The 138,811-nt window shown below is 50.5% G+C and overlaps 7 protein-coding genes across 8 annotated transcripts; 3 read left to right on the top strand and 4 right to left on the bottom strand.

Moving 5' to 3' along the window:
- Window positions 1–1,776: 1,776 nt before the first annotated feature.
- On the bottom strand, window positions 1,777–39,593 carry FCHO1 (FCH and mu domain containing endocytic adaptor 1). 2 transcript variants are annotated; one of them, XM_033136660.1, is made up of 29 exons: window positions 39,519–39,569; window positions 35,830–35,910; window positions 33,999–34,072; window positions 25,737–25,828; window positions 23,218–23,292; window positions 22,384–22,525; window positions 22,032–22,184; window positions 20,011–20,115; window positions 18,809–18,907; window positions 18,577–18,673; window positions 18,267–18,311; window positions 17,954–18,026; window positions 17,822–17,846; window positions 15,957–16,011; window positions 15,089–15,264; window positions 14,494–14,518; window positions 14,143–14,205; window positions 13,987–14,038; window positions 13,145–13,236; window positions 11,089–11,661; window positions 9,538–9,641; window positions 8,631–8,733; window positions 7,831–7,942; window positions 6,574–6,729; window positions 5,968–6,100; window positions 5,581–5,780; window positions 2,704–2,768; window positions 2,371–2,535; window positions 1,777–2,093 (listed from the first exon to the last, which is right to left on the bottom strand). In XM_033136660.1, exons 3-29 carry the CDS (start codon window positions 34,023–34,025, stop codon window positions 2,071–2,073), a joined length of 3,030 nt encoding a protein of 1,009 aa, XP_032992551.1. In that variant the 5' UTR covers window positions 34,026–34,072; window positions 35,830–35,910; window positions 39,519–39,569; the 3' UTR covers window positions 1,777–2,070. The 2 variants fall into 2 exon arrangements, with proteins under 2 accessions (XP_032992551.1, XP_032992550.1); XM_033136659.1 differs by lacking the exon at window positions 35,830–35,910 and having other exon boundaries at window positions 39,519–39,593.
- Window positions 39,594–44,917: 5,324 nt separating this feature from the next.
- Window positions 44,918–52,996, bottom strand: MAP1S (microtubule associated protein 1S). The gene is given in 6 exon segments (XM_033136502.1): window positions 44,918–46,040; window positions 47,667–47,881; window positions 48,347–49,159; window positions 49,162–51,520; window positions 52,859–52,954; window positions 52,957–52,996. Coding segments are annotated over 6 exon segments (3,642 nt in total). The 5' UTR covers window positions 52,960–52,996; the 3' UTR covers window positions 44,918–45,884.
- A 626-nt stretch (window positions 52,997–53,622) lies between these two features.
- Window positions 53,623–67,951, bottom strand: LOC117039405 (microtubule-associated protein 1S-like). Its single transcript, XM_033136503.1, has 3 exons — window positions 67,782–67,951; window positions 56,676–56,777; window positions 53,623–53,700 (listed from the first exon to the last, which is right to left on the bottom strand). The coding sequence occupies exons 1-3, from the start codon at window positions 67,948–67,950 to the stop codon at window positions 53,636–53,638; spliced, it is 336 nt and encodes a 111-aa protein (XP_032992394.1). The 5' UTR covers window position 67,951; the 3' UTR covers window positions 53,623–53,635.
- A 930-nt stretch (window positions 67,952–68,881) lies between these two features.
- LOC117039679 (zona pellucida sperm-binding protein 4-like) lies at window positions 68,882–71,082 on the top strand. Its single transcript, XM_033136858.1, has 3 exons — window positions 68,882–69,089; window positions 70,363–70,484; window positions 70,972–71,082. Exons 1-3 carry the CDS (start codon window positions 68,888–68,890, stop codon window positions 71,080–71,082), a joined length of 435 nt encoding a protein of 144 aa, XP_032992749.1. The 5' UTR covers window positions 68,882–68,887.
- A 904-nt stretch (window positions 71,083–71,986) lies between these two features.
- Window positions 71,987–82,366, top strand: LOC117039680 (zona pellucida sperm-binding protein 4-like). The gene is made up of 10 exons (XM_033136859.1): window positions 71,987–72,116; window positions 73,621–73,776; window positions 74,920–75,107; window positions 75,827–75,924; window positions 76,111–76,238; window positions 77,230–77,419; window positions 79,685–79,832; window positions 81,014–81,101; window positions 81,250–81,363; window positions 82,188–82,366. The coding sequence occupies exons 1-10, from the start codon at window positions 71,987–71,989 to the stop codon at window positions 82,346–82,348; spliced, it is 1,401 nt and encodes a 466-aa protein (XP_032992750.1). The 3' UTR covers window positions 82,349–82,366.
- Window positions 82,367–83,800: 1,434 nt separating this feature from the next.
- On the bottom strand, window positions 83,801–86,605 carry LOC117039677 (cocaine- and amphetamine-regulated transcript protein-like). The gene is made up of 3 exons (XM_033136857.1): window positions 86,412–86,605; window positions 86,010–86,093; window positions 83,801–83,930 (listed from the first exon to the last, which is right to left on the bottom strand). Exons 1-3 carry the CDS (start codon window positions 86,541–86,543, stop codon window positions 83,823–83,825), a joined length of 324 nt encoding a protein of 107 aa, XP_032992748.1. The 5' UTR covers window positions 86,544–86,605; the 3' UTR covers window positions 83,801–83,822.
- Window positions 86,606–107,915: 21,310 nt separating this feature from the next.
- Window positions 107,916–110,462, top strand: GADD45B (growth arrest and DNA damage inducible beta). Its single transcript, XM_033136792.1, has 4 exons — window positions 107,916–108,215; window positions 108,359–108,460; window positions 109,003–109,219; window positions 110,319–110,462. Exons 1-4 carry the CDS (start codon window positions 108,172–108,174, stop codon window positions 110,430–110,432), a joined length of 477 nt encoding a protein of 158 aa, XP_032992683.1. The 5' UTR covers window positions 107,916–108,171; the 3' UTR covers window positions 110,433–110,462.
- The last annotated feature ends 28,349 nt before the right edge of the window (window positions 110,463–138,811 follow it).

A 138,811-nucleotide genomic window follows, 5' to 3' on the forward strand; every position in this document is an offset into this window, starting at 1 on the left:
CGGCTCACTAGCAGGACCTGTGAAAAGGATCTAGAGGGTCTTGGTGGAGCACAAGCTGAACCCGAGTCTACGGGGTGATGCAGCAGCAGCAGCAGAAGAAGTGAGGGCTGTATCAAGAGAAGCCCAGTGTTCAGATCAAGGGGAGAAACAGAACTGCTCTCTTCTGCCATAGCCAGACCACGCCTGGAGCCCCGTGTCCAGTTCTGGGTGCCACAATTTATGGTAAGAAGGGTGCTGGCAAACTGGAATGTATGATATGCAGAGGAGGTCTGTATGGCAGCAAGAGCTTTTCTACCATGGAAAGGAGGTGGCGGACTCTCCTTCCTTGGAGGTTGTTTGACCATCTGCCGCGGGTGCTTCAGTGGAGAGTCCTGCTTTGCAGGGGGTTGGACTGGATGACCCTCGGGGTCCCTCCCAACCCTACAATCCTATGATTCTGTGATCTCAGAAGTTGTTGGAGAGTTTTGAAACTGGTAAGATGACCATGGGGGGTATAGTTGCAATTCTGGCCCTGCAGTTGGTTGGGCTAGATGACCCCTGGGTGCACCTTCCAACGCTGTTTCTAGGAGAACAGCACCTGCAGCTATACCCAGTTTGCTGTTCCCCAGGCATGATGAACGCCTTTCACAGCAGCCGTGTCACCATCCCTGAGCAAATGGTCAGGGACTCTGACCAGACTTTCCTGTTCAACCTGCTGCCTAACCTGCAGACACCCTGTTTGCATTGGATTCTCTCTCTCACACACAAACACACAATGTTCCTCCTTCTCCCCTTCCACCATCGTCTTGCACAGCCTGCGGACGTGCAATGAAGCTGAGTGTTGTGAAATCCGGGACAGATAAAAGGAAGCAGCAGAGCTGAGCCGTGGTTCTCCCTGCCGAGCAACTTGGATTAGGGCAAATTCATGGCTAAGGACGGCTGTGCTCTGCCTCCGCAGTTGAAATGCTTCTGGGTGGCAGCTGCAGGAAACCACAGCAGGAGAGGGTGGTCTTGTGTTCAAATCCTGTTTGCGGGCTTCCCGTAATAGGCATCTGCTTTGGCCACTGTGAGAACAGGATATTGGATGATGATGATGATGATTTGCTAGGCACGATCCAGTAGCCCCTTCTTATGTCCCAACAATTTAAAAAAATGAAAAAAACACTGTTATATTACCAAGCATTAATATATACAGTTGTGTATATTCTTATTATCCTAACGTGCATAACCTATTTTTCTTTCTTTTCCATCCTCATTCGCTCTTTTCTTTTTATAAATGAAATTCTTCTAATAAAATATTAATAATAAAAACATTCCAACTATCTATCTATCTATCTATCTATCTATCTATCTATCTATCTATTGTTGTTGTTGTTATTTACTATGCCTGATCCACTGCCTCTTGTGGCAGAGAGTTCCAGTTTATCTCAGAAGCCCTTCCTCTCCTGTCGCAAATCTCCCAACATTCAGCTTCACCTGATTGTCTGAGAGTTCTAATGAGAAAAGAAGGAAAACTTCCAGTGGGAGGGAGTTCCACAGTCCAGACAAGCGCCGGGTGACTAAGGAACTTCCTTTTCTGCATCCTGAATTTGCCAGCATGGAATCTGCTTATGCTGTAAATGTGTTTTGAAGAAAGATTTTAGGAAACCTTAAAAACCCGCACACACAAAGTCATTTTATTAGAAAAACAAGTGGTTTTTATTATTAAAAGAGCAACTTTTCCAACAGCAGTTCCCCCCCCCTTTTTTTTAACCTTAGCAGCTTGGAAAATGGGAGAGCGCCCTCCCCACCCCCGACTTCTGGGCATCTGACGCCGCTTAGGAATGAAAGATGGAAAATACAAAACAACAATAAAAATAACATGGAGAGATTTGTGGTGCAGGGAGGAACGTCTCGCCCTTCGGTGCAAAATCCCTTCCGCCTCGAACTGCGCACGGATCCGTCTCCTCCCCGGGTGGCTGCTTCTCTCTCCCCAACTCCAGTGTTTTAAAATCCAGGCGAAAAATAATTTAAAAACACGCAAACATCTCCTTCCTGTCGCGAGACACACTTTTGGAACAAACCGGAGGCGACTGCTGGGACAGGGTCTGATCAGGAGCCGGCGAGATAAATCCCTGGAAGAGGAGAGCAAGGAGGGAAGCTGGCTTCCTCGTGTTTCCATTCCCCCATTGCAGGGGCTTCTTGGGCTCTCCTTCGCGGGTGGCTCTTAAGGAGGCATGGGGGGGGGGCTGCCTGTCAGGGTTCTCTAGCTGGGGATCCTGTGTTGCAGGGGCTGGACTGGATGACCTGCAGGGGTCCTGATTCTCTAGCTGGGATTCCTGCCTCGCAGCGGGCCAGACTAGATGACCGCCAGTGCCCCCTCCCAACTCTGCCAGCCCCCATTCCTAGTACCTGTGGCGAACCTCTTCTTGACCAGCGACATGCGGTATCCGCTGCCCACCAGCTCCACGTCTGCCCCGGAAAGGGTGCTCCCCTCGCTGGTGAACTGGGCTGCCACGGGGCTGGGCTTGCTGGGACCAGTCAGGGGTTCCCAGCTGGCCAGGAGGCGGCCGGATCCTGCAGAGAAAAGAGCAGAGAAGAGATGGACCCAAGCGAAGGAGATGGTGCCCACCAGATTCCAGAGAGCCGCTGCTTCCCTGCACAGGGGGGCGGGCAAGAGGAGGAAGAGCCACCCGGCACCCTGGCTGGAGCCTGGCACCAGCGCCACCCCGTTGGCCACCTCACCTGGGTGCCCTTGGGTGCCAGGGAGGTCCAGGAGCCGCCACAGCAATCGCTTCTCCTCCAGGTTCCTGCAAGAGGGGAGAGAAAGAGAGGAGCTGGTTTGGCCATGTGTACATTTTGTTGCATAGCCTGCAGAGCTGTTGGTGAGAGCTGGTGCTGAAGACGCCAAGGTCACAGGTTCGATCCCCGTAAGGGACAACTGCAGGGGGTTGGACTGGATGACCCTCAGGGACCCTTCCAACTCCACCATTCTAGGATTTCTATCCCTTAGGGACTACCCTGGGAATGGCTTTGACTGGCCGGGTGAAGCAGGTGAGGGGAGCCGAAGGGTCTCAAGACCCCCGGTGAGTTAGGAGGATTCCCCTGCGTGCGAAGACAGGCTCTGGCAGATGGAGAGGACAAGACCAAGAGGGGGGTCCAACGGTCAAGAAGACGGTTTCTGTTTGTGCTGCAGGATCTGTCCACCTGGGAAGGAAGGAAAACTTTGACCCTAAACCTCCGCTGGCTTGTGGGAGAAGAACAGGCTCAGGAGCAAATCTGGAGTGGAGCCCCTAAAACGGTCTTGCATCTCACCTTCCAGCAATTCCTGCAGCCAAGCTGGTGCCCAACGTCTTCCTCTCACAGAATAAAAAAATAGGAGAGTTGGGACCCCAAGGGTCATCCATCCCAACCCCTTGCAATGCAGCAATCTCCCATTGTAGCAATGACCCTCGCCTGACCTGGATAGGCCACAGCCTTTCCCGTGCATCATGGGTCACTTTCCACCGGGTAGGAGCATGACGTGGTGGAGCAGGTCTCGCAAATGTCAGCTCATGATGGAAACTTGCTAAAGGTCAAACTGTTCCTAAACGTGTCCACATTCTTGCTAATAAAAGGAGTGTCTGCCCGCTCAGGCACAGCTCCCTGGCTTCAACCAACTCCTAAGCATGCCTTCACTTCATGCCATCGCCCAGGCCGAGAGGGGGCCCTGGACCCCCAGACACACAGCCCTGGCTTGCCCCCCAAGGAGGTCACTTGGGTGCAGCGAAGGCAGCGGTTTGGCTTCACCCCCGAAGGCACACTCCGTTGCTTCTCAAGACAGACGGGTGCCAGCCACAAGACTCCCTTTCCTCTTGGGGAAACGCATCTGCTTGGTTTGGGGGCCAATAAACTGTGGGGGTGCAGAATCCTAGAAGTGCAAGGGTCCTCTAGTCCAACGCCCAGCAAGGGTTGAACCCACAACCCTGAGATTGTCTTGTACTCAAGCAAAAAAGCAATAAAACAACTTGGTATATCTGAAAAACGGTTAAAAGCCTTCTTAAAACAGGGTTGCCTTTTAGCCCTTGTGCAGCTATGATTCCCAGCACCCATAGCAAACTACAGTTCCCAGGATTCTGGGGCAGAGACTTCTGGTGGAATTGCATTTGCCTTTTTCGTTGTGAGAACAGAATGCTGGACTAGGTGGGCCGCTGGCCAGATCCAGCAGCCAGGCTCTTCTTATGCGCTAATGGAGCCTCCAGGTCCAGAGGAAGTCTATCGTGAGTCCTTGGTCCTTATGGGTATTTGTGAGAACAGAATTTCCCTGATCCAGCAGGGTTCTTGTACTCTTATAGAACCTCCAGGTCCAGAAGCAGTCTATCTCGATTCCCCAGTCCTTGGGGACATTTGGCCACTGTGAGGACAGGATGCTGGACTAGGTGGGCTACTTCACCACCTTTTTGGCTCCCGCTAAACTTGGCCCCCCCCCCCCGGATTTCAGGTCCCGTGAGATCTCCAAGTTCACCGGAGATCGAGCACCCAAGCTCAGCCCTGCTCCCCAGGCTGCCTCCGGTGACTCACTGTGAATTTTGGGCAGATTTCGGCAAATTATGATGGCCTGCTGTCGTGCCCTGGGGCCTGCTTGCAAAAGAGCGACTCGCCCAACAGGCATTTCTGGTCCCTGTTAAGAAACTGTTGACTCCCGGGGACTGTCTGGGTGGCAGAACCAGCCGTGGCTCCGCACTGAGATTTGGCAACCTCCCCAGAGGACAGATTTATTCGTTTTTTTCTCTGGAAATTGTTTTTTGGTCCAGTTTGCAATAAATAAATAAAAAAAAATTTAAAGCCACTTCTTCCTCCAGTCGCTCACTCTCAGCCTAGAATACCTTGCGACGAAGTGAAGATGTTTTTCTCCCTTCCTTGACCTCAATATAATTGATTTAATACAAGTATAAAATTTAATACGAATTTAAAAGTTGGCCTGCCGCACTTCCAGGATGTTTCTCTTTCCTCTCTTACTCAGTGGTGGCACCCGCCCTGTGGAACGCCCTCCCATCAGATGTCAAGGAAATAAAGAACTATCTGACTTTTAGAACACATCTGAAGGCAAGCTTTTTATGTTTGATGTTTTATTCTGTTTTTAATATGTTGGGAGCTGCCCAGAGTGACTGGGGAAACCCAGCCGGATGGGCGGGGTACAAATAAATTTATTAGTAGTAGTAGTAGTAGTAGTAGTAGTCGCTGCTCAATGTAATAATTAAAATAATGTTAAAATGAATCAAATTCCTTCCTAATTCCATTTCCATACTTAAGATTTCCACAGTTAACATAGGAAATACTTTTCCCAATTCCAATTCAGTATATTAGCATATTTTAGAATTTTAGCATTTTTTCCCTTTGATCCCCTTCTTTGTTTCCCATTGACTTAGACTTTTACTTAACTATCACATATTCCCAAATGTTAAGCAGAGTTCCTCTTCACTTGGTCAGCCCATAAAAACCACACGTTGTAAGTCAATATTCCACAAACGCAGCGAGGGCAGAATATTAGTTTAATAAACAGTAACCATGAACCTGTCCGTGAAGCTGGAGGTCTCCCTAAGACAACCCCCCCCCCACCCCGAAACCAGGCCCGGGTCTCACCACGAAGCGCTGGGCTGCGGCTGGACGTTGGCAGCCGGTTCTTCAATGGGCAGGAGGATCTGGACGTTGCCGAGGGCCACAGCCGAGGCCAAAGCGCCCGTGTTGTAGCTGTAGTCGATGCGCACCCGCGTGGCCTCCGACCCACAGGCCCAGTCCACGGAGAGCTGCAAGGGGGCCCAGCGGGGGCCTTGCTTGGAGTACTGGAGTCGGGGGGGGGGAGAGAGAGAGTCGGAAAGACAATCCTTTCCCTCTCCCTCTTTGGAGAAGGGTCTTCCGGCCCACCCCTGACCACGCAGGAGCCGGGGGTCCCGGGCTGCTTAGAGAGGATGGGGGCCTGGGTGCCCTCCCCCAACCCCCCCACCCGCAGGGCCCGCCTGCTCCACCCACCTGGTATCTGAGGAGGGTGACGTTGTAGTACGGGGCGCCTGGGGCCTGCTCCGCCTGCTTCTGGAGGTGTGCAGTGAGGGCGGCCATGTTGAGCCAGAAGTCCTTGCTGTGGGGGTCGCTCTGCGAGGCGTCACTTGGGGGGGGGGGCGGAAGAGAAATTCATCACCACCCAGGAGGCCAGTCTGGTTCTGTGGGGCTCCCCCCACAATCCAAGAGGAGAGGGACCCCCTCCTCTCTGCTCCAACAGAGTCCTACTCAGAGTAGACCCGCTGGAACAACAGGCCAACTTGGCTCTCCACTGCTTTCGGGGGTCTGGCTCCCCTCTCATTCTCCCCCCAACCATGTGCAATTCTTGGGGGTCCGCATAGTCCCCTGCAGTGGGTTTGGGGAAGCCCCGGGGAGAAAGCGGAACAGGGCAGCTGGATCTGGCCCTCTGAGTGGAAAGCAGCAGAACCCCACCTGGCTTTTCCCATGGTGCTCTCTCTCGCTCTTCGGTGCGTGAATCTTTTCTCTCTCGCACGAAGCTTTGCCTCTCTCTTTCTCACACACCCATCACTCGCACTGTCTCCCACAGGGGCACTCTCTGTGTGCCCCCCCCCCCGGTACCTGAAGAGGAGTTCGGTGTTGGGCAGGAACTGGTCGATGGCGGCCGTGTGGCGCAGGCGGAAGCTGAGGACGGGGGGCGCAGGGGCGCTGCTGAAGACGCGCAGGATCCCCGCCGGGAAGGACATGGTCAGTTCCCCCGTGACCTTCACCAGGCAGCTGCAGGAGAGGCGAGAGAGCGTGGCATTATCAGCCCCTGGCCCTATTTGCTCCCGGAGCCCCCTTCACGCCCAAAGAAGGACTACCACTTGCTTCTGTAAGAGAGCGCCAGCTTGGCTGTGGCACTGCAGTGGGAGAGCCCACCTCCCCACATTTCTGCAGCTGCTTGCAAGTCACAGAAGGGACCCCTGAGGATCATCCAGTCCAAACCCCTGCAATGCAGGAATCTTTTGCCCAGCGTGTGGCTCGAACCCATGACCCTGAGATTCAGAGCCTCATGCTCAACCAACTGAGCAGACAGACCCGGGGGGCAGAGGCGGAGGGAAGTTCAGCGAAGCTGGTTGATGTTTCATTGCATTTCAAATATTTTGTTGGGAGCTGCCCGGAGTGGCTGGGGCAACCGAGTCAGATGGGCGGCATCCAAATAATAAAATTGTTGTTCCACAGAAACAGGAAAAGTGTACAGATCTGAATCTGTGGCCGTGAGAGAGAGAAACCACCCATATTCCCAGAGCCTGCGTGCCAAGTAGGACGGAGACCTTAAAATCCTTGTTTCGCATCAGGTACCCAAGCTGACCAGCTCTCCACCTGGCTTGGGCATCAAGGCCAGGATTGGCTCTGGGAGCCGAGGGGCAACTGCACAGGACCTTGCGGGAACCGGGATGACTCTGCAAGGCGTCACGTGGGGTTGTGGAACAGGTGCGCTGAGTGGCCCTGGCCCCTTCAGAGCTGTTCTTGCCCCCCTCAGTGGCCTCAATGGCCACCAGCTTCTTCAAACGCAAATCCAGAATTTTTGAGGCCGCCTCTAAACCAGTGCCAAAGTTTTGTACCGTTTGGTGCAGTTTCACCAGTTTGGTGTGTCTATTACTCAGTTTGGGGGGGGCGGCAAAAAAATGTGGGACTTGCAGTACAAAACGAGCCTGAATCCTTGGCATCGGTTTGGAGGTGATTCCAAATTTTGGTTCTGAACAGAGTGACGGCATCGAGAAACAGAGCCAAGACATCCAGACCTGGTGTGAAAATGGCAATGAAGTGAGGGGTCCCCCAAAAAAGACACACCCCCCCACAAACACACTCTGCACTCCGCCCTCCACTTATTACCTGTCTGGGCTGCAGCCTTTGAAATAGGCGTGGATGTATTCCGTGAAGGCCGTTGCCACGGGGAGAGCACCCTGCGCGCCCAGGACCACGGGAGACGGGCCCCGCGAGACGCCTGGCGAGAGAGAGAGAGAAAGTCAAGCGGTCACAGGGGAAGCGCGACATGAAAGTAACAGCCAGGGAGTGGGAAGCGAGTCCCAAGAAGATCAGGGATATAGAACCATGGAATGGTAGAGCTGGAGGGGACCCCAGGAGTCATCTAGCCCAACCCCCTGCGAGGCAGGAATCCTAGAATTGTAGAGCTGGAGGACTGTCTAGCTCAACCCTCTGCAAGGCAGGAATCTTTCTGCCCAACCTGAGGCTCGAACCCACAACCTAGAGATTAACGCAGAGTCTCCTTCTCTACCAACTGAGCTGTCCTGGGTTGGATGGGGCAATGAATTGCACATTTTGTTCAAAACCCAGTTAAAACTATTTCGTTTGATTCAACAAAACAAAGGAACTTTATCTGAGGAGATCAGCTTCCCGAAGTCAGCCATTCGCACCTGCTGCCTCCTAGGGAATCCCACCCACCCTGAGGGGTGCCCTCTTTGTGTCAGTCACCCCTTAGGTAATTCTCATTTTCTCTGTGGTAAAAAAGTCAAGTCATTTTGAAGAAGTCGGGTGCCCCCCCCCAAAGCATTCCCCATCCCACCCCCTCCTCCCAGAAACACTCAGGTGTGCAATGGGGTGAGGCCTCCACAAAAGAAAGTCATGCGCCCCCATGCGCCCAAACCCCACAGCCGCTTTCACGGGGTACCTACCCAGTCCCGGCTGTGTGGCCATGAAGAAGGCCCGCTCCGTCATTCCAGCCGAGCTCTGCGGGGTCGACAAGGCCCAGAGACGCGAGGGGCTGAGCGAGCGGGGCTGGGGGCACAGCGAGAGAGGTGGGAATTATTAGGATGCTTATTATTCCTATTAATAATACTACTACTGACGACTTGCAACCTGTTCACAATTCTATAGGGCTTATGATGCATTTGCAATGTTCTCTTCTTTAAATCTTCTTTATTAATTTTTCACATACACAAAAAAATCTTAATGTATTTTAACATAAACTGTATATGACTTGATCCATTGACTTCCTGTCCTCTTCTTCCATGGTTTCCATATTTACCCTTAAATCACCCATGCTCTTCAATATGTGCAATCTATCCTCTCTATCTTAATATATTATCACTGTCGCTCATAGTTCAAGTCCTGCTCATATTTTTATCTCGCTTTGGTAGTTCTTTAAATACTCAGTAAATGTCTCCTCAGGGAATTTTTCATCATTTGGGTCTCTAACATTTCCTTGCCAGTTCCGCATGCTCCATCATTTTCAGAAGCCATTCTTCTTTGCAGCAAATTATTATACCCCATCCGTGCACTGTACAAGCTTTTCCTTGCGACACGATTCAGAAATCCGTTGCAGACTTTATTTTATCATACCGTAAGTCAGCTAGCCTTAGCTCACGTTGCTCAGCCTCTGGGAGCCGAAAGCAGAATGGAATAATAACTCTGAGAAGGCTTGGATCGTGACAGAACAGGACTTCTACCCCAAACCTCTCCAAATTAACCAACCCACAGTTTGCTAAATTGGGGGTCATCTCTGCACAACAGCACCCCCCCAATCGTACGAGGAAACACAAGCGTGTGTGCACGTGTGGGGTCAAGGCCTGTGGGGCTCACCGTGTCGCTGCCAGTTGAGACTGCCGAGGGCCGTTTTGCGCGGCATCTCCGAGGGGGGGCCACCATGGAAGTCAATCCGGGTGCAGCGGACGGAGGGAGAGAAGCTGCAAGCCAAAGGGGAGAGAATAGGGGGTCAGTTGGGATAATCAAGGATTGGGATAATATTTAAAAGAGAGAGAGCACTTTGTGGCCATGTGGGAGGGATTCGCACCCAGCTCTCTCCAGTGCTGTAAATACTGTCTCTCCATCCATCCATCCATCCATCCATCAGTTCGTCCAGCCATCGTTTATTACCTACTGCGTGTCATCGGGCCATTAAGCAAAGCTCAGACAGCAAAAAAGAAAACGCAGAGGCCAATTGTTAATCATTAACCATAATGAGATTGAAAGAGCTGTGCAAGATTTGGAGATTTCGGAAATGAGATTTATTAAGGCCTTCAAGGGAGAAGACGCCCTGGAGGAATCAGCCAGGAAACCACATTGTCAAAGGGAATCAATGGCACCTGCGCTGATCACCCCGGGGGGGCCAAATCTATAGCAGGAGGAAGCGAGAGGCGTTTGCAAAGAGAGCACTTCCTTGAGACGAAGTGCAGCACCAACCTCTGCTTGAAAGCCTCCAAGGAATCCAAGACTCATAGAATTGTGGAATGGTAAGGGACCCCCAAGGGTCATCCGGCCCAACCCCCTGCAATGCAGGAATCGTAGCTCCAGAATCCCAGAGAGATGACCACCCAACCTCTGCTGAGAAACCAGATTGTCCTCCACAATCTCCTTCGCTCTTAATGTTTTCCATAAAAATCATGATTTTATCACTGGCGTTCTGTAAAGTGTTTTTAATGTTGTACACTCCCCTGCGATCTCCTGATAAAAGGCAGTATATAAATTGAATTCAATAAATCGAATAAATGACAATAATAATATTACAATAATACTGTGTGGTGTGGAAAACTAATGTTTTTTAAAAAAAAAATAGACAAAAACAGCTACAAAAAGAGAAGAAAAAGCAGGGAGAGAGAGTGAAGAAAAGGAAAAGAAGGAAAATGGGAAGAAGCAAGACAGAAAGAGAAAAGGGGCGTCTGATTTTCCTTCTGCTGGTTACATAAAAAAGGTTATTTAAGGCATTCAGTCCAGGGCAACATCCATCTTCTCCACTGTCAAGCAACATTTCTTCTCAATCCAAAATCATTCATTTCCTTTTCCCACAAAGTCCAAAAGCAGTTCCCAAATTATTTTTATTAATAATAATTTAAAAATGCCCCTGTGTCCTGTAATGAATCGGCCAACTGATTGATGGATTGATTGACAGAAAACCCAGACCTTTCATTCCCCACCTTCTTTTAACTGATTTCTTATCTGGTGATACAAAACAACGAGAAAAAAGAAAACGAGAGTGCAATATACACTAATAAATATATGGTTCTTATTGATACGAATGCACATTTCATTCTCCACTGCAGAGAAAGACGCGTCTCGCACCCAGACCCAAAAGCAACAGATGAGAAGGAACCCGACCTGCAGCGTGGGTCCTGGGAAGAGGAAATGGCAACTCACCGGGGTCCGATGGCATGTCTGTGGGGGCGCCCTCCAACTCTCTGCCCCTCGGTGCCCAAGGAGAAGGGCTGGTGGAGTCTCCGCTGCTGGGGGGCGCTGGGGACGAGGAGGAGGAGGAGGCCGAGTTCGAGGAGAGGCAACTGTCGCGCTCGCCACCCCGCGGGGGACACTCCGCAGCCGACCAGCCCCGCCGACCCCCGGGTGCCGCGGCCTCCAAGAAGGGGTCGGTGAAGGGGGAGTCGTGCCGGCCAGGGGGGTTGCCGGGGGGCGCCGGGGCGGGGGGCCAGGCCGAGACGGAGTCGGCCCACTCGGGGAGCTCCTGGGAGTCCGGCTGGGGGAGCCAGGGGTCCGGGGCGTCGTCGGCTGGCTGGCAGCAGCGGGGTCCATCTTTGGGGGGGCGCTTTCCAGGGGGGCTCTGGGGGGTGCCAGGCCGGGGGCTCCAGAGGCGGGCATCTGGGGAGGGGCCGGTGGCCAGGTGAGACGGGGAGTCCAGGCCGGAGTCTTCCACGTTCTCAGGGGACGAGGAGGAGAAGGGGGATGGGCTGGAGGCCAAGAGGTAAGAGCGGGGGGCTCCTGGGGGGGGGGCAGAGAGACCACAGGGGGGAAGGGGGAGAAGAACAGTAAACAGAGATCACTATAGCTATATAAATGGACATAGACACTGATATCCATATAGATAGTTAACGGTATAGGTAAGGGGAAAGGACCCCTGACAGTTAACTCTCTCGTTCTACTGGCCGAGGGAGCCGCCCTTTGTCCACAGACAGTTTTTCCGGGTCATGTGGCCAGCATGACTAAGCCGCTTCTGGCGAAACCAGAACAGCACACATAAACGCTGTTCACCTTCCTGCCAGGGCAATACCTATTGATCTACCTGCACTTTGACGTGCTTTCGAACCGATGACCTTCTGATCGACAAGCCCTAGGCTCTGTGGTTTAACCCACAGTGCCACCCGCGTCGCTAGATAACGATATAGGTATCAATAATGATAGAGATGGCAATATCAAAATCAATAGGCATTGATATTGATATATCTATAGATCTATATCAGTATTGATAGATAAATATAGCTATAGATAGACATATTGAAATATCAACATAAATATCAGTATAGATCTAGCTATCTACCTGCATATCTTGCTACAGATCCACACCACCCCTTTGAAGGACAGGACCTTCTGCTCCCCCCCCTTCCAAACTAGTTCCCAGTCTGGCCACATTTCACGCCCTGCGATGCCACTTTCAACAGGCAGGATCTCCCCCAAAGAATCCTGGGAGCTGTAGTATGTTCATGGCACCATGAGTTGCTGGGAAAAACCTCCTCCTGCTCACGGAGCTCCAGTTCCCAAAGTTCTCTGGGAAGAGGGGTTGGCCGTTAAACGTCCCCTTGATGCAAACCATGAGGACTAGAATCTTACTTTATTTGTAGACAAAGGCGTTGCATGCAGAAAGTCCCAGATTCATTCATCCAGGAAGGTTTGGGAAAGAGAAATGGCTTCTCTAAAGATTCCTGGGAGTTATAGTTTGCCAAGGGTGCTGAGAGTTGCTAGACGCTCCCCCCCCCCCCGCAGTACCCTCTCCCAGAGTGACAATCCCCATTAAAAAGTCAATTCCTTTTCTCAGGGAACTCTGGGAACTGTAGCTCTGGGAGAGGGTACAGGGGGTCTCCTGAGAACTATCAGCACTTCACAAACTACAGTTCCCAGGATTCTTTGGGGGACGCTACAGCTGTTCAAAGAGGCATCACAGTGCTTTCATAGCATGGTGTGAATGTGGCCTGAGTGACATGCAAGTCAAGCCCACTGGGCTTCCCGGGAACCGTAGTTTGACAAGGGCGCTGGGAGCTGTAGCTCTGCAAGGGTTAAACCGCAGCTGCCAGGATTCTTCAGGGGAGGAAGCCAGTTCTTTAAAGTGGCATCACAGCGGTGCAGATGTGGCCTTAGAGAGGACCCTGGGGGAATCGTCATATTGTAGAGTTGGAAGGGACCCTGGGGGTCATCTAGCCCACCCCCTCCAATGCAGGGGTGCTGTCCATCCACTGGGGACCTTTTTTACCTGAAAACTCCTCGTTTTCGAAGGCCGACTCCAGCGGGGGGCCAAAGAGGGCGCTGGCAGGGAGAACATCGGGCTCAGGTTTGCTGTCACAGCTGCAGAAGAAGAAAACACTGGACTCAAGAAACTGCGATCTGAACAAGGGCAACAAAATCGGTGGAACTGGCCATTTTACAGGTGCCACATCCTAAGTAAAGAGCGCCATCTTTCAGTGGGCCAGCACCGAGCCTGTGGAACTCCCTGCCTCTTGACACCAGCCAGGCGCCTTCACTCTATTTTATTTGGCGCCTGCTAAAGACACTCACATTTAGACAAGCGTGGAAAGTTTGAGTTTGGAGTTTTAGTCCTTTCCGCTGCAGCTTTTTCCTTTCTGCATGCGGCCTTTGGTTACGGCTGCAAATTTTTCAGCAGTGGTATTATTGTTTTCTATCTTTTGCAAACTGTTTTCTGTAATCAAGCAGTAGTAGTAGTAGTAGTAGTAGTAGTAATAATAATAATAATAATAATAAATGCAAAATTGTGATTGATTAATTGGATGTGTTCACTTTCCTGATTCCTTTTTCTCGTGAGGTTTTAAGTGATTTTATGTCACAAACCACCCTAAGATCTATGGGTGTAGGGCTGTTTACAAATTTAATTAATTAATTAGTCATTTTAATTGCTTTTTATACCCCCTACATCTGAACAGGGTTTGTTTGGTTTTCTGGTGTGTGGAAGCGGCTGGGGCAGCTGAGTGAAATGGGCAGCACTGGCCTCAAGTGGAAGGGAGTTCCGCAGATGTTTGCACTCAGACACAGATACCAGAGTGCAGAGTGGAGTCTGCTCTCCGAAGACCCCAGAGTTACCTTTTCATACGGGTTCCGAAAAGAGGTGCCTGCGGGTTGCCGGGCTTATCACCTGTACAGAGCAAATTGGAAATATATATTTAGAGAATCGTAGAATTGGAGGGTTTGAGGGTCCACCCCCTAGTCTCCCCACCCCGATCTCCCCCTTTTTCTCACCTGGGGCAGGGGCCGTGTCAGAATCCGTCTCGGCTGAGGCCGAGGCAAGAGCTTTCAGGTGCCCTGGAAAAGAATCAAGAAAACCTAAGAATGGCCAGACAGATGCCCCCAAAAGAAGCACCCACAAGCAGGATCCGAGTGCGAGAGCAACCCTCCTCTCCCGCAGTTCTCAGCAACTGGGATCCAGAAGCATCGCTGCCCCACCCTGGCTAGGAGCCCTCGATGGTCCCCTCCTCCTCCTCTTCCATGCATTGGTCCAGCCCTCTTTTAAAGCCATCCAGTGGCAGGGAGTTCCGCAGAGGCAACCCTCTCTCCCAACCTCACCCAAAGAGTCCGAGACAGAGCACTCACGGGAAGAATGCCTTTTCATTGTGCACTGCGGAAAGAGGGGAGAAAGGGGAGAGGTCAGGAAGGTGCTGTGGCCCCCAGCCCATGCTCATAACCATCGAGATTGGGGGCAGGCCACTCTGCCCCCCCCCCCCCCCCGCTACGGTTGCCTTCCTCCCTGGATGGTTTATTTATTCTTTCGGTAAAATTTACACTTAGAAGGTGGGAAGGTTCAAAGCCATTTGTGGAAAGGATAAAGCAATAAAATTATCGATCAGGAGAATGTGCAGCCACAAATCAAGACGTTCCTAAAAATCCAAACAAAGATGTTTTTTCACCCAGGGCAGGTTGGCACCTCAGCGACCGACAGAGTTCTTGTGAATGTGGAAGAGGCATTACGTGGCAGGTGGGGCTCTGGAGGGCGCCACGTTGCCAACCGGGTGCCCTGCACCCAGTGCTTTAGACCATATCTCCCCATTCCCATAGTGTCCTGGGAACCGTAGCGCCCAGAATTGTGGTGCAGAAATTAAAGCTAGAATCTGGGTTCAAGGGGAGACGGGCGCCAAGGTCTTTCCGCCAGGCCTGCCACTTCCCATTTCTCTCTCTCTCTCTCTCTCACCCCCATGCTGGGGGGCAGGATGAGGTTCCCCACGGAGGCCTTGAGCTGCTCCACGGCCGCGGCGCTGCTGGTCCGCTCCCGGGGCTGCACTGGCTTGATGCGGATGTAGAACTTGTGGGGCTCCTCGTCATCGTAATCCGAGTCGCTGGAGGAGCAGAAGCGGTTGGGGAGTTCGCGTGCAGAGACCCAGTCAAGGGAAGAAAGCGCCTTGGAGGTGGCGGAGCAGGCAGGGAGGAGAGGGGTCGGAAGGGACCCGCTGCAATGAAGGGATCTTTGGGCCAATGTGGGGCCCTTAAGTCTTTCATTAGATTTTCATAACTTTAACCAATTAACTTCAAATTTCAAATTTCTTATACATGTCTCATAATTTGGCTTCCCACTTTCCCTTACACACACTCCTTTTACATACTGCATAATATCACACATTTTGCCTAATACATGGAATCCTAGAACTGAAGAGTTGGAAGCCCCCACCCCACCCCGGGTCATCTAATCCAGCCCCCTTTCGCCCAAGGTGGGACTCGAACACGTGGCCCTGAAACCTCTACCGAATGAGCCATATTCCTCCATTTCATATATGAGCCATGTTCCTCCCGTTGCTCAAATTTCAAATTCTGCCTGCAATTTCACTGGGTTATGGGATTATTATTTTTTTGCAAATAATCCAAAAACGGCTTCCACTTTTCTGTCAATTCCCTGGGTAAACTCCCTACTGATGCTTCCCTGGAACAACAGGAAGAGTCTTCACCATTGGTCTCTGGAAACCCCATCTCTCCCCCTACTCCAAACAAAGGGGTGAACCCCACAAAATCTCATCCTCCCCCCTTATGAGTAAGAAGGCCCTGCAGCCACATATTCCAAAGGATATCGTTCTGATTTGTTTCGGGCCGGACAGTGAACCCTTCCTCGTCCACATCGGGGAGCTGAGGAGAGAAGAGAAGGAGCAAAAGTTTGGGGTGGGAGCCTCCCTTGGGGCAGCATCTCCCTTGGGGTTCAAATACAACCCCCCCCCAAAAAAAAAAAAAATGGAAGGAGAGACCAAGATGTGAAACCTCATGGATTATAAAAGATGCACCATTCTCTGGTCTGTAAGACTGGAACCCAGGACCCTCTGACTCCCAGAGCCAGCTTGCTGTTCTTTCTTTTTTATTAAAAAAAATCACTTCTATGGAAGGCTTTCAACATATTGAGATGAAACCCAAACATGTTTATTAAAAGGTAATAAAAAGCAAAATAAAAATAGAAGAACGAGAAAGAACCATTGTTTAACAAAAACAACAACTATTAATAATAATAATACTACTACTGACGACTCGCAACCTGTCCACAATTCTATAGGGCTTATGTTGCATTTGCAATGTTCTCTTCTTTAAATCTTCTTTATTAATTTTTCACATACACAAAAAATCTCAATGTATTTTAACATAAACTGTAAATTACTTGATCCATTGACTTCCTGTCCTCTTCTTCCATGGTTTCCATATTTACCCTTAAATCACCCATGCTCTTCAATATGTGCAATCTATCCTCTTTATCTTAATTGAAGAGCAAAGGTGATTTAAGGGTAAATATGGAAACCATGGAAGAAGAGGACAGGAAGTCAACGGATCAAGTAATTTACAGTTTATGTTAAAATACATTAAGATTTTTTTGTGAACAGTATGTGAAAAATTAAACATATTGAGCTGAAACCCAAACACGTTTATTAAAAGGTCATAAAAAGCAATATAAAAATAGAAGAACGAGAAAGAACCATTGTTTAACAACAACTATTATTATTATTATTATTATTATTATTATTATTATTATTATTATTATTATTATTTTATTCCTCCCCTGCCAATCCAGCTGGGTCTCCTCAATTTGTACTCTAATTGCATTTTTTTATATAAAAAGGCTCTTTTCAAAATCCTTTTAAATAAACAGCAGTTATTCTTTAAGCACATTAGCAGTTTTTAGGACCTACCTAGTAAACTGTTTAAACTGATTTTAATTTCCTATAATGCTGCAATTATGGTGGAAGTCGGATGAGGAACCCAATATATATTTCTCTTTTTATTAAATCTTAATTAATACAGTCTCCACAAAACAACAACATAGCATTAAGGTTAGAAATCAAATAATAATTGTAATTTTTCATTAAATTTCTTAGTCGCCCTTCTCAAAATGGCCCAAGGTGACTTACAGAGAGATAAGATAGATAAATTTACTTGTTACTTATTAATTGCCCTCCACAGATGCCCCAAGGCTTAACACCAAGGAACAAAACAGAACTTTGTATTTTTAAATGGTGGGTAAAGAATCCAAGTAAGTGACAGCAATAATGATTAATTATAGCAAAATAGCACAGCCCAGTAAGGAATGAGCATTGCGATATTCAATTTATCCTGTGCCAATTTGCCAAATTGTTGATTTTTGAAATTACTGGCAAGCTCTGTATTTTATATATAAAATTAAATTTCAGAAATGCAGTGCTCTGTATTTCAATATGCTTTTGGCACAGCTCATTGCGGGAAAGCAGCATAGAAATGAACTCAGTCAATCCATGAATCAATTCTCAGGAGTGACGGCAGCTTAAAAAGAAAAGAACAAAAGCAGGAAATGGAATGGAGTAGCTATGAGGAGGGACGGGCTGGCTGGCCGGCTCCTTGAATGGCCCTCACGCTGGGGCATTAGGATAAGGCTGCGACAATTTCCTGTGGGTCCTGTTTGCTAATGATAAAAATTACTCACCCCTGACTCGGTGTCTGGAGACTCCCTGGGCAAAAGGAGAGAGGGAGAGAGAGAGAGAGAGATTGAAGAGCAGGCGCAGACTTGGGGAGTGACATCGGTCACTGCGGTCGGGGAGAAGGAGGAGCAACTCACACAGAGTCCCGCTCCCGTTCTTTGCGGCTCAGGCCAGGGATGCGGAAGGCTTTGCTGCGGGTTCGCTTGGGTCCTGTGAGAAAAGAAGAAGTCCCTCCTTGATGAAGAGTGCTGTGGAACCCAAAAGCTTGCACACTTAAAAAAATTACAATAATAATAAATTGTCGCAAGCTTTCTGAAGTCCTTTATAAAAGGGTCTCTGGAGGTTATTACACGCCAAAAAATCTGGCGGTTCCTCCAGGTGGTCCCACGCACCCCTTTTCCAACCCGCCTGGATCTGGGGGGCTGCCACCCCATGCTCAGACGTACTTGCCTTCCTGCGCAGGAATGATGCTCAGCTCCTCAAAATCCAGCGGTCCTACGAGGAGAGGAAAGAGGGGTCAATAAAAAGGGGGGCAAATGCTAAAGGCATTCTGGTTAAGGCAAGGCAAGGCAACATTTTACGTTCCCCAAGCTGGAGAAATGTCCTCATTTCACTTTGTTCCCAGTTGCCGGATCTTGGCGAATCCATCTGCCGTGGATTCCTGAGCTACGGCACCTACATTTCTGGGGGTTGGATTGATGACACTTGGGGGGCCCTTCCAACTCCGCAATTCTATTATTCCTCCAGAAATTCAACCCACCCGGCGGATGGCGCCCGGTCCCTTTGCTCTCGGCGAAGTTGCGCAGGAGGGTCTCCACTCCAATGTTCTCCATGTTCTGCTTGAATTCCTCATGGACCTGCGGTTGGCGAGGGGAGAGAGGAGACAAGGTTGAGGCCGGGACGGACCCCCCCCCCACAGACCCCCCAAGCACCCGGGGGTCCTCTGGGGGGCAACCAGCCCAGCTTCCCTTGCTGGCCAACTGGCCTCTCACCTGCCCGATCTGGACGTGGGTGTCTTCCACCGAGTGGACGTAGGAGCCAATCAGGACCTTCATCTGCTCCAGGTGCAATTCCTCCACCTCCTGCAGGCGCTGAGAGGGAGAGGGCGAGAGGAGGGGATTGCAGGGGGGCTAGATGACCCTCAGGGGGCCCTTCCAACTCTACCATTCTATGAGAAAGGTTCAGGAGAGGGCCCCCAAAACCATGCAGGGGGTGCAGAGACAAGGAAAGTTTGGGGGTTTTGCGAGGCCACAGCAGGACCTGGCACTGAGGTCTTCTGATACCTCAAACATGGAGGGGAACCACATAAGAACTGGATCATCTAGTCCAGCCTTCTGTTCTCACAAGGGCCAGATCCCCACAAGCAGGATTCGAACACAAGAGCAACTCTGCCCTCCTGTGGTTTCCAGCAACTGGGGCTCAGAAGCCTTGTGGCCTCCAACTGGGGAGGCAGATCACAGGCATCCTGGCTAGGAGCCTCCAGAGCCCTCTCCTCCTGCATCCTCTTCGAAAGCCCTCCAAGTTGGCCATGCCTGCCTCCTGTGGGAGGGAGTTCCACAGTCCTTCCTTCCACCTTTTCCCAAATCTTCCAACACTCAGCTTTGTTGGATGCACACAAGTTTTCACAGTGGACCCTTTGCAAGAGAGGAGGAGCCCTGTGTACTGGGACTGCCTTCCAGGGATCCCGGGAATAGAAATTCACAGAAAGAATTTTTGTTTCCCCCCCCTGTAATATAGAGGGGGGGGGACAAGCTTTCTCCCCCCTGTCCATTCCATGCATGATTTCATCAACGTCTGTCTTCCTCGCCTTTTATCTAAAGTCCCCAGCGCTTTTGGAGGTAATTTCCTGAACCCTTTTCCAACTCTGCAATATCCTTTTTGAGCCAAGGCGACCAGAACCACACACACACGGCCCTCCAATCACGGCTGCACCCGGGATCCGTGTGACGACATCAATGGCGCATTTCCAACCCCTTTCCAAAGATCTCCCGTCCCCCTCTGCATCCCAAAGCCTGAGGCCCACCGGCTGCTCCCAGCCTGCAAGGACTCCGGGTGCAGAGAGAGCAGGAACGACCCGCTGCAAGGATTCGCACCTGGGGAGCCCAGGAGGGGGCCCATTCGGACTCCTGGCCACATGAGGAGGACCCTGGGGTTCCCTCCACCCTCCACCAGCGCCCAGCCTGGTCCCCTATACCACAGCGGAGTCCAGCATCTTCTGCTGAAAGTCATTCCGCGCTGCGTTGTACTTCTCCACAGCCCTCCGCAGGGCCTCCACCGCCTTCCGGGACTTCAGCTCGGCCTGTGGAGACCATTATTATTTTTATTATTATTATGAAAAATTGAACATCCCCCTATCCCCAAAAGGGGATAAAATAACAATAACAATATAAAAATGCAAAATGCACAATCAGAATAAAACCCCCCCAAAAACCATTTGCTCAAAAAAATCTGCATTGGCTAGGGGACTTGGGGGAGAGAATGCTGCGTTCTTTCATGATTATCTCTGCACTTCTAATTAAATAGCTGAGATTCCTGCATGCCAGGGGGTTGGACTAGATGACCCTGGGGTCCCTTCCAACTCTATGGTTCTATGATGATTCTAAGGTTCTATGACTGTAACATCCTCAGGCTGTGGGGCCTGGCAAGCGGTTTCGTTGGAGCACCTTCCTCTCCTCCCCACCCCATTGCAAAAAATAATAATCCACATTTGCCCCCCAAATTGGGGGTTTCCCTCCCCACAGAGAGGCACCAGGCACCTTCATCACACAGCAGGAGACTGAGCTTTTCGCCCCAGCCATCAGCAAGAGAGATCAGCAGTTCCCAAACTCCCCTTTACCACCTGCGGACCCCATGGAAATGGTGGCAGAGGGTCTTAGCGGATCCCACCCCCACCTGCATTAGCAGTTGGAATGGTCTGTGCCGTGCAATTGTTAACTGTATTTTGGGGTGTTTTTAGTGCTTTCTATATGGGACTGTGGCCACGGCAGCTTCTAGAAGCCGCAGGTGGAAGCTGAGTGGGGGGGGGACCCAAGCTGGGCAAACCACCCCAGAAGGAGCAGGACGTGGCCCCCACCAGAGGTACTACCCCTCCCTAAAACCCAGATAGACAGATAATTAGTAGAATAGTTCACAGATGATTAAGAAAAAAGAGATGATAGCTAATCAGTAAAGTAGGTCATAGACAGATGATTAATAAGATCAATGATAATTAGTAAAACAGATGATTAATTAGATGAATGATTAGTAAAATACATAGGTGATTAATCAGTAAGAGAGAGATATGATAGTAAACTAGGTAGTTAGATAGACATGATTTATTAGTAAGAGTCGACAGTCTATAGCAGGGGTCCCCAAACTAAGGCCCGGGGGAAGGATGCGGCCAATCGCCTTCTCAATCCGGCCCACAGACGGTCCAGGAATCAGCGTGTTTTACATGAGTAGAATGTGCCCTTTTATTTAAAATGCATAGGAATTCGTTCATATTTTTTTTCAAAATATAGTCCGGCCCCCAACATGGTCTGAGGGACAGTGGACCGGCCCCCTGCTGAAAACGTTTGCTGACCCCTGGTCTATAGCTAGACAGGCAGAAAGGCATCGATCAACATACAAAGAGAGAGGGATGAAGAGAGAATTCAGCCTCCAGACTGTAAATTGCTTTAACTGATTTTAACATATCAGTTAAAGCATGTATCTGAAGAAGTGTGCATGCACACGAAAGCTAATACCCAGAACAAACATAGTTGGTCTCTAAGGTGCTACGGGACACCTTTTTTTTTTTTCAGCTGCGTCAGACCAACACAGCTTTGCTGTTGTTCAGTCGTGTCCGACTCTTCGTGACCCCATGGACCAGAGCACGCCAGGCACGCCTATCCTTCACTGCCTCCCGCAGTTTGGCCAAACTCATGTTAGTAGCTTCGAGAACACTGTCCAACCATCTCATCCTCTGTCATCCCCTTCTCCTTATTTCAACTGCGTCAGACCAACACGGCTACCTACCTGATTTTAACATGATTATTTTAACACTGCAATCTGCCCTGGAAACTGAGCGCAAGGAAGGGATGCCATTCCCCCCCCCCCCCGCCTTCTCCACACCCACATAGATCCCCTTTCGCAAGAGCTGAACTTCCTTCACCTCTGACGACGACCTGGGTGTGTAGGCCCACTCCCCTCTTCACACACAATCTCCCGCCCCCCCTTGTTGCCCCCCAGGGTCACCTTGTCAATCTCCTTCTGGCTGCCTCCTTCTCTCCGCAAGCGATCCAGCTCTTGGCAGCGGCTGCTGTAAGTCTCCTTGGCTTTGGGGAGGTGCTGAGCGGCTCCTTGCAGGATCTGGACCGCTTCCAGGGTCCCGGCCACCTCGTCCTTGGACTGGCGATGGGACAGCCAGGGTGGGTGGGGGGTACACAGAGGGGGTGGGGTGGGGGTCAGTCAGGGTGAGCCCTGGAGTCCCTTTCCAATTCTTGGGGTCTTTACCCGGGATCGTATTGCGCTGGACTGGTCAGGCAGGTTTATCCATGAGACGTTAGCCAGCCCCCCCCCACACACACCCAACGCGGCCCCCCGTTACCTTCTTGTGTGCCCGCAGCTGCTCATCCCCATAGCGCCCAATCTCCTTGATCAAATCCTGCAGCTTCTTCACCAGCTCTGCGTGGCACAGCGCCAGCTTATCCGAGGAGATGCGGAAGACCTCCCAGAGTGGGGCAAAAGTCCTGGGGGGGGGGCGCAGGGGAGAGAAAGGAGCCCAACCGGGAATGTTAATCCACACACACACACCCCCAATTCTGCTTCACTCGCTTTGAGAAAAAACTGCCATGCGGTTTGTTGCCCCCCCCCCCCCGTTTCTACGATTTTTAGCCGTTTCTGCCCCTTGCATATTTTGCATTGCTCTGTTCCCCCCCTCCAGGAACGGAAAACATTCTGTGAGGAGCTTTAAAATACTGCAAATCAAGAAGAAGAAGAAGAAGAAGAAGAAGAAGAAGAAGAAGAAGAAGAAGAAGAAGAAGAAGAAGAAGTTGTTTTACTGTTTTTATATTTTGTTGGAAGCTGCCCAGAATGGCTGGGGCAATTAACTAATTAATCAATTAATTACATTCATATGCTGCCCACCTGACTGGGTTGCCTCGGCCACTCTGGGCAGCTCCCAACAAAATATTAAAAACACAGTAAAAATTAGATTTATGTACATCCTAAGATGATTTCAGGGCTGTTCACAGAATAAAATACAGGGCAAAAACAAGAAAATAATTAGAAGCAAAACAGCAAACAATACCCGCTCCCCCAGTTAGATGGGCAGGGTACAGATAATAAAACTGTTGTTGTTGTGCTTTTTTGGGGGGAGGAGTGCTGGTACTCATCCCTGGGGGTCCCTCCCAACTCTGCAATTCTGTTCTCTAGGGCTCACCCCAGCTGAGTGCTGTTTCCGGCCATCTTGGACATCTTGGCCATAGACTTGGCATAGGTCTCCTCTACAGCCGCCCTGCGGAGAAGAAAGGGGCAGGAGAGGGAAGAGGAAGAGGAGGAATAAGGAGGGGGGGGTCTCAAAGAGCCCCAAGCACGTCTGAAATGCCCTCCTGGGTCACAAGGAATCCTCTTTTAAAGCTGCCTATGTTGGCTCCTGTGGCAGGGATTCCACAGTTTATAACTGCATGCTGTATGAATTATCTGCCCTGAATATTCCAACATTAGTGGGGGTGTCAGGGAACAAGCAGCGCCCAGCGGGGCGGTGCAGGGGCTGTCAGGGGATAGAGAGTCCCAGCACCGCGAGGATAGCAGGGGAATCTCCAGTGGGAGTGACAGGCAGGAAGGTAGCCCAGCGGGGAGGGGGGCTGGGGGGTGCTCCAGAGACCCAACACCCACTCAGCGGGCACAGACAGGGGGAGCAACGTCGCCCCAGTTACATAGGGGTGTGAAATGTAAGGAGGGTAGGAGGTGAGTGGGGGTGCCCAAGTTCTTAGGTTGGGGGCGCTCCCGAAAAGCGCCACTTCCGGGATCTGAAAGTGACTAAGCTGGTCATGGGCTTTTGAGCTCTGCACTGTACATATCTGCACAATAAAACCTGCAAATATACGGGACCTGAGTCGAGCCTCTTTACCTCGTGAGGAACCACAGCAGAACCCTTACATGGGGTGTCTGCCAGTTTAGGTTTCTCCATGCAATGCAGGGCTTTGGTCAACTCTTGCAACCTAGGAACAGATCACTTGCTGGTTTTCTATGGACAAATTTAGTGATATTTGAAAAGTATTTATCGAAACATATACGCAAGGGATACAATAAGTCTATCTATCTATGTATTATATATTTTAGTAATCCCATTTCTATTTTAATGACATTTCACTATGGCTGATATGGTGCTTTCTCCCTTCCTTCCTTTCCTTCCTTTCATTTTTCTTCTTTATTCTAATCTGTAAAAAATCTCTCTCTCTTTCTCTCTCTCTCTCAACCTTTATAAACCTCTACCTCTTCCTTGCTTTTTCTCTGAACCAAAAAGCCCCAACCGTCCCTCCTGCAAGAATTGCTCCAACCATCCCTTGACCATTTATGGCTATTTTCATCTTGACCGCCTCCCAAAAAAGGAACAGGATCGAGTTCTTGTAGGGCATCCAATTTTGCTCCTCTGGGAAAGCAGAGAATGGGTGGGATTACCTGGCATAGCATTGGGGAGCAAAAAATGAAGGGCCTGGTGGGATTTTTTGGCATGCAATTGAAGGAAGATGCTTGAGAGGAGAGAGAAACACTGCACAGGCCGGATTCTGCACTTATAAACATACCTGGCCATTGATTTGGGTGGTTCACCTGTCCAGCTGGCACCTGGGATCATGAGAGGTGCAGCTCTGCCCCCCAGTGGTCACTGGAGGAGACACAAAGCCATTTCCTTCCCTCCTGCAAACACACTTTTGCAGATTTAGAAACCCCATCCATGCCGGATTAGGAACAAAGGCTTCCCAAACACAGATGTGGGGTGCTGGTCGGTTAAAAAATGAGCAACACCTGAGATTTTTCTCACTTTGCAATATTTTTCCCCCCTTAAAAGAAATTGCATGGGTATGAACAAGCACCTGGCATGAATTTTGCAAAGGTTTCTTTGCTTCTGTTGAATCAACCCAAGGAAACTTATAAATCCGCAACTAGGCTTGATAAATCCAAGAGCACTAATATTCTTTTAGGGGGCTTATTTTAACCCCTGTGCAACTGGGGCAGCTCAGCATGAGTACTCTAAGTCTTAAGGCCATGGGTTTGAGCCCCGCATTGGGCAAAAAAATCCCTGCATTTCAAGGGGTTGGACTAGATGACCCTCGTAACCCCATCCAGCTCTACAATTCTAGGATTCCATGATTTGCTTGCTCTGTGCTGGATCCAAAGCTGCGACAAACAGAGAAGCGAGATCTGCTGGGGTGCTGACGCTGGGAGCGTTAATCTGTCCCGGGTGCTTTAGTTGTGATTCCTGCATTGCAGACTAGATGACCCTCAGGGACACCTTCCAACACTGTGATTTTATGAGCCCCTCTTTATCAGAAGATCCCAGGGCGCTGTGCCTCCTGGCAAGGAGGGTGGGGATCTCTGTTGCAGCAGAAAAATAAAGATCTGCCTTGCTTTGACTGGATCCCTGCCTCCATCCACTCTTCTCCAGCCAATAACAGACTTGGGGAGTTTGGCTGCAAAATCCAATCACAACATAAAAAAAAAAACCTCAGGCGAACTGCGGGCGAGTTATGGAGAAGAGGTCTTGCAAAGAGATCTCCTTCAGGCCGGCAGCTCAGCTCTTGCAAAGTTTATCCCCAATTGAAGAGTGTCGGGGAGATTTGCAAACCAGGGCTCCGTGAGCAAACTGGCAATAGGAAATTGGTGCTTTGATAAGTGCAGACTGCCGGGTCCTGCAATGAGGAATTGGACACAGCCCTGCCCCCCCCCAGCCGTCAGTACCTCTCCCGCACAAAGTCCGCCAGCTCCTTCGCCGAGATCTGGCCATGCTTCATGTTGTGATAGAGGACGTCAAAGCCATGGTTCTTCTCACCCTGCGGTGAAAAGCAAGAAGGGAAAAATGAGGTGCGGCTCCAAAATAACCGGAGCTGACCTGCCAGGAACCAACATTTCAGGAAACCCAAATACTGTATGACTTTGAGCTGTTCCCCCCCCTCCCCCCGCAATGGCAACCGTAACCGTGGTTTGAGGAGCCATTTGGCTTATATATCTTGAGTTTCTCACGCTGAAACCAGGTGGATTAAATCTGTGGCTTTTAAAATTGTGCATTGCAAAGTTATTGTTTTGTTTGAATGAATGAATTTATCTTCACGGTCACAGACCAACTCAATTGTTTTGTTTGTTATGCTGCGATGCATTTTGTAGCACACCAGTCCAGCAAAGGCCAGCGCTGAAACGTAATTAATAATGTTCTGTATTTTCCATCTCCCACTGGGACGCATCCCTGCACCTGCATTACACGCACGTAATGTCCTTTCTTAGGTAAGAAGCCTCTGTACAGACTGCTGCCCCGTTGCCGTCCAATGACGTCTGCATGCGTATTTTGAAACAGGATAGGGCCCTTTTTATCCTGAAGTCACGTGGCGAGAGGGTTGAGCCCAGTTTCAAGTTGGCTTGTGAGGGAGCAGCACCCGCCAAAAAAAGCTTGTGTCATTTATCAACCCTTCATTGGAAGAGCTCAGGGTGGGTGCGTATTCTAGGCTGCATCGCAGAAGTATAACGTCAAGGTCAAGGATGTTGACCAGCTGGAATGTGTGCAGAGCTGAGATGTCTGCATGGCAGGGGGTTGGACTGGATGACCCTCAGGGTCCCCCACAACTCTGTGACTCTATGATATATATGGAGAGAAAGAGCTCCCTCTCCTTTTAATGCCCAGCTGTCCCAACTGGCTTCTCCCCCCCACCCCCCCCGCTCTGTGCATGGAGCCTGGGTCTCTGGGGGTGGGCTTCCACTCCCCACCCCCACCCCTGTCCGTTGTCAATCACAACCCTCCCACCCACCCCTCCTTGGAATTCCTCCTGGGGAGATGGCAAGGGTGTGTGTGTCCGCGGTCGCTTGGCAACCCGCCCTCCCTGCAGAGTGAGAAAAAACGGTCCTGCGCATTCTTTCCTGCGCCTTCCATGCCATTCTGAGCTCTGCAAGGTTGGGTTGCAAAGCCCCGCCCTGCGGCAGGGAGTTCTGGAGGGCACAGAAAGAGAGAAGCCGGTTTGGAAGCCTTCCCAGGATGCGAGCAGACTACTGCTCCATTGCAACGCCGCCGTGTGTCCGCGCTGAGCGGTTTAGGACTCAGGGGGACAGCCCCAGCAGCCTTTCCCCTTTAAAAATAAAGCAAGATCCTAGTCCTCATCATCTGACAAACACTTGGCTTAAAGAGAAGAATCGGAGCTGCCTTGGACCAGACTTTGGGTCTGTTCAGCACAGCAATGCGGACCCTGACCACCAGCAGCAGGTTGTCAGCATCAGTCATGTGATCTAGCTGAGATACCAGGGAGTTGGACTAGATGGCCCTTGGGGGTCCCTCCCAACTATCATTCTATGAGCCACAGTGGAGATGCTGTTGGGGAATCGAACCTGGGACCTTCTGCACTCAAGCAGCTGAGCTGCGATCCATCCCCTTAAAAAACAGAGTGTCTCTCCAGGGCAGAAAAGAGACTGGTTGAAACAGGGAAAGTTTATAGTCCTCATGAATCTGAACGAAGGAGTGCAGAGCTGCTGCCGGTCAGTGTAGTCACTACTGGCCTTCCTATTTGAAATCCGCCCTTTTATTCAGGCACCTTGGCTTTCCTTTTAAGGGGAGGGGGGGGCGACTCAGTGGTTTTGCACAGACGTTGCTGAGCCCGGCAGCTTAGATAATCTGAGCTTTGCTTTCATTTTGTTCAAACTAAGAGAGGCAGTGTTGCGTAGTGGTTAGAGTGCCAGACTATCACCTGGGAGAGGCCAGGGTTCAAATAACCCCCGCCTGGCTGCAAAGCCTCTCCCAGCCTCTCCTACCTCGCAGGGTCGTCGTGGGGCTCCGCAGGGTCCTGGGAGAAGCCAGAGTTTGGCTTGCTGGTGGAGGGGGGCTGCACCCTGCACCTCCCAGCCTGACCCACCTTGTGGGGTTAGGATCACTGAATCATAGTATTGTGGGGTTAGAAGGGACACCAGGGATCATCTAGCCCAACCCCCTGCCATGTTCTGAGGAGGGAGGAGGGAGAAGGGGCCACTTCTGCCCCCCTGGGGCTCATTGGGGAGGAGAAAAGGAAGGACAGAAAGGCTAGTTTTTTAGAAATCCCCTTGAGGCGCAGAAGAAAAGATTTGCTGCCTGTCCTCCAGCTGTTTTGGAATCTCCCAGCTGCATCCACAGACAATGGCGCCTGCCACCCTCCCCCCCCCCGGGTGGCACAACCCTGATGCCCGCTCTGTTTACTTGCGGCTGGCACTGGGTGTCCCCGGGAGTCACAGAGAGGAGCTGTTGTTTTGTTTTGTTTTGTTTTGCTCACGTTGCCCAGAGGGCCTTTGACCCATAAACACGCCGGAACTCAACCCCGGAGCTTTTGAGTCGGCAGGTGGCATTACGCAGGACACAGAGCACCCGAGCCCAGTATCCTGCTGCCAACAGGGGACAGGCGCAGGGGAGCTTTCGAGAGGAACAGAAGCTGTTTTGTTTGACTTACTTTTATCCTGTATTTTATTCTACGAACTGCCCTGAGATCTTAGGATGAAGAGCAGTATAAAAATGAATTAAATAAAATTAAAAAATAATAGAACCTCCTTCCTTTTCCTGATGCTTAGTCAAAATCTCCTTTCTTGTAAGTTGAAGCCATGGGTTCCAATCCTACCCTCCAGAGCAGGAGAAAACAAGCTGGCTCCCTCTTCCATGGGACAGCCCTTGAGATATTTGGAAATGGCTCTCTCAGGCTAAACATCCCCAGCTCCTTCAACCGTTCCTCATCAGGCTTGGTTTCCAGCCCCTGGGTCATCTTGCACTGCTGCTGCTGCTGTTGCTGCTCCTGTGAGTTTTTGGGAAGAAGCTCCCTCCTCCAGCCAACTCCATTGGGCCCACCCCCACATATGCTCTGAGCAGCTCTCTGCAGCAAGTGGCAAAAATGCTTTAAAATGTTCTTAATCTGCTGCACCTCGAATGGTGGTTTTTTATAATATTATTTTATTGTTTTCTTTCTGTTTGGGGTGGGACAAATGTTTAGTTGGGGCGGGGAGTAGCTTGATTTTAGCATAATAGTTCCTTGCTTTGTTTTTACTTTCATTGTTTTGTTGCGTTATTGTATAGTTTGTATTTTGCTTTTTAAGGGGAAAGGGTCAGTGCTGCCTGGGAGTGAAGAAGAAGAAGAAAAGAGTTTGGATTTGATATCCCGCTTTTCACTACCCGAAGGAGTCTCAAAGCGGCTAACATTCTCCTTTCCCTTCCTCCCCCACAACAAACTCTGTGAGGTGAGTGGGGCTGAGAGACTTCAGAGAAGTGTGACTAGCCCAAGGTCACCCAGCAGCTGCATGTGGGGGAGCGGAGACGCGAACCCGGTTCCCCAGATTACGAGTCTGCCGCTCTTAACCACTACACCAGAATGGCTGGGGCGGTTTCCACGGGGTGGGGGGGGGATGTATTAGGACAACCAATCTCCGTGATTCTGGGCAGGAGGAGGAGCTACACTAAGACCAGACCATGTCATTACCGAGGAGGCAGGCTTAGTCGTTGCCTGAGGACTATCCAGCAAGGGAGACCCACACGACCTGAAGGGGCTGCTGTGCAATGTCAGGTCAATGTTGAATAAAACCACTGCCATCTATGACTTGATCGTGGATGGAGGACTAGACCTGGCATGTGTGACAGAGACTTGGCTGGATGAAGCAGATGGGCCTGTCCTTGCCGCTGCTTGTCCACCAGGTTTCTCTTACGCACAGCAACCCAGGCCTTGTGGGTGGGGAGGGGGGGGGGGTTGCAGTGATTTTTAGGAAGTCATTAGTTTGCACCAGGCATCCTATTGGGAAGACCCAGTTCTCTGAGTGCATCTTCTGGAAGTTGGGCAATAGGGGCAGAACAGGATTCCTTTTGGTGTACCGACCTCCTCGCTGCACCATGGATTCCCTGCCCGAGCTGCTTCAGGTCGTGGTGGATGTTCTCCTGGAGACACCTAGTTTGGTGGTCCTGGGGGATTTTAACATCCATGCCGACACGACCTTACAAGGGGCCGCTCGGGACTTCGTGGAAAGCATGGCCTCCATGGGGCTGTCCCTGAATAAGTTTGGCCCAACTCATAGACACAGACATGCCTTAAGCCTGGTGTTCACCTCTAGTGATGTGGGGGATCTGACACTAAGTAAAAGAGAAACAAAAGAAGTGCCATGGTCAGATCACTTCCTGGTGCAACTGGACTTCTCCGCGACCCTTTCCCTCTGCAGGGAGGTGGGACCGATTCGGATGGTCCGCCCCCGCCACTTAATGGATCCAAATGGTTTCCAGAGAGTGGTAGGGGAAGTTTTATCCTATGCTGATGGCCTGGGGGCCTGCTGGAATGCTGAGTTAACCAGGGCTATTGACTGTTTACTTTGGCCACCTCATGAGAAGAGAAGACTCCCTGGAAAAGACCCCGATGTTGGGAAAGATGGAGGGCACAAGGAGAAGGGGACGACAGAGGATGATGGTTGGCCAGTGTTCTCGAAGCTACTAACATGAGGGAGGCAGTGGAAGACAGGAGTGCCTAGTGTGCTCTGGTCCATGGGGTCACAAAAGTCAGACACGACTAAACGACTAAACAACAACAACAAATTGACTGACTGGTTCTGAAGCGCTCTCTCCGATTGCATGGAGCCTGGACAGCCCCATGGTTTTCCCCGGAGCTGAGGGCGATAAAACAATCATTGAAACGGCTAGAGCACCAGTGGCAGAAATCTCAACCGGACACGGGCTAGAGCTCAACATCGAGCCTAAGAAGTGACAATGGTGACGGTGAAGAGGACCTTCTTCACCGTTTCTATTGCATCTGCAAAAAACACCAGCAGGAGACTCTTTCAGGCGGTTTGCAATCTATTGGAACAACCTTCATCACTGGGGCCTGGTAGGGACCCCAAGATCTCCTGCAATGCTTTATGCAAAGTTTTTTGCAGATAAAGTCGCTCAGATTTGGAAGGAGGTAGACGCCACCGTGGGAGCAGGGCCGGGGCGGGAGAGTGCTAGAGCCCTGTCTAGTCATGTTTCATGAGATCAATTCCAATCTGTTACCTCCGAGGATGTGGACAGGCTGCTTGGACGAGTGAAACCGACCACCTGTCTCCTTGATCCTTGCCCATCCTGGCTAATAAAAGCGAGCCTGGAAAGGCTGGGCGATGGGCTCTGTTGGGTGGTGAATGCTTCCCTCTGTGAGGGAGCCTCCCCAGACCCGCTGAAAGAGGCAGTCATTAAACCGCTTCTTAAAAAAACATCTTTAGACCTGGCCAATATGGCCAACTATTGCCCAGTCTCAAATCTTCCATTCTTGGGCAAGGTGATTGAGCAGGTGGTTGCTGAACAACTCCAAGCACGCCTGGAGGATGCGGACCATTTGGATCCCTTCCAATCGGGATTCAGGCCTCACAGGGGCGTTCTTAGCTCCTTGGCTGCCGGGGGCGGGAAGCCAAGAGGCACCCCTGGGGCGGGGCATTGCGGTGCGTGCGTGATGACGTCATGACGCACATGACACCCGGCCCCCGGGGGTGCCTCTTGGCTTCCCGCCCCGGCAGCCAAGGAGCTAAGAACGCCCCTGTGAAAACCCCTCCTCGCTGTGTGAAACCCCTCCTCGCTGGCCGCCCCTGCGGCTCCACCCCGGCAGTGCCGAAAATAGCCTAAAAAGAATTTTAAAAAAAAGTTGTAAAAGTTTTTTAAAAGCCCAGTGGGCGGGGCCGCCCCCCGGTGTGTCACCCCCAGCAGGGGCGCTGCCCGGGGCCCCCCGCCCCCTCCGCGACGCCCCTAAGGCCTCACCACGGGACTGAAACTGCCTTGGTCGCGCTGGTCAATGATCTCCGGTGGGCTAGGGACAAAGGTGAGAGCTGTTTCCTAGTTCTGCTGGATCTCTCAGCGCGCCTTTGACACCATTGACCTTAACATCCTTCTGGACCATCTAGAGCAGGGGTAGGCAACCTAAGGCCCGTGGGCCAGATGCAGCCCAATCACCTTCTCAATCCAGCCCGCGAACGGTCCGGGAATCAGCATGCTTTTACATGAGTAGAATGCGTCCTTTTATTTAAAATGCATCTCTGGGCATTTTATATAAAAGGGGCATACAATATTTGTGGGGCATAGGAATTTGTTCGTTGTTTTTTTTTCAAAATATAGTCTGGCCCACCACATGGTCTGAGGGACGGTGGACCGGCCCACAGCTGAAAAAGGTTGCTGACCCCTGGTCTAGAGGGGTTGGGAGTTGGGGGCACAGTTATACAGTGGTTCCTCTCCTTTCTCCTGGGCTGTGTCCAGAAAGTGGTGGTGGGGGGTGAGTGTTCAGACCCCTGGGCTCTCACTTGTGGGGTGCTTCAGGGTTCTGTCCTCTCCCCCATGCTTTTCAACATCTACATGCAGCTGCTGGGGGAGATCATCAGGGGGTTTGGGTTGGGTATCACTATGCAGATGATACCCAGCTCTACCTCTCTTTTAAATCAGAACCAGTGAAGGCGGTGAAGGTCCTGTGTAAGTGTCTGGAGTCGGCTGGAGGATGGATGGCGGCTAATGGATTGAGGTTGAATCCTGACAAGACAGAAGTACTGTTCTTGGGGGACAGGGGGCCAGCTGGTATGGAGGACTCCCTGGTCCTGAATGGGGTAACTGTGTCCCTGAAGGACCAGGTGCGCAGCCTGGGAGTCATTTTGGACTCCCAGCTGTCCATGGAGGCGCAGGTTAATTCTGAGTCCTGGGCAGCTGTCTACCAGCTCCATCTGGTATGTAGGCTGAGACCCTACCTGCCTGCAGACTGTCTTGCCAGAGTGGTGCATGCTCTGGTTATCTCCCGCTTGGACTACTGCAATGCGCTCTACGTGGGGCTACCTTTGAAGGTGACTCAGAAACTGCAATTAATCCAGACTGCGGCAGCTAGACTGGTGACTGGGAGTGGCTGCCGAGACCATATAACACCTGTCTTGGCTCCCAGTACGTTTCCGAGCACAATTCAAAGTGTTGGTGCTGACCTTTAAAGCCCTAAACGCCATCGTCCTGTAGTAGTTTCCGAGCACAATTCAAGTGTTGGTGCTGACCTTTAAAGCCCTAAACAGCTCGGTCCTGTAGACCTGAAGGAGCGTCTCCACCCCCATTGTCCTGCACGGACACTGAGGTCCAGCGCCGAGGGCCTTCTGGCGGTTCCCTCATTGTGAGAAGTGAGGTTACAGGGAACCAGGCAGAGGGCCTTCTCGGTAGTAGTGCCTGCCCTGTGGAACACCTTCCCATCAGATGTCAAGGAAATAAGCAGCTATCCTATTTTTAAAAGACATCTGAAGGCAGCCCTGTTCAGGGAAGTTTTTAATATTTAATGGAGCTGCCCAGAGTGGCTGGGGAAACTCAGCCAGATGGGCGGGGTATAAATAATAAATTATTATTATTATTATTATTATTATTATTATTATTATTATTATTATATTATTACACCTAGACGCCATTGGATGGCAATGGGGCCGGTCTCTGTGCCATGGCTGCTTTCTCTCAGTGGCAAACAGAATGTCAGAGCTGTCTCCTCCTCCCATTCTCATTCGCCCATCTAAGGTAGACTGACTCTGTTCATGGATGCTCCATTTAAGAATCCCAAGAAATGTAAGGAGAGGCTCCCCAGAAGGAGCAGGACACGACATCCCCCCACAAGTGCCACCCCCTCCCCAAACACCCCACACACCCAGGGGTTGTATACGACAATTTCCCCCGAGAAAATATCCCCCGACACAGAAGTGTGCCTCAACCTCCCTGGACGCAAAAAGCCTGCAAGGTTCTTCCCTCTGCTCTAAGCCATGACTCAGACGCTCATTTTCTTTATTTTTTCTGCTGCTGCTACGACCCGCTCGTTCGCCTCCCTTTGGTTCCCCGGTTTGCAAAAAAAAAATATGAATTATTTGCACAACATATTATCCTGGGAAGGCGTCATGAATTGCAGAGAAAGACGGAAAGAGAAACTGCCTGGGGGAAAGGCACCGGTGTTAACAGGTCAGGAGAGAGTTGGCAAAATGAGTTTTCCATGCACATCAGGGAGATTTTCTTACCCAGAAATGCTCTGTGAAATAAGACATGCTGCCAGCCCGGGATGGAAACCCCCTTCGTCTCAGCTTTTGGAAACCTAGAATGCAAAAGAGATTGGAAGTAACCAGGAAAAATGACACACAGAGAGAGCACTGGGATGAACTGCGGATGGTGGGAGTTGTGGTCCAAAACAACCTTAGGTTGATGAAGGCTGGAATCGGGAGGAAGACGTGTGAAGAAGGCTCAGGGCACGACAACCCCACCGGCAGCTGCCTCTGCCTTCCCCAGCTCTGCCTCGCTTTGAGTGCCAGAGACAAGCCCCTAGTCCTCAGTGAGGTCTGGGCCTGGAGGCTCCACAAGAAGCTAAGGAGAGCCTTCAAGCTCAGCGTCCTGACCTCGCAGTGGCCAAATACCCCGAGGAACCTGGGGGTCCAGATAGATTGCCTCTGGGCCCAGAGGTCCCACAAGGAAGGAGGCTGCTGAATCAGGCCAGCATCCTGTCTTCACTGCGGCCAACCAGGTGAAGAAGCAACAGGAAACTGAGCAAGCAGGATTCAAACACAAGAGCGACTCTCCCTTCCTGCGGTTTCCAGCAAGGAAGAAACGGTGGAGGCAGAACAGAGCTATTGTGGCTAACAGCCGTCAACAGCCTCCTCTGGCGGCTCCATGGATTTGTCCCATCGAATCACAGAGTTGGAAGGGTCTCAGAGGGTCATCCAGCCCAACCCTCTGGAGTGCAGGAATATGCAGCTGCCCCTTACAGGAATTGAACCTGCAACCTTGGCAGTATCAGCGCCACCCAATCCTCTCTTACCAGGGAGCGTGCGAACATCTCTCCTGCAAGCTGGGCGGAAGTTCCCCAACCGGGGTCGGGGGGGGGGGGAGCGTTGCTCCGCATTCTCTGCATGCTCAGGTGGGTTGGGCTAAATGACCCTCGGCGACCCTTCCAACTCTTTGATTCTATATTACACTACATCATATTAATTTCTATTCCACCCTTTCCCCCAGGCTGGTTCTCAGGGTGGCTTATGACAAATTAAATCAAACATGAATAAAACACAAAAAATATGAAAGATCACCATTTACAGTAATGTTCTGTTCCATTACTGTTTGCAGTTTGTGATCCATGCAAATGTAAAGCAGCATAGGAAAATGAAATGAAATGAAACGAAACGTAAGAGAATTAAAACAATACTAAAAAAAACCCGCACAAATCTTTTAAAATCCAGATATTAAAAATGCCACAGCCGTATGAGAAGCCCTTTCCTTAACTGATCTATTGATGGCGTTTCTCCGGGGAGGGGGGGGGTTCTCCTCCTCCCTCTCCTCATTGGAGCCCTACAACAACCCTGCAAGGCAGGCCCAGCGGGGTGAGCAGGGGGGATTCGAACCCTGGTCTCTCCCAGGTCTGACACCCGAACTGCGACACCCGGGCTGGCTCTCTCTTACCCACCTTCAGAGACAGCACAACTTCTCCTCCCCTCCCTGAAATGCAAACATGCTGCAAAGGCAGTTGCACCCTCCGCCGCCGGATGGAAACAGAAAATAAAGCACAGGAAACGGAAGAATTGCAAGAGAAAATGGCCGTGTTTGTTGTTGCCCTTTAGCAAACTGAGGTTTGAACCTGGGAGCTGGAACCTGAACCCAGTACCCACCCTAGATTTTAAACAGCTGACATTTGCAAACCAGACCACGTGTTTCCCCTCCTCTCGTGCTAAAAGAGAGAGGACCCGGGCATCCTGCTCTAACCACTCATCTCCCCTCCCTAGTACTGTCAACCTCCTTGAGGACCAGTCTCCTACAAAGTCGGCCCAGGGGTGTGCATTTTGCACAGAAAATCGTGCTGCCACTCACCCTTTGTTGGAGGGAAATTTGCCCTCTCCAAAGGCTCATATTCTCAGTTCCTGCACACAAAGGATCTTGCGGGAAAGCACCCTGGGGGGGGGGGGGGAACACAAGCAAATAAAGGAAGAACAAAGATCAGGTGATTCAAACCCAGTTCCAGTTTTGTTTCTGTAATTCTGCAACACCGAAAGCAGAGCAACATAAGTGGGGATAAGGGGGTGTTGAAAATCCTCGTGGTTCCGATCTGCAGCCACGCTCCACAACCTCCCTTGCAAACGAAGCTAATTTGTGTGTTTTAACGGCTTCTTGCTAATTGCCTTTTTTGCAACGGTGACAAATATCAGCCGCCAGACCCTCCGATAAGCGGGAAAGGGATCTCCCCGGAGGGTGTCCAGAGATTACATTTTAAGAAGTAAATAAATGCACATCCTGCAACTGGGGTTTGTTTTTGTTTTTTGGGCATGGGTTAGGGCAATTTAATTTTGCAACTGAAGGATGGTAGAGTTGGAAGGGATCCCCAGGGGTCATCCAGTCCAACCCGCTGCAATGCAGGAATCGCAGCTGAAGAATCCCTGACAGGTGGCCTCCCCTAGTCTCTGCTTGAAAACCTCCAAGAAAGGAGAGCCCACTACCTTCTGTAAAAATCCACCCGAGAGATTTTTCTGCCAGGAAGGTCTTCCAAAGCATAGAACTGGAAGGAACACCCAAGGGTCATCTAGCCCAACCCTCTCCAAGGCAGGAGCCGGACTGCTGGGATCAGGCGGAAGGGGGACTATCTAGTCCAGCATCCTCTTCTCCCGGTGGCCAAATACCCTCGGCTGTGCCCCCTTTGGCTCTGATCCCACTATCTGGCTCTTCTCATGGATCTTCCAGGTTCACAGGCAGTCTATCTGCATTCCTAGGTTCTTAGTGGCATTTGAGCAGGAGGCTAGGTGGGCCCCCTCTGGGTCTGATCCAGCAGGCTCTTCTTATGTGACCCCAGGCGGTCGCAGAGGTCGCCTGTCTTGTGCAAGGAAAAGGAATCGCCCCAGGTGACTCACTTGGCCTTATTGACATGTCCAAGCGGGACGGAGAGCCAAACCTGCAGGTGCCAAAGACAGGAGGGAAGGAAGGAAGGAAGGAAGGAAGGAAGGGTGTTTGTCGATGCCATTTGCTGGAAACCACAGGAGGGGAGAGCGGCTCTCGTGCTCGGATCCTGCATGTGGGTTTCATAGAATCGTAGAGTTGGAAGGAACCCAAGGGCCATCTAGTCCAACCCCCTGCTATGGGGCACCTGGTCGGCCGCGTGAGAACAGGGTGCTGGGCTAGACAGGCCCCCTTTGGGTCTGATCCATCAGTCCAGCTCTTTTTATGTCCTCATGGAACCTCCAGGCCCAGAGGCAGTCTATCTGCACTCCCAGGTCATATGGGGCATTTCGCCACTATGAGGATAGGAGGCTGAGCTAAGTGGGTCTCCTTTGGGTCTGATCCAGCAGCCTGGCTCTTATTATGGAACTTCCAGGCCCAGAGGCAGTGAATCTGGATCCCTAGGTTTAGTGGGGTATTTGGCATGATGGGGCTGATCCCACCCCTCAGCCTCCGCATGGCAGTGAGGGTCTGATCCAGTTCCCAATCTGGGTTGACGGCGTCTTCCAAAAATGTATTTTAATATGCAAGAGGTGGCGTTGCCATGGAAATGAACAACAAGATCTGTTCTATCAGATCCTCGGGATGCAGATCTGTTTAAAGCAAAGCCCCCCCCCAATGCTCCAGTGACCGTCACCCCAAAGAGAGCGACCCCAAGATAAGTACTGGCACCACAAAGTCCCTCAATTTCGCTACGATTCCTGCATTGCTGGGGGTTGGATTGGATGACCCTAGGGGGTCCCTTCCAACTCTACAATCCTATGTCACCTGGGGTGGGAATGTAAGTTGGTGCGAGATTTCGGGAATTTAGTTTCCACAGGAATGATCATCCTTATCTCAGAAACTATCGTTTGTTGCCCAGAATTAACAGATTGTTTTTTAATGATACCAATTGTCAAAATAATTGGTCTCCTCTTTGATCTTTGCAACTCAGGGGGAAACAAGCCCAAAATCTTACACTGGGCACTTGGTCCCAGTCACTCATGGAGAAAATTAAGCGTAATTTGAGATTTCTATGAGGACTAGAACCCCCCAGGCACTTTCTATATGATTTTGCATTCCTTTATTACATTGGATAACGCTAATAAAAAGGTTTTAACCGATGTGCAATTGGACTTATTCAGCACACACCAGTTTTACAATTTTCAGTACAGTTTTTACCTGCGATTACAATAGCTTTATAAAGCAAAATAAGAAAATCCTTACCAATAAAAGACTAGAGGTTGGCACAGTTTAAAAATATTTATGTACTTACTCCAGCCTGTGCTTCTGCAGTGGCTGGACCAGACCTTTGACTGCCCCACTGCAGACAGGGCCTAGCAAACATTGCGCACCTGGGGGGGGGTCCAGGTGTCCTGTCTCCCCCCGCCCAAAAAAAGCCACCTGTTCACACACACAAAAGATATATATCTGCAGAAATATATTCCATCCAGGTGGCGGAGAGATAAGGAAGACAAAGGTTTATTCCTTGCAGCAAATCCGGCCTGGGAGAGGTTCCTGCAAAAATTACCTGTCCAGGTAAGGAGCAGGGAAGGAAAAGAGGTTTGAGGATGCACCTGCACTCATTTTAAGGTTTGATGTTTTATGGATGTTTTTGTGTTTTGCAAGAAGCCGCCCAGAGGGGCTGGGGAAACTACATATATTATTATTATTATATTATTATTATTATTACTGTTAGTATTATTTCCCCCGTTTTGTTCCCCAGGAAGGAGCAACTGGTGCTTGGCCCCCGTTGCAGAGAACACATCCCCACCTCCGTCCTCCTGACACCTGACTGGGCGCTGCTCTTGCTGCTCGTGACCATTTCAGGCCTTTGCAAATGGGATCCTGACCCAGCCTGAAGTGCCCCCTCCACACACCCCTTTCTCAGGTGCAGTTGGCCCTCCATCGCTGCCTTATTTTTGCAGGATCTCAACCCGTCTCTGTTTAGCTACGCAGCCAGACACGGCATGGCCACAGACAGCACCCACAGACATCTTTTTTTACACGCACACATACATATATAATTTGCACACACACACACTTTTCTCAGGAAATGCACCTTCCAAAATATTATTATTATTATTATTATTATTATTACTATTATTAAGCTTCCTTCTCCATTCTCATGAATAACAACACCTTCGTCCACGCCACAACAACGCATCAGGCAAGTTCATGCAATGCCCTGCAAACATGCAATGGAAAATATATTACCGTAATTGTTTTTCTCCCATGGTGGGATTCTTTTTTTTTTTTCGCGCTGTGTGTGCTGGATAATAATCAGAACCAAGAAATTTCGGAGCAGCTTCCCCCACCCCCTAAAAATTAACCCACAGCGTCCGCCTCTTGATCAAGCTAATTAGGGTTTTTCTTTATCTCCCCCACCCCAATTAAATATTGCAAAGAGGGGTATTGGGGTGTGGTGGACGGATCCACCCCCGCCACCCCCCAGATCTTTGAAATTCTTGCATGGGCAGTTTTCTTGCAAAGCTGCTGCAGGGCTGCCCCCCCCCCAAAAAAATTGCATGGGTGTGCAAAAAGTGGGTGATAATAATACCAGGCCGGGGAGGGTGGGGGGCAAATGCACTGACCTGTTTCCGCCCCTCGGCATCCCCGGCACCTGCTCCGCTCCCCTCATTCGTTTTTGCAAAAAAGGGGGGGTAGGGAGGGGGAAAGTGGGGGGAGGAGAAAAGGCTGCCCCCCCGCGCTGCAAGGAGGAGTAGGAAAGGGGCGGGGCTCCGAGGAGGATAGGAGGTTGGCTCCTGATTGGCTGCCCCGCCCGCCAGCAAACGCTGCTTCTGGGCTAGCCTCTCCCCCCCCCCATCCCAGCCAACCCGGGTCCAGGAAGCTCATTTGCATATTTAAAGAGGCCGCATCCCTATTCACCTGCTTGTAAACTGTCATTTTTAGGACAGGGGTAGCATAGGGAGAGGGGCAAAAAATGCATCTCTGTCCAACTGCACAAAGCCAACAATATAAAAACCCCTCCCCAAGAACTACAAAATGGGGGGGAACCACTTAGAATCATAGAATTGTAGGGTTGGGAGAAACCCTGAGTCATCCAGTCCAACCCCCCATTGAACCTGACCTGTGTGCGAGAGAGGAGGAGCCACCCCATTACAGGCCCTCCAGGAACCACCAAGAAATCATATAATTGAACTGTACAGTTGGAAGGGGCCCCCAAGGGTCATCCACTCCAGCCCCCTCCAAACAGGAATATGCAGCTGTCCCATGTGGGGATCGAATCTGCAACTTTGGTATTGTCAGCACCAGGCTCCAAACAACTGAGATATCGAGGCTTATAACCGACCTAGGATGGATCTCTCCATCCACACCAGTGGCATAACAGCCTGCGTGGCTTGCACTTCAATCCGACATGCAAACACACACATCCCAGTTGGCCTAAGCCAGGACTGAGCCTCGTCTCCCAGAGCTGCATCCCCAAGATAAAAGGTTTATGTTGCAGTCAAGGTAGCATCCTGCATCCTTGCAAGGCTCAACTCAGCACTGCAGGCCTCAGTTTCAGAAGACAGAAAAAGCAGGCCAGGAGGAAGCTCAGAAAAACAGCAGGTGCAATTAAAAAAAGAAAACAACCCACAAAACGAAGAACTTGCTTGGCAGAGGAAGGCGGTTTGTCATCTCCTGTATGAAACCAGAACTTGTTCTGCTAGGACAATGAATGCCTGTGATGGTCAACAGTGATGCAGTGCGGAGCCCTGGGTTAGGTCACAGAATAGAATTGCAGAATTGGAAGGGACCCCACCCGGGGCCATCCAGTCAAAGCCCCTGCAAGGCAGGAATCTCAGCTAACTCATCCCTGACAGATGGCCATTCAGCCTCTGCTTAAAGACCTCCAAGGAAGGAGAGCCCACCACCGTTCCACTCTTGAACAGCTCTTACTGTCAGAAAGTTCTTCCTGATGTGGAGTTAGAATCTCTTTTCTTGTAACTTGAAGCCATGGGTTCAAGTCCTGCCCTGCAGAGCAGCAGAAGGCAAGCTTGTTCCCTCTTCCATGGGACAACCCCTGAGCTAAACATACCTAACTCCCTCAACTGCTCTTCAGGCTTTGCCATCATCCTCTGCTCACATTCCAGCATGTTTGTTTGGCAATCTCCTCCTTAAATCGTGGTGCCCAGAACTGGACACAGTATTCCAGGCGTGACCTGACCAAGGCAGAATAGAGTGGCACTGTGACTTCCCTTGATGTGGACACTAGAATAGTGCTAGCTTTTTTGGCTGCTGCATTGCACTGTTGACTCATGTCAAGCTCATGGTCCACCAAGACCTCTAGATCTACTGGCAAGCCATGGTGTCCCCCTTCCTATATTTGTGCATCTGGTTCTTCCGGCCCAAGTGCAGAACCTGACATTTGTCCCTATGAAAATTCGTTTTGTTAGTTTGAGCTCAGATCTCCAATCATTTCGATTTTGATTCTGTTTTTTGTGGCATTCGCTCCCCCTCCCCATTTGGAGCTGTCTGCAGATTTGATGAGCATCCCCTCAATTCCTTTACCAGGGTTGTTTGTAAAGATGACACAATCATTAAGATCGAGGCAATGCAGAATTAAATGGGGCGACCTGAAGGCTCCATTGATTAATGGGTTAGATCCACCTTCACCAACTGGTCTTCTTGAGTGCAGTTACCAGTCACAATTGGCTGCCCAGAAATTCTGTCAGGGGTTTTTACATCTCCAAAGAGCTACCTCTGACTTTTAAAGCTAGCTGGTCTGGAATCAAACACACACACACACACCTCCCCAAAGCACTGCTTCTGAACCTGATCCATTTACTCCCGAGGAAGCCCCTCTCAGTGAGCTCAAGAAGCTCCCCCTTCCTTTACCTGCACAGACAGGGAACCCTTTGTCAGTAAGGAAGGTGGTGAAGGTTGTCTGCACAGGTGTGGCAGGTGAGGCGAGTCCCTGGTGGTCCAGCTTGGGGATGCTCTGAAACAGCATCTCTTCCACCCAGGCAGTTGCCATGGCAACAAACTCTCTTCCCCCTCCATCCCTTCTTCCTGCGCAACCAATAGCAACAGAGCTATTAAAGGACATAAATGGGGAGGGGAGAACCATGGACTCAGTCCAGAGCATCTTCCCTTGGTAAGAGGTGCAAGAATAATAGGATTGTAGATGGAAGAGACCTCAAGGGTCATCCAGTCCAACCCCTGCAAGGCAGGAATATTTCTGTCCCACATGGGGCTCCAACCCATGACCCTAAAATTGAGAGCAAGCACCAAGAGCCTGCTGGATCAGGCCAATGGTCCATTTTGCCCAGCATCCTGTCTTCACAGTGGCCAACCACGATGGGGAAAACAAGCAGGATTCGAACACAAGAGCAGCTCTGCCCTCTTCCAGTTTCCAGCAAATGGGATTCAGAATAATCGCAAACAGAGCCACCCTGGCTAGTAACCATCTGCTCCTCCATGAATTTGCGCAAGTTGGTGGCCATCCCTGCTTCCTGTGACAGTTCCAGAGTTTGATACTGCACTGTGGGAAGGGCTTTCTTGTAAGCATCCTGAAAAAGGAATGCAGCAAGAAGGCAATTGATGGCTACTAACCTCCAAATACCAGAAACCACAGGAGGGAAGAGTTGCTATTTTATTCAGGGCTGGCTTGTGGACTTCCCTTTGGGGGCATATGAGTGGCCACTGTGAGGACAGGATGCTGGACGCCCCAATTTTGCCTGATCCAGCTATATACAGGCCCTTCTAGTGGAACCTCCAGGTCCAGAGGCAGTCTACCTCAATTACCAGGTTCTGAGAGGCATTTGGCCCTGAAAATGTGCAGAAATGCTTTTTCCTTAGGGACACCCAAGTCTCATCCCCCCCCGCCTGAAAAGCAAATGTTTTAATTGCAGCTTTGCCTCTTGCTACTCCTTGGGCTAGTCCTTTTTTATTATGGGTGCCTAACATTTCGATCAAATCCTTTTATTGTATATTTTATGTCCACAGGCTGCTGTGTCATTATATTTATTGATACGCCAAGGTTAGATGGGCCCCCTTGGGCTCTCTGTAGGTTCGCAGGACCTGTCAATTCCAGAAAACGACCAAGACGATTAGACTTGCCCTGCATCCCCACCTTTCGGCAAACCTGTTTCCCATTTGAAGGCAAAGATAGTGTATTAGGGAGATTCCAATTACTGCTGTCACACTGATCACCCAGAGCAGGCCACAACGCCTCGCCTTAGCAAAGAATGGTGCAGGCCTTGGAAAGACGTGGTCCCAAGGCCAGGAAGAAAAGGGGGGGCGCCTTTCTGATCTCAACTCCCAAGTCTGCAGGGAAGGAGGCGGCCTTTCTGGTATTTGGGGGCTGGGACATTTAAGGCTCCGGACACTTCCGCCCTTCCCCTCAGGTTACCTCAGTGCGAGAGAGGTGGGAAGCAGCAAGGCCGCCTCCATCAGCTGGGTCAAAGTACCTGCTAGAATCCTAGAGCTGGAAGGGACCCCCAAAGGACATCTAGCCCAACCCCCTAAAATGCAGGGGCCTCCTGCCCCTGGACTGTGCCAGCTGGCCGTTATCAGGACAGCCATTTCAAACCCTGTGCCTGAGTTCTGGTTTTTATTTTCTAGTTTTCATTTTCCTCTTCCCTCCCTGTCTCTCTTTCCTTGTGGTGCAGAGGATTTGTTAAAGATGGCAAGCCCACATGTGAAATGGACCCTTCTGCCCGAAGAGCGGAGTGCAAGCACCCCAAAGCACTGGTTTCCAATTATCTAAGTACCGCAGACCCCATTTTTCAAATGCCAGGCCACGGACCCCCTACTTTTAAACATTTCAATCTCCCTGGTCATTTTTGTTATGTGAATGGTGGTGCAGACCACCCTGGGTGGACTCCGGGTCCGCAGACCACCTATTGAGAACTGCTGCCCTAACTGAATAAATAAATGCAGCTGCTGTCTTCTGGGGCTTTTCTAAGCTGCTGATTAGCTGGCGCCCAGAGGGGTTTGCTGCCAAGAGGGATGTGAGCCCACCCCACAAGGTCCAGAAGAGGGTCACATTCGGAGTTTGACTCGGGGGGACACAAACCCATGCAGCGGAAGAAAGACACAGCGGCCAGAAAGAAGTCTAACACCTTTTATCTCTTTTATCCATCAGTGTTTTGCTTTTTCTCAAGAGGTTCCAACACAGTGTTTTGTTTTCTTCACTTCTGCATTTTCGGGTGTGGATGGACACGGCAACTAGTGAGTGGGTTGCATGGCTTCGGAGTGTGTCAACAGCTACAAAGGTGAGGGTGTGTGAGAGAGAAGAGCACAGAAAAGGGCTCAGCCCCCCCCCCCAAGAGTGATGCCCTCCTAAGAGTTGGGGGAGCTGGTTGAGCGCTTGCTGCCTCTTCCGTCCCATGAATTTTCTGCTCTTCCCAACGGGTTTCCAACTAAGCAGAATAGAGATATATACATATAGATATATGTACGTATAAAGCACTAAAGGTGGTGAAAAACATTCTCAACTTACCCCGCTCCCCACAAAAAACACGTTTCATCTAAACCAACCGTGGCCCCCAACCCAGGGTCTTGGGGGGACCCTATAAAACTCCCATCAGTGCCCCAAAATTTCCCCTCATCAGGGGCACCAGGGTTGGCGAAGACTGTCCTAAACACACACCATACAGGATTTGAACACAGTGCCTGTCCTGGTTGGGGGGCAGGAGGATGGGAGGGGGAAAGGGGGTTTCCTTCTGCTACGCTGCGCCCCTTGACTCCCGGCTGCTGCTGTGCCTAGCCAGGAAGATGTAAATGTGATCCTATAAATTATGGGGGGGGGGGCAAAAAAACTTTCAATACATTAACTGTTTTGTATATGGTTGTTTTTTGTTTGCTTTTTTGTCTTTTTTATAGAAAAAATGCACATTTAAAGTGGGGTGGAGAACCCGCACCTTTTCCTTCCTTAAAAAAAACGAAACAGAAGTTTAGTGTCACATTTAGCAAGGGGAGGGAGGCACGTTCTGCCACCCCACCCTTGCACTCCTTCAAACATTAAGGGAGTGAGAGAAATGGAGGGGGGGGGTTGGAAAGGGGTGTGCTTTGGCTGGATTTTACAGAGTAGTCTTTGTGGATTAAAGCATCCCGAGATGAACAAGACAGGCCTCGGGACAAAACGCAACACAACACACTGCTGGCTTTCAACATAAAGAGGTAGAAGAAATTGGGGGGCGGTGTTGAGGGGGGAGGGGGAAGGTGATCTCCAAGAGAGAGGGGTCAATTCCAGAGGGAATTTTGGCTCCGGACCCCCCAAGAGGAAGCATCGGCTATGGGCCCAACCAGATTTTAAAAGGGTAGGATGGAGAGTCGGCCCCGAGGAGGAGATGGGATATTTTTAAGAGAAGGGGGGGGCGCTGTTGCAGGGAGTGACCTCAGAAAGCCAAGCTACCCCCCCCCCATGGAAATAAACAGCTCCCTGCCAGGACCCCAAACTCTTTGGAATCGGAGCTGCCTCTTAAAATAAGCAGACACATGCACCACCCCCAAAGACCCTGTTTCACTCTTTTAAAAAAATATTTTTTTCAAAAAAGGTCCTGCAGGTAAACTGACTGAGCCTTTCAGAGACCACCCCCAGGCAGATTTTTCATGGGATCTGCTTGACTTAGCCCTCTTGGCAAGGGGCAAGTCGTATTTTGGGGAGGGGGCCCTGCACTCTGCCCCTTGTCAGAGCAGACCCCACCCCCCACCCCAGGAATGCCTGGCCATCACCCTTTTGGGGTGGGGCTGCTGGCCAAACACCACATCTCCCCAAATCCTAAATCTCTGCGCTTGACCAGGTTTAGAAGCTCGGGGGTGAGGGGGCAAAACATGCAAACAGACCAGACACAGAGCAGAGTGGGTAAGGTTTGCCTGGGGGGGGGGGGGCTTTGGAAGTGTCTCAGTGTGGGGTGGGGAGTCTCTACCCCTGCCCCCCCAGCACCCAGGGAGGTCCCTCTCGTCTCCCATTCCCCCCCCCAGACGCGCCCAAGGGGAAGGAGGAGGCTTCAGAACTCCACTTTGCAGGCTGGGAAGGTCTCATCCTGCATGGCCACCATGCTGTTGCTGCCCAGGACGGTGACACCCAGCGCCTGCTGCCGCTCCAGCGTCTCTGCGTACCACTCATGCATCACCAGGGAGTCAAAGGTGGGGATCAGGGTCACCTGGTGGGGAGGAGGAAGGAAGGAAGAGGGGTGAGCATCCATTGGCCACAGGAGTTTTTCCCTCCCTCTTGGCAAGGCGGCTTCAAACACTCAACCACCCTCCCAAGGCAACAACATAGCAGTTGCCAACCATCGGCTTTTGTGTGCAAGCAACATTCTAGACCTCAGCGTCGTTGGGAGGGAGCAGTGCTGGAAATCCGCCAGGCACCAGTGCAGAATGAAGCCAATCGAAGCTTCAAGGGAAATATTTCAGATCCTTCTCAAGGACATTTTGCTTTCCCTGTATTCATCTACCTGCTTAATTTATAGAGCTGCCCGAGAGCAGGAGGATTCTAGGAAGGCAGTGAGAGGTGAAAATGTCAGAGTAGGAGCTGGGAGATCAGGGAATCCCACCACAATTGTGACCCTGCAAAGATCTCTGGGCACCAGGTTGGCGACCGAAGTCTCCCTCTGACTGGCCCCTCTGGCTTTCTTAAACAGGTTAGCTATTTCTTGCATTTCTATCCGAAGGAGTCCATGGTTCCCCCCTCATCCATTTATCCCTACAATGACCCTGTGAGGTAGGTGAATAGGCTGTGACTGGCTCCAAGGTCAGTTGCAGCTTCATGATGGAGTGGGGATTCGAACCCTCACCTCCCACATCCTCGTCCGATACTCTTAACCACTACAACGCACTGCCTTCCTAGAGTCCTTCTGCTATGGGGCAGCTCTATAAATTAAGTCAGTAAATAAATGTGGGGAAAGCAACATTTCCCTTAGAGATCTGAAATATTTCCCTGAAAGTTGAATTAATTTTATTCTGGGTTGTTTTATTTTATGTTCCAATGTGTTGTAAATAGGGCTGGCCAATATACTGACATATCGTCCAAAACTAGTTTCAAGTCCATACTGTGTTACTGATTTCAAAATTTTTGACCTGGCAATATATCGTGAATCTTGTGCATGTTTGCTATACAAAAATCACAATGTAGGAAAACCGTGAAGCCAGCCGGGCCTCTGCATAGCTCCATCCTTATTTCAGACATTGTGATCTATCAGTATATTCTGATGTTTAGCTGGTGATGTATCCCGATGTTGAAAACCAGATATCGCCCAGCCCTAGTTGTAAACTGCTTTTAGGTTTTTCCTTTAAAATAAAAGTGATACAGGAATGAAAAATGATATAACAATAATTTTCACTGTTTTAAAAAAAAGGAGTCTGGACATTCTGTGGTGGCAAGCACCACCTCAGTTTAAGGTGCCATTTGGCAAGTCACTTATATATCTTGAGTTTCTAACCCCAAGCAAGAGTCGCTGTGTATCCACTGCAAGAGAAAAACAAGGTTTGCCTTCCCTGGCACAAAAAGAGAAGGCAGCCGCTCTCATCCTGGAGACCAAGAAGGGAGCAGGCAGTGCCTAGCTTCCTCCTGGCACCCTGCTTGCCATGTTATCCTTTCTCTAACCCTGCCAGTGGATGCCGCCCTGGTTTCAGTGGACACAAAACGAGTCCCGCTAAAGAGCATCCTTGGCATGAGAGGCCTCGATCCCAGGGAGGTTCCTGGCTGGCAGCACAAGACCCCAGTGGGATCTCCAAGCGCCAAGATGGTCTATGGCGAGCAACCCCCTGGCCCTACCCACACTGCCCACCTGGGTGTCATGTGCCCAGTGCTGCTTCCCGGCCAGGAGGGCGTCCAAGATCCTCCGCATGACACCCTCCTTGATGTGGTCCTCGCCGCTGATGACGTAGCACTGCGACCGGACGTGGCGGAAGAAGTCCTCGTCCACCCACTGGGCACTCGCCGAGCCCGGGATGTAGGCCAGCTCCAGGTAGACGGGGGGCCGCACAAAACTGGGCCTGGCACCTGGGGGACAGGAGAAAAATGAGGAGCGTTGGTTGCAAGATGGGCATGGAGGGGAGATGCCGGCTGGGACGCCCCCACCCTCCACTGGATGCAGCACACAAAGGAACGGCTGCAAAGTCAGAATTTAACCCAGCTATTTGCACACGGGAAAAATGACTTTTCTCTGCTGCGCATGTGCATCACAACATGGAAAGGGAGAGGGCCGCTCTGGAGTTCCCACGAGGTCCAAAACGTCTAGGTGCTGCTAGGCACTTGCAGAGAACACCAAGATCGAGAACCACCCAAGAGGCAGGCAGCCTGTTTGGCTCCTCACCTGAAGTACACAGATTTAAAACAATTTGGGTGGAGAGAAAACCTGCCTCCCTGTTTATCAGGACAAGGCCTGATCCGGGCACCCTCCTGGCACTGTGCTTGAGGCTGATGGGATCCATCCTTCCATCCCTTCCTGTCCCTTCCTATTCCTACCTGCAGGGCCCGCTCTGCCTGCCCCCAAGGATGGCCTGCTGCTTGCTGCCCGCTGTCCGAGGGATGCCCGGTGGTCCCCACTGGAACGGGAGGCAGCCAGCTCACTTCGGCTCAGAGCAGGCGTCCGGGCTCTCTCCCCGGCGCTGGCCGAGGAAGGCTTGATGCGGCTGCTGTTGGGGGCCACCCCTCTGGGGGCTGAGTCTGCTTTGGGTGGGGCAGAGCCCACCCGGGACGCCGGCCTCTTGCCCTTGGCCGCCCCTTCTCGGTCAGGGTCCACCATGCAGATGCCCGGCTGAGCGGGGAGCGGGAGGGGGTCCTTCAGGGTGGCCGGAAGAGGGTCGCGAGCCCGCGCCAGGCTCTCGGGGTCGTCGTCCGAGTCCAGCCCGCCATCCGCCGTGATGGAAGGGCACTCCTCTGTGGCGGGCGGGATGTCAGAGTCCGAGAGGGTGGGCAGCGACTCGCTGAGTGACGTGGGTGGGGTCTCATCGGCCAGGGGATGGGGCTTGCGGCTCCACGGGCCCTTTCGCTGGCCCACCAGTGGCTTGGTCAGCTCCTGGGAGAAGTCACTGCTGTTCGACATGTCCCGGGGGCTGAAGTTGGCTGAGGGCGAGCGCTCTGACTTGGGGTGCTCAAACTCGCACGGGGACACCAGGCAGAGGTCCACATCATGGGGTGAGTCCGAGCGGCGGGCGCGCCGTGCCAGGGAGTGGCCATCCAAGCGCTGGGCGTGATGCGGGTGGCAGGGTCGGACGGGCAAGGATAAGCCGCCTTTGCCCATGTCCAGCTCTGGGGTGAGTCCCCCCGGGCGGGCATCTCCGCTTCCTCCTGGAATTCGCTGACCGGTGGCAGGACCTGCTCGAAGGACATGGAGAGGGACTCATCCACCTCGGTGGAGTGCGGCGAGCCCACTTCGGCCGGCAGTGAGGGTGTGGTGATGGTGGGCGAGACGTCCGGGAGGTCATCGCGGATGAGGCTGGGTGACAGGCATCCTGGCGGCTTCTCCTGTGAGGAGCTGGAGTTGTCCCGCGAAACACGGAGCCCGGTGGCAGAGCCGTCCGGGCGCCAGGAGTTGGTCAGGGCTGCCGGCTCCTCGGCCATGATGACGTCCTCGACGGGGGACTGGTGGAAAGGAGTGTGCCTGGCGCTGGCCGGGCCTGAGCTGGCAGGAGACATCATTTCCAAGGTCTTCTCTTCGGAGCTGCCGCAAGCCTCCTCACCCTCGGGGTGGAGCCCTGCGTGCGTGCCCGTGGGGGTCTGCTCAAAGTTGACGCTCCGCTCACTCTTGGGGGTTTTAGCCAGTGGTGATGGGGGACCTGCACCCCTCAGCGGAGAGCTGGCCTCCAGGTGCCGGAAGGGCTGGGGGCTCTCAGGGTCGCCCCCCGTGCACAGGCCGTTCTGGGCCGCCAGCACCCCATTCCCAGGACACTCCAGCGGCGATGGCTCCAGCTCGCTCTCTGCTGTAGTGATGCCCTCGTCTGTCGACTCAGCCCCCAGTGCCTCTGGCCGAGAGTCCTCCCTCGCCGCATTCTCTGTTGATGACTTGGACCCGTCCGAGAGGCCACCTGCTGCCCCCTTGGCACCACTGGGCATCTTGAGAGGAGCCTCTTTCAAAGGCTGGGCTTTCAACTTATCCGCCTCCTTCTTAATGCTGGGGGTGGTCTTTCTGAAGCTGCCCATCTTGGTGGGGGGCCTCTTGGCTTCCGTGCTGGCTGACCTCCTCAGCTCCCGACTCGGCTGCCTCACTGCTGTCTTCTCCTCCACCTTCGCCTCCTTCTTGGCCACCGTCTCCCTCCTGGGGGGATCCGCCTTTGCCTCCTGCTTGGGCACCTTCCCCAAGGGGGCAGCGTCATTCTTTGGCAAAAGTTTTTTTGTGTCCTTCTTGGCCATCGGCTTCTCCTTCAGCTGCTTGGGCCTCACAGCAGAAGACAGCTCCACTTTGGTACGAGTCTCCTTGGCCTGCTCCTCCTCCAGGCTGCCCTTTGAGGACTCACTGGGCGCCATGGGGCGCTCTCTGGCGCTGGCCGCCTTTGCCTCCCTCCTTTCCTTGGGCTCTGGGAGGCTCAGCTTGGAGCCGGACTTGAGGCTCTCCTGGCTGGTGGTCCTCTTCTGCTGGCTTTGCGGGGTGCTGCCCGAGGAGGACCCTGACTCCAGGTCCTTCTGGGTGACCACCGGATGTTTGAGGAACTCCAAGTGCCGGACCTTCTCCAGCCCCTCCAGGATCTTGCTCTGGGGCGTGCAGCCGGGGAACAAGACCCGGACGATCTTCTCTGTGGGGCTGACGGGGTGCCAGACCAGGAGGGCACAGATGGAGGTCACACAGTGCAGGGGCAGCTCCAGTCCCTGGGGGCAGCCATTGCCGCACCAGTGCTGCATCAGGACCTCCAGCTCCTTGCTGCCTTTCACTGGGTTCAGGATGTACATATCTAAGCGCCCGACGCCCATCTTCTGGAAGAGGACAGTGGGCTCCACCTTGGGGCCGCTGTCCCTGCAGAGTGGGCTGGGCTGGATACCCAGCTTATCCAGGTAGTGGAGCGCCAAGCTGGCCTCGTCACAGCTCTTCAGAACGCCCGAGTCCCCCGCAATGGCCTTCAGCTTCTTGGAGGCATTGAGGAAGACAACGCCCAGCTCTGGGGAGATGAGGTTCTTCACCGAGTCGTCGTTTGGCGAACCTTGTGAGGAGGGATCCTCTTCCATCTCGGCCAGCTTCCTCTGCAGTAGGCTGTTAACTCCAGGTAGGCTGTCAGTGCCCATGTGCGTCACCAAGATGGAGTCGATGCGGTCGAGGTGGCACACCAGCTTCCAGAAGGACGAGCGGGGGTTGGAGCCGCCATTGACTAGGATGTTGAAGCCATTGACGGCAAAGAAGGCTGAGTCGCCCCTGCCGCCAGGGAAGATGTAGCAGCACGGGCGGGACAGCTTCAGGAAGCCGACGGTGCTGGGTGGCTCCAGGAGGTCAAAGGGCGACGGGGGGTCCAGCGACTCTGAGAGGTACTCCAGGAACTCCTGCAGGCCCTCCATCTCGGGCAACACAGGGCCCGGGTTGAAGCGAAGATCAATGAAGTCCAACAGGTTGTGCTGACCCAGCCGGGAAGCTTTCCATTCCCCAAAGTCCGGGCAAATGACTGTCAGGCTGGTCCTGGCAGATGGGTCTGCAGAGCTGAGCAACTCCCCAACCTGGCAAGAGAGAGAGAGAGGCGTCAGTGCACTAAGCACCATATATTGTAGTGACCACATAACACTGGTACTAAAGGATCTTCACTCACTCCCAACACGTTTCCGAGAACAATTCAAAGTGTTGGTGCTGAAGGTTAAAGTCCTAAATAGCTTCCGCCCTGTATACCTGAAGGAGTGTCTCCACCCCAAATGTCCACCCTGGACACAGAGGTCCAGCTCTGAGGGTTTTCTGGGGGTTCCCTCATTGCAATTATGCGAAGCAACAGGGAGCCAGGCAGAGGGCCTTGTTGGTGGTGGCACCCTCCCATCAAACATCAGATGAACAACCATGAAACTTTTTGAAGACATCTGAAGGCAGCCCTATACAGGGAAGTTTTTAATGGCTGATATTTTGTTACATTTTTATATGTGCTGGAATCCACCCAGAGTGGCTGGGGAAACCCAGGCAGATAGGTGGGGTTAAATGAATGAATGAATGAATGAATGAATGAATGAATGAATGAATAATAGCAGCAGCAGCAGCAGCAGCAGCAACAACAACAATGCCAATCATTTGGGGTTCCTTTTCCAGTCGGCAGTCACCCAGAAAGTCTTCCAAAATGTTTCTCCATTCAGCTCTTCTATTGGTGAATTCCCACATTGGAATAAACACCTTGCCCCTTCCAGTAACGTCTCTACCCCCATCGTTCAGCCCGCACACTAGGCCCTCCTACAAGGGTCTTCTGCTGGCTCCCTCACTGCGAGAAGTGAGCTTACAGGGAACCAGGCAGAGGGCCTTCTTGGTAGTGGCACCCACCCAGTGGAACACCCTCCCATCAGATGTCAAGGAAATAAACAACTATCTGACTTTTAGAAGACATCTGAAGGCAGCCCTGTATAGGAAGGTTTTTAATGTTTTACCATGTTTTTACTATTCTGCTGGGAGCTGCCCAGAGTGGCTGTGGAAACCCAGCCAGATGGACATGGTATGATGATGATGATGATGATGATTAACATCACAACTTATAATAATGATGCCTGGGATGCCCCAGCCACTCTGGGTGGCTTCCAGCATACACAAAGGCATAATAAAAGGTTAAAAGTAGAAACTTCAGATGTCTTCTAAAGGTTGCATAGTTACTTCTAATGGAAAAGGAAGCAAAACGAGGCCCAGAGCATCCTTCTTCCTCTCTGGTCTTCAGCTGTCTGGCCCAGAGTAACAGCCTCCACACCAACTGCTTCCTACCCAGTTGGAGGGATCATTTAGGGGAGGGTCTTTTCCAGCCCTTTCCTGCTTTTGCCACCCTAACCCATTCAGCATCACCGGCTAACTCCTCCCTGCTGCTTGGGGAGACGTACCTCTTTGTCGGCGAAGATCTGGATGAAGTCTCGCAAGGAGAAAGTGCCCGTCTGCAGGACCAGCTCCCCCGTCTCCCTCGATGCAGGGCCCAGCAAAGCATCAGCAGCTTGTGGCGCGAGGCTCCGTGACCAGGTTGCAGAGCTGCAGGGGGAGAGAGAAAGTCAGGGCCTTGGAGGGAAGGCCTGAAACCTCAGATTTCCAGCCGCTTGGGCTTATTTCCAGCCAACCCTCTGTCAACAGAATCATAGAATTGGAAGGGACCCTGAGAGTCATCCAGTCCAACCCCCTGCAGTGCCGGAAAACACTCTAGAGCCATATGTTGGGTTTTCCTATTTCCAGGCCCTGGGAATAGGTCCACGGACTCTGGCAGTGCCATGCAAAGCGGGCCCACTTTTGTACAACTGATGTGGGTGTACCATCCAGGCCCCAAGACCCTGAGACCTGTTTAGGAAGCAGGATTTTACCTATTCACGTTCTCTGGAGTGGGGCTCTCCACCCCAATTCACCCAAAGGGGGCCCACCCTCCTCTTTGTGCAGTGGCCAAATACCCTCTTAAGAACCCAGGGTTCCAGATAGACTGCCTCTGGACCTGGAGGTTCCACAAAAGCCTGGCTGCTGGATCAGGTCAAAGGCGCCCCATCTAGCCCAGCATCCTGCTCTCACAGTGGTCAACCCAATGCCCCCAAGGGGAAGAAAGCGTAAGCAGGACCCAAGCCAAGAGCCTTCTGCCCTCCCGCTGCATCTTCCGGCAACTCGCCTCATTGCAGATGGACTTGTCAGAAGGGTTCAGCAGCACCATTGTCTCCAGGATGTCTCCCCGATGGTGCAGAGCCCCGCTGACCTGGGGAGGGAAGATGAGGCGACAGTGGGAAGGGAGGCTCCAGGGTAGAAGGACCACAGTGTCATGGCGCTGGAAGGGATCCCCAAGGGCCATCTAACCCAACCTCCTGCAAGGCATCACAGATTCACATAGCAGCATTATGACAGTGACAGCCTGGCTCTCAATGCCTTTCCAAATGAACCCTAGCAATACAATTTGCACTTGGGTTCATGCTAGCATATTGGGCAAGCCAACATGACAGCGATGTGGGAATGAGGATTGGAGTAATCATTCTGTGATATCAGGGGCAGTGGAGAAAGCTGCATTGTAATCTGTGTGTGTGTGCATAATGGGATATATATATAATCATATATATATGATTTGCCTTTACGTTAAGGGTCTTAACATAGATTTGTAGAGGGTTGGGAAGAGTCCCGAGGGTCATCTAGCCCAACCCTTTGTAATGCAGGAATCTCAGTTATAGCACTCATCTCTAGGGAGGGGTTCCATCCCGCTACTGAACGGTCCTCACCCTCAGGAAAGTTCTTCTGATGTTAATGGTGAAGAAAGCAGCGGTTCTGGAGGGGAGGGCTCCCCACTGCAAGGCTGCATCCCCCAGCAGGTGGCAGTGCAGCACTGCCAGATTCCAGGCAAGCCCGACTGCTGGATTCTCTATTCCTCCTCTCCAATCCTGTGAGATCTCTGGCTGAGAGGCTTAAAAGAAACGCAAAGGGCTCCTGAACAGAGTTTGTCTGATCGGGAGTCTCACCAGCCACTGATCCCACGAAGGTCACAGCACAACTATTAAGAGGAGCTTAAAATGGCCATTTTAAGGCTGCTTGAGGTGAGCAATCAATTTGTGGGGTGGCAGTGGCTGGGGCTCGTCCACCAGGGAAGGGAGTCCATCTCAGAGAAGCAAAACTCTGATCCTAAATCTCTGCTACCTTGCAGGGTATCTTCAGGAGAAGACAAGGCTCAGGAGCAAACCCTACACAAAAGTCCCTAAGATGGCTGGGATGGCGCCTTGTACGCCTCCTTCCAGCAACTCCTGCAGCCAAGCTGGTGCCCAGTGTCTGGCTCTGCCTTCCTTTGGACACCATCAGCCAAGCCGAGATGGGGGTCTTTGCCTGGACCCCAGACACATGGGCCAGGCTTGCAACCTCGGAGAGGTTCCTTCAGTGCTGCTCATGCAGCTGTTGGACTTCACCCCCAGAGACACACTCCACTGTCTCATGAGACAGACGGACGACAACCAAGCGGCTGCAACTCAGACGCCTGCCTGCAGTATCCCAAAGTGTGTAACTGGAGCCCTGAGATATTTGGTGATCACGCCAGCTTGGGAGCTCCAAAAACATTAAACTGTCCCTGCTGCGAAGGAGGGGAAGGGTCCCATCAGGGTGCTGGGCGCTTGGCTCCCTCTTGATGGGACAAAGTATCAGGGGCAGCCAAAGGAGCAGGCCCTCAAGGTGATGCTGGGCAACGGCCACTGTTGTCCAGAGGGCACCACGCCAGAGGTCAGCTGGCACTTGAGGGGCCTCCACACCCACACAGAGATTTTTTTCTTTAAAATATGAAGCGGCATAAAAATGAAATGAAAAATAATGGTAAACATTCCATGGTGGCAACAGGTGCCATTTGGCAATCAGCTTATATATCTGAGTTTCTGACATTGATACCTGAGCCTTGCCCTGCAAGCAAGGGCTGTTGTGTCTCCAGTGCAGGAGAAAAGCAAGGTTTGCCTTCCCCTGGCCAAAAGGAGAAAGGAGGCGGACGCTCTTGCCCTGGGGACCAAGAAGGGAGCAGGTGCTTCCCAGCGACTCCTGCCAGCCTCCCTGGCCCAGCATTCCAACGTTAATTCAGCATCGGGCGGAGGGGGTGGGCAGAGTCATCTGAGGACACAGTCGGCTCATTCTTGGAGGAGGGAGATGGACTTCTGGTGAGGCAAAATGGCGATCAGCAGAGCTGTGGAGCTCCTGAAAGCGGTAGCGCTACCAGAGCCACCAGACTGGCTTCCATACTGCCAGGACTGCTGCCGCCGCACAGTTACCAGGAGCTACCAGGGGAAGCAACCGGGGAGCCACCAGACCCCCCCCCAGCAGGCCCGCGAGACTGGGGATACCGGCAAATGGCCAGACAGAGCCCAGAGCCCAGAGCCCCGAGGCCTAGCAGCCTGGGGACAGTCCGCCTCGTGGAGTGCTGGAGGGCCGAAGAAAGACTGCCACTGCAACTGCCCCCGAAGAGAAGGAAAAAAGGGGGAAGAGAGCCTTTTTCTGCCCACAGCGCCCCCATCCCAGGGTGAGAGGAGAGGAACCCTTGGGGGGGGGAATCCCCGACCTCCTACCGCCACCCGCCATTGCAGCCGCGCCGCCATGACCCCGGGGAAGGTGAAGCCCCGATTCTGCGACCCAGTGCCACAGCCGCCACCAAGGGAAGGGAGAGGTAGGCGGAAGGAAGGGTGCGAAGAAACTCAGGCCCGGCCTGAGCCTGCCTCCTGACAACTGGCACATCAGAAAAAAGGCCTGAACCCTCTGGAAAGACATCACGTTTCTGTTTTTTTTCCTTTTCCCTTTTTAAAGTTCCCCTTTTATTCTTTCTCTTTTATTATTTCTTCTTCCTCTTTTCTTTTAAATAAAAAAAATCTTCTTTTATTTTATTTATTTCTATTGTTATTTTTCTCTAACTATTTTTTATTCCTCCCCCCCAAAATTTACTTTTTTGTTCTTATTGTTTGTTAGCTTGCTCGGCCCCTGCTCTTTTCTTTTTATTTCTCTTCTTTTCCACTTCTCTTAATTAAAGGAAAAATAAAAATATAAAAATAACTAGAAGAAATACTCTGTTTTAACCCCCCCCCCTTTTTTTCTTTCCTCTATTTCATCTTGGAGGAGGGAGATGCCCACGGGTACCGGCTGAGCCTGCTGTCAACACGCTTGCCTGCCCAAGAGCTCCTTGCTGCGTCCACAAGAGCAGGTGGGGAGGTACCTCTGCTACCTCCTTACCTTTCACAATATCGGAGAAGGTGGCTGAGTGGCGAGAGACAAAGAGCTTCAGCTGCTGGTCAAGGTTGCAGGCAGTCAAGTCGATGTCCCAAGAACGGATCCCTGGAGGAGAGAGGGAGGGAAACAGTGGTGTTAAGCAGACTGCCAAGCACGGGAGGGCCACTGCGCCCAGAGCCATTGGCCCCCAAGAGCCAGGGAAGGTGGCCACAATGTGCTCCCTCTGGCTGGTCCCTCCAGAATTATGAGAAGAACTTGTTTACTGCAGTTATCTCCCACCATTTTCTCCAAGGACCCCCCCCCATTAATTCCTACAAGGGCCCTGTGAGGTAGGTGAAGAGGCCATGACTGACTCCAAGGTCACCCAGTGCGCTTCATGACGGAGTGGGGATTCGAACCCTGATCTCCCACGTCCTCGTCTGACACTCTAACCACTACACCCACTGGCTCCCTTGAGTCCTTCTGCTATGGGCAGCTCTATAAATTAAGTTGGTAAATAATATGGAGAAAGCCATTGTCACTTAGAGAAGGACCTAAAATACTCTCCTGGGTGCTTGAATTTGCTTATTCCAGATTGTTTTATTTCATGGTCTAATGTGTTGTCAATCATTTGAGATTATTTCTTTAAAATATAAAGCCATACAGAAATCAAATGAATAACAAGAATAATAATTCCCATTGCAAAAGGAGCTCAGGCATTCCATTGTGGCAACTGCAACTGAGGTTTAAGGTGCCATTTGGCAATTAGCTTATGTATCTTGAGGTTCTATCACTGCTCCTTCCCCTGATTTTTACTCCTCTGCTGCTTTCCGGATGCCTTGGTTCCTACCTCCTGGGATCTCTTCCCAGCCATGAGAATAAACAACAACAACAACAACAACAACAACACAGTGGTACCTCAGGTTACGTTACCTTTGGGTAACGTAATTCGAGTTACGAACGCAGCAAACCCAGAAGTGTATACGTCCGGGTTTCGCCACGCGTGCTTTTCAGGGTAAGTATGGACCCACAGGACAAATCAAGTTCGTTCAATGTAATAATAATAATTTATTATTTATACCCCGCCCATCTGGCTGGGTTTCCCCAGCCACTCTGGGCGGCTTCCAACAAAAGATTTAAATACAATAATACCATAACCCCCACGTGTTTAGCTGCCGGCCAGAGCTGAGAGCTCCCCCTTCCCTCACAGGGACCAGGCAGCAACATCCAACAGCATTCTCCCTGTATGGCACAGACATCACATCAGCTCAATTTTGCAGAGACAGCCAAAAGCATGACGGCAAAGAGGATCTCTCTCTCCAAAGCGCCTACCAGCAGCAAGGCAAGATGAGAAGATCAAGGACCAGCCACAGGAAACTACAAGTTCATTCAGCCCACAGAACAAGGAGGCGAGTTTTGCTTCGCTTGCACCGAAGCCCCAAAATGTCTCTGCCCCCCCATGACCCGCTAGCTTACATAAGACCAGCGCAGGTGGCGTCAGCCGAGATGCAAGACTGCAGCTCTCAGAAACTGGCCTGGCGCGTGGGTGTTTGCGCGTCTTCACTGCGGCTGCATGCTGCTCACTGCCTGAGCAGAGCCCAGCGCCACCAGCGTGGGCTTCCCGAGGGTGCAGGCAGCGAGATCCCAAACGGGGCTGGGGGGAATCAGAAATGCCGCTGTTACTGTTTGAAGGAGGCTGGGAAAGACTGGGAATGAGGAGCCCATATACTAAGGGGGCTGTGGAATTCCCCAGCGAGGCAGCAGCAGGAGGTGGTGATTTAAGACTCCGGATAAGTGAAACTGGGAAACTCAAATCATTTCATCAAGCTCCCGGTGGCAGAGAGTTTTCTGAACACTGAAGTAGTTACTAAGTGTGGTAGCAAAGAGCCCTGCTAAATAACTTGGAAAAGCAGTGCCTCAGTCTTGCTGAATTTAACTGAGTTTTCAATAACTGTGCGATTGTTACTATATAATTTTATTGGGGTACATAATCTTCCTCAGTGGTTTGTGGAAACCGCTACTCTGAATAATGCTTTTTATGGGGTAGGGTAGTGGCCGAGGGGAGGATCTTGTAGCCTCAAAGGGTTTTGGAACCAGTGTTCCAAATTCCCCCAGGCACATTTTGCTTTTAGCACAGGTTCAATTGGGGCCCCGTGGAGATCTCTGGGCACCAGACTGACGGGTGACATCTGCAGCAGCTCAGCAGAAGAGCTTATTCACTGCATTGATCTCCCACCTTTTTCTCCAGGGAGTCCATGGTTCACCCCCCTCCTGTTAATCCCTACAATGACCCTGCGAGGAAGGCGAAGAGGCTGCAACCGACTCCAAAGTCACCCAGTGAGTTTCCTGATGGAGTGTGGGGGGGGAGTTCCCCTCTTATGCAAGCTGACTTCAGAGGGCGAAGACAAGGCTTGCAAGCTTATCGCAGAGGGTTACGTGGCAAAAGAGACAGGGCATGCGTTCCTCCAACACCAGCTTCCGTCTGGAGACTGCATCCACGAGTCAGAAAGCCACCAGCTCAGAGTATTATTAGCCAATACTCCTTTGACCAGTCAGTATTTAAATCAAGCAACTGTTCAGGAAAAAGAGGTTTCCGCCAACTCGCAAAGGCCCCCAATTATCTGCAGCAAGAGGAGCAGCTCAAGTTCCCAGGAAATGTCCCAGTTTCTCAACCTCCTGGAGGTCAGCCTGCAGCTGCTGCAAGAGCAGCCAGGAAGAGAGAGCTCTGCTTGCAGATGGGAAGGGCTGCTGCAGGAACCAACACAGCCTCCAACTTCACAAAGCAGGAGACAGTGGAGGCCCAATGATCTGATTTTTACCCCACCTTCCTTCCATTAATGCCCCCAACCGAGGCAGGTTAGCCTTTTGGCATGCGAGTCTGGCTTTAGCAGAGAGGCACATCCAGAGTTTGCAGAGCATGGTGCTGATGACACCAAGGTTGTAGGTTTGATCCCTGGCACATGGGACAGCTGCCTGTTCCTGCCTTGCAGGGGGTTCGGCTAGATGACCCTCAGGGTCCCTTCCAACTCTACAGTTCTATTATTCTACTACAAATATGATTTGAAAACTGCACAAACACTGGAGGCATACCAGTTGCTGGAAGCCACAGGAGGGGGGAGTGTTCTTGTGCTCTGATCCTGCTTATGGGCTTGCGTGAAGAGGTGCTGGGCTGGCCTCTGTTGAGGATAGGATGCTGGACTTGATGGGCCCCCTTTGGCCTGATTCAGCAGTCCCTTCTTGCGTTCTTAAGACAGATCCACCCTCCACCACAAACACTGTCCCAGGAGGCTGCTGCCTTTAGCCCCTATGGTCAAGGAGCCTCTGACTTCAAAGTACCTCCAACCCATCAGAGGGTGGGCCTGAGTTGCAGGTGGGTGCCCTCGCCCCCATTTCTGCTGAAACCATCACAAAGTTCCAGCCCTGTCTCCATTATCGGGTTTCACATGGGTGCTGCTTACAGAGGCTCCTTTGGATCAAAGCTCTGAGCTCTTAAAATGGAAAGAAAGTGAGTGAGACAAAGGATGACCACTCCTATCCCTAACAGCAGAGGAAAAGAAGAAGAGTCTGAGGCTCCCTTGAAGCGTCCCCCTTCCACTTCCATGCCAACCAGGACTCTTTTCCTTTCTCAAAACAGGGGAAGGGAAAAAAGCACCACTGATCTCAGAGGTCAGCTGCAGCTGCTTCCTGTTTGGTGTCAGGTCAGAGGAAGCCTGGCAATGCAGCCAGCAGAGAAGGCCCAGGTGGCCCCTGCAGGTTTTTCCAAACAGAGCAGGGAGCAGGCAGCCTCTCGTCCGGACAGAGGCCGCATTCCCAGGAACACCTGCCAGCAGCCACATGTTGGTGGTGGACATAGCTGAACCAACTAGGGCAGGGGTCTGCAACCTTTAAGACCAAAAGAGCCACTTGGACCAGTTTCCGAAGGGGAAAAAAAAAACTGGGAGCCGCAAAACCATTGCGACATTTAAAACAAATATAACACTGCATTTTATTTTTAAAAATCTGATTTAAAATTTAAAAAATCCGATTTAAATAAAAAAAATCCGATTTAAATAAAAAAAATCATTCATTTTTATCCACCCTGGGACCACTACCAGGTCACAGCCTGATCCAAGGTGGGTTGCAACAGCATACAAATATTTGATTTGTTGTTGTTTTTTTTAAAAAAAATGAGTCCTCAACTGCACACTTGTGTTAAATGTTTGTCCTATGACTTATTGAAGACTGCTGGCTTTTACAATAATCTTAGTGTCTTTTACCCTTAATATTCCAGACCAGAGGCTATGTTCACCTCTTCCAACCTCCTCTCTTGCTAAATAAAGCACAGAATTGCACCAGAGAAGCCTGTGATGTTTGTGCTGACTTGCATACAGGTGGCTGTAGTAGTTCGTAGTGTTCAAACCTTTTTAGGGGAGTTCCCTGCCCCCTTAATGACAATGGCGATAGATTTTGCACATGAACACAGATCCAAGTTAGGACTCCTCTCTTCCACGCCAACAGGTGCTTTGTCAAGGCTCCCCTAACACACACTCAGGACAGAGGAAAAACTGCAAAACGTCCTGGCCTTGCTCCGGGGCGGAGAGAGACGCGCGCCCGCGAGAGCGCGGTCTGAGGCTGCGAGCGGAACCAGGAGCGAAGGAGGCAGCGGCAGGGAAACAGGCGCCGCTTCCTCAACCATTTTTAAAAAGAGGGCTTCCCCCCTCGCCCGCCACCCGCCGCCCCTGGCCCAGCCCGCAGCTGCCTACCTCGTCGTCGCCTCGACTCAGCAGCCAGCAGCCTTCTGAGAGGAACCGCGGCCAGCCCTCCCCGCGGTCCCACGACCCAGTCAAGGAGTCCTGGCCTCCAGTGCCCGTGCGGGGACGCGTCTGAAGACCCCCTTCCTGCCCGCATCCCGTCCCGCCTCCCAGCTGCCTCTGGATGCCGCGGGGTCCCGCCGACCCTGGAGCTCCCCTGTCCGCCCCAAGGCCGCCTCCCATGCTAGGAAGACTCCCGGAGCTGGGCAGGGTTGGTCCCGCCAGGCAGGCTCGGGGGGCGGCCTCTCCCATGGGCGCCTGCTTCGGAGGCGGAGGTGGGGTCTTCAAGTTCCCCCTCCCGCTCGCCCAGCTCCATCTCTTCCCGAAGGAGCGTGCGCACCTCAGGCGCGCTCCCCGCCAGAGCCCTCGGCTGAGCTGCGCCACCTCTACTGCGTCCCCACCGCCTCCGAGCCCCGCTGCCCCGCTGTTCAAGGCCAGGTGATCCTGGGTACGCCCCTGAGCAGCGCCCTCAGCCTCCGGAGGGCGGGCCGCCGGCCAGCTGGAGGGCGGTCACTGCCAGCTGGAGAAGTGGGCGGGCGTATCCGCCCCGGAGTCTCGGAGCCGCGGCAGCCGTGTAAAAGAGCCGCATGCGGCTCCGGAGCCGCAGGTTGCTGACCCCCGAACTAGGGGGTGGGGTGCACCCTTTTATCTCTTTCTTCAGCTGCCCCCTTTCCTTAAGAACATCAAGAGCTGCCTTATACCGGGATGCTTTAGTTGCAATCCCTGCATTGCAGGGGGTTGGGCTAGATGAACAAAGGAGTCTACTTCCCCAACTCTGATTCCCTCCTACCCTGCTGACCTAGAGCAACATTTTTTTTATTTTAAAAAAATTAAATTTGTATATTGCTCTTCATCCGCAGACATCAGGGCAGTTCGCCACATAAAATATAATATAAAAACACAAAACACATTATTATTATCCTTGCTCATTGCACACACACAGTTGCGAAGAGTGACGCCAACTACAAATGTCCACTTTGGGCACCTTTTCCCTGTAGCTGTTTTGGACTACAATTCCCATCAGCATCCAGGCTCATGGAGAGCAGTGTGGTGTAGTGGTTAGGGTGTCAGACCTGGGAGACCGGGGTTTGAATCCCCAAAGCCACCTCAAAGCGCACTGGGTGACCTTCAGCCAGTCACTTCCTCTCACTGGGCTTTGGCCTTCCTTCCTCCCCCCTCAAGTGATGCATCCTGACACATCAGCTCAGTGGTGCTTCCAAGCAGCCCCTCGGGTGACCCAGAGTGCCTCATCCCTTCCAGGAACGTCCCCTGAGTCAGCCACGCAGCAATGCAGCCGGCCAGATGCCCAGATGGCTCGCAGCCAGAGTCCAGGAGGAGTCAGCTGCCCGGGAAGGCCCCTGGAGCCAGCCCAGAATTGCCTCTGGGCGGAAGGGATAAGGGGGACCCCTCCTGCTCTGTGCAAAGAGGAGAGAAGGGGACTGGTGCCTGCTTCTTTTGCCCATTTAAGGCTCCAGCCAAATCAGCCTGAACCTGCGCAGAATGAGGAAGCCTCTGGATCGGGGCCAGCAGGAGAGGAGGAAGAGCCAGAAGGCAGGCCTGGGCATCCAGCCAACACAAGGATTCAAGAGCCTCTGCTTTCCTTTTGGAAAAGAAAGCAATGTTCTAGACCTCATGGCTGCAGAGAATCTTGAAGTGGCTGCATTTGCTATTGCACAAGGCAAAGAAACTACATGACATCAAGAGTCAGCCTGCAGCAGAATGGAAGTCCCTGGGGAAAATCCCCCAGGCATCAGGTATGCTTTGCAACTGGCGCGGGTCCAATGGTGACCACATGGAGATCTCTGGGCACCAGGTTGGAGACTCACATCTCCATCTGGCTAGTCCCTCCAGCTTTCTTAAGCACAGAAGAGCTCATTTACTGCATTTATATCCCACCTTGGGGAAAAGAGTCCATGGTTCACCCCCTCCTCAGTTAATTCCTACAATGACCCTGTAGGCTAGGAAGCTGTGACCGACTCAAAGGAACTCCAGTGAGCTTCATGATAGAGTGGGAATTTGAACCCAGATCTCCCAGGTCCTTGTCTGACATTCTCAACACTACACCACACTGCCTTCCTAGAGCACTTCCCTTTTCTTGTGAGGAATCCTGTTCAGAATAAGGGAATTCCCCTTAAAAAATGGGAAAGTTGACAGCTATGGCTATGGGGCAGCTCTATAAATTAAGCAGGTAAAAAAATAGGGAGAAAGCTGAATGTCACCTAGGGAAGGATATGAAATATTTTCCTTGAAGCTTGAATTTGTTTTGTTGTGGATTGTTTCATTTGATGCTTTAATGTGTTGTAAACCGCTTTGAGATCATTTCTTTAAAACAGAAAGCAGTATAGAACAACAACAACAACAACAACAACAACATTAATAATAATATCCTGCTTGCGGGGTGGGGATTGTGTCTTGACATTCCGTTATGGCAGACATAACTTAGGTTTATGATGCCATTTGGCAATCAACATATATCTTGAGTTTCTCACACTGCACTCTAGTCCTGCTTCCCAAGGGGGAAGCAGGAGGCGGGGGGACACGAGGCTGTCTGCATGGGCTCCCTCTGATCTGACCCTGCTGCACCCAGGTTCTTCTTACATTCACATAGCTCTGAATTCAGGAAGGCAGCCTTCACCAACACATTCCTCGGAGCAGAATTGAGCTGGGCACAACCCTGGCAAATGGAACTTTTCTCTCCATGGCCAGAGCTTCTCGGGTACCCAATCCCTGCATGCGACCCGACAAGGAGCCTCTGCAGCAAGTGCCTCGGCAGCCAGCTGTGTCCCTAACAGGTGTGCTTGGCTCCCACTCCACAATGCACCTTGCAGAAGAGGCTGCGCCACACCCTTGAACAAAACGCAGGCCCTGCAGGTATGGCAAGGCAGAGCAGGAGCAATTAAGAGCAATTAGCTCTCAGAGGGCAATTAGGAAGAGAAGGGATTCTGCCAGGATCCTTCAAATGCCACTTGCCTCTCTGCCTTGGTTTCACTTGCCAACTGGAACTCTGCCCCTCTGAGCCCCAGGGCACAGCGATGCAGCGTCCGTCACAAGGACTCAAGTGACTCCACTGACAAAGGCATGACACTTCTTCGCCTGGAACCCTCCAGCGGGGGGGGGGGGGGCAAAGGGGCCACATTCTGAATTTTTAGCTACTTACAAGGATGGCGCTGGTGCCAGAACAACTGCAGCCTCACACAACAGAGAGTGTGCAGTTGCGGTGAAGCTTTCCTCATCACTGGGTCATTGGTAGGGGGAATGATGCCTAGATCCTCTGTGGCAACTGTAATCTAGGTTTAAGGTGCCATATGCTCCAGAGCGGGACATGGGTGGCGCTGTGGGTTAAACCACTGAGCCTAGGGCTTGCTGATCAGAAGGTTGACGGTTCGAATCCCCGCGACAGGGTGAGCTCCCTTTGCTTGTTCCCTGCTCCTGCCAACCTAGCAGTTCGAAAGCACGTCAAAGTGCAAGTAGATAAATAATGGTAGGTATCGCTCTGGTGGGAAGGTAAACGGCGTTTCCGTGCGCTGCTCTGGTTTGCCAGAAACGGCTTAGTCATGCTGGCCACATGACCCGGAAGCTGTACGCCGGCTCCCTCGGCCAATAAAACGAGATGAGCGCCGCAACCCCAGTCATCTGCGACTGGACCTAATGGTCAGGGGTCCCTTTACCTTTACGCTCCAGAGCAGAGGAGGAAGGCCAAACAGAGATGGGGAAGGCTTGCTCTGCCTTCTGGGCCAGGGGGTGGCCTGGAGGTCTCATGCTTTTGAAGGGGGTGCCGCACACCCGGAACAGCTATTTTAGAGCCATGTTCTCGTCCATCCTCACTCTGCCACCTCCCCCACCGCCACCCATTCCTGAACAGACCTGGCTCCCCACAAGAGCCCTTCCCAGACCAAGTCACCCCTCATGATTCAGATTCCTCTCCCCATCTCATCCCCTGCTCCTTCGCTCTCTTCCCAGCTCCCTCAACCAAGCCACAAATCAGCCCTGTGCCCTTTCCAAACACACACAGCTTCTTAGCTCCACTCCCCACCCAAAAGTGCAATTTCTTAGGAGCCAAATATACACTCCTTTTTTTAAAAAAAGAGAAAACTGACAAAAGCTGCTCTCTCTCTCTCTCTGGGTTTTAATGCTCCTACAAAGCCCCCTGAGGTATTTAAATCCAAGCACAACTCATGCTCAAACATCTGTATGTTCTCCTTGCTGCATGGAATAAGCCCTGAATGGAAAGTGCTCAAATCAAACGCTTTCAAAATGGAAGAAGCATCAACAGGGAGCAACGTAACATTCGCATGTGGCTGTGCGCTCGCATCTTATTTTTCATTTCACTCACTCCCGCCCGTGTTTACTTGGAAGCAAGCTCTGCCAATCCCAAAGAGACCTACTGTCAAGCGTGAACACAGGAAGACAAGAGGACAAGCTTATTTTTTTACATGGGCAATATAGAAGAAGGCTCTGAAAAACCAACAAGATGATACAGGAATTGTGCTAAGCCTGGATGGACAATTGCCTTCCTACATGAAATTATTTTATTTTTAAAACAAAAACACACACAACTTGCCAGTCTAGCCTGGCAAATCCCACATTCTGCTTTTACAGACAGCATATGATGAGGATACAACTAATTTCATTTTTGATTGCTGCAAGCCCCTTGCTTGGGAAAACTTTGCTACCTAACGTAAATTGGGGAGGAGGAGGTTGTTTTGTAAGCGAATAAAAATCCATCTCAAACAGAGAGAGAGAAAGAGGGAGAGCTTATGCGAGAAGCCAAGTTAGCCAAGTTACAGGGAACCAGGCAGAGGACCTTCTCGGTAGTGGCATCCGCCCTATGGAACGCCCTCCCATCAGATGTCAAGGAAATAAGCAGCTATCCTATTTTTAAAAGACATCTGAAGGCAGCCCTGTTTATAGAAGCTTTTAATGCTTAATAGTATTAATAATAATTATAAATAGTGGCTGGGGAAACCCAGACAGATGGGCGGAGTATAAATAATAAATTATTATTATTATCATTAAAATCTGAACAGAACTGCCTTCCGCTGCTCTTCTGTTTTATGTTTTCAGATTATCTTGCTTGTTGACTTTTGCATTAGGTTTATAAAGGCAGAGCTCAGTGGCAGAGAGACTGCCTTGGAAGCAGGAGGTCCCACATTCAAGCCCCAGCGTCATCTGCACGAAGGGATGGGAGAGGTCCCTGCCTGAATCCCTGGAGATCCAATGCTGCCAGTCAGTGCAGGCAATACTTTATAATTTATGTGGACTAAGGGTATGACTTCATAGAAATCAGCTCCCCATCTTCCTATATCTAGCCCTCTCTCCCTCCAAAGAGAGCAAGGCAGTGGATATAGTTCTCGCCCTGCCCCTTTCATCCACACAACCCTGCGAGGTAGGTCAGGCTGAGAGTTGGGGTGTCTGGGCCAAGGTCATCGTTTCAGGCTGAGCAGATGTTTGAACTGTGGTCTCCATGTCCTGGTCCAGCACTCTTAACCGCTCTGAAGTTACCAGCAATGTTAGAAACTCAGATATATAAACTAATCTCCAAAGGGCACCTTAAACAGAGGTTGCGGTTGCCGCAACAGAATGTCTAGGCAACATCTTTTTGCAATGGCAAAAATTGAAGATCGGGGTTCAAATCCCCACTCCATCCTGAAGCTCCTTGGGGGACCTTGGGTCGGTCACAGCCTCTTCACCTACCTTGCAGGGTCGTTGTAGGGATTAACGGAGGAGGGGGTGAACCAAGGTGGGAGACCAATGCAGTAGATAAGCTTTTCTGCTGACCTGCTTAAGAAAGCTGAAGTGGCCAGCCAGATTGAGATGCCAGGATACAAATTCAATAATTACTCAACAAAACAATAAGTTGCATCCAACAAATCAGTCCTACTCAAATGGGCCAAGTCAGTCGCCTCCATTCTTCCCAATGGGCCTCTTTTCCCTCCTTCTCCCTGTATGGCTAACTTTAGATATACAGCCCTTAATGTCAAAACGTTTCCAATGAGTGAGTGTCCGTGTTATGCTGAGAGGAGCGAGGATCATACTGGTATTATGATGGTCCAATATTGCTTTACTTCCTGTACATGTATATACTTCCCGAGACAGAAAATGCATTTGTAGAAAACTATATCTATTTATATACACCCTCCACACACACTTGGCTGAAGAGAAAACAAACATACACACAAATAAATACAAATACTAATAAACACACAACAGGAGAGAGAGCCAGTAATCTGATGGGAAAAGGCGGTACACGTAACACGCACCCCAAATTGGTTTAGGAGAGCATATGGATGGGGGGGAGACCCCCTCCCGGCCCCTCCCCCCACTTCCGCTTCCCCCTCACCGTCTCGCACGGCCCTCAGGACCGCCGTGCGGAGCCCCCCTCGTCCTCCGCCGGCGCCGAAGACGACCACGAGGGAGAAGCGGGCCTCGGCTGAGGCGGTGGCGGCAGCGGGGGTCGCCAGGGGGGCTCCTCCTCCTCCTCCTCCAACGGCCGCTGCTCCCGCCGCCATCTTGGAAGGCGCCCCTCGGAGGCGACCGTTGGCCACGCCCACCGCCGCCCCACCTTCCAAGGCACCCCCGCGCACGCCACGCCTACCAGCTCCCGCCAATGGGAGAGGCGTAGGGGCGTGGCCTGGAGGGAGGGGCGGGGACGGCGGGAGCCCGAGGCTGCACTGAGCATGCGCGGAAGGGTCACATCTTCGCTGAGTGTGGGAAGGAAGGGCGCCTCCTGAGCACGTGCAGAGTGCAGGAGAGAGCAACTAAAGGAACGCAGGTGTGAGGAAGAAGAGGGCAGCCTCTGAGCATATGCAAAGTATAATGCATCACCTGAGCATGTGCAGAGTGCATTGCTTTTCCCTTGAGCTCCTGAAGAGCTACCAAATGGAGGTGAATTTTCCTTTCCTCGCTGAGAGAGGACTAGGGAAAGGAGGAGCCCCTGAGCATATATGTCGCTTCCAAGGGCATGGAGCGCTTCCTGAGCATGTGCAGAGCGCTTTCTTAATTGAAAACGAGTGTTTTCTTTTTTAAAGGAAGGTGCCCTTGTGTAAAATGACAAAAGTTGCATCCTGCTTTGGTCATACTCAGAGTAGAACCACAGAACTCAGCAGCTATAACTCACTTCAATCCACTAATTTCAATAGGTCTACTCTGAGTAAAACTGACTGCAATCCATCGACTACTTCTAGAGGAACCCTGATCTCTTAAACACGTGCAGAGAACGGGTGCCCCTGAGCATGTGCAGAGGCCCTAACAATGGGGCATACGCAAAGTGCTTTTCTGCAAAGTAGACCGAAGAAAAATTTCCTCGCCGATCTGAGTGCGCTGTAGGATCAGGCCCTTTCTCCCTGCCGGAGACCCACCCAGACTCCCTGCCTTTAGGGCCTCGTCCAATCAAATTCCTCCTCAGGCTATTAAAATCCTCCCTAGGGACCAGCAGCTGAGAGAAGCATGTGGTTGTGTGAAATCCCCCGGAAAATGCCTTTTTGGGGTTTGGGGGTTCTGCTCCTCCTTTTGGGGGGGACCCTGGTCGGTCCCTCTGACGCCGCCGGGTCTTTTTGGGATGCCGCTTTGCCCACCTGCGACGAGCAGAGCCTCACTTTCCTCCTGCTGCCCCAACCGAAGGTCTCCTCATCTCTAATAAGGCTGCTGGGTAAGTAAGGGGGCGGGAATTCAGCTTTTTTTTTCAAATAAAGAAGAATTTTAAACCCACTTTTGCAACAATCCCACAAACGGGGTGGGGGGCGGGGGCTGGTTGGTCTGAGCTTCTTGCAAGGTCTGGACAACAACAATAGTGTAAAAATGTACTTATTGTTACTATATATTAATAATTATAGAGCAGTGGCTCCCAAACCTTTTGGAGACCCCCCTGCCCCCTTAGTCCCCTAAACTTGCCCCCAGGGCCCCCCTCCCTATAACAAAGCATTATTCCAGTAGTACTATGTGCCACAAAGAGCAAAACAGTGACCATTAACTCATAAATCCCTTGGGTCCCCTTCCAGCTCTCCTAGAATGTATTAATTTGGTATTTGCTTTCCCATCCTGCCAGGCCTTTTAAAGCCTCCTTAGGGACTAGCTCCTAAAATGAGCATTTGGGTGAGCAGCTTCACTTCAGTTGGGGGCAGATGGAGGCAATGTTTGGCTTACTCAGAGGAGCCTCAATGGAACCAATGGTTCTAAATTGGTTGTGCCCATTTTCCAAATGCATCTGCATGCAGGAGGAGTGTCTGTTAATTCCAGTGGGGTTACTCTTGAGCAGAGCTTGGTTTGCAGAGCAGCTGGGGGGGGCGGGGGGGGGGGTAACTTGAATGTAATAAATAACAGCAGTGCAGCTAAAACACCAAGAGGGAAAGAGTCCCATGTCTACTCAGAAGTAAATCCTGCTAAGCTTAGTGGTGCTTACTCCCAAGTAAACTGGGTTTGCAGGCTGACCATGAGGACCAGGACCCAGGAAGCTATTTAATAGAAAAACAACAACTGCCCATTTGAACCTCCATTGAACCATTTATTCTCTAAAGTAAATTATTTATCATATATTTTGTTGAGTAATTTTGTTATTCCCGCAAGGGGACAATGACAATAAAGATTATCTTATAAATAATAATAATTATTATTAATAATAATATATCTCTTAATGAGAGGACCACTCTCTTCCTTGCCAAGTGGGAGGGTTTGTATTTCTCTAGGGACCCCCACCCCAAGAAATACAGACCTCCCTACCCTGGGCAACAAAGCAAAGGAGGCACACACACCCCATTGGCCGCTAGGAAATCCCAAAATCCACTCATTTTTTATTCCCTGCATTTGGGTATCTTAAAATAAGCTAGCAAGCTTCTGGGTTCTGCAGAGTTCATCAGGCTGGGGGTAATAATTTGTGGAATGACAACCTGTTTGGCGAAAGCTTCTTCTCTCCTCCCCCAAATAAGATCGCAAAGGTAACCCCCATCTTCTGAAGAATGACTCTACCTGTGGGACTTCTGCCTTCCCCAATCCGGACGGCTCTGTAGTGGTGAGGGTGGCCTTTGATGGGTGTTACACAAGAGCGCAGGTAAGGTCTTGGCTTGCACGCCTGCCCCCCCCCACATCCAACTAGTAGCATATACATAACTCTTTGCCCCTCCCCCCAACACCCCTGCAAAGTAGGACAGACTGAGAAAGGGGGACCCGTGTTGTGACTGCCCAGTGAGCTTTGTGGCTGGGCAGGAGGGGTGCTTGTTTAAGTAACCCCATGCTGTTTAAAGCACATTCCTTCCCTGCCCCCCCCAACTAAAATACTGGGAACTGTAGTTTGAGGGCACTGGGAACTGTAACTCTCTGGGGGTAAACTAAAGTTCCCAGGGTTCTTTTGGGCTGGGAAACAATACAGCACGGTTCTTCTGCTTGATAAAGCGTAAAGCGTGAGACTCTTAATCTCAGGGTTGTGGGTTCAAGGCCCACATTGGGCAAAAGGTTCCTGGATGACCCTCCGGGGACTCCTTCTGAGTCTATAAAGCTAGAAAAATGAAATACTGACGCCGACATCCTCTCCCAACTAGGATTCCCGCTTCCGGACGACAGTCCACATTGAAGGCCTTGCGGCGGATGGACGGGTGACCTCCTACAAAGAGGAGCTGAGCTGCCCCGAACCCCTCCTAGGTACCACCTGAAAGGGCTTTCCTTGGGGTCTCTGTGGGGGAGGGAGCCCTCCTGGAGGCAGAGGCTTCTGGACCCTGCTGGAGCTGCAGTGCCGGGGGTCATTCCCCTGCCTTCAGGCGCCACGCCCAGAAGACCGTGCCACGGACGTAAAGTGTCACAGTGCCACCAAAGAATCATGGGAACTGTAGTTCAAGGGTGCTGACCATTGCCAGGAGCTGTTCCCTGCCCTGAGGGGTTCAGCAGTCAGGCCCTCTCTGTAGGGAGCTCTGGGAATGGTAGTTCTAGGAAGCGGTGAGAGGCCTCCTAGCAAATCTCAGTGCCCTGAAGGAACTACAGCTCCCAGGATTATTTCAGGGAAGCCATTCCTGGCGACTCCTCAAAACTCTACTGTTCAGAGAGGCCTGTGCCACGTGATTTTGGGGGGTGTTTTGCTGGCGCTTCTACTACTGTTTCTGTTGTTTCGTGTACTCTGTGTACACAACACAAAGTGCCGCTTGCCAATATTCAAAATAACACACACAACCCTCACTCTGTTCTTCTCAAAGTGCAGCTTTCAAATATCCAAACAAACCAAATGGCCGGCTCTCCTTCCCCCTGAACTTGGTGCCCTCTGGATGCGCACCCACCCCCTGCCCCAGCCGTGGCTCCTCGTGCTCCTCCTCTGCCGGCCTCCAGCTGCACTGACTGCCAGGCCCACCGTCCAGTCTGTTGTGTCGCCTGTGGCCAATGGGCTTTGTAGTCCGCTGTTTCTGCAGTCAGCTGCCTGAGGCTGGGCCGAGTTCCTGTGGGGCAGGTGAGCTCATAAAGGGGGCCAGGGGTTGCCGTGGGAGAAGCCTGCCCTGATTGGGGGCCAGGGGGTGACTTGCCAGAGGAAAAGCCCCCCAGCCCCATTCCTCCCTCAGGGTCTTGGCCAGGATGTTCCTCCTGGACCTCTTGGCTACCGTCCTGCTGGCCCAGGGGCCTTGGGGGGCTCTGGCCTTTGCTCCGAAGATGGGCCACGTGGGCAAGCGGGGAAGCCTGGCAGACCGCCAGGGGCAGCTTTGGGGTAAGACTTTGCTCGCCAGGTGGCTCCCCGCAGAAACCCGGCTGCCAGATTGGCAAAAGCCGCCAAGCGAAAAACTAGCTGGGGAGCTTTCAAGTTTCTAGTCCTTTGTGAGTGCAGGAGTGCCGTCACTTGCCTTGAAGGTGCCCCAGAAGAGCTGGAGAGAGGGACTTTGGGTTTGGCATGGGGTCGCCCCCAAAGCAACAAACCTGTCTCCTTGAAACGAGGCTCTGAATCTCCAGGTCACGGGTTTGAGTGCCACGTTGGGCGAAATATTCCTGCACCGCAGGGGGTTGAATTGGGTGACGCTCAGGGTCCCTTCCAACTCAACAATTCTGCGATAATGGGATTGTGCTGTAAATAAACCACCCTGTGCACCACCATAGCTTGGAGTTTAATGAAATATTTCTCCTTTTAGTCAATTGTTTGTTTATTGATTTTCCACAATTTTAAACAAATTATCACCAGATTAGTAAAAATTTAATACAAATTTAAGAGCTGACTTCTCCCCAGTGTTCTGTTCTTTTTTCCTCCCTCTGTTGCTGCTCCAGATCCAATAGCTTTTCCAACTTCCATTTCAAAATCCACTCATCCCTTCTCCCCACACATCGCCTATAATGTGCCAATTTCTGCCAACTTTTATACATTATTATATCCTGGCCCTCAAAATAGTTGAGTAGAGTCAATCCTCTTTCATCTATCAGTAATAGTTATTAAGTCCATTTTAAATCCTTTGCCTCCCATACCTCTGTCTGGGGCAATACTCTGCCTGAGAAAGACAGATCCTTCGGAGTTTAATGAAATATATCGAGTTTTGTTGTTTAGTTGTGTCCGCCTCTTTGTGACCCCATGGACCAGAGCATGCCAGGCACTCCTGTCTCCCACTGCCTCCCGCCAAATGCATCCAGTAGGCAGTGTCTTTCTCGTTTTATTTTGTTTTTTGCAAGAGAGACTCTGTGGGTCTTTGTGGAAGCAATTGTAGGAGACAAACTCTGTTTGCCTTGCTGCCTTTGAGCTGCAAGACGCCCTGAGATGGCGAAATCCAACGGCTGCCAATTGCTGCTGGAGCCTTGCGAAACGAGCAGGCTTTTCGAAAAGGGCGCCCCAGATCCGGGAAACGTAGCGTTGGCTGCAGCGCCTGGTTTGGCCACCTGCCCCATGGGTAGGGGGCACACATTCTCCTCAAATGCCCTTTTAAAATATGTTGTCAAGGGGGGGTTGTGGGTTGGCTCTTATATTTTATTATTAATCAATTAATTGAATTTGTATCACACTCGGTACCTGCACGTCTCATTTTATCCATTTTATTCTTTTATCTTGTCATTTTATCTTATGAACCACCTGAAACCTGCAGGGATAGGGGAGTGTACAAATGTAATTAATGAATTAATTAATTAATTACAACAACCAAACTAATCTTTAAAATAAAGTAAGAAAACCCAGAAGGTTGACCTTTCACCTGTAATGCCATCTGCCTCGACTGCGAAATCTCTCTCTCTCCTTCCAGCTCTGGATAACCCGAGTGCCAGCCACTGCTCGTCCGTCCCGGCCCCCGACAGGCTCCCCTGCGGCCCCCGCCAAGTGCGACAGGCAGAGTGTGTGGGCCTGGGCTGCTGCTACAACCCAACAGAGAGGGCGGTGCCTTGCTATTACGCCAACAAAGGTGTGTTGGGTTTGGGGGTCCTGCTGAATTGGGAAAGATTTTCCCCCTCTCTTGCGACAGTTGAACTCGCAGCTGTGCAACAAAGAGGAATTTCCTGGTGGCCATCGCGGCCTCCTGTGGCAGTGAGTTCCACAGTTTGCGTTGCTTGAAGAAGACCTTTGACTCTTCCAGCTTCCTTGTCCGGCCATGAGTTCTAGTGTTGCAAGAGGGAGGGAGGAAGTCTATTCTGTCTGCCGCATAATTGTATAATGTTTGGAGTGGGCAGGGTATAAATAATAAAAATTGTATTGTTTATTATAATCCCGTCGCTTTTTCTCTCCACGAAAAAGCCCCCAATGCTGCAGCTGTTCCTCCATCGCGAAGGACCGAGCCCTTTGCAGGGATTAACTGGTGACGTCTCTCGTGATATGAGCCGGAGAGGACCCCAGGGGTCCTCTATCCCAAACCCCTGCTGTGCCATAATCTTGGGGATCTGTTCTGAATTTAAAAACAACAACAACCAAATTATCATCATCAATTTTATAAATTTGCACAGTATTTTACCAAACACAAACCTTACCTTCATTATCGACTTCACTAACCTTTTACCACTGCCTATTCTAATAATCCCATATTCTCTTTCAGTTTTATTTCCTTATAGCTCACAGTGCTGAATTTATCCTAATCCTGTTAACATTTTAATATGTCTACAATGATTTTTCAAATATTCTGCATAACATTTCCAGTCTTCCTTGAGAATTCTTTCAGCTTATTCTACTAGCCACTTCTATATACCTATTCTGTCAATTTCATCTGCTTTTCCTCCTCTGTCGGTGTTGTGCCCACCTGCCTGCCTTCCATTTCTGCACAGGCACCATTTGTGCTGCCGTGGCTGCATGCGGAAAGAGATTTTTTGGATCTCTAGTTATATCGACATCAGTCACTCCTAACAGAAAAAAGCTTTGCTCTTTTTGCAGATGTCTTTTAAAATGCCCCCGCCCCCCAAATCGTCATATATCACCCCCCGGAAGGTCTTTGCCACTTTCCATGTCCACCACATATGATGGAAAGTGCCTCCCTTTTCCTTACATTTCCAGCAAGGGTCTGATTCTGATTGATTCTGAGCATTCCCTTCCTCCTCTCTCTTCCCACTCTGCCCGCCAGTGACTGCCCGCTGCACCCCGGACGGCCACTTCTCCATTGCGCTCTCCCGCAACGCCACGCGCCCTCCCCTCCGCTTGGGCTCTGTGCGTCTGGCCAGCGGTCAGGGGGAGCGCTGCGCCCCAGCCTCCAGGAACAACGGATTCGTCTTCTTCCAGTTCCCCCTGTCCGCCTGCGGGACCACCTTCAAGGTAACGGGGGGGGGGAGACACAGGTGTTGCCACCCAGCCAGAATGACCTTGCGTTTGTGTCTCCTCCGCTTCTCTGTGTGGGCAGAGGAAGGCGCTGCTGCTGTGCTGCTTCCCTAAAACAAAAGGAAGCCTCTAGACGGTGACCGCATGGATGGGAGGGGGCAGAGAGATTTAACAGGGACTTGGGAGGCTGTGGGATACAGAATCAGACCCTTGGCTCTCCTGGGCGATGAAGCCTCTATTTTGCACAGTTACAAATCCAGCCGCTAATGATAATTCCCCCACATAGAATCTGACTGGCTTATTCTTACGCATTTAATTTCTATACTGCTTAATATTTTAAAGGGAAAAAAATATTGAAGCGTTTTACAACACATGAAAACATCAAAATGGAACAAGCCAGAACAAAACAAATTCATGTTGTTCACCACCCTGAGATCTATGGGTTTAGGACGGTATACAAATGTATATACTGTAATACTGAAATTCCCGCTTGGCCCAGCCACACGGGGCAGCTTCCAACAGAATAGAAAAACCCAGAGAAACCTCAGATTGAGAGCTCCCCTGCCCAGGGCTGCCTTCAACAAGGAGGGTGACTGCAGGAAAGCAAGCGTGTCTATTGGGGGCCGGTTCTTTTTTGGGAAAGGGCTGTGTTTATATGTAGTTGCTGCAGGGATGATTCCCCCCCCCCCACGAATGGCGTTCCTTTCTCTGCCCAGGAATCCGGCAGCCGGCACATGTATGAGAATGAGCTGGTGGCAGACAGGCAGGTCCTGGCGTCCCCGTCTGGCTCCATCACCCGCGACAGCGACTTCAGGTGAGGGGGAGGGGGCAGCCGGTGTGGCAGAACAATCGGGAGGGCCAGAGCGCCTGTTTGGCATGCAGAAGGCTCGGCGCTCCTTATTCCTGTGCCCTCCCTTTGGAACAATGAGGGCTAGAGACTTCAATAATAAAAAATAAATAAATATACAAAACCACCAATAATTTCCTTGCCCTCTGGCAGGCTGACTGTACGCTGCAGCTACTCTGCAGAGGATTCTCTTCCGGTCGGCATCCAGATTGCCACTCCGCCTCCTCCAGCTGGGGTCGCCGAGCAAGGACCCCTCACCCTGGAGATGAGGCTGGCTCGAGGTGAGTGGGCTGGTTTTGGGGGGGGGGCTGGAGTGGGGAGCCCCAATAAAGCACCGTTGGCTCTCGCAGGGTCTCTGCTGCCCCTGTGCTGGGAGAGGGTCCTGGCTCAGGGATGTGGTGGCAAACTCAGAAGTTTTCCTCTTCCCTCCCTCTCCCTCTTTCCTTGTGTGCTGTGCTGCACTTTGGGGGGGGGTGAGATCATAAGCTTGCAAGTAGGGACAGTCTTGATCTTATTACATACCTGTTTTTATTTCTATGCCACAGTTCAAACCAGGCTCCAGGTGGCTTAGAATGTGAGACAAATAACCAAAGTAGTCATAAATGATAAATACGGCATCAAAAAATGCACAACCAAGCTGAACAATTTCTAGCAGCTCTGGGAGGCTTTTTGGCTGAAGAATGGGGTGTGAATCCTTGAAATAAATAAATTCAAAAGGGCAGGGTCTTGCTTCTAAAACTGCACCACCTTCTAAGATTATACCATAAACTAATAATTATGGTTTTATCCAGCCAGTTTTTAAAGCCTCCAAACAGATACACACTGCCTCTTGTGGCAGGGAGTTCCACAGCTTAACTAATAAGTCCTTTTATCCATCCTGATAGCAATCAGCTCCACTGGCTTGTCCACGAGTTCTAGTCTTGCAAGAGAGGGAGAGAAGCTTTCCTCAATCCACTCTTTCCGTGCCAAGCAGAATCTTAGGATCGCGGAGATGGACGGGACCCCAAGGGTCATCCAGCCCAACCCTCTGCAAGGCAGGAATCTTTTTGCCCAACATGGGGCTCAAACCCACAACCCTGAGACTGAGTCTCCTGCTCTCCCGACTGAACCATCACCAACTCCTGTGGCAGGGAGTTCCAAACTCTGCGCTGCAGGAAGGAGGACTTCCTGAAACTTCCAGCTTCCCTGAATGCCCATGAATTCGGGTCTCCAGAGGAGAAGGAAACCTCTGCTCCATCAAGTAATTTTTCCAACTTCTCTTTCCCTCCCCAGATGCCAAGTATTCCTCCTATTACTCCGGCCCGGACTACCCAGTGGTGAAGGTCCTGCGAACCCCGGTCCACGTCGAAGTGCGTCTCCTTGCCAGGACGGATCCAGCCCTAGTCCTGGTCTTGCACAACTGCTGGGCCACTCCCAGCACAAACCCCTTGCAGAAACCACAGTGGCGGCTGCTGGAGGATGGGTCAGTGCTGGCTGGGCACAGGGGGTGTTGGTGGCGAGCTGGCTCAGTTTTCCAGAAAGACTCCAGCTTCTAGTTAATAATAATTTTAAAAAATATTATTTTTACCCCGCCCATCCATCTGGGTTTCCCCAGCCACTCTGGGCAGCTCCCAAAAGATTAAAAGCAGAATAAAGCATCACACATTAAAAACTTCCCTAAACAGGGCTGCCTTCAGATGTCTTCTAAAAGTCAGATACTTGCTTATTTCCTTGACATCTGATGGGAGGGCATTCCGCAGGGCGGCCGCCACCACCGAGAAGGCCCTCTGCCTGGTTCCCTGTACCTCATTTATTGCAGTGAGGGAATCAGCAGAAGACCCTCAGAGGAGGACCTCAGTGTCCGTGCTGAACAAAGGGGGTGGAGACGCTCCTTCAGGTATACTGGGCCCAAGGACTTTTAGAGCAGAGCAGGCATAGGCAAACTCAGCCCTCCAGATGTTTTGGGACTACAACTCCCATCATCCCTGACCACTGGTCCTGTTAGCTAGGGGTGGTGGGAGTTGTAGTCCCAAAACATCTGGAGGGCCGAGTTTGCCTGTGCCTGGTTTAGGGCTTTAAAGGTCAGCACCCAACACTTTGACAACTAGCTGCTCGGCTTCCTTTCCATGAATCCTCTGGCCAAAAGGGTCTCATGGTGGCCTATCCAGCGACTTTCTGGCTGCACTGACTACCCAACCCTCTTGCTAAGTATAACTTTTATACTTATCGTTTTATTTTAGAATTGTTTGATTCCCACTGAAATGGAGAATGCCTGGCTGTGCATTGCTGGAAGCTTTAACGTGGGGGTTTTCCATGGGGCAATATTAAGGTCTCTGAGCTCCTAAATGGGTTGATAATCAGCTTTGGTTGTTCTCTGCAGGCTAATCTGTGAGTGTTTAACCCTAGATCACAGGGGAGGCTGTGGATCAGCATTAGAAACTCAGATATATAAGCTAAGCTAGTCACCACAGCGGAATGTCTAGGCACCTTTTTTCCTGTGGAATTTGTTATTATTTAGAATAGTAATAGTATCTCTTTGGCCAGTTTTCTAGTCTTCTGGTGGTAGCGCCATATAATGATGGCCTAGTTGTTCATACTGAATCCTCGTATTACGTCTCCAAAACCCATTGTAGTGGATTGCAAGTTTGTAACCTACAATTATTCTTAATCCTGTTTTATATTTTAAAGGGGAGGGGGAATCTCAAAGCGATTTGCAGCACACTAGATCGTCATATAAAACTATCCAGAATGAAACAAATTCAGGCTTCAAGGAAAATATTTCCTTCTCTTGGGGACATTTTGTTTTCCCCATAATTTTTTATTTACTGACTTAATTTATAGAACTTCCCCCTAGCAGAAGGACTCTAGGAAGCCAGTGGGGTGTAGTGGTTAGAGCAGGGGTCAGCAACCTTTTTCAGCTGTGGGCCGGTCCACCATCCCTCAGACCATGTGGGGGGCCGGACTATATTTTGAAAAAAAATAATGAACGAATTCCTATGCCCCACAAATATCCCAGAGATGCATTTTAAATAAGAGCACACATTCTACTCATGTAAAAACACACTGATTCCTGGACCGTCTGCAGGCCGGATTGAGAAGGCAATTGGGCCACATCTGGCCCACTGGCCTCAAGTTGCCTACCCCTGGGTTTAGAGTGTTGGATGAGGAACTGGGAGATCAGGATTCGAATCCCCACTTGGTCATGAAGCTCGCTGGGGGGAACTTGGCGTCAGTCGTGGCCTCTTCACCTCGCTGGGGGAACTTGGCGTCAGTCGTGGCCTCCTTATATCCCACTTTTTTCCTCTTCCCTGGAGAAAAAAAGTGGGATATAAATGCAGTCAGTGAGCTCTTCTGTTGACCTGCTTAAGAAAGCTGGAGGGGCCAGCCAGAGGGAGACGTCAGTCGCCAACCTGGTGCCCAGAGATCTCCACAGGGTCACAATTGGACCCACATCAGTTACAATACGCGTCTGGGGGTTTTCTAGCACTGCTGGAAGGGTGGTGCCTGGAATCATTTCCCCCCCAGGCTGCAACGAAGGCCAGACAAAGTTCTGACCACAGTCCTGTTGAAAAGTTATTTCTGAGGAGATGCTGAGCGGATGTCTGACGGAACTACAGAATTGCGATGCACCTTTGGGGTTTCTGCTCAAAGTTTGGGGTGATGTCCGATGGGCCTCGATGTTCTGGTGTGCCTGGTCTCTTCCAGCCATGCACTCTTATGACCGCCAATCCCTCTTGCTCTGCCTCAGGTGCCCTTACAAGGGAGACAACTACCAGACGCGGCTGGTGCCCATCGGGGCGGACTCTGGGCTGCCCTTTCCGATGCACTACCAGCGCTTTGTGGTCAGCACTTTCACGTTTGTGAATGGCGCTTCCCAACAGGTGCTCTCTGGGCAGGTAAGGTCTTCCGCAGTGGCGCCGGGTGAGGGGGGTGGAGCTGGCCGTCCCTGCAAGGAGGGATCTGGGGTGGGGGGTGGGGAGGTGTGCACATGTGAGAAACCTGAGGCAATTTACACTTAAAGCCCAGCCTGCTGGATTGGCACTCCCTGGCAGAATGCACCAGCCGAAACGTGGAGCCGTCCTGTTGAACTTTGGATCTCTCCAGATCCTGCAAAGCACTTCTCTGGCCAGAGATGGATGCCAAATTGCAAAAAGTAGGGTAAAGTATGTTATATACACACACACACACACACACACACACACACACACACACCATGGTTTCTCAAAGGGTGTGGAGGGCCCCCCTGGTGTGGCAGGAGAAGATGGCCAGAGTAGTGGGGAAAGGAGGATGATAATAACCGATTTCCTTTTCATTTTTACTCTGCCCATCTGACAGCTGCCCCAGCCACTCTGGGCAGCCCCCAACAATACGTCAAAAACACAATCGGAGAAGCATTTAAACATTTAAGCATAGTATAGTATCAGAAAAAAATGTATTTGCACAATATGGATAGATATATTTTTGAAATGAGAGCAAGAGCAATCAAGAGATACTGAGGGCAATTCTGGTTGTGTTTCCTAATGCATTTGTCAGCAAAAAAGTGTCTTTTATTCTTAAAGTGTCGCCAGAGGAAAAACATTTGGGAACCGCTGCATTAAGGGGAAGCAGTTTTGCAAAACTGCGTCCATTAGGAGAATTTTGCTTTATAAAATAGTGTTTTTAGTTGTTGGAAGCTGCCCAAAATTAATATTAATATGCCCCAAAATGGAAGTTTATTTTCCTATTGCTGGGGGGGGGTGCCTCTGCACCTCAGTACTGAACTGCTCACCAGAAAACTTTGTACAGGTGTTTATTAGGCTTCTAGAAATGGGTGGGGGCCACACTTGGAGCGCTCTTGCCGTTGCCCCATTGGCCAAGTGCAGTGCCTCCACAAAGAGGGTCTGTGGGGCAGAGGTGTGGGGTCTGCGGTGTTTTTGCAGGAGTTGTTCAGCTCTGCACGAGACCGTCTGACCCCAAGAGGGGGTCCGGGAGACTCGCTTTGAACTTGCCTCAGTTTCCCCCTGGGGCTGGCCCTAAACCATCTCTCTCTCTCTCTCTCTCTCTCTCTCTCTCTCTCTGCCCCCCTTCGCCAATCTAGGTCTACTTCCACTGCAGCGCTTCTGCCTGTGCCCCATCCGCCCTTGAGAGCTGCCGCATTTCCTGCAACAGAAATCCTCTTGGCAGGAGTGAGTCCCCATTTATTTCTGAGGCTGGGGGGGGGATTTGGGGGGCAGGGCCAGGGCACGTAGTGGGGGATCTTTGCATGGCTGCTGTTCAGGTGTTTTCCCCACCCTGAGAACCCCCCCAAATGTGTTTCTCTTCCCCCCCCTCCAGGTCGCAGAGCATCATCTGGGGAGCGCCGTCTCCCTGAGAAGTGGCTGACCCTTGTGACATCGGACGGCCCGGTGGACTTCTTTCACAAGGACGCAGACACGGTTGTTCACGAAGGTAACGCGGGAGGCAATTTTTTTTGGGGGGGGTGGTGGATTTTATTCAGTTGTCCCCCAACAGTCGTGATGCTAGAAAAAGCTTTTACTTGGCCGGGCTATCAGCAGCCTCTTTGGGGAAAAGAATAAAATATTCTATATGGAAAAAGGACACGAGCGGCCTCTGGGGAGATATCCCGGAGGTGGAGTCTCCAGCCCTATGAACCGCCCGGCCCATGCAGAGGCATCCCTACTTAGCCTTCACTTTGCGTGTGCTCAGGAATTAAGTGGCATCCTCTGTGGGGCTAGATGCCCGATTCAGCAAGAGGAACGGTGTCTCCATCCGGAGAGCTCAAGGCTGCGTTTTTCCTGTGCAAACGTTACCTGAGTAGGCAGATCCCTCTTAAAACATCCTTTCACACACCCCTAGTTGACATCATTTCACGTAGGGACCACTGATCAGTACCTCAATGGCATTGATCCGCCAATGCTGTGATTTAATAGCAGTTGCTGGAAATTACAGGAGAATAAAATTATTATTTTAAAAGGAATCATTCTCCCAACGCAGGGCTCAAACCAACAACCTGGAGTATTCTGTTTTGAATCTTCTATTTCTTCATTATTCTTTTTGACATACTGCTTTTTATTATGAATGTGTTTGGATTTTAGTGCTCGATGTTAAAAACCTCCAATAAACTTTTTATAGAGAAAGGGAAAAAAATCACTTGGCAAACACATGACTCGAACCCACAACCCTGGGATTAACTGAAGTTTTTAAGCTGCTGAATGTCTGCAGCCTGAATCTCTCTTTGGGGTTCCTGTTAATTCTACATTTCTGTTTCTCAGCATCCCCCAAATCCCTCTACCCTTCGACCTTGATGCAGTGGGACAACATCCTCTTCCTGGTGGCCGGCCTGGTGGCCGTTCTGGCCGTGGGGATGTTCTCGGCCGTCGCCCTGAAGAAGCAGCAGGCGGCTCTGGGAGGCCCAAACCTTCCTTATGCGTGAGAAGAAATAAAATTGAGAGACCCAGCTTGGCTCCTGTCTTCCCTGGGCACTGGCCAGCAAGCCTCCCTGCCAGTCCCACTTGACCCCACAGTGTCTGGGCAGCCTGTCCGCCTCTTCACCCTTTTGCCTTGGGTGGGAATCCAGAGTATTTTGTCATAAGAGTCATAGAGTTGGAAGGGAACCCCAGGGGTCATCCAGTCCAACCCCCTGCAATGCAGAAATCTCTACTAAAGCATCCAAGATAGATGGCCACCCAACCTCTGCTTCAAAGGAGAGGCCACAAGCTTTGTTCTCTCTGGCCTTTATAACTCTCACCCCTTTAGATATCAGCCCTTTTTTGCCTTCCTCAAATGGGGACCCCCAAATTGTCTGCTCCCCACCCCACCAACACAGACACAAATAAACCAGCACTGCCTGAAACTCTTTATTATTATTTCCTCTGGCTATTAAAAAACAACAACACCCCATTTTTGCCCTAAACTCAGCAGGTCACAATTGTGCTTGGAGGATGGGGAAATCTTTGCTGGGGGGGGATTGGAGATGCTCCCCAAAATTTCCACCCCTTGGAGTGGGGGGAAGAAGCTTTTAATGCAGATAAATAGCTTTATCCCTAGAAGGGCTGCATAAGGGAGTCGGCCTCATTTTTGCTGCCCTCTCTCGTTCAGTTCCGAATCCACAGCAGACTTTTCTCTGTCGCTCTGAGAGCAGAAGATTTTCAGGGGAAGCCGATCCCAGCAATTAGAAGTATTCCTAATTGGGACATTTCCTAATCAGGGTCAGTGTTGCCTGCACTGGCTGGCAACAGCTCTTTGGCGTTGCAGGCGGGGGGGGTCTTTCCCTGCCCTGCCTGGAGATGCTGCTGTTGTGCATTGAAGCTGGAAACCTTCTGCATGCAGAGCAGCTGTTTTAGCACAGAGCTATGCTCCTGAAATAAGTGGAATGGGATTCTAGTCCTCATGACGACAAAGGGATGCTCTAAACAGGAGCTGAGGAAGTGGCCTTATGGGCTGGAGGGCCCCAGCAGGTCCCTTCCAGCTCTTCCAGTGGCGTTTGGGTGGCCTACCCTTCAGGGATGTTGTTGCTGTCTCCTCCTGCATTGAGCTTTATTTTTAAGGGAGGGGTTTCAGTCCAGCAGGGGGAGAGCATCTGTCTTGCCTGCAGAAGGCCCCGGGTCCAACTCTCTGCACTACAGCATCGTCAGGTTAGGCTCTCAGCACCCGAGTCTAAAACCCTGGAGAGCTGCCGCTGCTGCCAGTCAGTGTAGACAATAGCTAAATGGACTCCCCCAACGGCCTGTCTCTGTGTAATGAACCTTTCTGACTTTGCATGTTCCGTTCCTGGGTCACATCAAGACTCGGGTGCTGCAGTCGCCCCAGCTGCTGCTTTGGCTTATGGGGGCAGCAAAGGCTTCCTCTTGTCCAAAAACCTGTCCTCCCTCCCCCCCGACCCCCCCCCCCGTTCCATTTCCTCTTCGTCACAAGCACTTCAGGATGTGCAGGTTGCACGATGTCCCCCAAGGGCAGCTGCACAGCCGGCCAATGCGTGCCCCTTTCCGGATGGCACAGGACTCCCCGGCATCACACTGCAAAGTGGGAGAGAGAGACGGAATCAGAGTTGGGAGGGATCGTGAGGGTCCTCTAGTCCAACCCCCTGTGTGTGTTGGGGGGTGGGGGTGTTGTGGCAAGAGAGGGGTGCCCCCCCCCCCGCTGCATCAGAGGCAGGTAGTCAATAGGGCTGGGGAATATCTGGTTTATTCTTGTGTTGCAGGGGGTGACCTGCAGGCTCCCTTACAACATCATGATATATCATCAGCTGGTGGTGGACCTGCAGAAAGGCAAAAGGCTATTGGGAAATGATTTATAATGAGTTTTTTAAAATGTTTAAAGTGGGGGTTCCCAAGAAACCTGATGCTTTTTTGTTAGACAACAGCTTCCAAAGGAATTCTTTAATCTGTTTATGTATGTTATTACGGCAGCAAAGATACATGCAAAAATGGGAAGAAGAGGCAGTCCCAACAAAAGAAAATGAAGATGGCGGAATATGCTGAGATGGCTAGACTGAGAATTAAAGAATGAGGAAAAATTCATTGAAGAATGGAAATACTTTGTAGAATATTTGAAAAAATATGGTTATGTTAAAACATATGCAGGATTTAAAGTATAGCAACAGATGAGAATTGGTGGTTAAATGATTTTGAATTAACACATATAAGGGGTAAAATAGAAGAAGTAGAGGAGTATGAAGCTTCTAAATCACATTTTACCCATCTATATTATAGAAAAGAAGACCATGGGAGGCTGGATGGGAGTCAGTGGACATGAGCAATATGTTCTGATGGTTGTTTAAAAGAATTAACGGAAACAACTCAGCTCAGTATTGCAATATACAAATCTATCATGATGCCTGAAATAAGCACTGTCTGGCTTCACCTTTTCCCACATTGTGATTTTTACATAGCACATGATTCACAATATATTGCCAGGTCAAAAATTATGAAACCATTGTCACAATATGGATTTGAAACCGGTTTTGGACGTTATGTCACCCAGCGCTATCAGTCAACAGAGAGCTGGGTGGAACCTGCCTGCTTGCACCCAGGGCCTTTGTGTAGGATTGCCACATTGGAAACAGTGAAAATTGGGACAAAAAAGTTGTTGAGTTTTTCTTAGTTTTTATGGGGAAATGGCACTGCTGACATGGATTGCCATACGTCCTGATTTTCCCAGACATTTTTTCCGGTTTCTGCCTGAACACTGCTGCCGACCTCAGTATTCCATGTATGTCTGGGAAAATCCAAGCATATGGCAATTATCTATCCATTTCACCATTTTACTAATTCTTTAGCTTGCGCATTCTCAAACTGTAGTCTGAGGAGCAGAAATGTGTGTGTGAAGAAGAAATAATAATGACTGACAGATGCCAACAACATGCCAGCTCTGCCCTGTTCTGTCCAGTTCCTAGCCCAACTCGAGAGCAGGCCCATGGCAGCTCCTGGGTGTCCCCCAATTCAACTAAAGCACCTACAGAGCAGAACTGGCATGTTGTTGGCATCTGTCAGTCATTATTACTTCTCTCTCTCTCAAACCCCCCCCCACACACACACACTAACCATTTATCTATCCATTTAATTATTTTACTAATTATTTAGCTCACACATTCTCAAACTGTAGTCTGAGGAGCAGAGGTGTGTGTGTGTGTGTATGAGAGAGAGGGGGGATTAATATGGTATAGATAGATAGATAGATAGATAGATAGATAGATAGATAGATAGATAGATAGATAGATAGATAGATATCCATCTGTCTTGAGAGGCAATGGAGTGTGCCTCTCTGGGGGTGACCAAAGTGACCTCCCCGGGGCACAAGCCTGGGCAGTGTGTCTGGAGATCCTGGGCTGCCCATATGACAAGACCCTCCTCTCTGCCTGGCTGAGGGGGCTGGAAGGAAAGCAGAGCAAGACACTGGGCACCAGCTGGGCTGCAGGAGTTGCCATAAGGAGGCGTACAAGGCGCCATCCAACCGCCTTAGGGACTCCCCTTTGGATTTGTGGAGGGTTCACTCCTGAGCCTTCTCCCAAAGATGTCCAGCAAAGCAGTGGAGGCATAATAATTCAGAACAATTCATAATGCAATGGGAAAGTATGCAAGTCTGAAAATACTTACGGAGGGCACCCAGCCCAGCTTTTTCTCGATGGACGGCAGCTGGTGGTTCTTCAGCTTTTCCAGAACCTCTTTCAGGGCTCCAATCTGCAGAGTGAAAGGGGGGCAGCATCGCTCAGAGAAGTGTAAAGCAGGCCCCCACCTGACCCCTAAGGAGCTGAAAGGGTGCAGAGGAGCTGAAGATTTAGAAGGGACATCCAAAAATTGCACAGTTGGAAGGGACTTCCAAGGATCATCCAGCCCAACCCCCTGTAATGCTGGAATCTGTTGCCCAACACAGGACTGGAACCCGCGACCCTGAGATTCAGAGTCTCTTGCTCTCCCAGGTGAGCCCCCTACTCTGAGCAACTTGTTTGCCCTCCCCCTCCCCCCTCCCCACCAGCAAGGCTCACTTTCGCAGCTTACCATCTCCTTTTCCTCCTGGCTCTCCTCGGCACCCACACCAGCCCCCCGGAGTCCCACCGCCTCTTCTCTGGCCCCCAAAAGCAAGAGGACGGAGCACCCTATGCAGAGGATGGGGAGCTTGGAGCTGGCCATAGTGCTGAACCAGGAGCCGGCTGCCTTCTCCTCCTGGTCAGCGGAGAAGGTTTTATAACCCCGGCTGAGATTTCCATCCCTCTTGCAAAAAGCCCCATTGGCATGTCTGGTTTTGTATCCCCCCCTACATTTTTAGGGGGGGCTTGTCTTGGGAAGACGTGTGGGTGGACCTTGAATTTTGGAGATAAACCTCAACACCAACCCCATGTCACCCAATTTGCACCCACAGGAGAATTGCCCCTTCGGGTGCCATGAATTTTTCAAGCAGCCGTGTTGACTCAAAGGAGATAATTACAAAAGTTTCCCCCCAGGAGGTTGGCAGGATGTAATTGAATGCCCAGGGGCACCCTCTTCCTCCACCCCCCAAAACACGCACACAATGGGGTCATTTCAAAGGGTTTCCAACTGCGTCATGGCTGGGTCACCCAATATCCTAAAGTAAATAAATGCCCATCAAGGGAAATTAGAGTCCACAGAGAAATTGGATTGTGGTGAGGTTTTTTCCCCTCTACCCACCCGAAATGCAATAAATTAGATTGTGCTGAGAGTTTGAAGGACACCCAAACCCCTCCAGCCTCACTCAGGGGCCAAGCCAATCGATTTTAATTGCTCCAGCTATTTGTCTCCCACAGGAATACTGTGGCCTCTGGAGCAGGGCAGGAGAAACCCAACAACAGATGTGTGTTAAAACTATAAAATCAGGAAGCACCGTATAAATGTGTTAAAATTGTAAAATCAGGGAGCACCCCAGAATCATGGAATTGCAAAGTTGGAAGGAACCCCAAGAATCATCCAGCCCAACCCCCAGCAATTCAGGAATTGCAGTGAAAAAAACCCCTGACAGGTGACCACCCAACCTCTGTAGAAAAATCTCCCTTGAAGGAGAGCCCAGCACCTTCTGGCTGCATTCAGAGGTTCAGAACCCCCACCTACTTGACCTCTGAACTTTTGGAGGGTCTATTTCGGTTGGCATCAGGGCAGGGCACTTTGCAGCTGCTGAAGGACATTTGTCGACATCCTTCTTAAACTGGGGTGCCCAGAACTGGACACCATATTCCAGGTGTGGCCTCACTAAGCCAGAAGAGAGTGGCACTGTGACTTCTCTTGACCCGGACTTCTGTTTTGGGGTGTACTTGGAAACAGAAAATGCCAAACACAGGTGCTGAGTGTCTTTTTGCCAGGGTAGTGGTGTGACAGCCTCTGGGCTACACAGAGCACTTTGAACGGCATTTTAAAGGCTCCCTCGTAAAACTGGAACTCACAGCTATTCAATGATGCAGACAGATAAGAGGAAGGACGTCTTCACCTAGTGCAGAGCTGAACTGTGGAACTCCCTCCCACAAGAGGCAGTGATGGCCACCAACCTGGGTGGCTTTGGAAGAGGAGAGAGCTATTGAGGGCTCCTAGCCAGGATGGCTCCTCAGACAGAGGCAGCGATGCTTCTGAATCCCAGTGTCTGGAAACCGCAGGATGGGAGAGTGTTGCTCTTGTGCTCAGATCCTGCTTATAGCTTTCCCTTTGGGGCATCTGTCTGGCCACTGAGAGAACAGGAAGACTGGCCTGATCCAAAAGCCAGGCTCTTCTAATGGAGCCTCCAGGTCCAGAGGCAGTCTACCTGGATTCCTAGGTCCTGGGAATCTTGATCCCTGTCCCCTGTGAGGACAGGATGCTGGGCTAGGTGGGCCTCTCTCCTTAAACTGAAAAGCAGGCATGGATTGGGGCATTAAAAAAAATTGGGAAAGTTTGTGTGCAATCATTCCTCAGTTGTGGGAGAGGCAGGGACACTTCTTGAGTCCAATATTTATGGGACTCACAACCGCATACCCTCCAACATTTCCCCGATGGAAACAGGGATATCCTATTCCACAATAATGATGTTTCCCCAGCCACTCTGGGTGGCTTCCAACATATATAAAAACATAATAAAACATCAAACATTAAAAAACTTCCCTATAAAACTTTCCTTCGCACAACTCCAGACCCTCCAATATTTTCCCAATGAAAACAGGGACGTCAGCCGCATGCTCTTGAATCCCAGGAATTGCGGGGGGCTGGGGATTAATGTCTCCTGACTGCATTAATCCCTGGGCAGGTTAGACCTTGAAGGGGCGGCTGAGAGTCTGAGCAGCAGGAAAGGAGTCAGGATTGCCTGGGCTTCCTGTTGCTTTTCTCCCTAAAGTGCACTGGCCTTTGGAGACGCCTCATGGGCACAGGTGGCTGGGGGAGTGGATAAGAAGCTGGATCTTAGAGGATTTCTCTCCATTCGGAAGGCTTCATAGAGTCACAGAATTGTAGAGTCGGAAGGGACCCCAAGGGTCATCCAGTCCAACCCCTTGCAATGCAGGAATCTCAGCTAAAGCATTCAGGGCAGATGGTCACCCAACCTCTGCTTAAAAACCTCCAGGTAAGGAGAGTCCAGAACCTCCCTTCATCCTGGCTCAGGTTGTTGGGGCAGCGGCAGGATGGATGAGGGCAGGGGGTGCTGCATGTTCAAACATGAGCAGGGCTTGCTGGATCAGGCCAAAGGGGACCCATCTGGCCCAGCCTCCTGTTCTCACAGGGACCAAATGCCCCAAAGGGCCGAGGAATGTGGATAGATTGCCTTTGGACCTGGAGGCTCCATAAGCACCTGGCTGCTGGCAGTGTGGTGCTGATGCTGCAAAAAAGGAGAATACTGTGTGTCCAGTTATGTGAAGAGGAGGGTGACCTAGATAATCAAGGTCAGGGGTCAGGAACCTTTATCAGCCATCCCTCAGACCTTGTGGGGGGGGTGGACTATATTTGGGGGGGGTGAACGAATTCCTATGCCCCACAAATAATCCAGAGATGCATTTTAAATAAAAGGACACATTCTACTCATGTAAAAACACGCTGATTCCCGGACCGTCCGCGGGCCGGATTGCGAAGGCAATTGGGCTGCATCCGGCCCATGGGCCTTAGGTTGCCTACCCCTGATCAAGGGTATGGAAACCAGGCCTTATGAGGAACAGTTGAAGGAGTTGAGGAGAATAAAGGAGGTATGGCAGCCATCTTCAAATATCTCAAGGGCTGCCCCTTGGAGGAGGGAGCAAGCTTGTTTTCTCCTGCTCTGGAGGGTAGGACTCGAACCCATGGCTTCAAGTGACAAGAAATGAGATTCTTTTTTTTCTTTCTTTTTTAACAAAAATTTATTGGTTTTCCACAACAAACATAAACAAATACAACACATCATAAAAAACAACAAATACAACACAAAAGAAAAACAAAAATAAAAGAAAGAAAATACATACCTACATACATACCTAACACCTACTTCATCAGTTTAATTGTAATCTTATTTCAATCTAATTAGGGGGACTTCCCCCGTTCTCTCCTCTGCTTTCAATTCTAATTTACTTTAGTAACTTTCTATCTGTCTTAACAATTCACTCACTTAAATTCATAATTTCCATCTCTAAAATCTTATATCATTTAACATCAAAATAACAAAATTTTACTTCTTAATACAAAACTTTTTACTTCTTAATACAAAACTTAACTTCTTATAATCTTATCTATCTCTTATTCCACTAAAACTGCTGCTGATATTTCTAATTCATACCATATAAAATATTAAACTATTCTTCATTAAAAATAATAATCACATATCTCTTCTCTATTCCAAAGCAACTTTTAGCACTCTGACATCGGGGTACCGTGTTAAGCCATCCTAATTACACTTCTAAATTTTTTACCCTACCCCTCTTCTTACCATTTTTCCTCCCACCCCCGGAATCACCCACCAGGCTTTCCCCCCAGTCCTTTCCATCACCATTGTCCAGAATGTCATCTTTTTCTTTATATCCGAAAGCCAAAGCCTTGTCCCAAAACATTCTTGCGGAACTCTTCAAAAGATATAATAGTTCACCATCCAGCATCTCCATTTCAATCTTCAAGTCAATTTTTAATTGTAATTCCCAGGATTGTTTTTCCTGCATTTCTGGGCTCTCACCCCAAAAAGCCGTTATAATGCGTCTATATTCAACCCTGTGCCTCTCACTCCAACAGGGTTTTTCTTCTTCCTGGAGTTGCATGGTCTCTGCATGTTGTTCTGTGTATTGTTCACTGGTTATATCTTCAAATTCCTTAGGAGAGTTCTCAGCAACATTACCAGTCCCAAAAAATATTTCATCGATATTCTGATTCAACAGTTCTAGTCTCTGGTACAACAGTTCTAATTCCAAAAGAATTGTCCTTTGTTCTTGGGTCATTCCCGGATCTTCATTCATTTTTAAAAGCGAAACCAAAAAAGGTAGAAGTAGGCAGGAAATAACAAAGTTCAGTACTTTTCCATCTTCAAGTCTCAAATTACAGCCGCCATTTCCCCCTATTCAGGGTTCCAAAGCTCTTTATAATACACCGATTTTTGAGAAAAAATACTTTAAAAGTATCAGTCCTCCCCTAACAGGGGTTTTGACAGTTCAATCTTGAAACGTGCGCCAAAAGAAACATTGTATCGGCCAAGTGCAGCAACAGCTAGAAACACTGTTACTTTCTTAAAATCAACAGGGGAGAGGAACGGACTTCCTTTTTAGCATTCCTCCCCAAAAGCCAATTGGATCAATTTAGAAGCCGATTAAACTCCGTACTTACAGCTTACGGGGTTCTTCTTCTTTTTCCCTCAATCAAGTAAGAACGAGGCGCTCAACCACGGCGGCTGCCGCCACTTCGCCTCCCCGGCTGGGGCAAAGCCTCCACAGCCCCGCGCCATTGCCCTTTCACTCCTGCGCCCCTTTTACAAGGGGAACGGGAGAAAGGGTCAGCGCAATGGGGCCAGCTGGAGAGCCCACACCGCGGGACGCTCGACCCGCAGCTTAACGGAGCCCGCTGCACGGTAGCGGAGCTCCTAGCCCCCGGGGAAGCCAGGGTCGTCTCGGAGGCAAGACAACCCTTGACCGCCAGCAATGGCGACCTCGCTGGAAGTGACAAGAAAGGAGATTCTGACTAAATATTCAGGAAAACTTTCTGAATTTATGAGCTGTTTGACAGTGGAATGGGCCACCTCGGGAGGTTGTGGACTCTCCTTCCTTGGAGGTTTTTGAACAGAGGTTGGATAGGCATCTGTCAGGGATGCTTGAGCTGAGATTCTTGCATTGTAGGGGGTTGGAATGGATGACCCTCGGGGTCCCTTCTAGCTCTACGATTCTACGAAAAACAGGATACTGAGATTGTGTGTGTATGCACACACTGTACATTCAAAGCAGACACCTTCTCCCAAAGAATCTCGGCAATTTATTACGACACCACAACTTTCTGCAAAGTCCCTGGAAATCTAGACCCAAAATATATGTGCTCACCAAGACTATGTCTACCTGAAGCCCAGATGTGGCAGAGAGAGGGCAATGGAGACTTGCTTTGATTTAAATTTTATGTTGATTTTTTTATGGGGCGATGTCTGTCACTAGGACATGGATTGTCTGTCTTATTGTTAAAGACCAACAGATATATTTCTAGAAATAGCTGCAATTCCTGCATTGCAGGGGGTTGGGCTAGATGGCCCTTGGGGATCCCTTCCAACTCTACAATCCTAAGATTCTATGATTTTGTAAATATGGATTTTTTTAAAGCCATTGATGTCTTTACTCTGAGGTCACTTCAAGAGGTCACACAAGAAGCAATTCACAAAAGGCATCAGATTAATAGTGCTTCTTTTTTAAGAATGGCAACTTAGGCAATTTAAACTGATTTATTAACGAACAAACATGGGCTGTTCAAGGTTCATGCCTTACGTGAAAACACTCCAGGCATACATTGTACATTTAAATGGTTGGGCCAAAAGAGGCTAAGGGAGCAGGATTGGGCCCTGCTGATTCAAACGCCAAGCGGGAACACTTTGCCACTACCAAGACATTTATTTGGTTCTGTTTGAAGGAACTGAAATCCTGCTTTTCAGAGAATTTCCCCTTTCCTTCAATGTTTCTTTTTTAAAAATATGTAAAAACAGTAACTCGGGGGCAGTTACAGGTGCTGCTTTTTATTAAACTACAGCAATACATCTTCAGAGGGTGCAGGATCTGGATCCTCCCCACGCCACAGGTGAGGATGCTGGGGCCGTTGCTGTGGCAACTAGCATCTTCACTCCACAGGGGAGCCTTGCCCTGTCTCTGGTTGCCATAGCAACCAGAGAGGAGAGCATCATCTGAGCCATAACAGTGGCAGTGAAGGACAGAGAGGGCAACCGTTGCTTCTCTTTCTGGCAGGTGCCAGTAGCACCAGGTCACAGTCCGTTCACAAGGGCAACCCAGGCCAGGAGCAGGGAAAGGGCTTTTGCACTCGGATCCTGTTAGTGGCTTTCCCTGTGGGGCATCTGGGCAGCCCCAGTGAGAAGGGCATCTTGGCCTGATGCAGCAGCTGGGCTCTTTCTTGCATTCTTATGGAACCTCCAGGTCCAGCGGCAGTCTATCTGGACCCCCTTGGTTTTCATTGATCTATGTGGGGTTTTTTGTCTGTCTGTCTGGTTCAAGAGAAAGCAGCTAGTTGGTTCAATTAACAACAATAACCATAACAACTGCCTGGCTTTAATCATTATTTTGACTGTGTGGTGTATTTTATTCTGTCTCCTGCATTTTGTTTTTTCATAGAATCATAGAACGGTGGAAGGGACCCTGGTGGTCATCTAGTCCAACCCCCTGCAATGCGGGAACCTCAACTAAAGCATCCATTTGCACTCATGTTTGTTTGTATATCAAGTAGATTCTGCTTGAAATATGTTGCAAGTTGCAAATGGGGGCCACTATTATAGATAGTGACTAGTGGAGAGAAGTTTATAAAGAAGTTGTTGAAAGTCTGTATATCATGTACTGATGTTTTTAATGGAGCTATACCTGTGAATGGAGCTATATCTTTAAATATCTACATCAAGCATAGTAACAATAGTAATCTGTTCCTTTAAATGTTAGCCTGCCTGCTAGTATTTAACCTGGAGAAAGTTTGAGTCCGCGTTAGCTATATTGGAATGATGGGAGTCTGAGTCACTTTGAATAGCTTAGCTATGTTTAATATCCTCGTTCTGATTTGATGGTGAGTACATGAATCAGATTTGAAGCCGGCCACCCGTCGGGAGGGCATACCCACACGTCTGAATGACTTTGTATAACCTTCTCCAACAACTGGGAAGATAGACCCATACGTCCTATAGACATTTGCATAACCATAACTTTAGATAGCCAGGGTGGCTATCTAAAGAACTTTTAACTGATTTAAGATTTAAAAGGGATATGTACAAAAAATGGGAAAAGGGGGAAATCACCAGAGAGGAATTCAAACAAATAGCCAGCACGTGTAGAGACAAAGTCAGAAAAGCTAAAGCACAGAATGAACTCAGGCTTGCTAGAGAGGTTAAAAGCAACAAAAAGGCTTTTATGGGTATGTCCGTAGCAAAAGGAAGAACAAGGAAACAGTGGGGTCACTTAGAGGAGAAATGTTGAAATGCGAACAGGAGACAGAGAAAGGGCAGAACTCCTCAATGCCTTTCTTTGTCTCAGTCTTCTCCAAAAAAGAAAACAATGCCCAACCTGAAGAATATGGAGCAGATGATTCAGCAGGGGAAACACAGCCCAGAATAAGTAAGGAGGTAATACAAGAATACTTGGCTAGTTTAGATGTATTCAAGTCTCCAGGGCCAGATGAACTACATCCAAGAGTATTAAAAGAACTGGCAGAGGTGATTTCAGAACCACTGGCAGTAATCTTTGAGAATTCCTGGAGAACAGGCGAAGTGCCAGCAGACTGGAGGAGGGCAAATGTTGTCCCTATTTTTCAAAAAGGGGGAAAGAGAAGACCCAAACAATTACCGCCCAGTCAGCCTGACATCAATACCAGGAAAGATTCTAGACCGGATCATTAAGCAAACGGTCTGTGAGCACCTAGAAAGGAACGTTGTGATAACTAAAAGACAGCATGGGTTTCTGAAAAATAAGTCATGTCAGACTAACCTGATCTCATTTTTTGACAGAATTACAAGCCTGGTAGATGAAGGGAACAATGTGGATGTAGCCTATCTTGATTTCAGCAAGGCCTTTGACAAGGTGCCCCATGATATTCTTGTAAAGAAGCTGGTAAAATGCGGGCTAGACAATGCTACCATTCAGTGGATTTGTAACTGGCTGACTGACTGAACCCAAAGGGTGCTCATCAATGGCTCCTCTTCATCCTGGAGAGAAGTGACTAGTGGGGTGCCACGGGGTTCTGTCTTGGGCCCAGTCTTATTCAACATCTTTATTGATGACTTGGATGATGGGCTTGAGGGCATCTTGATCAAGTTTGCAGATTACACCAAATTGGGAGGGGTGGCTAATACCCCAGAGGACAGGATCACACTTCAAAATGACCTTAACAGATTAGAGAAATGGGCCAAAGCAAACAAGATGAATTTTAACAGGGATAAATGTAAAGTACTACACTTGGGCAAAAAAATGAAAGGCACATATACAGGATGGGTGACACCTGGCTTGAGAGCAGTACATGTGAAAAGGATCTAGGAGTCTTGGTAGACCATAAACTTGACATGAGTCAACAGTGTGATGCAGCAGCTAAAAAAGCCAATGCAATTCTGGGCTGCATCAATAGGAGTATAGCGTCTAGATCAAGGGAAGTAATAGTACCACTGTATTCCGCTCTGGTCAGACCTCACCTGGAATACTGTGTCCAGTTCTGGGCACCACAGTTCAAGCCGGAACGTGTCCAGAGGAGGGCAACCAAAATAGTCAAAGGCCTGGAAACGATGCCTTATGAGGAACGGCTTAGGGAGCTGGGTAGGTTTAGGCTGGAGAAGAGAAGGTTAAGGGGTGATATGATAGCCACGTTCAAATATATAAAAGGATGTCATATAGAGGAGGGAGAAAGGTTGTTTTCTGCTGCTCCAGAGAAGCGGACACGGGGCAATGGATTCAAACTACAAGAAAGAAGTACAGATACCGTGACTGTCTGTTGTTGCTTCTGCTTTGCAGAGGAAAGCTTTGGCAGCTGCAGTACCAGCGCAGTCGTCGCTAGAGGGCGCTGTTTTGCAACCTCTCCTGATCCCGCGCTTCTGATTGCCAAAGGAAATAGGGCGCTGTCAGGAACGGCGCTTGTTGATTGGTCAAGCACTTCATGAATGGGGAAAAGGAGGAAAGGAAAGGGATCGCTGGACGCTATGTTGCACGGCCTTGATGTACTGTACAGACGTGCATGTCTACGTGCAAAGAGCCGGCAAACAAAACACAGTATCAAAGTATCCAGTGCGCCACCGGCGAAGTCAGTCCTCTGTTATTTTCTCCGGTTACAGCCTCCCTGGTTTCAGAATGGGGGGAGGGACACATTTATAAGCCCCCCCCCCCCATGGATCAGATGGGCATAAGACCCCCAACCAATTTCAACCCAGAGGGGAGGACAGGACAGGAAGCAAGCCGTCCCCTCCCCTCAAGTGGAACGGGCCTTTAAAATGGGGAGAGGCCAGAGCCACGGACTTTGAGCCCCCTAAGCTATTGGAGACAAACTAGGGAGGGGGGAGCAATAAGTTTTCAACTCCCCCCCCACCCCATATTAACTCCTTTAACAATAAAGATAATTTTATCTGTTTGTTTTTAAAAGGCGGGGGTCCAACTCTGTTGCTCCTCCCAACATTTCCCCCTTGGTTGAGGAGGGGGCAGTTGCCCCATTGCACGTCCAGCTGCCGACCGCGCTGAGGACTCAGCCCCTCCTCCCAGGTGCGCTCGCTGGCGCTCCAGCTGCTTCAGACGCGTTCGCCACGCCTCCCGCTGGGCTGGTCCCCCCCTGAACACGCCCCTTACGCCCCCCCCCCCGGTGTAGGCCAATCAGCGCGGGGCAAAGGGCGAGGGGCGGGGCGGGCGAGGTAAATGGGGGGAGAGGGGAGCTCCTGTGCTCGCGAGAGTGGCAGAACACCTGGGCCAATCCGGGCGAGCCATGGGGAAAGGAGGCGGGGAGAGTGGAGCTGGGGAAGGCAATAGGTCCCAAAGGCAGTGTCGGAAAAGGGGGAGAGGGGGCGGGGTTTAGTGGGGAGTGGTCACGCCCACTGGGTGGGGCAAGGCAAAGCTGGGAGGAGCCTCTGGCTTGACTTATTTCATTATTGTTACTATTATTAATGAGTAAAGAAGTATTAATTTGGGGGGAGGGGAATACATTACATTACTGCATTTCAATCCACCAAATCTTTATTACGGTAGTAGACCAGAATCAGTAAAGTGGGGTACAGTCATTTTCAATCTGTAAAACGTTTTGGAAAGCTAAAAAGTAAAGTATATATAAAAGTCTAAAAGAAGGGTTTAGGAGTATTCAATGGATGTGGAAGAGAATAAAAGGTTCGTATATAAAGACTATGGCTATCAATTTACAGAGCACTTTCATATGAGTGTTCATTAAATCTAGTTTAATAATAATAATAATAATAATAATGAAAAGGTGTTGCAACGCAGGAATGCAGGGAAAAGAAAACTCCTGGCACTCATTTTTTCTTGCTACTGAATTAAAAGATTTCTCCGCTTTCCTCCTTTTTCTCTGGGGGGGGGGTGCTAAGTGGTCACCCTAAGGGGAAATCGGTCCCCCCCTTAGAGAAAATGGACTGATCGGAACCTGTCTGTGACATCGGCTCAGAATCCGCACCTCACTTTGCAGTTGAAGCCGCAGACTAGGCCCAACCGCCTTTGGGTTGCATGACAGCAACTACTTGTGATAGCCAGAGATAAAGATGCTCCACAGACTCCAAAATGGTGAGGGGACCAACAGGAAATTGCTAAGGGAGTTTTGAGTCCTTTTATTCTGTTGCAGTTGCAGAGAAAGGACGGTGGGGTGTCATTACTGAGGGGGGTGGCAAAATGACAGAAAGCCAAGCTTAAAAAATAAATTGGGCTCACCAAACTTTTTAGTTTTGGCTGGGGGGGGGGGCAGTACTTACTGGGGAGCCTGCGTGTCCCAGCCATGCGTCTCTCCTGGGAGTGACGTGGTGGCTTGGGAGCCTGAGGGGGCGGTGGCAGAGGGAGGCTCCAGGCAGTGCCCCCCACCCGCAGGACCCCCGTGTTGAACCGGGCACCCGATCAGCTAGCTATGCCGCTGTTCTGTTGTTTCAATTGTGGGTGCCTTGAGAGTTGATGTGCTGGGCTTGCTGCCCCACTCGTCCTGATGGACCAGCCCCCCATGGCGCCAGGGCTGTAGGGCTTCCCTGGCTAGTGACTCAAGGCGGGCAGGAGAGTTTGGCTTCTGGGTTCCTCCCTGTCTCATTTTGGGCTTCTGTCTTTCTCCTCTCTCCCCACCACCACGGCCACCACCTCTGGGGTCCTGTCACTGCCAGCAGTCAGCATCGGAGAGTCTGGAATCCGAACCATGCAGCCCCCTGCAGATGGAAGACGGTGGCAGGGAGGAGATCCCCAGACAAATGGATCTCCTCAGTCCGGATTGGGTAAGTGGCAGCGGCCTAAGCAACGATTGGCAGAAGGGGAGGAGGGCCTTTTGAGGGCGACCTCCCCCCCCCCGGGTTATATTAATGGGTGCCTTGAGATTTAATGTTTGGTTGTGTTAATTGCTTGTCTTCTGCATCTTTTCATTGCAGCTGCCAAAACTGTCACCGTTGAATTCCAAAACATCGCTAGCCTCAACGGAATCTTTGTCCTCGTTGGATTCATTTTTCGATTCCATCAATGAGGTACGTAGCAGACAGAACTGGAGGGAAGCCCTGCCGAGTTGCACAAGGGCAACCCTGAGGCTGGGGAGGAAGAGGAGGAGGAGGAAGCTGGCCGGCCGGCCGCTGTGAGCATGGGGGCAGACAGGCAGGGGGCTGCTAAGGGCAGGCTGTGCTTGCTGCCCCACTTGTCCTGGTGGACCAGCCCCCCATGGCGCCAGGGCTTTAGCCTCTAGGACTTCCCTGGCCAGCGACTCAAGGCGGGCAGGAGAGTTTGGCTTCTGGGTTCCTCCCTGTCTCATTTTGGGCTTCTGTCTTTCTCCTCTCTCCCCACCACCACGGCCACCACCTCTGGGATGGTTCCTCTATCCTGTCCTGGCCAACAGTCAACCTCTGAGGATGAAGATCACCTGGTCTTGGAGGAAGTGACTACCAAGGAGGACAAAGCAGAAGAACTAGGCACCCCCACGGAGGAGGAGAGTGACCAGGATGATGATGAAGAACAGCGCTCTCAGGTAGGGTGCGGTGTGAGTGCGGATTCTGGGAGGTGCCTAGCGGGGCTCATAGCACAATGGCAGTGGCCCTGAAAGGCAGCAGAATGCTCTCTCCAGGGAGGCTCATCTGGCGCCTCCAATACTTATCTGTAGATGCCAAGCAAAGACGTTTCTCTAGAACAGAGCTTTGCAAACTGTGTGTCGTGGCACCTTAGGGCTACTCCCAGGGCTGGAAAAGGGTTCGTTTAATTGAATCGCTGTGTTGCAAAATGAGGACTGTCTCCATAGTGGGTCCCCAACATGAAAAGCTTGGAAAGTTCTGCTCTAGAACCAGGCCTTTGGCTCATTGAACAATCCATGGCCAAGCTTTTCATGTTGGGGACACACTATGGACACAGTCCTCATTTTGTAACACAGCGATTCAATTGGCTTAAGAGTTCGTTTTCGTTTTTAATACATATGCTGTGTTTTGATTTTGTATTTTAATGCTGTAAGCCGCCCTGAGAGCTTCAGGTGAAGGACGGCATACAGATTTAATTCATCTGATTGATTGATTGATTGATTGATTGATAATCATGGTGAATTGTTTATTTTTCTCACAGGTCTGCGACAAGGAGAGGCCTGCAAAGACCCCCAGCTGCCTCCCCCTCCGGTCCCTCTTCTCTTGGCTCCGGAGGGTGTTGAGACCACCAGTGCCAGCAGCACCAGGCAAAAGGGGGCTCTGCGCACGGCTGCGACGGTGGATGCGCTGAAGCGTTTTTGGAGCCCTGCAAGCTGTGGAGAGTATCAGAGCCTGAAGAGTTAAGTGCTCTGCTGTGACGCACTGGTCACTGTGTGGGCAGTTCACATACGGGCTTTTGTCTTTGTCTGTGGGCTGCTGTACTTTTTGGTTTCGTTTTCACCGACCGGAGCAGTCATGGAACTGAGCACTCCGGGAGAAGATTTATTGTTTTTGTAAATAAAGTTAGCTCGTTAAGAAGACAACACTTCAGTGAGTTATGACTGGGCTGCCTTGGCAGTTACACACAAGCTTCTGCTGTGGCTTTGAACTCTGCTAATAGCCAGGAGTTGTCAGGCATTAAAAGCAAAGCAACGCAGTGAAAGCCTGCTGGACCCTGGTATACGCTACAGATTGTGGAACACTCCATTTCACAATCCAGCAGGTTATGGCTGTAATTAATAGCACAGTGTTAGCTGCGAGGCGCCCACGCAGCCAGCTGGAGAAGCCTGTCTTGATGCAGTCGGCATAGGGCAGTGGAACTCGCTGGCAGAAGACGGACACAGAAGTGAAAGCAGCCATCGTTCCAGCCCAGGAAGGGAGCCAGGAGAGCTACTGAGTGAGTACGCTAAGAGCCCCAAAGGAGCTGGGAGATGGATGGCAATAAGGACAGCTTTGCTCCACCTTTTGCACCCTTGAATGGCCATAACTGGGAGGAATGGCATCAAAGGGCAAGGTTTTGGCTTTTGGGGAAGGACCTTTGGGATTGTATATCAGCCCCCCCCCCCGTGTCTGCCCCTGATGGAGTCACGCAGGCAGAGCTAAACACAGCTGCAGCAGCAAAACGCAAAGATCAGAGAGCGCTTTGTGCCAGAGTGGCTGGGGGCCGCCCAGAGTGGCTGGGGAGACCCGGCCAGATGGGCGGGGTATAAATAATAAATTATTATTATTATTATTATTATAGTCATGAGCTGTGATGTTTCTGTGTTACCCCACGTCCAGCAAGCTGCATGTGCACATGAGGCTTGGCAAAATTTAGTACGTGTGCACCAAAGAGAAACAGCTGGAGCAAAACTACATGCTATGAGGCATCTGTTTGAGCTGAAACTACAGCCTGGGGAAAGCGTGAAAACCCACATAGCTAGCGTTTTGGCAGCATTTCATAGGCTGAGGCAACACAAAATTGAGTTTGCAGAGGATGTTATGGTGTATATTCTTTTATCCAGCCTTGATAAAAGTTTTGAGCATTTATGTCTCACGTTTGAGGCTATGCCCACTGCTGACCTGACGCTGCACTACGTTTCGGGGAGACTTTCAGATGAAGAGCAAAGACGCCAGAAAGAAGCAGCCGTTTCTGTTTCTAAGAGTGGCTGTGCTCGCAAAGAATGCAGTTCGGGGAGAAGCAGGGAGGATTCCTCCACTGTGCAAGCTTATGCTGGAAGGAGCAACTCTCCCTCCCACATGGCTCAAAACTGCACCTGGCAAGAGGCTTCAAAGGCCAGCCAATTAAGTTCCCATGGCAACCAACCCAGAAGGGGTAGAGGAGGAAACCAGAGACGTGCCAGAGGCAAAGGCTTTGAAGGAGGCAAAGTTTTTCAGAACTTGTCTGCTGCCATGGCAACAGTCCGGGGAGGACAGAAAAGCAGTTTATCTTGGATCATCGACTGGGGAGCTTCAGACAATTTATGCCCCCCTGATGGCCAGTTGCAGAACTGCAAAGAAGTTGCTGAAAAGAAGCAAGTCAACTTGGCAGATGGAAGCACCAGGACACTTTCTTCTACTGGTTCTTATTTTATGCAGTGCTTGCATGCACAGCTAAATGTTTATGTGTTACCTGCATGAAAAGTGGTTTGTTATCAGTACCTGCATTGCTAAGAGATGGCTTTAAGGTCTGTTTTGAAGGTGACACATGCTCTATCTCCAAAGAGGGGGTAGTGCTAGTTAGTGTGAAAAGCCAAAGCAAGGATGGGCTGTTTGTCCTAGATGGGAGGGGGCAAACAGACAGGAGTAGCCCAGATCCAGCGCAAGCACAGTGTGTCAATGCTCCTGTGCATGATAGGTGTCAACATCTGTGGCATCGTAGAATGGTGGCTAAAGATGGTGACAAGGACAGAAATCCAAGTTTTGAAGGCCTGCGACGATGCAGGGACCATTTTGGGGTTTGTCGGTTTCCTTCTTTCATTGCTGTCAATTTTTCCTGTATTTCTTGCTATTTGTAAAATGTGTTTTACAGATCTGTGTTTAGCACCCACAGGTTTAAATCTCAATATTGATTTTAGTCCTTATTTGTAAGCTGGGGAAACCTTTGTATACTAATTTGCTGTTATTTATACAAATCTATCATATATTTATATAGTTCCTGACAGCAATGATGATGCTCGGCCTATATAAGAATCTCTATAGGATTTCTAATAACCTTTTTATAAAGAAGTTATTGAAAGTCTGTATATCATGTACTGATGTTTTTAATGGAGCTATACTTGTGAATGGAGCTATATCTTTAAATATCTACATCAAGCATAGTAACAATAGTAATCTGTTCCTTTAAATGTTAGCCTGCCTGCAAGTATTTGGAAACGATGCCTTATGAGGAACGGCTTAGGGAGCTGGGTATGTTTAGCCTGGAGAAGAGAAGGTTAAGGGGTGATATGATAGCCATGTTCAAATATATCAAAGGATGTCATATAGAGGAGGGAGAAAGGTTGTTTTCTGTTGCTCCAGAGAAGCGGACACGGGGCAATGGATTCAAACTACAAGAAAGAAGATTCCATCTAAACATTAGGAATAACTTCCTGACAGTAAGAGCTGTTGGACAGTGGAATTTGCTGCCAAGGAGTGTGGCGGAGTCTCCTTCTTTGGAGGTCTTTAAGCGGAGGCTCGACAGCCACCTGTCAGGAATGCTTTGATGGGGTTTCCTGCTTGGCAGGGGGTTGGACTGGATGGCCCTTGGGGTCTCTTCCAACTCTATGATTCTATGATTCTAAGATGCATGTTAAATCTTGCTCCATCCAAGGTTGCTGCTAGAGAATCTCATGAGCTTGTAATGCCAATTTTTGACAGCAAGGTGGCAGCAGCCGGCTATTTTTCCAGCCTTTGGTCGCTTGGGAAGAATCTTCCCATGGAGGTCTTGAAGGTTCCCTCAGTTCCCCTGTAATCAACCTTCAGCAAATCCGAGCATAAGGACACCCGAAGAGCCTGGAGCAGCTGGATCAGGTCAAGGGGGCTTCAGCCCCCTGTTCTCACAAGGGCCCGGCAAATGCCAGAATTGCATCCTTCATGCTAGGTCCAGAAGCTGCATGAGCCAAGAAGCGGAAGCTCAATCCTGATAAGACAGAGGCGCTGTTAGTGGGGGGTTCCCTAGACCAGATGGGCAGGAGATTGCCTGCTCTGGGTGGCGTTACGCTTCCTCTGAAGGAGCAGGTTCGTAGCTTGGCAGTCCTCCTGGATCCTTTGCTGTCGCTCAGGGCTCGGGTGGCCTCAGTGGCCCAGAGTGCCTTCCATCAGCTTCGGCCCTATCTGGACAGGGGTAGCCTAACCACTGCCGTCTATGCTCTGGCAACCTCAAGGTTAGACTACTGCAGTGCGTTATACGTAGGGCTTCCTCTGAAGACTGTTCAGAAACTTCAGCTGGTGCAGAATTCAGCAGCAAGACGGTTTGAGGCTATTGCACCGATCCTGGTCCAACTGCACTGGCTGCCAATGAGTTTCCGGGCCTGATTCAAAGTGCTAGTTTTGACCTCTAAAGCCTTAAATGGCTCAGGATCGCAATACCTCAAGGACCATCTCTCCCCATATAAACAGACACTGAGATCATCTTCCGAGGCCCTTCTTCATGTGCCTCCTCCAAGAGAGGTCCAGAGGGTGGCATATGAGAACGGGGCCTTTGTTTGTGGTGGCTCCCTGTTTGTGGAACACTCCCCTCAAGGCACCAACTGAAATGATTCCTCTTCTTCCAGCCCTTTGGCTGATTAACATCCAGTGCCTTTTTAAAATGTGTAAGGGGGGGGGGGTTATTGGTTCTTCTTGTTTTTATTATTTTTGTAGTTATTTTTTTAATCTTGTATTTTCATGTTGTGAGCCACCCTGAGATCTGCAGAGGGTGGTATACAAATTTAATAAATAATTATAATAATAGGTAAAGGTAAAGGACCCCTGACAGTTAAATCCAGTCGCAAACAACTCTGGGGTTGCGGCGCTCATCTCGCTTTACTGGACGAGGGAGCCGACGTTTGTCCGCAGACAGTTTTTCCGGGTCATGTGGCCAGCATGACTATGCTGCTTCTGGCGCAACGGAACACCAAAACCAGAGCAGCGCACAGAAATGCCATTTACCTTCCCATTGGAGCGGTACCTGTTTCTCTACTTGCACTGCTGTGCTTTCGAACTGCTAGGTTGGCAGGAGCTGGGACAGAGCAATGGGAGCTCCCCCCGTCGCGGGGATTTGAGCCTCCGACCTTCTCATCAGCAAGCCCTAGGCTTTGTGGCTTAGACCACAGCGCCACCTGCATCCCACAATTATATTATATATAATTTTTTATATATATATATACACACACACACACGGCACAATTCCTGACAGGAACCGGGCCTGCTCAGCATACAGCAGGTTCACTCAGACTAGATATGCACTGCTTGCCGATTTGCCAAGTTCAAGGCACTGTTAGTAACACCTTAACAGTTTGTGACCCATCTGGCCATTAATTCAGTTCAGATTATTATTGTTGTTATTAATATATACATCTAGATGTCTCAAATCAGCTTGCAACTAGAAGTTTAAGAGAATAAAACATTATTTACTAAATGTGCTCATTATGCAGCATTATAACAAGGACAAAAGGCTTCCCCAACCCTGGGAGTCTCAAGCCTTCTCAAGAGACTAGTTCTTATTGACTAGGAAAGCCAAGCCCTGTGAGGAACAGTTGAAGGAGCTGGGGGTGTTTAGCCTGCAAAAAATAGGTGACTGAGAGCCATCTTCCAATATCTGAAGGGTTGTCACATGGAACAGGGAACAAGCTTGTTCTCTCCTGCTCTGGAGGGTAGGATTCGAACCCATGGCTTCAAGTGACAAGAAAGGAGATTCTGACTCAACATCAGGAAGAACTTTCTGACAGCATGAGCTGATCGACAGTGGAATGGTCTCCCTCGGGAGGTTCAGGACTCTTCTTCCTTGTATGTTTTTAAGCAGAGGTTGGGTGGCATCTATCCTGGATGCTTTAGCTGAGGTCCCTGCATCGCAGGGGGTTGGACTGGATGACCCTTGGGGGACCCTTCCAACTCTACAATCCTATGATTCTATACTGCTGGAAGAAGGTTACAGAAGGAGGAATTATTAATCTGCCCCCTAGCAGCGGGTGCTGCTCATGCATTTGGCCACCAGAGGGCAGGCTCGCTCCTCTGGAGTTAGCAAGAAAGGCTTTTGCAGACCCTCCACCCCAGAGCTGGAGCACCCCAGGGTGCTGGGTGTTTCCCTGTGGGTGCCTGTGGGTGCACAACAAAACTACTCTCTTGTCCCCCATCATGTGCACAGCTGATCCTCGTGACCCCCCAGTTGCCCAGGCATTCACAAAAAATTTGAGTCATCGTACCCACCCCAAAATTGTCCCCATAAATAAGTATGTACTGCAAATCCGCTTAATCAAATTTGTTCAATTTAATATAATTTGCATGTCTAGTTAGCTTCATTGCTGAGTAGGGGTTCTAACCACTTTATCCTCCCAACCACCCTGTCAGGCCAGGAAAGAATAACTGGTTGTTCAATGAACAATGTGGCAGAAGGGATTCAAACCCAGAACCCACTGCTAGGTTGTCACTCTAACCATACTGCTTCTCACTTGCCTTAATTTAATTTATTTTTAAGTTGCAATCTCAGATATGTAAATAGGCCATAAAATCTGTGAAAGAGATCAGAGAGATCAGTTTCTCTATTTTGTGAAACCCTAGAACTTTCTTTATGGGGGGGGGGGCGGTGAATTAGACAATTACGTGTAGCGGCAGCAGGTTCAAAGTGCACAATGTCTTTGGGCAGGGTGTAAATAATAATATTATCATCATTATTAATAATAAGCTGACTACAACAAATGTATGGAACTCACTGCCACAAGATGTGTGGCTACCAGTTTTTAGGTGGTCTTACTTGGGGGGGGGTCCTTAAGGCAAATTCATGGTGGGAGAGGGAGAATCCTGCCAACAGCCATTAGTCAACAGAGCCTCCAGGCTCAGGGAGAGTCAACTTCTACAAACCAGAGGCGTTTCGTCTTGTGGGCTCCCTGGAGGTGCCACATGGTTCTTGGCCTGTTCTGTTCTTAGAGCAAGCCTTGCTCTTAGAGCAAATCCTCCAGCTCCAGGAGCAATCTACCTTACCACGTCGACTGGAGAGGTTGTTTTCCTCCTGACCTTTGGAACTCCCTGCCTATTGACATCAGACAGACTCATTCACTGGACTCTTTTTGGTGCCTGATCAAAGCACCCTTGCCCACCCATTCAGAAAGCTGATGCATGTTTTAATCTGCTTTTCATCTTCTGTTGCTTTAACTTATTATTGCTGCCTTAATACAGTAAGTTTGTTTCCTTCAGTTTCTAGAATGGTAGTCGGAAGGGACCCTGAGGGTCATCCAGTCCAACCCCCTGCAATGTGCAAGGTGTGGATCGAACCCCAAACCCTCAGAGTGAGTCTCGTGCTCTTTTGACTGAGTGATTCAGTTTACTAACTCTTCTTATGAATAATTTTAGGGTTTTGTCTTTCCTGTAAACTACTTTGAGGTATGTTTTTATTTTTTGCAATGCATAAATTTCGTGAAATAAAGAAATAGAGGTCTCTGGTGGTGTGGGGGGCGGTGTGTGTGTGTGTGGGGGGGGGTCGTCTGAGCCTCCGCTGTTGGAGACAGGGAGGTGGGTTGGGTGGGTCTGATCCTGCCCGGTCCTGGTTCCTCCTCCTCCTCCATCACATCTCCTGCTGCTTATAGTCATAATTCACTCTCGAAAACAGCACTTTTTGTCCCCATCCGAACGGGGCTGGGTTTGCTGAGTCGGGACTGAGTCATCTCTCCTGAGCGGCGCGGTTGTAGAACCGGATCCCTCTCTGGGTGCAAGCGGGGTCAAGCCGCGTGCCAAACCGATGGCTGACCCGTCACCCACTTTTGCAGGGGGATCCGACTCGCCGTGGAGTGGCCCCAACCCTCCGCCAAAAAAACAAAACAAAACAAAACAAAAAAAGCTCTGCGCCCTTATTTCCTGAGTCGGGGAGTTGCACAGATCCTGCGTGTCGCCAATTCGGTCGTGCGCGCGTTTGCTCCGGAGCAAAACTGACACTGTGGGATTTTGCAGTTCCCCCGTGAAATTAGTGGGGCGTTTGTCTGTTTTAGTGGGGGCGGTGAGAGAGAGAGAGAGAGAGAGAGAGAGAGAGAGAGAGAGAGAGAGAGAGAGAGAATGGAGTTTTGCAGGAAAATGTGCAATTTGCAAAGTGCAGGAATGGACTTCAGGCCTGGGGTGGCGCGGGGTTGGGGGGGGTTATATTAGTGAGAGGTTTTTTGAGGCGTGGATGGAGCTCGCAAGTTGCATGCGTGGCTTTTCTCCCCACACACCCGAGAAAAAATGTGTAAGCTCCAGCGAGTGAGTCAGAGGAGTGTGAAACCACGAGTGATATTTGCACAGCCCACGCCACGCGCCAGCCCACGCCACGCGCCCGGCTGCTCCTCCTCCTCTTCTTCTTGCATAGTGGGGAGGGGGGCACAGCGCCCCCAACTACCCTCATAACAGCCCACTTTTGTTTTCCCTCTCTCCGCTGCCTGCAAACACGTCTCTTTTATCTGAGTGCAACAGGTTTGCAATTAAAAAAAAAATCCCAATGATTTTGAAGAAAGAAAAGCAACCCCAACGGTTCTGTAGGGAAAGCCTATCCGTGCATGGTGATCCAATCGCCTTGCGTAATTTATTATTGCAATTACTATAAATGTGGCGCTGTGTGTTGCATTACCTTCCACTGCTTATTTTTACACAATTGTTGCTGTTCTTATTAATTCCTATTTCGCCCTGGCGATCGGGTCCTTGTCTTGCGACGCCACCGCCCCCCTCCTATTGCAACGTGTCGGGAGAATTCTGCAAAACAGGGACGCCGCGCACCCAGAAAGCTCCCCATTGCGCCCTGCCCTGTTTTCTGTGGAAATCTTTTCCTAAGCAGGAACTGCTGCTGCTGCTGCTGCTGCTGGGAAAAATAAACCGAAACTCGCTTCTTTTTTTTAAAGCGGGGTGGAAAAGAAAAAAACACACACAGAGACACAATTCTTTGAAGCAGCAGAAAAACAGACGCGCAAGAGAAAAGCGCCCCCTCCTTTCTTTTCCTAGGTTGCAACATTTCTCCTTCCCCACGTGGTGGCTCCTGCGGGCCTCCGCCAATCCGGAGGCTCCCCGAGCCGACCTTTGTGGCCCAAGAGCCAATCAGAAGGAGGAAAGGACCAGTTGGAGCCCCGCCCCTCCTGGGGAGGTTATAAAATGCGCAGTCAGCTGCTCTGGCCGAGTCAGAAACGGATCAGTCGCGGAAGAAGCTTCATCTCTGTACTGGATCTTAATTTCTCTTTTTGTGCATTGTTATTTCTCATCCTCCACTTTGGAAATCGCCTTGTCCTTCCGCTGGGATTTATTCGCAGGGACCTTCTGGATTTTCTGGCTTGTGGGGAAACGTTGCTTTGCTGGAAGAAAGGAAAGGAAGAAAAAAAAAACCCACCACTTTTTCTGGCATCGCCTGGGCTGTTTTTTCCCCCCTTTTGCGCCACTGTGGATTATAATTGCAACATGACTCTGGAAGAGCTGGTGTCTTGCGATAACACACAAAACAAGTAAGTGGGTGTCTGCAAAAATAAAACAAAATTGGAGTCTTTCTTTGTAGGGAGGGTGGAAGGTTTCTGCTCTGGGTTTTGTTTTGTTTTTGCTCCTGGTGCCAAAACCTCATTTTTTTTCCTCCCTTCTTCTCCCCAAAAAGGATGAAGTCAGTAAGTGAAGCTGTGGAACAGCTCCTGGTGGCCGCCCAGAGGCAGGGGGCCTTGACAGTTGGGGTCTACGAGTCTGCCAAACTCATGAATGTGTAAGTCAGTTTTTTATTGCATTTTTTCTGGCTCCAGTAAGTGACTCTTGTGGTTTGTGTGTGTGTGTGTTTCAAAAGCAAGGCTTTGTCTGTGCGAATTCACAGGGCGTGCAAATCATTGCTTTTTTGAAACATACAAGCAACTATATTCATTTATTTTCAGGAACGGATAAATGACGTTGCAAAAGGGGGGGGGAGGCAACTTTGATTTGCAACTAGGAAAACCAAACCTTGCAACAATAAAAAAGCAACTTTAAAAAACAGAAAACATAAAGTAACATAAATATGTAACTATAAAAATAGATGGAAACAGGTAACTTTTAGTATATATACTTTTGTAACTAAAAAATAAAGCATGTAGCTTTTAATGGGCAACTAAAATGCACATCTTCTTAATAACATTTTAGTAGGTAGGTAAAATAAAGTGTGTAACTTTTTAATAGGTGGCTAAAATGAAGCCAAATTTAAAAGTTGGAGTCAGGGAATGACCCTGGTTTTGGAAAGAGCCCCCCCTTAACCCTCCTGCCCCTTCCTCTCCCCAGGGACCCGGACAGCGTGGTCCTCTGCTTGCTGGCCATCGATGAAGAAGACGAGGATGACATTGCCCTGCAGATCCACTTCACGCTCATCCAGGCCTTTTGCTGCGACAACGACATCAACATCCTGCGCGTGTCCGGCATGGAGCGGCTGGCGGCCGTGCTGGGAGACGGTTCCCAGGACACCGCGGAGCCACAGGACCTGCATTGCATCCTGGTGACGGTGAGTTGAGCTGGCAGCAGCGCACGTGGCCCTGGCATGCCCGACTTTCCCTGCGAAGGTGCCAGGAGAGGAGCCTCACCAGAGCCTGCGGGACTCGCCTGGTCGGGCAAGTGGGGAGGGTGCAGGCCTGCCGGACACAAGGAGCCTTTTGTTTTTGTTTGAGGAGCATGGGATCAATGGAGTGCACCTCTGGGGGTGAAGCCAATCTGCTGTGTAGCACCACCAAAGTGACCCCTCTGGGGCACAAGCCTGGGCAGTGTTTCTGGTGTTCCACAAGCGGGGGGGGGGGAATCCCCAACATGCAAGCTTTAGCCTTGCTACAGAGCTCTACAGGGCAGGAGAGAGATGGGTGTTTTCACGCTCCATCCTGCGCTGAGCACTTTAATAGTGTTTCGTTTTTTAAAAATAGAGGTTTTGGAGGTAGACAAATGTGGGGGGGCAGCTTTGGGGGAGGTCAGCCATCATGTCCTGGCTGGCCGTCTTGTGTGGCCCTTGGGAGGCCCTTCCTACTGTGGGAAGGGGGCAAATCACCCCAGCATGTCTAGGGGGGAAGGGATAGCCTGTTGTCTCAGTGACATTCGGGAAACTGACAAGCTCCCCTGACTGGCCCAGATCGGAATGTCCTTCCTCCTCCAGGGAGGGGAAGAATTCCTGAAATGTCATTTTTGCTTCTGTGTGTGTGTGTGAGAGAGAGAGAGAGAGAGAGAGCACATGCGCAATTTAGCCCAGCCAGATGTGAGCTGTGTAAACAGAGCACCTCCTGAGCTGCCTTCTGGATTGCAAGTTGGGGGCAGAATGCCTTTTTTACTATCTTATCTGCCACATTTATATCCCCTCCAAGAAGATTCAGGCCCCTCAAGGTGTCAAATGCAGTTCTCCTCCGCTCCCTTGCTCAGTCCCCACAACACCCCTGTGAGGTAGGCTAGGCAGAGAGGTATAGTAACTGGCCCCCCCTGAGCTCACCCACTGAGCTTCATGGCCAAATGCAGGGATTCGAACCCTAGTCTCTCCTGGGTCCCTTTATTCTGACATTCTGGAAAGGACCTTGTTTTTGCAACTGAAGGTTTCATGTCTCTTCCCTCCCCCCTCTCTCCCGCAGAACCCGCACACGGATTCCTGGAAGACCCAGGGCCTGGCAGAGGTTGCCAGCTACTGCGAAGAGAGCCGCTGCAACAACGAGTGGGTGCCCTATGTCACCCTCCAGGCTCGCTGAGCCGTCCCACGATGCCCCCTTGCCGACTGGTGTCGACCCGGGAAAAATAAACCGAGAAGGGAAGAGAAAGCGTTCTCTTTTGTTGTTGTTAAGAAAAAAAACTAACCGAAACCACGACTGGCCGCCCCAGCAGAAGCAGAGTGGTGGGTGGTGAGTCAGAGAGACAAGAGAGGCGATGGTGACGAGATGATCTCTGAGGAGGAGGAGGAGGAGGCTGCCTGGTGACCTGCTGACTTCCAAGCTCCTGCGTCAGCTGACTGCTCAGCAGGAGAAGGAAGAGGAAGAGGAGGGCGCGCCTTCCTTTGTGCTGCCGGGAAAGGGATCTGCTGCCTTTGGGAGGACTGCATTTTTTCATTGTTTTTTGCAAAGTGCACAGATGCCCTCTTGCGAGAGAAAGGCCGGTGGAGGTCAGCTTCACAGCCACCTCTCCAAGCTCAGGAACGGGAAGAGAGGGCGGGACTCTCGGAACCGAGAAGCAGAATCCTCAGCGTCTGTGGGACAGCTTTACAAAAAAGACAGTTTGCAAATGAACTCTTTTTTAAAAAAAAATTTTAAAAAATGAACAGGATGCAGAGAAGTCCTTATTTATCTATTTAAGAAAAAAAAACATGCAAAATGACTTTTATTGCACTGATTGAGAATCAAATACATCTATATATTCTTATATATGATTTTTAAAGCTGCAATAAAACAATTGTTACCTTCTGAAAGCAAAGCGTGACCTGTTTCTTGAATCTGCCATCTCGTTTGCCAACCTGGTGCTGTGCCCAGAGGCTTTTTTTAGTTGCAGGGGTTAGTGGGTGTTTGCAGCCTTGGAGCTCACCAGCTTTGCAAAGGCAAACTGTTTTTTCCATGGAGTTGGGAGGGACCCCTGAGGGTCATCTTGCCCAACCCCCAGCAATGCAGTCCGCAACAGGGACTGCATTTTAAAAATTGCTCTGACTTCACAAGAGCCCTGGGACCATTATTCCTGTTTCACAGAAGAGCAACAGTGGTTTCCCAACCCTGTGACTCGCTGGTGGCAGGTGGTCTCTGACACCAAGTAAATGAGCAAAAATGCATAAATCTGAGTCAGGCATCCACTGGAAATGGAAAGAAGTCTAAGGTACTTTTTACTATACATGGTGGACATTTCGAGTGGCTAAGGGTTTTTGGGAGGTGGTTTACAATGAGGTAAAGAAAATATTTAAGGTGTGTCTTCAAAAAACAAAACAAAACAAAACCCAGAAGTCAGTCTATTACAGATAACTGAGACGAATGTTCCAAAAAGGCAGACAAACTTATTTCTATATGCAGCAACGGCAGTAAGGTTATTATGTATGCAAAAATGGTGAGAGGAGGTGACACCTTCCAAAGGGGAGGGGCAGATAAAACGGACAGAATATGCTGAATTGGCAAAATTAACTATAAAAATTAGAGATCAAGAGGAGGCAGATTGTGGGGAGGATTGGAAAGCTTTTGTTGAATATCTAAAGAATCATTGTAAACAGTAAATGAAGAACAGCAGTAAAATGTGTATTTGGGAACAAGTGGGAAGGATAGGACGTAGAATATGCAGCAATATTAGAAAAGGAGAGGGAACCACGGTGTCTTGCCAAATGCAAGGCGTTTCTTTTAAAATGAGATTGAGAAATAATACAAAACACAAGTGAGTGAGAAGATTAAAGGTTTTGTTCCAAAACAACAGGCAATACACACCGGTACGTACCAATTTTTAAATCTATATTTTGAAAGGAACTTGGCAAGGGAGATGGGGGCTGGAGAAGAACTCCACTAGCCATGCCGGCTGCTGGGAGATTTGAGTTCAGAAACCTCTGGAAGTCCCTGGATATTCCCAGCCCCTGAGTTACAAAAAGGCAAGCAAGTGAGCTGCCAGGATTACAAGAACTACAAGCTCAGAACCTTAGAATTGTATTTTATATTCTTTATTGAAAAATAAAAAGTACAAAATTACAAGTGCACAGAGCAAGATAAGACACAAAAACAAATGAACTAGAGATAGTACCCATGAAGAAAACTAAACAGAACAGAACGACGACAATATTGTGTACATTGTAAAAATAAAAAGCATTTTTATTGTAATTAACCAGACCTTAACCTATTATGGTATTTATAAAAAATGAATTCCAAATATTGTCAAATTTGTCCATGGGAAGTCTATGTTTGTGTATGTAACTTGTTCATGCGTAGCAAGTTTGTACTACTACTAATAATAATAATAATAATAGTTTTATTATTTATGTGCTGCCCATCTGACTGGGTTGCCCAGCAACTCTGGGAGACTCCCAAGAAAACATTAAAAGTACAATCAAACATCAACCATGAAGAACTTCCCTGAATATATCCAATCCAATTGTTAAAGGGAGTCACGTCTGCCCTTACTACAGCAAAAAGACAGATACTGATGACCTGGAAAAACAGAATCATAGAATTGTAGAGCTGGAAGGGACCCCCAAAGGTCATCTCATCCAACCCCCTCAATGCAGGGATGGCAGACATAGAATCCCCGCCGGATGCCCATTCCACCTCTGTTTAAAAACTTCCAGCGAAGGAGAGTCCACCCCCACCAGAATGCTGTGTTTGCAACAAGATGCAGGATTCCTGCATTGCTGGGGCTTTTGCGAGATGACCCTCAGATTCCCTTCCAACACTACAATTCTGTGATTTTGTAACCCGTGAAATCCACGCTGGCCAGAGAACAGTCCTTATTGCTTTATGATGCTGCAAAGACTCTCTTGTTGCCGTTGCAGCAAAACACTTAACAAAGTGGTGGTGGTGTTTTCGTTGTAAACTCTCTGACAGGAGCCACTAGCCCTCAAGATGGCTTAGAACTAGAGGCCTGGCAGCATCTCAAGAGGTGAGGCAGGTGTTCCCTCAAACCAGAGAGAAGTCTTAGCAATCAGCACTCCTTAAGAAACCTCAGGAGAGAGGATTGTGTAAACAGGATGCACCCCAATATGCAAAAGAATGAAACATTTGCATGCTTATTCTCTCTCCATCCACTTCTCACGCACTCCTCTTTTAAGCTTGTCTCTGCAGACTCCAACACAGCAGGGAGTTTTTGCTGCAAGGTGGATTTTTTTCATTTTTCTGTTTTTCTCTTTCAAAAACCCATTTCCCTTAATATCTTCTATTGGAGTATTTCAAATGCAAAGCAACAAGGTAAAATAACCCAGAAGCAAGGCCAAATTTCCGAACCTTTCCTCAAGCTGTGAATTCGGGGGGGGGGGGGGGGTGCTCAGTGTGCGCCCAAAAAAGGAGTCACCGAAACATGGGTCTTTCCAGATGCAGCACCCTTGGGTGCTCACCCAGGCCGGGGGCCCCACTCTGTTCCCACTGATCACGCAGTTTCTGGCTTTTCAGCGTCACTTGGGGGATTTCTTTTCCCCTTTGCAACACTGTTGTAGGTGGAAAGAGAGAGATAAAAAGCCACTTTTCCCTTCCCTTGAGGTGTGACACACTCACAAACACACACAGCCTCCTCAACCGCAGGCCCAGCTCTCTCGGGGCGTGTTTTCCTGTAAGCTGCAGATGAGATCTGGGCTGGCAACCGACACATGGGGGGGGGGCCCATGGTCATCCCCCCACCCCACTCACCACCCACTGGGTGCCCAGGGTGGGGAAGCCCCTGGCGCAGGGGGAGTTTCTGAACTTTGAAGTCTGTTTTTGTTTTTTTTTACTTGTTCCACTACTGAGCAGAGAAAGCACTGGGGCAAAAGGACGTATGCAGTGGAGCGCCTGCTTAGCATGCAAAACAGGGTTGGGCTAGATGGCCCCTGGGGACCTCACTCAACTCTACAATTCTAGGATGCTATGGGTTTGGGGGTTTGGGAGATGGGAAGGGCAGGTTCTGGAGCGGGTGAGGGGGGGAATTAAGGGAAATGGTTGTCTAAATCTGCAAAAGGCGAACCTCCTCAGACCAAGTTTACTCAGGAGTAAATGTCACTGGCTGGGGGTTGGGGAAGCGTCCAGGCTGAAAGCCAGCTTTTTGGAAAAGTTGGAGCCTGTGAGCTGCTCGTGTTTGGCTCTGTACTGTCTGGTTAGAAGTGCAGGAGCAGACCGGTTGGTTCCCTGGTCAGTAGGAAGTATGCATTGCCTTTGGCAGCTCAAGTGACTTTGCATATTTCTTCCTCCACAGTTTCGGATTTTGCAAAGGGCTCCACACAGAAACACACACACAGTTTCTGCCCTTTGCAGAAAACTCAGAAGGCCACTTTTTGCCCACACCGAAATCAGTGGCCTATCTTGGACCCATCTGGTTTCTGGTCCTGGCTGGCCGCCCTGCAGAAGTGGGAAACAGCCAGGGATTTCCCCCTGGAAGGAAGAGGTTTCCAGCGCACAGGGGAAATAGGGCGAAGTTTAAAACATCAGAGAGGGAGAGAGAGCTATGCAAATACCAAAAAAAAAAAAAAAGGAGCAAAAACCCGACCTTCAGAAAGGCTCCAGTTTCTGAGGAGGCTGTTTGTCAAGGCCAGATGGAGCCTCCACACCCAAGGAAGTCTATCTCTAAATGCCAAGTGCCAGGGATGGAACGCACACTTCTCAAATGTTTAGCTCCTGGCATGTCCTTCCTCTGTCTGTGCCTTTTGGGACTCAAAGTGAGAATACTCTCTTCCTCACAATTAAAGCAGGGTGGCAAGTGAAACACCCCCCCCCTTCTTCTTCTTCTTCTTCTTCTTCTTCTTCTTCTTCTTCTTCTTCTTCTTCTTCTTCTTCTTCTTCTTCTTCTTCTTCTCTCTCTTAAATCTTCACTGTGTTACAGCTGGAAAGTTTGCAATGCTTTGGACTTGCGAAATGAGCCTGTGCTGCACCTCAGCGCTTGCAAAGCACAGCTTAGACTCCCCACACTCAATTTCAATTGTGTTCATAGGCAGACACTATGCAATATGAAAATGATCTCTAGGCAAGGCACCTTGGTCAATGGGACTTCCCGACACAGGGCTGTCTTCCAAAAATCAAAGAGTTGCTTATTTCCCGGACATCTGATGAGATTAAGAGTCTCATGTTCTGCCGACTGTGTTCTCTCTATTAACATGCACCTGAGCACTTAACTATATTATAGCTGGAAAGTTTGCAAACTTTTTGACTTGCAAAATGAACATAGTCTGCAGCTGACCTCTTGCAAAGCACGGCTTGGGAGTGAAGGTGCCCTCCCTTGGTCAATTTTGATTGTGCTATAGCCGGACACCATGAAATACTATATTAAAAATGCAGTGCGCCCCATATCTCTTGGCAACGAGCTTTCGTTGACGGGGAGCTCAGCTCTTCCACATCACGCCGTTGTCTCGATCCACTTAATAAATGGCTGTAAGTCACCTTGAGGGTTTTTTTTTAAAAAGGGAATACCATAGAAAGTTTGATAAATGACAACCATCAGTCTCTGTGGGGTGTGTGGGGTTTACCCTTAATATTAATCTGACAGCAGTGCAAAATTAACAAGAACGGCACCCTGGTACGATGGAGTAGCTCAGCTCTTGCACAGTGCAGCTTTGGCTAGGCTGAATCCCTCTGCGCCCAGTGCTGCTGCGCTGACCTAGATGGCTCTGGCTCGGCCGAGAGCAGCTTCTTCCCTCCTTGGCCTCTTGACCAGCCTCTTGCAAAGAGGCTGCTGACCTGGATCTGGTTGCTCACACCCAGAGCTGGTGCAATTATCTAGAGATGCTTTTAGAGGACAGGCAGCACCTCACCCTTTTATTGCTCGTGAGGTGCCTGCCATAGAGAATCCCCGCCTTTCCAGGGTGCTCCCCACTATCTTGAAAGGGGGTTGGACTAAATGGCCCTTTGGGGGGGGGGTCCCTTCCAATGTTACAATTATATGATTCTGCTTCTTGTCCCCTAAGAATCCTGGGAACTGCAGTTTTTAAAGGTGCCAGGAACTGGAGCTCTCCGAGGGGCAAAACTACAGTTCCCAGAATCATTTGGAGGGAAGAATGTGCATTCAGTGGCTTTAAATGTTTGGTGTGTCTCCTGGTCTGCTGGCAACGACGAAACCTGCCAGCACATTTTCAAAGCTCAGCAGGATCAGGCAGGGTCTCAGACTGGATGGAAAACCAGAGGTTTGATTCCTGCATTGCAGGGAGTTGGACTAGATGACCCTCTGAGTTCCTTGCAACTCTAGGATTCTATAATTCCCTTTATCTGCACACTGAATCTTCCTCAGAGGTCTCAGGGAGGTTTAGAACATAGGCTGCGTACATGCCATACATTTAAAGCACATAAACCTCCTCTGAAGACTCCTGGGAACTGCAGTTTGTCAAGGGAACTTGGTTCTATGGTGAGCAAACTACAGTTCCCAGGGTTCTTTGGGAACTTTAATTGCATGTTGTGCACAGAACCTGTAATCAGCTCCCTTCCTTCCTTCCTCCTCAGCAGCTCATTATGTCTCCCTCACTTGAGGAACAATTATTTTGGGTTGCCTACGGCCACAGTCTACTCAAAAGTAGACCCACTGAAATTCAATGGGCCTGAGCTGGTTGTGCATGCTCATTTCAGCGGGATATAGCCCATAATGCTGTTATCATGTGCAGCACAAGTAATGTCTAGGAAAAAGTTCTTTGCCCCAAGGTGCTTACAGTCCAAAATTGGAGAGGGAGACAAGTGGGCATTTCCAGCTCTGTTATACGCTTAACAGTTTTCTTCTTGTCCAGATAACCTGATCCAAAAACGTCTATGCGGCTCCATTTGTTTGTTTGTTTATCCTTTATTTATTTTCCAGAATAATATTTAGGTTCTAAATAACAAAAAGTCCAGATATTTGTCGTTTTTGAGTCAGAAGCAGCGATTGCACAGGTTGACAAATGCAATCCCTCGAGCAACCATAGAATCAATAACTACGGACCTCCCGCATCAGTTTGATCGCTTTTAATTAAGATTTCCCGAGTGACGACCGGTAGCCAATTAAAATAATCTTCATTGGGAACTGAGCTGGAAAAAGCAAAGAAGGACACAGTGCAAAAGGAGGTGCGTTCTCTGTCCATTTGAAGAGATAAGCTTGGCAAGAGTCAGATAAGCTTGGCAGGAGGTCAGCTGCCAGGTGTTGGGCTTTGGAAACAAGCCAGATGCCAAGCAGTCCTGGAACCACTGAATTGTAGAGTTGGAAGGGACCCCGAGGCTCATCTAGTCCAGCCCGCTGCAAGGCAGGAATTATTTGTCCACCTCTGGGTTCCTTCCAGCTCTACAATTCTATGGTCTTTTGTGTGCTGCCTTGGGCGAAACAGATAGATAGATAGATAGATAGATAGATAGATAGATAGATAGACAGACAGACAGATAATTTTTTTTTAAAAAAAAAAAACCTGGTTCATAAGAAGAGACTCCTCTCCCCTATGGAACCTCCTGAGACTTGAGCTAGGGAAGCTGAAGCCTGCAGTGCTTCCTGTCTCCAGGATACCCCTGCCTCCTTCATCCCTATTATTTAGTTCCATCGGGAGGCATGCAGGAAATCCAGTCCGGCTTCCGTTAACATACTTTCACCTCCATCCTCACAGCCTTGAGGACTAGCTCCTTGCTTTTGCATTATCCTTTTAAAACAAGTTTTGTATCCAACACACATACACACCATCTTGCCATGAGGGCCTCCAGTAGAGTCAAAGGTGGCCTTTTTGCGCAGAGGTGTGTGTGTGTGTTGTGTGTGTGTCAATGCAGAGACCTCCCATGACCCCTAAAAAAGGGACCCAGCACATGCACTCAGAGATGAAGCTACAAGATGCAACCATTTGGGGAGGGGGACCCCTCAGATCTCCCAAGGATATTCCAGACTCCTCTCCCAAAACTTTGACTTTTTAAAATAAAATATAAAAAGCTGTGTGTGTGTTCATAATTTTACAAGTGTCTATCATGTCACATCTTCCTTGCCATTTAAAGTAGGGTTTATATGAGATCTGAATAGAACCGGCTGAAGTTCCTGCATCATCTCCAAGGGACAGCCCCACAGAAGGCACATTGCAGTAGTCCAGCCTGGAAGACCCTGGAGTCCAGTATTAACTGACATTATTCCCCTGCTGGATTTACAAGGTTTCTAACACAGAGAGCCATAAGCCCATTATGGGTCAGGTATTCACTTCCAGAAATAGCCCACGCCTCGCCCCAGTGCAAGTGGGGCACAGCCCCATGACACACTTCTCGCACTCAGCTCCTGGCAACAACAGCAGCAAGCCTGCTTTAATGAGGCCCACTTCCTGGAGGGTGGAGGGAAAACTGAGGCAGGCAGGGAGAACTGGATTCCCCCCCCCCCCACACACACACACACGTGGCCAGCGCCTGGAGCACAAACCCAGGCGTCCTGCTGGGGCAGACACCTCCCTTAAATGAGCAGAGGTGAAAACAGAGCCTGCAAAACAGGAAAACAGGAAGAGCCTCTGGCAGTTGCAGAGGGAGGACTCCTCTTCCAAGGTCGGTGGCAGGAGCAGAAAGGAGGGGGAGGGCAGGACAGCTGCTCTGCTTGCAGAAGTCACCCACTGTTGGGGGCTGCCCAGCCTCCAGAACTGACCTGAAGTCCTCAAGGTTTGCCTGGCCATCTCTGGGTTGGCAGGGATTGAATCTCCAGGAGGACGAGAGGCTGTTTATTCTGTAAATAAAGAAGATTCTGCCCGCATCTTGCAAGATTCAGCCTGGCAGAGGTTGGCTGCAAATTATTGCAGGGACTCTTCGCTTCTTCCTGCTTGTGATGTAGGCAGGTGCCTTATTCCCAGTTAGTTCCATTTAGCTCAGTACTGATTCCACTGTCTGGCAGCCACAGCTCTCTTCTTAACCTCATTAAAAAAAACCACGCCTTTTAAATGAGGTTAAGAATCCAGTCCTCATGGTTCTGAATGGGAAATGCCGGCTGGGCACATTTAAAGCACACCCTTCTCCCCGAAATAATCCTGGGTGCTGTCATTGCTGGGAACAGTAGTTCTGTGAGGGGTGAACTACAGTTCCCAGGATTCTTAGGCTGGGTAGGGAATGTGCTTTAGATTTGCTTTGTGTGCATGGTGTGCACTCAGGCCACATTAAGCTCCTGAGAGGGCTGTGTCAGGAGCAGTGTTTTGAGGGACTGCAGATAAGCCATGAGGACAGCCGAGGACACGGCCCACCTTGTCCCTCCGTCGTGTTCCTCCTTGCAGGCCTATTTATCAGCGTTGACTGTCTGGCCTCTTGGCAGGCCCCTGACCTGCGCACGGTTCTTGGTGTTCCTGCCCTGGAACAGCGTCTCCTTCCTCCCCCCTCCCCTGCAAAGGGACAATCCTCACCTTGTGCTCACCTGGGCCTTTGGGGAGAGGACAGGTGAGGGGCAATGGGGTGGTGCATTGGGGGGGACGGACATGTAGCACACAGCAGGGATTAGCAACTTGCACCTTATCTGTGTCTTTAAATAAATTGCCATTTATTTAACCTCTTTCCCCAGACTGGCGTTATTTCCTCTCTCGGCTGCAAGAAGAGTCACATGAGCAATTCCTAGGAAAAGTTTGTTCTGTACAGCTGAGGAGGAGAAAGCAAAGTCACTCTTGGGCTTTTCCAAAACAAGTCTCGCTTGGATTGGAGCCAGGCTCCGAAAGATGTTGAAAGAGCAGCTCTGGGAAAACATGAGAAGCTCTTTGAGCTTCTAAACCAGAAACCTCAAATGTCAGGCAGTTCAGCACTTGTTTTGCAACAGGGGGAAGGGGGGGGGGAAATGCAATTTTATTCCTGGTGCATTTAGGGAAGGCAGAATCCTGTTTTTCTGTGATTTCGGATGGTTGCATCCTCCTCAGAGTAGATGCACTGAAACTAATGGATTTCAGTGAGTTATCTACAGTTCTTCCAGCATGTCTACTCTGAGTAGGGCTAACATTGGATGCAGCCCCTCTTTGCTCCCATTAAGGTTTGCAAGAGGAGGAGGATCCTCTGAGCAGTTGTTTTTTTGCAGGCCTCTCGCTGCCTCGCCTTCCAGATATCATCTGCCAGGACATAAGAGCTCAACCCTGTTTTGCTCCAATTAATGGGGCCAAATCTTTGCACAGGCAGGAGATCTGGGTAGATGGGTCCCCTGTTGGCCTGGCTTAACAGCTACCTTCTTCTTTTGTCCTTGCAGAACCTCCAGCTCCAGGGGCAGTCTATCTTGATTCCTGGGTTCTCAGGGCTGTTTGGCCACTGTGAGAGCAGGCTAGATGGGCCTTTTTGGGGCCTGATCCAGCTGCAAGGCAACCCTGATGCCCTGGAAGTGTCAGGCTCACCCAACACCTCCTGACCTGGCAAGTAGCAGGACCTTGGAAACTGATGGAATTGGTGGAATATGCCAAATTGGCAAGTTTAGCAAATAAAATCAGAAACCAAGATGAGGCAGGAGTCAAGGAGGATTGGAAAATATTTGTAAATTATTTTTAAAAAACATTGTAAACATGTTAAAATGCAAATAACATTGTGGAAAAGGTATAGATAGAATGACTATAATATGCAGTACTATTTGGAAAATTGGGGAAAGCATGGAGGGATGGTGGGATAGTCCAAGGTTAAAGGTAAAGGGACCCCTGACCATTAGGTCCAGACGTGGATGACTCTGGGGTTGCGACGCTCATCTCGCGTTACTGGCCGAGGGAGCCAGCGTCCAGCTTCCGGGTCATGTGGCCAGCACGACTAAACCGCTTCTGGCGAACCAGAGCAGCGCACGGAAACGCCGTTTACCTTCCCACCAGAGAGGCAGCTATTGATCTACTTGCACTTGCAGGAGCAGGGACTGAGCAACGGGAGCTCACCCCATCACAGGGAATCGTACCGCCGAACTTCTGATCGGCAAGCCCTAGGCTCTGTGGTTTAACCCACAGATTGTAAACCAGAAAATGTTGTAAATCCTTTGGAAAGATTTATTACTATTATTATTATTATTATTATTATTATTATTATTATTTTAAAGGAATGTTTTGCTGTAAACCTGTCGAGTGGTGCAGAGAGGAAGCTTGCTGCTGGGAGTCAGGTGTGCCTCCAGGTGAGCTGAGGATGAGCAGGCGGGGCAGGAAACACAAGTGAAGCCACCTTGCCTTCCTGGCCTGGGCACGGGCGGGTCTGGAGTGGCGGAAGCCAGAGTCACGTGGAGTTGTTTTGCATCTGGACCTGCGTTGCAAACTATCACCTGTATTCACCTGCCCAGAGATTAACTCCCAAGGATCAGGGGATCATAGAGCCACAGAAGTGGAAGGGTCCCCCAGGGGCCATCCAGTCCAACCCCCTGTGCAATATTATCTCAGAAAACCAAATTGAAATAATAATGTGCAATGGTGCACCTGTGCGTGCACAGAGTGCATTTTTCACTTGCAACAAATGCTTCCATTTCTGAGCGAGCGAGGGAAAATCCCACCCTCTGTCTAAATGTAGGCAAAAGCATTTGAGGATAATTCCCTGGTTCCCCACCCCTCCTATCTCTCCATCCTGCTCCTAAAGGAAGGCAGACTCCAAATCAACAAAAGAGGCCAGATTGACAGGCCCTAAAAGCCTCAGAGAAGAAGCATCTGGGAGGCTCTTGGCGACTGTCTGGGGACCAGCAAGATAAACCCCAAAAGGGCACAAATGTGGGTCCTCGGCAGCCACCAGGAATGTGCTCTGCAGGCCTTATCACTGCCCTTCCGGGAAGCCCTTTTAAGCTCTTGAACAGGGCTAGTCTCTGCTAGCTGGGGGGTGGGGGCAGAATCTTCACTGCAAAAACGAAAATGAAAAAATTGCACCCGCCCTGTTTGTGTGAATTTTGTGCCATTTGGTGGTGGTGGTAGTAATTATGAGGCTGAGGCTTCAGCAGTTTCCAGCCCATTCCTGGTGGTCCTGATTCCAGGTGCTCACATGAGTGCTTAAAACCCAAAGTGACCCTCCTGGGTGTTAAGACTGGCAGAAGGGGGTTCTGCAATGCAGGAATGGCGGCTCAGGAATCCCCAACAGGCGGCCACCCAACCTCTGCTTAAAAGCCTCTGATGAAGGAGAGCCCTTGGTATCATAGATTTGTAGCATTGGATGGGACCCCCAACTGTCATCCAGCCCAACCCCCTGCAATGCAGGAAAATCGCACTTCAAGAATCCCTGACGGATGGCCAGCCAGCCTCTAGACCAGGCACCCCCAACCTGCAGCCCTCCAGATGTTTTGGCCTACAACTCACACTCCCATGATCCCTATCTAACAGGACCAGTGGTCAGGGATGATGGGAATTGTAGTCCAAAACATCTGGAGGGCCGAAGGTTGGGGGTGCCTACTCTAGACTCCCCAGCAAGGCTTTCCTTATCATTTTTTAAAGAAGAGCTTCGCCAAACTCATGAAAGAGGAGGTGCCTTCTTGGCTTTTAGCCATGGCCACTAAAAATAGAGCCTCCACCTCAAAGAGCAGTCTACCTCTGAGCTATGGTTTCCCAGGTTGGGCAACTGGTTAGCCAGCCCTGGAAACAGGATGTTATGCTGGTTGGAGCCTTGCTGCCATGTGAATATATTTTTGCAAAGTGTGCTCACACACCCACCCCACAGCATCAATTCATAATAATAATAATAATAACCCATTTCTGATTGTGAAGGGAAAGTCTCTTCCTGAGATGCTTAGTCAGATGGGCAGCAGCAAAAACATCAGGCAGTCCCCACGCAAATGTCCCCAGAGGAAATTGGCACTGCGGCTCCTTCTCTCCACCCAGCACACACCCAGGATCCAGGTTTTGTGCATGAGAGAGGGATCAATTAGCTGGGAGGTTGTTGGTTCGTTTGAATCTGGACGGGTGCAAAGGAAGTTGTGTCCTTTGTGAGCAATTGCACGGAGGGAATCCTGGTGCAAATTCTCCTGCAGAGATCAGGAAAATGCCTTCTCTGCATAGCCATGGGAGGAGCCAGGGTGCAGGGTGAAACTGAAGGTCTTTGCTTCCCCCCACCTCTGATTCCATACAATCATGGACTCTTGGAGTTGGAAGGGACCCCAAGGGTCATCTGGTCCAACCCCCTGCAATGCAGGAATCTCAGCTAAAGCATCCCTGACAGACACCGTCCAACCTCTGTGTAAAAACTTCCAAGGAAGGAGAGTCAACCACCTCCCAAGGGAGACCATTCCCCTGTTGAACAGCTCTTCCTGTCAGAAAGTTTCCCCTGATGTTGATTCGGAATCTCCTTTCTTGTAACTTGAAGCCATGGGTTCGAGTCCTGGCCTCCAGAGCAGGAGAAGCTTGCTCTATCTTCCATATGGCAGCCCTTGACCTATTGGAAGATGGCTCTCATATCTCCTCCCAGTCCCAGACTCCTCGTTCCCAGGCTAAACATACCCAGCTCCTTCAACCATTCCTCACCCTCCTCTGTCCACCTTCAGCTTGTCAATATCCTTCCTAAATTGTGGCACTGACCCAGAATTGGACACAGGACTCCAGGTGGGGTCTGACCAAGGCAGAATAGAGTGGTACGATCACTTCCTTTGATCTGGACACTAGACTTCTGTGGATGCAGCCTAGAATAGCATCACCCAGTGGACTCATGTTCATCTTGTGGTCCACCAAGACCCCTCCACTGTTTTCACATGTACTACTAGTAAGCCTGGTGTGTTGTCCCCCATCCTATATTTGTGCATCTAGTTCTTCCTGCCTAATTGCAGGAACCTTACATTTGTCCCTATTGAAACTCGTTTTGTTAGCTTTGGCCCAGTTCTCCAACCTGTTAAGGTCATTTGGGGCAACTTATTCACATTCTGCATTTGGGGTTTCCGACCCTTCAAAGCAACAGAAAAGGAACTTGCAAAAGTCAAGGACTCGTTTAATGTGTCTTATTGGGGGGGGGGTCCTGTGCAACACAGATGACACCCCTCCCCTGCTCCCTACGTATAAAGCAAACTTTGCCAACTGTAATGGGAGTTGTAATTAAAATAATGTGTCTGTCTACCTAACATCCATCTATCTATCTATCTATCTATCTATCTATCTATCTATCTATCTATCTATCTATCATCTATCTATCACCACTTGACTTTCTCCTCCTGCAGTGACAGAACCAGAACCGCAATGCAACTTTGGGAGAGTTCAAAAACAGTTTCAAAACAGCCACCACAACCTAAGCTGCTAGTCCTCATCATGCCTACCCAGAGAGACTTGGAAGCGTGGAGATGGAAACGTGCAATGACAGATCAGAAGCCAGGAGGGCGGCTGAGTAAGCAAAAGGTTTCACTCCTCTCCTTGCCATGAATAACAAAAGACAGAGGGAATTATGCAGGCCATATGCAAACCTGTTTGACTTGCCTGATGCCTATAGCTTGCCAAATTATTTCCATTAATTTAATAGTGTGTGGGTTTTTTGTTTTTTTAAAAAAGGGGGTTCATGGAAAAGAAAGGCAGCAACAAAACAGGAGACAGAGGGCCCCAATTAGTTCATTTCTAAATTTCATTTCATACCCTTGAGGAAGTGCTTCCTGTGATTGCATTGCAGGGGGTTGGGATGGATGACCCCTGGGAGTCCCTGCAATTCTATGGAACTATGAAAAAGGCCAAGTTTTAAAAGAACCACCTTGCATTTGGCAAGACTGTTTACATTGTTGTTGTTGTTTTTTAAGTACAGCTGTACTTGTTGTTTAGGAGAAAAGAAAACAATATACATATATGGATGTAGTCAGGCCTGAAATACCTCATTCCAGCGTGCTATAAATAAATCCCATTTTGCAAGGCGTTTCTCTGGGTGTAACGCTGCTCCCTGGTTTCTTGCAACATGTTGGTTTGGGTAAGAAGGGCACGCTCCAAATATGTTTACTCTGCAACCTCTGGAGGAACTGGGCATCTCAAGTCCTGAGCAAGCCACTGGGAAAATGACAAATATGATGGCAGTTCATAAACAAGGAAGATAGCAGATGGCTGTATGCTGAGTCAGCTAAGTGTTCTCAGCTCTGACTGGCAGTATGAAGGCTCTCTGGGGTGTCAGACTCCAGATGCTGGACCACCGAGCTACAGCGCTTCGTGTAAAAGCAAGCCAAGGCTCCAAACCTCATGCTTCTGCACAAAGAAGTGACGTCAATAGTTGCTATGGTGAGTTAGACACTTGGTCCATGTAGCTCAGGGCTGCTCCGCACTGACTGGCAGCAACAGTTCTCCAAGGTTTCAGAGCCGGGAGCCTCTCTTAGCCCTGCCTGGTGATGCTGCCGGCGGGGATGAAGCATGCCAAGCAGGCACTCTGCCAAGGAGATCTGCTCCTGCACAAGGGACCCTTTAGAGCAGAGGTTGGGCAGCCTTCTCCCATGGATGCTTGAATTGAGATTCCCGCCTTGCAGGGGGTTGGAGTAAATGACCCTTGGCGTCCCTTCCCTATATAATTCTATGATTCCTGTAATGGAAGCCATTAGGAAAAAAAATGCGTAAGACAGAAGAAAAAAAAACTTATTAAAACCAGGGCCATTCCCTGAGAGGTGAGGCTCTCTTGCAGAGGCACCCAAACGCCTCAAAAACACATCTCAGGCCTTCTCCCTTCGGGGACGAGCAATGGCACCGCCAAACCCTCCTCCGGTGAAAGGGCTGTGTGTGTGGAAACGCTGGGATTGGGGCCAAGAGGCCTGCTCATCTTCCCCTGCCAAGCCAGTTGGGCAGCCTGGTTCTCTCGGTGAGCAGCAGGTACAGCGGCTCTGCGGCACGGTACCGGATTTCCGCCTGGGTGTCGGCAAGGGTGACTTGCCGGGAGACGTGTGAGGTGCAGGGCGGGGCCCCAGAAAAACAAGCAGTTTGGCAGCCGCAGGGAGGACTGGGCTGGCCCTTCGCTTCGGCTTTCTCCCTTCGTCAGCTGAGCAAAGGGCCAGACACCCCAGGGAAGAAGGACCGCAGTGCATCTTGCTGTGCGTTAATGAAAATGCAAAACTTGGGTGCACGATGGGTCCACTCTTCTTCTTTCACAGGAGCATGAGGTCTGGAACTCTATTTATCTGTTGCTATCCAACAAACGTTTGCATCTCACAAAGCTGAATGTCAGAAGATTCCTGCATCGCAGGGTGTTGGACCAGAGGACCCCCGGGTTCCCTTCCAAGTTTACAGTTCTACAGTTCTATGAAAGAAAGCGATTCTTCACATGTAGTTAACCTGTGGAACTCCCTTCCCCAGGAGGCAGTTGATGGCCACTGACTTGGGAGGCTCAGAAAGGGGATGAGATAAATTTATGGAGCATCGTGAGGTGATGGGTGGCCACAAGCCAGGATAGATCTTCTCTGCCTCCACAGCTGGAAGTGGCAATGCTTCTGCGGAGCTCAGCTGGCGAGAGCCTGGTGCTGATAATGCCAAGCTTGCAGGTTCGATCCCTCTATGGGGCAGCTGCATGTCTCCACATTGCAGGGGGTTGGACTAGATGACCCCCAGGGCCCCTTCTGACTCCGCCATTCTAGGATTACCAGTTGCTGGAAACTGCAGGAGGGGAGAGTTGCTCTTTTACTCAAATCCTGCTTGTGGGTTTCCCATAATAAGCATCTGATCAGCCACTGTGAGAACAGGATGCTAGACTGGATGGGCTCCCCACTGGATGGGTCTGATTTGAAGCCTGGCTCTTCCCATGTTCCTATAGAACCTCTAGGTTCAGAGGCAGTCTATCTCGGTTCCTAGATCCTTAGGGCTCTGGCTGCTGTGAGGACGGGATGCTGGGCAACATGGGCCTTTGTTTTTATATGTGCTGGAAGCCATCCAGTGTGGCTGGGGAAACGCTGCAAGATTATTATTATTATTATTATTATTATTATTATTATTATTATTATTATTATTCCAGGAGGCTCTTTTTCAGGGGTTGGAGGTGGGTTATGCAATTATTAAGGGAATTTAAAAGCATGCTTGGACAGCCCCTCCCCCCCCCCCCGCAGGCTTCTGATGCAGATGGAAAGAGAGGTGTGATTAGCACTGGGACCCCAAAGACTAGACAAAGTCCATGGTGCCTGCTTTGAAGATTCAGCTCTTTCTTATCTGCAGAGTCACCTTATCAGCTCAGAAGACAGGCCTGTAAATGAGCCTCCTACCCAAGGGAGGACTAGACGGGTGGGGTTTCCCCTGCTGCTCTCCCCATCCTGGGGTGTATTTTCTGCATGTTGCAACAGTAAGTGCATCGGTGGTAGATTTGGGACCCCCCCCCCAGGTCTCAGGTTCAGGCCCTGAAATCTTAGGGTTTGGGATGCTGCTGGAAGTGGTGAGTTCTGCCCCATTGGAAGCTTTTAAGCCAGGGATCCCCAAATTAAGGCCCGGGGGCCGGATGCGGCCCAATCACCTTCTAAATGCAGCCCGCGGACGGTCCGGGAATCAGAGTGTTTTTACATGAGTAGAATGTGTCCTTTTAATTAAAATGCATCTCTGGGTTATTTGTGGGGCATAGGAATTCGTTCATTTTTTTTTTCAAAATATAGTCCGGCCCCCCCCAAGGTCAGAGGGACAGTGGACCAGCCCACGGCTGAAAAAGGTTGCTGACCCCTGTTTTAAGCAGAAGCTGGGAGGCCACCTATCAAGAAGTCTTTCACTGCAATCCTTGCATTTCATGGGGTTGGACTGAATGACCTCTGGGGTCTCTCCCAAACCTACAACTGTATGACATTAGGAGATCCTGAAGCTGAAGTACTTTGGCCACCTCATGAGAAGAGAAGACTCCCTGGAAAAGACCCTGATGTTGGGAAAGATGGAGGGCACAAGGAGAAGGGGATGACAGAGGATGAGATGGTTGGACAGTGTTCTCGAAGTGACTGGCATGAGTTTGGCCAAACTGCGGGAGGCAGTGAAGGATAGGTGTGCCTGGCGTGCTCTGGTCCATGGGGTCACGAAGAGTCGGACACGACTGAACCACTGAACAACAACAACAGGAGATGCTGGACTCTCCTTCGATGGAGGCTTTCAAACAGATGACTGTCCTTCGGGTCCCTTCTAACTCTACAATTCCTGTACCACAGGGGGTTCGGCTGGATGACCCCTGGGTCCCCCCCCCCAACCTTACAATTCCATGACCTGGCAACCTGGCTGCCTTTATGCATTCAGTGAACCGCCCTGAGATCCTCAGATGAAGGGCAGTAAAAGTAAATGAAAAAAGAGAAATAAATGAAACTGGTTGCAAAGGGTCCTTGTGCACCCTCAAAAAGACCCCCTGCGCCTCCCCCCCCCCCCCCCAACTCAGCCAGAGCTCACACAGGCCTCCTGAACTGGGATCTTCCCCTGGGATGGGAGAGGAGGCTTTGCTTTCCTTGGCTGGAGGAGGGGGGGCCCCTTGAACTCTTTCCCCATGTTTTGGGAACCAACTCTCTCTCTTCCCCAATTTTCTTCCTCAAGGCTGGTGCTGAGTCAACACTTCCCAGACACGGAGAAAACGCTGAGCAATGTCTCCAGGAAAGGAGCCGGGAGCATGTTCCCGCAGAGCCAGGCCTGGTCGGCAGCCAAGCAGCCTCTGCCCTGGCACAGCCCACTGCCCCCGGGCCCGATCCTGAGCACATTGCCTCCCCAGATGCTGCTTCTCCCCAGCACCAGACATCCAGAGTCCTAAATAAAATGAATGGTTGGATGGCCATCTGTGACTCCTGCCTTGCAGCGGTTTGGACTAGATGATCCTTGGGGTTCCCTTCCAACCCTATGATTCCATGGTGTGTTTTAAAAAAAAGTTTGATGTTTTATTGTGTTTTTAATATTCTATTGGGAGCCCCCCAGCCTCCTACTAGATGTAGCTTCCTACTACAGACAAGGTGCAGTTTTTTATGGAACGGCACTGCTCTGCAGTTAAATCTGGTCGCCCTCTCCTCATTTCAGGATGCAGGCGCCTTGGGGTGCTCTTTGGCTCTGCTGTGCTGGCACCCATCCCAGACAGAGGAGCCATCCTGACTGGCCAGGGTGCCTGTTTACCTGGTGGGGCGGGTGGCGAATGTCAGAGGCCTGGAGGGAGAGGGGGAGGGCAGGAAGGGCAGGGCGGCTCCCTCTGGCACCCAGGAAGTGCTCCGGCTGTGAAGGGGGGGGGCATCAAGTGGCAATGAGTTCTGAGGCTCTGGCTTCCTGGGAGAGGATCTGTGCAGCCATCCGGGGGGGGGATGAACGCACGCATGCCGCACGTGCGTAAGCACCTGAGTCAGGGGTGGCGGGTTCTGACACGCACCTGTGCAGGTGTGTTGGGGAGAGGTAAACAAGGCACCAAACGCTCCCCTCTGGCAGGGGCTCCTGTGCTGCTCAGCAGGCAGAAATGCAAGAGGCTTCTTCTGCACACAGACACAAAGGCAGAAGCTGCACCTGTTGGGTTTACACCTGCCGCAAGGCAAATCCCGGGCTGGGGGTGGTTGGGAAAGCAATTGGAAATAAAACCATTAGAATCATGATTAAATGACACAAATTGTACTTAATATTCCAGGATGCAAAAGAGCACCAGACTCTGAGTCTCAGGATTGTGGGTTCAAGCCTCACCTCGGGCAAAAGATTCCTGCATTGCAGGGGGCTGGACTAGATGACCCTTGGGGTCCCTTCCAACTCTACTATTCTCTGGAATGGCCTGTCACATTTGCAAATCCAACCTGATGCTAGATTGTGGGAAGGGCTGCAAAGCTCAGTGGGTGGAACACCTGCTTGGCATGCAGAAAGGTCCCGGTTCAATCTCCAGGTATGACCGGGACCACCTACACCTGCTGCTGCCAGTCAGTGCAAGCAATGCTGAGTGAGATGCACTCGCTCTAAGACAACTCCCTGTGTCTCCATCTAAATCCATCCTAGCTCCATTAATGTGTGATGCCAAAATTTTGGATCGCCCCAAACTGATGCCAACATTTTGGGCAAGCTTTGTGCCTCCCCCAAACTGAGCAATTGACATTCAAACCGGGGCCACAGCCTGGTTTGATTGGCTCCAAACTGGTGCCAAGTGCTGTGCTGGTTTTGTGTCATTTTGTGTTGTGAACCCCGCTTTCTGCATCGCCCACAAAACTGAGTCATTGACACTCACACCAGGGGCCATAGGGACACCCCAAAACCCAACCTTGTCCAACTGACTGCAAAGGGGGGCATGAAACATGGGGTTCACGGCACAAAATTAGCACTAAACTTTGGCACCAGTTTGGGGGGATCCGAAATTCCAGGGTGACCCATTACTACTGCTCTCCATCCTCTGCTCAAAATAGTGAGGACTAGCATCTTGGTTTATTTTAAGAAAGACAGTGGGCAGAAGCTCCCAGGTTCCACTTCCAGGTAGGCCTGTGAGTTGGAAGCCCCTGCAAGCCGCAGCTGCCAGTCAGTGTGGGCAACCCTGGGTATAAATGGCCATGCACGAGTTCCGCTCTTCCTCTCGTGGGGGGCTGCCAGTGTGAAACCAGCTTTCCCAGGAAGCTGTCCTGCAAGGGATGGGGGAAAGCTGGCACAAACCCCCCAGGGACGGGTGCCAGGTGACCTTTCACCCCTCACCGGGCTGCAAATCCACATTCCCGTGCAAATGGCGCAGGCTGACGTCAATCTCCGAGGAGAGCAGATCCCACGTCAGGGCCAGGCCGGCAGCCTCTCTGTCATGTGGGGCAGTCACGTCAACGCTGCCCCCTCCCCTCTCTGTCCTTTGGGTCCAGAGGAGGCCTAAGCTGGCCGCTGCTCATCTGCAAGACCCCCCTTTTTGCCAGTTATTCTTATTAGCTTGCCAAATTATTACAAATCATGCTGAATGAATTCAATTTCCTGCTCTCCTTACAAGACCCCTTTGCTCTGAGGTCACCTGCTCCCTCCAGGACCCAGCAGCCACAGGCTTCCTTTCCCAGAAGATAACAACCCCCCCACCTGAAACCCCCAGGCTGACACACGACACACACACCCTGATTCTTACTGACTTGCTGTGGCACAAACAGTGCATTGGCGGCTTCTCCCAGTGTGGGAAGATGGGCAGGCTCCTCTAAACTGCCATGGCTTCCTCCCAGGGAAATCAAAGAAATCACAGAAGTCCACCCTCCTGCAATGCAGGAATAGGTAGCTGTTCCATGGAGGGATCGAACCTGCAACCTTGGCGTTGTAAGGCTCTCACCAAGGGAGCTAGAGAGGGAGGGGAGGGGGAGAGAAAGTACAGCCCTGAGCTGAACTCTCCTTGCAGCCAAGGCATGGAGATGTGGGGAAGTGTTGGGAGGGGACCCCCAAAGGCCATCCAGCCCAACCCCCTGCAGGAATATTTTCCCCAATGTTGGAATCGAACCCACAACCCAGAGATCACTGAGATAGGAAGTGCCTCTTGATCAGGCCAAAGGGAGCCCATCCAGCCCAGACTCCTGTCCTCACAGTGGCCGACTAGATGCCGTTATTGAAACCCTGGAATAGTAGAGTTGGAAGGGATCCTGAGGGTCATCTAGCCCAACCCCCTGAGGTTCCTGCATTACAGGGGGTTGGACTAGATGACCCTCGGGGTCCCTCCCAACAATTCTTCTATCTCCTCGTGTGTGTTTGTGAGTCACAGCTCAAGGCACAGTCAGCACTCTAGGTTCCCAGGCTCAGTGACCAATTTTATAAACAGCAGCCAGGAATTCCTGGAAGGCACTCGTGGGTTTAATTGGGGAGGCAGGTGCTTCTCCCACACCTGTGAGGAACCGGGTGACGGGTGGAAAGAGACCCCGGGGGAAGTTGGCAAGGTTTCCGCTTCTCCCCTCTGTGCAGCACCTCACCAGGGGTCCTGATGGAAACACCTTGAAGCCATTAGTAGAGCCTCCATGTTCAAGAGCTGCCTGCTGCAGAATGCCAGCTTGCAGGGGGCAGAGGAAAGGCGGAAGATGGGCTTCCCGCAGCTTTGGACCAGCCCCCCAATCTGTGAAATGGATATGAAAGTGGGGCAGCCCCATAGAATAATAGAATAATAACTTCTTCTTCTTCTTCTTCTTCTTCTTCTTCTTCTTCTTCTTCTTCTTCTTCTTCTTCTTCTTCTTCTTCTTCTTCTTCTTCTTCTTCTTCTTCCCCAAATCCTGGCATTTCCTGCCCCTCTCAGGGTTTGGGACAAGGTGGTCTCCAAATCACTGCCCTGCAACATTTGCTTTTGAGTCTTCGATGCTGCACAGAATGCAGAATCGAAGCTGCCTCGTTCCAACGGTCCATGTAGAGCAGTGCTGTCTGCACTGGCTGGCAGCATCGGCTATCCAGGGTTTCCGAATGGGGACAAATCCCAGTCCTGCCTGCAGATGCTACCAGGGATTGAACCTGAGGCTTTCTGCTTGCCAAGCAGTCCTTCCCTTAAAAACAAAGCAATGCTCCAGACCTCATGCTCCCAAACAATTTTTGATTTAAACAGAAACGCAAGAAACTCAGAACATCTCTACACTGGCGAGCAGCAGCTCTTTGGTATTTCTGCCTGGAGGCAATTCCAAGCCTTGCCAGGGATTGAACCAGAGACATTCTGCATGCCAAGCAGGTGCTCTGCCCACTGGACTATGTGACGGTCTCTGTCCCAAAGAAAAGACAATCTGCAGAGCCCTGTCAGGTGATTCACCGCAAAGGATTCCTCCTCGCCTTCTTTAGGGATCCCGTGCCCAGGAGATCTGGGAGCCTCAGGCTCCCACCACAAATTACGTAAGGCCCCGAGCGCACACACGCAAGCAAGCAGGGGTGACGAAGGCCAGCCAGCATGAATCCTGCTGCTGACTTGCCACGGAAGCTCTCAGCCCTGCAGCAGCAGCAAGGAGGAGGAAGGGATCGTGGGAAACTAGATCCAGTGCAGATCCCGGCCGTCCTGGCAGGGTTGCGTCAGGATATGATCGCACATGCTCTGGACAGATGCCAGAGCCAGGACAACGCAGAGGGGAATGCACAGGCTGAGGGAACGCCATTCCTTTGGAGCATGTCCAAAGCGCATTCTTTCTTTCTCTCCAAAGAATCCTGCGCACTGAGTGAACAACAACAAACAACAACATCTATCAACCTGATCTCCAAGAGGCCTAGCCCCCTGCAAGGCAGGAATCTGCAATACAGATCAAGTAAAGTTCTAGTCCTCATGCTTCTGATAAAGGGTGGATTTAAATGAATCCACCTGCTCACTGCCCCTTTTAGAACCATAGAATTGCAGCATTGGAAGGGACCCCCAAGGGACATCTAGTCCAACCTCCTGCAATGCAGGAATCTCAGCCAAAGCATCCAGCTCAGCAGTATCTCACATTGCATTCCTTCAGGGTTGCAGGTGGGGGATTCTGCCAAGCCCTGTCAGGAGGCACCCCAAAGGATCAAACCTTCTGCATGCCAAGCAGCTGCTCTGCTCTCCTCCACTGCCGGAGGATCAGTCGCTGCAACAGAGTATTTCTTGTGTCTAAGCAGAACCAGATGTGTGTTTTCCTCTCTGCCGGTTTCTCATGAGACAGTTGGCGGGGAGGAATGGCTGTCTGGGCCTCTCGCCCACTGACCACGCAGCCTTCCCAGCTCAGCCGCGGGACAGAGAGGCCGCATAGCCCACGCAGGGGGCTCTCCCGAATCCACTGCCATGCCACCCCACTGCTCCCTGAGTCAGGGCGTCTAGCCGGATGGGAATGTCCAGGTCTAGCTGTGGTCAGAGGAATGGATTCCCTGGCATGATAAGCTCAGACAACAGTCATCACAGCTGGGTGACTTTCTCTCAACTTCAATCAAATGACCAAAGGAAGTCCTTCTTCATTTTGCACAGAGTTAAACCATGGAACTCCCTCCCACAGGAAGCAGGAGGATTGGAGGAGGAGAGGGCTGTTGTTGTTGTTGTTGTTGTTGTTGTTGTTGTTGTTGTTGTTGTTGTTGTTGTTGTTGTTGTTGTTGTTGTTATACTGCCCTCCATCAAACAATTTCAGGGAGGTTCACAATGGCTATGCTATAACCTCCACAGTCTGAATCCTGGTTGCTGGAAACCACAGGAGGGAAGAGCTGCTCTTGTGCTCGGATCCTGCTCACGCGTTTCCCATGATGCGCATCTGATTGGCCATGGTGAGAAGAGGAGGCTGGGATAGGTGTCCCCCAGGCCCAGAGGCAGTCTATCTGGATTCCTGGGTTCTATGGGGTATTTGGCCACTGGACTAGATGGGTCCAGGCTTTTCCGATGTTCTCCTGCTCTTGACCTGCCCTGGGGGTGAGGAGGCTTCCCTCTGGGCTCTGGCAGGTGACTCTGCCGGCTGCCTGGCCGGATGAGTCCTCTCTTCTTCCCCGCCGCCTACCCAGTCTGGCTGCAGCCGAACCCCAGACATCTCCCAGACATCAGAGACTCTGGAGCACCAAGCAAAACCCTCGCGGTCACCGCCTGCCAAGGTGTCTCCACTGCAGACGAGCCGCTTCCTCTGGGGAGGCTGCAAAGAGAGCCCCCACCCCTTGGGGCTCCTCCAGCCCCACTCCAGACTTGGCATGCGGAGAGCGAGAGGGTGGGATCCAGACAGCTGTCTAGGAACAGGCTGCCTCATAAAACCCTCGGCTTGTCTGAGCTTTGGCGGCCACTGGCTTCCAGCCAAGAAGACCCAAAGGCAGGCAGGCTGGCTTCGCACAGCGCAGGACTGTGGGGTTTGTGGGTGGGAGTGCAATGGACACAACTCTGGGCCTGTGGGCAGCGCAGGGAACTGTGCCGAGTCTTCCCTGCAACAAGGACAATGCTGAGATTCCTGCCTTGCAGGGGGTTGGACTAGAGGACCCTTGGGTACCCCTCCCAACCCTACAATTCTATGATCAGGCAGCCCTAGCATCTCCTAGCATCTCCTCCTTCCCTCTTTCTGCTTGCATTTTCTGCCCGTTTCTCCTCTTTATTCTGTACAGGCTCCTTGTGCTCCCTCTCTGCTCTTCTTCCACATGTGCAGAGCATCAGAGCATTCCTTGGATCGAAGGCTGTCACTCATTCTTGGATGAACTGCAGGCATTTCAGGTGGTTGAGTAATGCGCCCAGTCTTCAAAAACCTTTGCATGAGTAACAGCCAAGTGACTGCATTCTGACGCAGACCATGGAATGCAGAACTTGCATCACATCAGACCACCCGCTCATCTGCATCAGCATTGCCTGCACTGGCTGGCAGCCGCTCTCTGGGATTTCAGGCGGGGTGTCACGCTGTTCCCAGCACTGCGGGGGATTGTACTGGGGACCTCCGACCTCTCTGTTCCCCAGCTTCAGATTAGATCAGTCCACAGGAGTGCAAGAAAAGGATGCCTTATCCCGAGTGGGTGGGTGGCCTATGTTCTTATTCATTCTGAACAGTGAGGACTAGACTCTTTATGCCCTTGCTCAACGCTTTGCGCTGCATCATATTGGAGGCAGCAGGAGTGAATTCTCCATTTGCATTCTTGCTTCGCCCACAACCCCCTGCAAATTAGAGAGGGCTTTCTGGCAGCAAGAGGCAGCTCTCAAATTCCCGAAATGAGGGGGCTAAAAAGTCATAATGTGACTTGGGGATTTCTAAGATATTCGGGTTAAATGAATAATTGAGAAATTCTGCAGGGCCCAGTGGATGCTCTCCGGAGTTCGGCTGATCAAGACCTGGGCAAACTCTTGGGTCCCAACTGAGATGCAGAATCTGCCCCATCACCCGGGACGAAGAGGAGGAGGAGGATGGCAAGCCTCTCTGCCGGCCTGCAGATCCTGCTAGGCAGAAACCAGGCAGCAGCCGGAGGACTGAGTCAGCAGTTGGCAGGAGCCCAGGATGGGCAGGGAGGGACAAGGAAGGAGGCAACTTGCTCCGCTCTCTGCTTTGGGCTCTGAAATCTGGGCAGATGGGAGGTTGTGGGTGAGGCTGGCCTGGGTGCAAATGCTGCAGGCCACCGGCTCCGCCCTTAACCTGCACAGCCTCTGCAGGGAAGCGGGTCCCCAGAAATGCAGGCGAATCCTGTGCACGACTGGCTTTGCCAGGCCCTCTGACTATGGCAGGTTTGGGAAAGGGTCAGGAAAGGGCACCCCAAATGACCGAGGGGAAGATGGAGAGACTCCTTGAGAGGATTGGGGTGCAGCCTTAGGGGAACAGGCGAGGGAGAGGTGAGCGGATTGAAGTTTATAAAATGATGACAGGCATGGAAAGGGTGGACAGGGAAAATGTTGGCCTCTGGGAGGGCAGGATGTTAGATGGGACCCCTTTGAGCTGGACCTGTAGACACCTGGCATGGTATTTTTGGAAGCAATTTGCAGAACACCCACACCGATCTGCCCATCAAGTCCAGAGTCCAAAGGGGCCCCATCTGCCCCACTGTGGGAACTCCTGGCAGAGGATCAAGGCGTGCAGAGAGGCAGGTGCCTGGCCAGTGTTTGCCGAGCGCTGGAGGGAAGAGTCCGTGCCCAGGAGGGAAGGGAGCGTCCCAACCGACCTCTGCCTGGCCACCTGCGCCCGCCCTGGCCCCCAGCCATGGGGAGTGGGTGCTCCCAGGAGGGCAGGCCAGAGGAGGAGGAATCCTAGAATCCTGGAGTTGGAAGGGATACCTGGGGGTCATCTAGTCCAACCCACTGCATGGAGGACCATCTGAGAAGGAGGAAGTACCCATAAATGTTAGAGGGGCCCTTTGAGCAAAAGAAGATGACGGGGGGCAGTGCCAGTTGGCATGTGGGAATTTATAGGGATGGATGCATTGCTGTTTTATTTGGGAGGGGGTGGACACATTTTGCAGAATGGGAACCCATCCTGGCCAGCATCCTGTCCTCACAGGACCAGACATCTCAAAGGGAAACCCACCAGTGGGTTGAAACAAAATAGAAAATTCTTTCCAGTAGCACCTTAGAGACCAACTGAGTTTGTTCTTGGTATGAGCTTTTGTGTGCATGCACACTTCTTCAGATACCACGAAAGCTCATACCAAGAACAAACTCAGTTGGTCTCTAAGGTGCTACTGGAAAGAATTTTCTATTTTGTTTCAACTATGGCAGACCAACACGGCTACCCACCTGTAACTGGAACCACCAGTGCGTTGTGAGAGCAGCAGCCTCTTCCTGCTCTTGTTCTCCGTCTATGGAGGCTCTGTAGAGGAATCGCAAGAAAGCAGCAGCAGCAGATAGATCAGGCCAAAGGGGACATGTCCAGTCTGGCATCCTGTCCTCCCAGTGGCCAAACACCCATAAGGACCAAGGAATTGGGATAGATTGCCTCTGGGCCTGGAGGTTCCATAAGGACAGAAGAAGAGCCTGCAGTGGGCAGTGGGCAGCCGCTCTCACCTTTGACCCCAGGCTGGCCTTTGCTGCAGGTGACTCGGTCTGGTGACTCTCGGGGCGATGGCCAGCTTTTAGAGGATTTCGGGTGGGGTGAACTTCCTCCCTGGGTCTCTCCCATCTCCTGACTTCCCCTTCACATTCTTCTCCCCCCAAGTGACGTCCTGCCCAGCCCCACTTGCTGACAAACGGTGGAGGGGTGTGGGTCAGGCCGTTCCCTGCCAGTAGGTTTCCGAGGAAATGGCTCCAGCGAAGGGGGTCCTGGGGGGTCCCAGACAGGGTGGCGTTGGGGGGAGGTGTGTGGCTTCGCCTCCAGCTGCCCTGCAGGGCTGAGCTGCCCCGAGTGCAGAGGAGGCAACCCCACAAGGACCGCCCATCGCTGGCTTCCAAGGTACATGCAGAGTTGAGCTGGGGGGGGGGCATGTTCCTGGTCTGAGTGCTCAACCCAGGGGCAAAGCACGTAACTTCAATGTGGCCAAAGAGGTGTGTCTAACATTCTGCCCTCACAGTGGCCAAATACACTGAAGGACCTAGGAATCCAGATAGACTGCCTCTGGCCCTGGAGGATCCGTAAGAGTCTAAGGAGAGCCTGCTGGATCAGGCCAAGGGGGGCCCATTTTGCCCAGGGTCTTGCCCTCATAGTGGCTGACCAGATGCCCACAAAGGGAAACCCTCAAGTGGAGATGGGAGAGCAGCAGCCTCCTCCCACTATTGTCCTATAGCATTCTAAGGTAGACTGCCTCTGTCCGTGGAGGCTCAATTTAGGGATAAAAAACCTAAGGAGAGTCCAGCAGCAGCAGCAGCAGCAGCAGCTGGATGAGGCCAGCACCCAAATAAGCCAAGTACCTAAGAATTGAGATAGACTACCTTTGGACCTGGAGGTTCTATCCATAAGGACAGAAGAGATGTTTTATATGTGCTGTAAGCTGCCCAGAGTGGCTGGGGAAGTGGGCCTGTCTAGGCCAGGCATCCTTCCTCACAGCGGCCAAACAGACCCCCCAAAGGGAATCCCACAAGCAGGATTTGAGCACAAGAGCCACTCTCCCCACTTGCAGTTCCAGCAAGAGCAGCAGCCTCTTCCTGCTCTTGTTCTGTGGCGTTCGAAGATAGCCTGGCTGTGCCCATGGAGGCTCCATTTAGCCTACCTAACATGCAGCACAATCCCACCTGCACCCCTACTCAGAAGTAAGCCCCCTCCCAAACTCACTTACTTTCCTAGGTGGGCGGGAAGATGTTTTGTCGGCTCCTCTTTTTTGTGTTTGTGATTCCTGAGTAGCAGGGGGCTGGGCTGGATGTCCCCTGGGGGTCCCTTCAAACTCTACAGCTCTTAAATTAAAGTGGGGGGGGGCAACCCCAAATCCAGAGTTTTGCAATAGCTTTTGTTAGGAGTACAAACCCCA

The sequence above is a fragment of the Lacerta agilis genome, chromosome 18, assembly GCF_009819535.1.
Source record: "Lacerta agilis isolate rLacAgi1 chromosome 18, rLacAgi1.pri, whole genome shotgun sequence".
Taxonomy (NCBI): domain Eukaryota; kingdom Metazoa; phylum Chordata; class Lepidosauria; order Squamata; family Lacertidae; genus Lacerta; species Lacerta agilis.

What these genes read in the sequence shown, in the direction of transcription:
- FCHO1 (XM_033136659.1), bottom strand. Translation starts at nt 34,025, where the DNA reads ATGTCTTATTTCACAGAGCATTTCTGG. An exon ending in CATCATTCCTGCGCAGGAAG is followed by an intron (nt 18,027 to 18,266) that starts GCAAGTACGTCT and finishes CTTTTCTCACAG; the next exon opens with GACCCAAGCGAACCCGCAGC. An exon ending in TTCGGAACCCGTATGAAAAG is followed by an intron (nt 13,237 to 13,986) that starts GTAACTCTGGGG and finishes CTTCTTCTGCAG; the next exon opens with CTGTGACAGCAAACCTGAGC.
- LOC117039405 (XM_033136503.1), bottom strand. Translation starts at nt 67,950, where the DNA reads ATGGCGGCGGGAGCAGCGGCCGTTGGAGGAGGAGGAGGAGGAGCCCCC. An exon ending in CCTGAGGGCCGTGCGAGACG is followed by an intron (nt 56,778 to 67,781) that starts GTGAGGGGGAAG and finishes TCTCTCCTCCAG; the next exon opens with GGATCCGTTCTTGGGACATC. An exon ending in CTTCTCCGATATTGTGAAAG is followed by an intron (nt 53,701 to 56,675) that starts GTAAGGAGGTAG and finishes TTCCCTCCCCAG; the next exon opens with GTCAGCGGGGCTCTGCACCA.
- LOC117039679 (XM_033136858.1), top strand. Translation starts at nt 68,888, where the DNA reads ATGTGGTTGTGTGAAATCCCCCGGAAAATGCCTTTTTGGGGTTTGGGG. An exon ending in ATCTCTAATAAGGCTGCTGG is followed by an intron (nt 69,090 to 70,362) that starts GTAAGTAAGGGG and finishes CCCCCAAATAAG; the next exon opens with ATCGCAAAGGTAACCCCCAT. An exon ending in GGTGTTACACAAGAGCGCAG is followed by an intron (nt 70,485 to 70,971) that starts GTAAGGTCTTGG and finishes TCTCCCAACTAG; the next exon opens with GATTCCCGCTTCCGGACGAC.
- LOC117039680 (XM_033136859.1), top strand. Translation starts at nt 71,987, where the DNA reads ATGTTCCTCCTGGACCTCTTGGCTACCGTCCTGCTGGCCCAGGGGCCT. An exon ending in CCTGCGGGACCACCTTCAAG is followed by an intron (nt 75,108 to 75,826) that starts GTAACGGGGGGG and finishes TTCTCTGCCCAG; the next exon opens with GAATCCGGCAGCCGGCACAT. An exon ending in AACAGGTGCTCTCTGGGCAG is followed by an intron (nt 79,833 to 81,013) that starts GTAAGGTCTTCC and finishes TCGCCAATCTAG; the next exon opens with GTCTACTTCCACTGCAGCGC.
- LOC117039677 (XM_033136857.1), bottom strand. Translation starts at nt 86,543, where the DNA reads ATGGCCAGCTCCAAGCTCCCCATCCTCTGCATAGGGTGCTCCGTCCTC. An exon ending in GCCAGGAGGAAAAGGAGATG is followed by an intron (nt 86,094 to 86,411) that starts GTAAGCTGCGAA and finishes TTCACTCTGCAG; the next exon opens with ATTGGAGCCCTGAAAGAGGT. An exon ending in AGCTGGGCTGGGTGCCCTCC is followed by an intron (nt 83,931 to 86,009) that starts GTAAGTATTTTC and finishes CCCACTTTGCAG; the next exon opens with TGTGATGCCGGGGAGTCCTG.
- GADD45B (XM_033136792.1), top strand. Translation starts at nt 108,172, where the DNA reads ATGACTCTGGAAGAGCTGGTGTCTTGCGATAACACACAAAACAA. An exon ending in TGCGATAACACACAAAACAA is followed by an intron (nt 108,216 to 108,358) that starts GTAAGTGGGTGT and finishes CTCCCCAAAAAG; the next exon opens with GATGAAGTCAGTAAGTGAAG. An exon ending in TCTGCCAAACTCATGAATGT is followed by an intron (nt 108,461 to 109,002) that starts GTAAGTCAGTTT and finishes TCCTCTCCCCAG; the next exon opens with GGACCCGGACAGCGTGGTCC.